This window comes from Xenia sp. Carnegie-2017, unplaced genomic scaffold, assembly GCF_021976095.1.
Source record: "Xenia sp. Carnegie-2017 unplaced genomic scaffold, XeniaSp_v1 HiC_scaffold_3, whole genome shotgun sequence".
NCBI classification, from domain to species: domain Eukaryota; kingdom Metazoa; phylum Cnidaria; class Anthozoa; order Malacalcyonacea; family Xeniidae; genus Xenia; species Xenia sp. Carnegie-2017.
The window spans coordinates 3,850,718-3,974,045 of NW_025813493.1; the positions used below are offsets into that span (position 1 = coordinate 3,850,718).

Below are 123,328 nucleotides of genomic sequence, written 5' to 3' on the forward strand. Positions count from 1 at the left end.
ACATTAAATATAAAAAATTTATAAAATAATCCTTAATTTATAAAAGATGCTGTTTTTTCTCATTTTGTGTAATAATATTACGTTAGTCACTAATAATAAACCTTTATTGATACTACTTACATTCAGTTGTGCTATTTCAATCGTTTAGTTCAGGAACAAGACTACAATGTTTCATGATTGCCAATCTTTACAACAAAGAAAACATTGTGGTTGAATAATAAAAACGATTGGTGTTTTCATGGGCAATGTGCCAATGTAGTGTTGATTGATAAAAAATGCAAAACATTATGTCGACACGCCTCTTTCATAAATAATTGACACGTTGCGGTTTGTCGGACATTCATGAAATTCTTACTTGGCGCCATTTGTCTGTCTTGTCTGACGTTTTTTTAAAAAGTTTGAATTTTGAAACACACACCAGAACCAGAACTAGAACCTTATAAAAAATTAAATTAGTTGATCAAATGTTACGTTGTTTTTTTCATTTGACGAACCTGATCACCTCTATAACGCTTTCTTAAATAAGATTGGAAAGTGTTTTAATATAATTTTATATATAGTTATATCGTTTATATAGTGCTATATTTATTCTCCTGGCGAGTGTGGCAAGTTAAACAACTGCTATACGAAACAGGATCGTGACTAAAACACCACACGAGTACATACGAGTACATACAAGTAACATACGAGTACATACGAGTGACATACGAGTACATACGAGTAACATACAAGTACATACGAGTAACATACGAGTACATACGAGTGACATACGACTATTTTCTGGTCAACAAATGAGAAACAACACAATTTCTTCAATACATTGATATTTGCGTTTATTTTTCCTTGTATTTGTGTGGACTTTGGGGCAACCATTTGATGGATTTAAATGCTGAAAAGGTATTTTACTTTCATACTACATTCATTTGTATGTTTTAGTTGAATTTGTTATAGATATTTTGTAGATGCGATTTGCCAGTATTTGAGCGCTTTTTGACACACTTTCACCCAGGAAATACATATTTATGAAAGCGATTATACATTCATTTTGGTCTTTAAGATACTGATTTTGCAGTTAAAAGACTGAATTATATCAGCTAGAACTTTAAAAACATTAAAAGTAAGCTGAAATTGTACGCATAATATGATATATATACGTAACACAGTGCAACTCTCATTTAATTCAAATATATATAATGTACATTTATTTCATATAGCACGTTTTGAAAGCATTATTTATACGTTGTTTATTTAATCGCTTTCATAAATATGTATTTCCTAGGTGAAAGTGTGTCAAAAAGCGCTCAAATACTGGCAAATCGCATCGACAAAATATCTATAACAAATTCAACTAAAACATACAAATGAATGTAGTATGAAAGTAAAATACCTTTTCAGCATTTAAATCCATCAAATGGTTGCCCCAAAGTCCACACAAATACAAGGAAAAATAAACGCAAATATCAATGTATTGAAGAAATTGTGTTGTTTCTCATTTGTTGACCAGAAAATAGTCGTATGTCACTGTATGTACTCGTATGTTACTGTATATGTACATGTTGTATGTACTCGTATGTCACTCGTATGTACTCGTATGTACTCGTGTGGTGTTTTAGTCACGATCTACGAAACAGTTCTGTAGGGAATAAATTTCGATGAAGCAATTCGTGGTTTATTTTATTTTTAATTAGTTATATAGTTATTTAGTTATCTAGTTATATAATTTTATATATAGTTTCATAGTTTTATAACTATAAGAAATAAAGCGTAATAAGAAAGTGTTTTAAGAAAGCGTTATGGAAAAGAAAGCGTTATGGAAAAGAAAGCGTTATAAGAAAGTGTTTTATTAAAGCGTTATAAGAAAGTGTTGTAAGAAAGAAAGCGTTATAGTCTTTTTTCTAATAGAAAACGAATCATTTGAAGTGTTAACTGTCTCTACAAGACAACTTCAACGATATCAGTCTTCTGAGGGGATAATTACTTTTAATTGTTCCAGTTGCGTAAAGTTTGTTCCTGTTGTGTAAAATATTTAGGTCTTCACTCACTACAAAAACAGTAAATCTCTAATGAAGTGTTAATGTTCTGAAATTTACATGGCACAACCAACTTTGCGGGCTGGCTACGCACGTCACTGCGATAAGGACAAGTAGAAATTCTACTTTGATGTTTGTGTAACTAACTGTTAGTGTTTTAACATTTTCAGCTAACCGACAGTCAATTTAAATAACATGCTAAGTAGTATCTTACGACGAGATAATTTACCTACACCTCAAGCACGTGAACGTTCTGCATCAGCACCCTCAATATCAACTGTCAACAATCAATCATCCTCTCCCAATTTACCCCGACCCTCCCCTGATCTTTCACAGTCCTCATCAACTCCATCTCCTAGTCCTGTACTTTCCAGCAAAACCCTTGTTTCACCCATACAATCCCCTCTACCTACTTTTGTTGAATCCGAGTTACGCGAATCCGCTGGTTTAAAGATTAAAATTGAAAAATCTAATCTTTCTCCTGAATATGACTGTTCTGTTGTGAAAGAGGTTGGAAAAATTTTGATATTACTTTCTGTAGACTCTAAAGATTCATCTTTATGTTTTGTCGATAGCATATAATGAAACTTTGAAAACATTGATGTGTTGTATGGGGACTTACCCCGTTTCTTCCTTACCTGTCGTTAATGAAACTTTGAAATATTGATGTGTTGTATCGGGACTTATCCCGCTTCTTCCTTACCCGTCGTTTTTTTGTCCTATGTTTGGCAGAAATGAATTGTGAACGAGTAACTTTTTACAAGTGCCCCTCCTCCATTGATTTTTAGTTTGTTCTCTTTTTGTCACATGCAAAAATATATTGAAAATATATATATGCAGTTTATGGGGATTTTGCTTCGAGTTTTGAACCGTCACGAGACAATTGTTTTGGAAAAAAAAGTTGAATTTTGTTTTAAATGAGGATTTTTTTAAGATCCATTATTTTAAAATTTTCTGTTAGGAAACGAACCAGTCTCCCTTGTAACGGTGTTGTGTTGGAATTACTAATTGAATAATTTTTCATTTTAGGAGCCAGATTTAGCATCATCGCTATGCAGTTGTTCTACTGGTAAAGAAATTGTTAATGTTTCGTCCTCACCAATGAATATATTCGCCAATATATATATTCACCAATATATTCACCAATATATATTCAATATATATTCAATGAATATATTCACCAATGAATATAGCCTTTCGTCCATAGAATTTAGGTGTAGTTTCCTTAACGTAAACGATGAACTTATAGTTTACTATTTATTTACGTGGAATTTCCTATTTAATTTAAGTCACATTTTGCACGAAAACTTTAATTTGCTACGCACGAAACCATTCGTATAAATAGAAGTAAATTTAGAGCAAAGATTTGAGTTGTTATTCGATAAGAATGTTAAGTTGTCTGAGATTGTTGAGAATTGGTCGTATAATCCTTTCTTAATAAAATTTCCATAACTAAGAATCAGACAGGCCATAAATGCCAATTTTTCTTTAATTTCAAGATGTGTAAGCTTGTACAGATATTTTTTAAGCTTGTAGAGATATTTAGCTATATCCCATGTGATAGACAACCCATTAAGGTAAAACTGAGCTATAAATTATTAAAGTACTCGAATACGTCTTCGTTTCACATATTTTTGTTTATAATTGATAAGCCACCTGGTCTGTATTAATTAGCTAAAAACGTTTCTAGTTTAAAAACTTTTGCAAGGAACCTCATTTTAAAATTATTTGACAGTTTTACATGCAGAGTTCTGTTTTGTTTTGTGGTTTAAGATTAATTTTGGCTTGAGCAACATAATGGGTTCTTTAAGCGATATTTAGCTGTATGATCATTATTATCTATTACAAATATAAATGTTAAAAAACTAAATCAAATATGACTAAAATCAGTGTTTAAAAATATCCATGATAAAGTGACAGTCAAATGTAAAGACAACTTTCCCAATAACCTAGGTCAATATTTAAAGCATGTTCATGAGTTGAGGCAGATCGACTTCCTCGTATCGCAGTAATTGCTTACCTAATCAGTGCGAATGGCAGTTTACAACGCATCCACGCTAGCGTGATGCCATATTGCAGCTTTCTCTGCAATATGGCATCAAGCTATGATTCTCGCTAGCTGTATGATGTTAGCGTTAATGCGCGAAAAATATCTTTACTTCAAAGCATGGACTGAAATTAAAAGCTTTTACAGGACAATGACGTGCTGTTTTGATTATACATGTCATCATTACAATAAATAAGCTTAATGAAAAACACACGTCAATTTCAATGTAAGACGTAGATGAAAGTGCAAATAACAAACAACAGGTGAAGCGTAAAAGCAATATATCACTAAAAAAGAGAAAGGCATTTTTAAAGAAAAAATTATGTCATTCTTCAAGTTTTATGATCTTAAAATACATAGAACTTATGTTTAATAGAATGCGTTGAGGAATAAAATTTCATTAAAAAGATATAGTATAAGAGTGTTTAACAAAAATGCAGGCATAACTCATAAGGTGAAAAACAGGTTTTCAAACTCCACAGTGATCATGAAAAACAACAAAGTAACACCCACAGCTGAGAAAAATCCTTCAACCTGAAGAATTATAGCTTCCTCAATCATTAGGTTTAGTATTTCATGAATAACATAAAATGACACCTGTCATCTTCTTTCGTTCATTTTCTTATAATACATGAAGCAAATAACGAAAATTATTTAAATTGCGACAAAATGTACAAGGCGTGAATTAAACTATAGCATGCAATCATACTAAAACCATTTGCTATATTCTTTCTTACTATATTCCTTCAACTCACAGTCGTTGAGTTTGTACAGTCCCGGGTTTGTGACCGGTATAACCAGTTTAAGAGGTGAAAGGAAGACAAAATTGTTAAGTTGGACTTAAGAGGAGTTAAAATCTGTAAACACACCAGGATCAATGAGCCAGGCGGGAATCGTAATTGAAATATAAATATTAAAGCCCGGTATATAATGTGTTAAAACAGCCATAAATAGAGAGAGAAAAGTAATATATGTTTATTACAGAATGTTAACAGGTCATGAAGCTTTGTTTTTATCATAAGACATTCTCAAAGCAATGAACAAAGTGAGTTAATATGAACAAATGAAACATAACTATATACAAAGTATTGCGTCAGAAAAACTACTGCAGATTAAAGCGAGCAAATGGATCTCTGGTACTTTTGACATAAAGTTAATGCACATGCGTATCTTTCTTTTTCCGACGCGCTTTCGTCAACATATGGTAAAGCCTCTATGTCAACTCTTTGATGCATTACGAGATTCTATAATTCATAAAGACAACCACAAACTGTTTAGCTATATGATTGAATTTTTGAAAATTTTAGTTTTGATTTAGAGTTTAATTTATTTAGAAGCGTCATTGGCGATAGGCGCTGGAGTTCCGTAAACGACGATTGGCAACCTTGAACCACAGGAATCGTGGTATTACTGAGCTGTTCTTACAAGCTTTCAAAAATTGAAGGTCCAGTTTGGCTTTGCCAAGTTTTAAATCCAGACGTTGGAATTTACGAAAAGCTTCAAGTGCTCCATTATTATAGCGTTTCTTCAGAATTGTGACCAGGGACATACCGGGCGGAAAGCGAATTTTTAATATAAATATTAAAGCCCAGCAAAGTGCTTTTAAAAGAGCCTTTTAAAAGTGCTTTTAGAGTTAAATTTATCGTTCGTGTAAATGTGTAAGGTTATTTTGTTGTTATGCATGCACATTCGTGATTTGTTTATTGCTTCGCTTGCTAATTACTTACCGTAGCGGCAAAACCACTTAATTTTGGACAATAATGAAAGATGACCAATAAAATTTGAAGTTCTGAACCGGATGCTTTATTACTGATACTAAAATTTAATATGGGTTGAGATAAAACGCGGATGCGGATGGCACGGATACAGATGAGAGGATAAAACAAGGATGTGGGGATAAAACACGGATGTGGGGATAAAACAAGGATGTGAGGATAAACGGATGGAAATGGAAGGATGGAAACAACGGATGGAGATAAAACGGAGGATAAAACATGGATGGATAAAAATGGATGGATAAAATGGATGGGGATAAAAATGGATGATGGATAAAAATGGATGGATGGATAAAACGGATGGATGGATAAATGGATGGATAAAATGGATGGGGGATAAACAATGGATGGATAAATGGATGGATAACACGGATGGATAAATGGATGGGGATAAAATGGATCGAAGGATAAACACGGATGATGGATAAAACACGGATGAGGGATAAAACACGGATGGGGATAAAACAATGGATGTGGATAAAACAAGGATGTGGGGATAAAATGGATGGATGGATAAAACACGGATGATGGATAAAACATGGATGGATAAATAATGGATGGAAACACGGATGTGGATAAATAAGGATGTGGGGATAAAACATGGATGTGGGGATAAAACATGGATGGATAAAACAAGGATGGGGATAAAAATGGATGGATAAAACAAGGATGGGGATAAAACAATGGATGGGGATAAAAAAGATGTGGGGATAAAACATGGAATGGAGAAATAATGGATGGGATAAAATGGAAGGGATAAAATAATGAAGGAAATATGGAAACATTTAGAATAATATTGTGGAAAATTGTTCCATGTGCCAAATTGTAGGAAAGTAAAACCTAAATATTTTAAAACATCACCAAAAACGTTTCTCTATAAAATGTCGCAAGTTGCAGGTTAAATAATGTCGACAAAACGATCGTATCTGAGCCATCATTGACAAGAAGACCACGATGAAAAAGTAAGACTTAAAAACGTCGACACACGTAGAAATGTTAAGGAACTTTAGTATAATGCTCTTGTACGAACCGAGTGAAACCAAGTCAAGTGACGTGTTTAGATAAGATTAGTTCACGTTTGAATTTATTAAGGAATGTCACAAAGTAGACGCTAATTCTGAAAAAAGAAGCGATAACCAGTGACGTTTATGAGCCCATTCGCAATGAAGATAAAGTGGGGGGGGGGAAATGCAGAAACTTTTATGTTATGTGGAAAAAAGGCATTTAACAATGCATTCCTTTGGACACCACTCAGCTTTCATTCGCTTACCCTTTCTTTAAAAATTGATAGTTTAATGCAAATTACGACAAACACAAGCAGAAAATGCACTCTACACGATTCGCATTAAATAAAAACAAAGACAAAAGTTGTAATGAATAATTTATTTAAATCACGCCACCAGAATGCAGGCTCCGCCAACTTCTTTAATTTTTTCTTCAGCCTTGCGGCTAAAAAATTTGGCCTTTACAATTACTGGTTGTTTGGGCAGCAGACCTTTTCCAAGTACTTTGAAATAGCCCTAGAAATAAAATAATTATAAACAACAAAATTTTTCCGAATAGTATGTTTATAAAACTTCAAATAAAAAATTCTACAGAAGTATAACACAATGAATTTTGAACATAAATTGGTTGAGGAACATGTAAACAAAACAGTTAAATGTGAAACAGTCGTGTAACAATGTTTTTACATTTAAGAAATAAAAGATGTTTACTGTGTTTGCACAGGCTTATGCAAACCGAGGAGACATTTGACCTTTGGGAGAACTCGAGAGTTGATCAGTGCAAGCCCGAGACCGAAGGTCGAGGGTTGCACATGCTCGAAGTTCTCACAAACGTCTCCGAGGTTTGCATAAGCCAGTGCAAACACGAAAAACATCTTTTATTTCTTTAAAAATAAAATAATGCGAAAGACAAACATTTTAATTTTTCCTCTAAAATGTATTCGTGATCGATTTGCAAATTGTCTTTGACCGAATAATTGTTTTGATTGGTCGAGCTCAGATGTGTTCTGCACAGGCTAATGCAAAAACAGCTTTAGACCAATCACTGCACGCGTTTCATTGTTTTTATTTGACAAAATAAAATGATAAACACTATGCATCATGAATCTACTATACTATCAGCAATTTTATCATTTGCAATTCACTGGTGCTTAAGCCTCGATGATTTAGAAATATGAAAATGAATTCAGTAAATTCGGTGCTGTATATAGTACAGCATTTAAGTTATTTCATATTGTGTTTGCCTATTTGTACGATTTTTGTTAAGACAAATTATTGTGTTGGGATAAGACGCCAAATAGACCAATGAAATAAACGATTTGTTCTTAGCTAATCCTCTAGAAGAAAACCGTCAACACTTACAGCTCTGACAACATCAATGACAGGTGCAGGACCATCTTTCTTGTCTTTGTAATATTCTCTAGTTTGGTCTCTGACTACTGATCAAATTTTGTCCAAGTTGATTGTTGGACAATGATATTTATTCCTTGTTAAATGAGAATATCGCATTCCAAATTTGCCAAAATAACCAGGATGGCTAAAAACATTGAAAAAGAAGATTACAAAATTCTGAAGACAAACAAGAAAGATATTATTGAGAAATACAGCTCGCGTATAAAAATGCCTGTATACGTATCAGGGTGAGGGAAATAAGGAGTGTAAATAAATCCATTTCAAGAACACTTGTAATATACTTTTTAGGTCGAAAATTTTGTCATCATGGACTTTTTGCGTAGATGACCAAACGCTGGAAATTACGTACAAAGTAGAACACGTGCATTGACGGTATAGCTTTCATTATACAGAATTATAGTTAGGAATAAAGCCGTTATAACAAATCTTCTTAAAAAACTACAATTTTAATTAAGATTTGTGAAAAATTCGACGACATCGATTGAGTCAATAATCAAAGAAAACCTTTTAAAAAACACATCTCTTCGGACACAATTTCCTCCACTGAAATAAGATCTTTATTTCCCTGACTCTGATATATGCACATTAAAGAGACAATCATGCAATTGCATTGTCATTTATTAAATCACAAGTGCATTGTTTTTGCGATTTATTAAATCGCAAGTCCAATATCATTGCCATTTAATATATCGCAAGTGCAATTTATTTGTGATTTATTATATCGCAAGTGCTATGTCATTGCGATTTATTAAATCGCAAGTGCTATGTCATTGCGATTTATTAAATAGCGCGCAATGTCATTTTTAATAAATCGCAGTTGTCATTGCGATTTATTAAATAGCAAGCGCAATGTCATTGTTATTTAATAAATCGCAAGTGCTATGTCATTGCGATTTAAAACAGGCTTAGCCTGTTTTGCCTGAAAATTGGGTCGATAATTAATTGGCGGGAGAAATTCAACATGGAGGACAACGAACAGTTAACGAGAGTTATTTCGGAGGCAGTTGCTAACGCAATTCGACAAGCGAGCAACGAGTCGTCGGGAAATTCCAGCGAGCAACTTAATCAGGTATTTATCCCTTTTTATCAGCACTTTTTCATCACAATACGCTTTGTTCAGATAATAATTTTAGCCAAAAGAATTGAAAAGCACATGGTCATACTCATATAATTTCTCAATAACAATTTTCCCTCTCACAAAACTCTTCTTACATATGAAATACTCTGAGAATCGAGTATTTTCTAAAAATTCATTGATTTACCATAATTTCAAATTAGCAGCAATTTTAACGCAAACTCACACAAATCATTAAACGCTACTGCACTGACATTGACGTTAAACTTATTTTCACACCTTTTAAAATAAAATCTTTATTTTCGTTTAAAGACCCACTTCCCGAACTTTCCAAATCTATGGTAGTTTATCAATTTTCATGTGCGGGATGTAATTCCCGCTATATTGGTGAAACTTCTCGCCAATTATCTACCAGGATAAAGGAACATACTCACACAGACACAAACTCCACTATCTACAAACATCTTCAAGCCTCTCCTTCATGTAAAAACAAATTCTCACCTTCCTGTTTTAAAATCATCGACACTGATCAATCCACTTTCTCACTCAAAATCAAGGAAGCTCTACACATTAATAAAACTAATCCCGATTTAAATATCCAAGTTCACCACTACAACACTATATTTACTTTATAATAATATTTTTTGTTATAAGTTCTTAATACTTATTTTTCTTTCCTTTTTTGTAAATATTTTATAATTTTGTAACTAAATCATAATCCTATTCATTGTAATTAATTTATTCATATCATATTACGTATCATATTACTTAACACTAACCATTCTGTACTGAAGATGGCATTCTGATAATGTCGAAACATGTTTGCTTTCAAAAAAATCGTCGTTTTTCTCAAGTGTTTTTTAAAATTCATTGATTTATTTGGCTGATTTTTTAGTTGTTTTTTTCTTGCTCTATTTCAGAGTCGAAGAAGACATAGAAATACACTACAGCTGCCAAGTTCTTTTGGTGGGTTACCATCAGCCACAGCAACATCAAGCCGGAAAAGACGACAGTCGAATATTTTTCCAAGGCCTAAAACACACACGAAAAATGTTTTTTGCTTGCCCCCTGTGATTGGTATGAATATACCAATTCCAAGGGGTGAAGCCAGGACAAAATTAGTTGAAAACGGCATGATGGCAAAAATGACATTTGAGTCCACGTGGAATGAAAATCAAATGAACGCTGAAATTTATAGTTTGCTTCGTGAGCTTTTTGAAAATGATAGCAGCCCCATGTTCACATTCCAGTATTTAAGGTTTGTTCATGTGAATTATGCTGTTTTGTGGAATTTTGTCGCACAGTATAAATTAAATCATTTGTTGCATTTTTTGTCACAGGTCTGTTAAAAAAGGTACTAGAATGTACGTTTAATAAGTTAAATTTTTTTATTATTACTTTTATATAGCACTCTTCCTGGTGCAAAGAAGCTTTGTATTCCCAGAACCTCCACCTTGTTTCATTGGAATGCAAAAGAGGTTTTGTCTATCTGCTTGAGGGATACGTTGTATGTGGCAGCTGAACAACCCCCCCTCAAAATGAAAATACAACAATCAACTATTAATAACTTTGTAAGTTTACAAAAACGAGATTGTCTTGGGTATGAATTTGTAGGATTGCAACAACATATTTATGTGTAATTTCACAGTCTAAAACTTGGCTTTTTGATTTGATTTTTGCAAATGCAAGGGAGAGTAAAACAAAATTTTCCAAATAAATTAGAAATCGCATTTAAAGTAGAGACCTTTCATCTTTTTATCTTTTAATCAGCTGTGAGTACTTTTAGTTATAAACAGGTAAAACTAGGAAGGTAGCTAGTGTTAAGTTAAAATAAATGTATTTGTGAAGATGTGAATTGCCAACTTCTAACAATGTGCTACAGTCGTTGTTATTATAACATGAAAGATAATTATATTTTTAGATCTCGCATTCAGAGTCTGAAAATGATTTCACTCCTGGAGGTGAAAATTTGGTAAATGACAAGAGGCTTGAAAATGAAGAAAACCCTGTAAAAGAACAAATTACTGTAAATGACTCGAAAAGCAGTATAAGTGAAGAATTGAATTGTACTCCAAGAGTAAGGTAGTCACATATTAACTACGTGTCACAAATAATTTTCCTTATTGATGGAAAAGCACATTCAGTTGATTTGCTCATTATTGTCTTTTTCAATACTTTTTCAGCAATTATGAACATATGATCATAGAAAAAGAAATCATTATTTCAGACGATGAGGTCGAGCTTGTTGAAACGTCACAGGCTGAGAGAAAGTAAGATAATTGGTCAAAATAAAGTAATTTGTATCGAATGCTTAATTGTCCTCCAGTTTGATTTGGTGGAACACACTTTAAACGATGGCCATTTTGTGGGTATTTTTCAGTGAGGAATATGTATCCTTACAGTCGATATTGTCAGATATTTCTGCAAAGGAAATTGACGAGGAGTCTAGATCATTCATAAATGTTCGTCGTAGCCAAATATGGGTCGACTCTTGTCGTCATTTAAACAAGAAGAAATTCAATCCAAAAGCTGCAGTGTCAATTACATTTGCTGATAGCCATGGAGGCAATGAGGGTGCTGTAGATGCAGGAGGACCGCGCAGAGAATACTTTAGGCTATTGCTCCGCGCTGTGAATCTTGAAGCTGGGATATTTTGTGGTCCTGAGGACAATTGCGTTCTTTTCAAAAATGCCACGGGTGAGAACAGGGAATCGATCAAGCGAAGTTATGGTTTCGTATTGAATTAATAATTTTATGTAATTTGATATACTAATGATGCATGTGAATGTTAGTTGAAAGTTTCTATTTTCTATCTTATTTAGCTCGAAGTAAGGGATATTACATTCTTGCAGGAAAAATTATTGCCTGGTCGCTTGTGCACGGTGGACCTGCAGGGAATTTCTTCAGCAGGTCGCTGTATAACGCTATTGCAGTTAATGGAAATTGCAGACAAACATGTATGGAAGATATTGCAGACATAGAACTTCGTGAAAAACTTACCCTGGTTTGTTGAGATGATTTAGATATATCATTACTTGACTTGGACAAAACTTTATTACGTATTAAAGATATTTTTACGTTCCATTTTTCTTTCAATAAAGTTGTTTTCTTGATTTTCAGATTAGTGATGCCAGTAGTGTTGATGACATCAACAAAATACTTGAAGACAACGTTTTAAAGAACATGTTAGAAGCCCAGGGAGCTCTCCTTTTGTGTCAGATGTAAATGAGAAAACCCAAATCTGTACGTTGTTGGTCCAACATGCTCTATTGGATTCTGTGCAGTTTCTTCTCAATGAGCTTAAAGAAGGACTTGAAACATTTGGCGTTTTGGAATCGATTCAACGATATCCTGAAAAATTTAGAGAAGTATTTTTCATGGGCGAAATGAGTAAATTAGATGCGCAACTGGTTGATCTTCTGTTCATTCCTAATTACGACGAAGAAGGATCAAATATTCGATTTTCACAAGAAGAGGCTGTTGTATATTTTCGAGATTACTTACAGGATTGCATGGGTAGGTAAAATGAACCAATATTTAGCGTGATTTCAACAATATTCTGATATCAATTTTTCTGTTTGGAGCAACAAACCTCTCTAGTTACTGTTTGCTTTTCTTAGTTTCATTTTATTGTTCTCATTCAATTTAAGATGGGGACGCCGAGGCAAGCCTGACTCAAGTATTTATTTTTGCAACTGGGGCATACTGCCCACCTCCTCTTGGATTCGACAATGAGCCTTCCCTTGAATTCACAGAAGTAAAATTTCCGAAAGCAAATACATGTGTTCCGGTTCTTTATTTACCGTTAGGACACAGCGAGTATTCCACATTCAAGACAAGCTTTGATTTTTGAGTATTAAATTCGCCCAGTTTTGGGAAAGCTTGAAGATTAATGAGTACAGTGCAGCTGTGTGTTATGTTGTTCAATTAACAAGTTTAGGTTGTTGCAGATTTTAAAAACAATCTCAAGTGTTTTTTACAATACTTTTACGTTTAATTAATTTGAATGGTTTATATGTAAGTTGTAGTCATTAACGTTAAGTAAGTATTCACCAACAAACTGAATAGCTCTTTGATACAGGATTTCTCCATCTTCAGTAGATAACGGTTCAACTGTTTGCAAAAGTTGATGAAAACCATGTTCATCGAGAACATTTTCATTAGAAGAAACATCTACATATGGGTTATCGTTCATCTCCAAAAGTTGTCCTGCACTCAGTCCATGCACCTGACCCCCTGCATTAAATCTTTCAAATTGTAGAGTGGTACGATGGCGATATCTGTAAAACAGTTGTACTGGTGAGCAATTTTCTTCTGTTGAGATATTATGATTGTTATGTGCTGCGATGAACTCCAATAGCGCTTTGTTTAACCTTGGCAAAAAGATGTAGTGAAGACAGTACAAATCGGTACTGTTCGACGGGTCCAACAACCCTTGATTTTCCAAATTGTAAAACTTTTGTTTGAAAACATTAATAACTTGCTCGTTTACAGTTCTGTTGTGGATTCGCTGGTTGTGTACAGAGCTGCCAACAATAACAGATTGGGATGACGAGCCATGCACGTCTACCATATTCCTCCATATTTGAACATTTTCACCCCCATAGTCGGTGCGTATTTTTAATGGCTGGCCATACTTCTCGACTGCTTTGTTAAATAGATCCAAGACCGTAGATGCGCGGTTATTGTTTGAAAACTTGCCAAATGTAACCAATCGGCTAAAGCCATCAATGCCATGATGCAGCACAAACTTCCAACGTATTAGTTTATGATAGCCATCAATGTGCCACAGGTAATTTGGGCATGGCACAGAGTAACGTCGTCGGCGAATTCGTAAGCTACTACGTGTTTCAACACCACGAGGATCTACTTCTTTAATGATACTTCTGATTCGGTTTCTTTGAACGTTAACACCTTTGGCGCGCAAGTGACCTTGTACCATCACCTCACCAGCATTTGGGTGACCTAGTTTGATTGCTACAACAGAACAACGTAACTCGTCGTTTGAATGATTTGAAAATCGTCCCTCGTAAGGAATATTGTATGCTTGTATTGCAGCATATACTGTTGGCCGGGAAACAGCCAATAATCGAGCTATTTCACTGATAGGTGTCTTTACTGATAGCAAATTTTCTAAATACTCTCTCGGGATATTCTTGCTAGGTCTACCAGGAGCATGCACACTATGAAATGACAAAATAAGTTTCTAAACATCTATTTTCATACAATTTCTATTTCAAAATAAAATACTAGGAATATTAATGTTATGTGTATGCATCTCACATAAAACAAGATTTTTGTTATCTTCGAAGTTATCTTCTAAACACATCATTAAAACACTATTATGGCTTTCTATTATATGTTACATGTAAGCCAACGACATAATAACTAGGAAGATAAAATTGAGCTGTTAGCTATTGTTTAAAGAGACTTGCGTCGAGATTCCAAAAAAAGATACGATAATGCTCGTTATTGTGAGGCAGTACTTTCGCCATCCCAATCGAAATGAAATAAAATTAATGTATGTTGTGTGCGTACGTATACCTGTCAATTTCAAAATCTCTTGAATTACTTTGAAAGCGATCAACTTGTCAGTTTAAAATAATAATTTTAGACTGTCATATTGCTACTCCAGTGTCAATATTTGAAATAATTGTGATCAAGGTAACGAGACGTCTGGGTTAGCACAATAACCCCAGAATCTTGACGTGCAATTCATCCATGTTAATGGTCTGATACAAAAGAATATTTTATCAGAGTTATTGTTGGCACCAGCAGGCGTGGGCGAGCAACATTGTTTTGCAAATCTCAAGAGAATGGTTGCAAGTCAAGAATACTTTTTCCTAATGAGAAGTCAAGGACAAATATTCGGTTTCCAGAAGTTTGACTTTTTAAAATGAATTTCTATAATAATCTAAGGGAAATCACCAGCAATGGCGATGACCCTCAATTTTTTATTCAACATCATTTTTATATGTATAAGTAGACAGTCTAAAGATAGACAGGCTGAGACAGCCCCTCGTCAAAGCATTTCAACAAACAAACATCGCTGTGTACCATTATTGTGATGAAAAAGTGCTGAGAAAAAGGGATAAATACCTGATTAAGTTGCTCGCTGGAATTTCCCGACGACTCGTTGCTCGCTTGTCGAATTGCGTTAGTAACTGCCTCCGAAATAACTCTCGTTAACTGTTCGTTGTCCTCCATGTTGAATTTCTCCCGCCAATTAATTATCGACCCAATATTCAGGCAAAACAGGCTAAGCCTGTTTTAAATCGCAATGACATAGCACTTGCGATTTATTAAATAACAATGACATTGCGCTTGCTATTTAATAAATCGCAATGACATAGCACTTGCGATTTATTAAATAACAATGACATTGCGCTTGCTATTTAATAAATCGCAATGACATAGCACTTGCGATTTAATAAATGGCAATGACATTGGACTTGCGATTTAATAAATCGCAAAAACAATGCACTTGTGATTTAATAAATGACAATGCAATTGCACTTGTCATTTAATAAATTGCAACAATTTTGATGCCTGCAAGTCAAAATACAAATTAAATTGCATTAGAAACATAAATGTTTTGTGTGTTTAATTTTTTTACAAACGGCGCCCCATAGATATATGCACATTAAAGAGACAGTCGAGAGATGACAAACTATTCAAAATATATAATAAGACAAAAATTTGATCTTTCTCGACTTTATGGGTCTCAAATTTGGCTTTTTCGTGTTTGACCGTGAGGTGCTGTGACTGGCTGGGTCTAGTTCACCGCACATGACGAACGTTGGAGTACACGCCGTTTTTAACGCTATAGTTTATATTGACATTTGTAGCGAAGTCGAGGGAATTTATTTATACTACACTTGTGTTGAGCGAATTTTTTAGTGATTGAGATGCGCGTTATTGAACAGAACTGCCTTCAACCTCCGTAATATAATCCAATATAAAGAAAGTCTAACGAACCTCACTATCTAAATTAATGTCGGAAACACTGGACGACATCGGTCTTCGCGAAAATTGAAATGAAAATTTCATAAATTATCAAATCGCGCACTTTGTTATTGAATTAAAACTATAGTTCTATAGCGTTCAAAAGCAGCATGCTCACCAATGTACGTCACGTTCAGTGAACTAGACCCAGTCTCAGCATCTCACGGTCAACTTTGAGGCCGAAAAAATTCAAGAAAGATCAAATTTTTGTCCGATAAAGTGCATTGCAAATGATCTTAAATCACCCACTCTATCTAAATACATTGTTTTCTGGGGCACATAGACACTTTTAATGGCTTGTAGGGGACATAGACACTTTTAATGGCTTGTAAGTAAATGATCTTTTACCAAAACTTCCACTTACTATTTATCAAAGTTAATTCTATGATGTGTTAAATCACCAGCATTACCACGGCCACCAGGATGTTTACGATGTTTACCTTACATAAAAAATGAAATAAATTTTTACAACATATGTCAACATATAGAATGACTGATTGTTGACATTTGAAATTTCTATTGACTAAATATGTAAACAACATGTATGGAAATGTACAAACATCTGATACATAAAGAAATCTGAACCTGGGAGTATCGTTACATGAATGTACATGTAGATCGTCTAGGTTGGTATAGTCCTGAGAAGGACTGTTTTTGTTGTTGTTGACTCTGAAGATGACTACCGCTAAGGTTGTCAAAACGCCAGTCAACAACAACAAAAACAGTCCTTCTCAGGACTATACCAACCTGGACGATCTACATTTACAAACATGCAAAGAAATTTATGATACACAATATCTATGCACAGGCTTTTGCAAACCGAGGAGATCTTTAGGAGAACTTGAGAGCATATCAGTGCAAGCCCAAGACTGAATGTTGAGATTTCTAACAAACGTCTCTGAGGTTTGCATAAGCCAGTGTAAACATGAAAAAAGATTTTTATTTCTTTTATAAAATAAGAATAATGCGACTGAAAATTTTTGAACAAGCGTTTTAATTTTGCTCTAAAATGTATTCATGATTGATTAGAATAATTCTCTTTGATTGATTGAGCTCAGATCAGTTTGCACAGGATAATGGAAACAAGGCTTTGACCACACACTTTATTGTGTTTATTTTATAAAAATCTTTAGTTAATGAGTATATATGGTAAATAATTTATTATAAGACAAAAACCTAGTCCTAAATTTGATGTGTCCCATAGCAAATCCATGGTATGTCTGAATACATTACAACAGCTAGTTTTTAATTCAAAATACAAATATAACATCAAAATGATAGAAAATTTCAATAAGACATTTCATAAAGTATTTTGATTTTTAGATATATATTTCAATGTACAAAAGATTTGGATTCAACCTAGACCTAATAATGAGTCTACCTTGATCGTAAATAGTATCATGGTAAATTATGTAACCTCAGTGAATTGGTCTTAAGAGTTTGACGTCAAGGTCAATTACGTATAAGCAATCAGTTGATCATGGATTTAAATGTTTGAAATCTCCCTCACATCTCATCTTCTGGGATAATTACAACTCTCAATGGACAGATTTTGAGTTTCCACATTGTTTGATTAGAAATGGCATTAAAACCTTGTATGAGTACTATTGTTTACGTAAAAAATAGCAAACAATAATAAGACAGCAGGTAGGATCAGGCCGCACATTCATATAAACAATGACAATTAAAAGTTTTGAACACATTCTATTTTTTCTGATCATTTTACAAGCACCTTGGTGTTCAAGACTATAATTGTGCAAAAACATTATGCCTGGTTTTGCAGAAAAAATAAATCCATAGTTAATATATTTAAGTGATTTTAACAGCTGGTCTTACACCATGGTTTATGTACAGTCCGAGTTAAGATGTCAAAACAATTTCTTAAACATGTCAAGAATGAATGAATACTGCCCATCATAATCCTCCTCAGAGTTATTAAATAATAGTTACAGTTGATTCTGATATTTTAAAGACCATCAAAATTTATTATCTTCAACACATTTAAATCTAGGCTAGCCTTGAGACAAAAATAAAGCGACAATGTGCCAAGTCAATAACATTTTCACAATCTACAACATTTCACTGGAACATGAATAAAATATATATTGTTTGTAATGTTTTTGAATTACATTAATAAAACTTAGAACTCGCATATTCCCATTTTCGTAAGCAATTCTACCTTTGCAGTGGGTGGTAGGTAAATGAAAATAGCTAAGACTTTCACAGGGAAAATTAATAACAGCAGAAAATCAACCGATCTAAGTTCATTTCTACTCTAGCTTAAAGCTTTAAGAAAACAAAATGCTGCGAAAATATTTATTTAAAAGTTTTCAACAACCATTCAATACTTACCTATTCGACCATGACCATGGCTAACGTGTCCTCGAAGCTTTCGAGTCTTTTTCAACCGAGCCGTTTACCATAAAATAAAAAAGCTTGTTAAGTATAATATTAAAGAGAGAAATATGACACGAATTGAGTAAAAAAGGTATTACATTGACATATAAGAGAGGTCTATAAGAACGACGTTTCAAAGCAATGAAGATATAAAAGGATTTAAAACAAACTATATAAATATCACCATAACTTCTACGTGGTAAAGAAAGAGAGAAAGACTAGATAGCCGCGCCTTCATTAGTCAATTGAGACCAGCGGTAATTTGGTTTAATGAAATACGTCATGTGCAACAACATATAAATTTTCTTAGATGTTTGTAGATGTAGATCGTCCAGGTTAGTAGAGTCCTGAGAAGGAGTTTTGATGCTGATGTTGACTGACGTTTCGACAATCTTAGCGGAAGTCATCTTCAGAGTAAAGTGAAGCCTTGTACACTACTCTTGACATTAGCTTTTCTGAAAAAATACAATAATTCAAATTAATAACCAAGTATGATTCTGGCGGGAAGCGAAGCGAATTTCAATGATAAATATGAAAGGAAAGTGCTTTTGAATGAAAGAGTCATTTAAAACAAAACTATATAAGATCTTTTATGTATCTCTACATCCTACTTCATAACATATTATCTAATCCTGATCTGATTATACTTATAGACCTTGTGATTATACTTATACATATCGGCAAGCGGGATGCATGTAACAATCTATGTTTAACATCATTCATTCTTTTCCAGTGGAAAGCGGGATGCTTTCACTGAAGGGCAATGATGTATTGTCTAACATTAACACCGGATTATGTTTCTGATATTTAATATGGAATTCGAGCTTTGTCCATATGAACTGTTCAACATGCTTCCAAACAAAAATGAGCAGGAATATTCAGTTGATTAATCTATGACAAAACGTATTCTTATTCAGTTTATTCTTATACCTGTGAGTGTTTTATTTTCTTGGTGAAGAAGCAATTTCTTTCTTCTTGTCGGTACATAGATTTGATAAAAAGTCCATTTTCCTGTGAAGGCTTGTTTCTCTATATTTCTGGTTTTTGTTCTGTTGCTAATTTGGCAGTTTATCTCAAGATCTTTTACATCAAATCAGAAATTGAAGCCAACACATTGCTCCTGTTGATGGCATTTGAAGAAACATTCATAGAAACAGAGACATGTGAATTCAGCGTCCACTTAGTTCAAACACAATCAACTCATTGTCATTCGAACTTTCGTGAGATTGTTCTTTGAGATCATGTTAAAGCACCACATATATTGCTCTTGTAATGCAGTTAAATGCGATGTGGATATTGCGATTGTGGTTTTGTTTTAAGGTTTTATATTCTTGAATTGCAACCAACCTCCAGGGACTTATCCAACAATGTGGCTCGCATAAGATGGCTGATGCCCACAATAGCACTAGTTAAATGCTTTTAAACGTGTAACTGTGTAAGCATTAATAATTTAAAACTCACTTCATGCCCACGAAGACGAAAACAGTCACATTACAAACTCAAAAAGCGGCAGTCGTTTTGAGTATGATTTAATTACATCAGCTTCATTTAGATTAACATGTTAGAAACTCATATTTCATCAATATCGTTGATTGAAACAATATTTTTTATTATTTCATGAAATGATTACAGTTTTTTTGACTTCTAGCTATGACAATTTTTTGCACATTTTCTCATAGTAAACAACGAGCGTAAATGCTTAAGACATATTACATGACGTATTGACATTGATATTGATCATTGTCATGAAATCATAAATATTTATGAAATTCTTCATGGTTTGATTTTCATTTCACTGGTTTTCACGTTATTAAAATTAAGCCAACCAAGATTTTTACCATTTAGGTTAGACTGATCACATGCATTATACCACCAAGCACCTGTGTAGGAAGTAGCGCAATTTCCACTACCACTTTTATCATTATCTGAATCTTTGGTTGAAAACTTCATGTTATTGTGATAGGATAATGCATCCAAAGCAGTTCCTGAAAAGTAGAAATAGTTCTATAGTTTCTGGTGATTTGTATTTTAAAAACGTACAAGAAACTGTTCAGATCATTCTGTCATTATTCACAATAAACTTTATATGCAACATTCCATGCATTTAATGATGCATATATATTATATTAAGAGTATTTGCTAAACAGTTTTTTTCGTTGTTGGCTTGAATCAAACTCACAGGAACAGAAAGAGAGTAAAGAAAAGCTTTGTGAGTTATTTACACAGCTTTTTTACTAAAGAACATTCCCAAGTCTTTAGATACGGCGCTCCAACACTTCAAAAGAAATTGTTATATGAAGTAACAACAAATGATCTTCATTCTCAGACATGTTTAAAATTAACTCACAGCAATTTAAATTTCCGTCTTTATATTGCCTGATTCAAGCACACGCATCGACCAATCAGAGGACGAATTATACATTTGTTATTTTATAAATTTCTTGCTGCAGGCTTTTATTTTTGCATGCTTTGCAAGAAAACATCTTTTCATATCATTAAAAATTACAACTAAACTAATCATTTTGCGCTATACTCTTTCCGGATTGCACATAGGAAAAACAAAAGCAAAGGCAAGCAAAAGTGCTTAGGCCTATTTCAAATGTTGCATTTACATGAGCCGAATGCATAGATGATTAATTTTATTGCATTTTCTTTTCTTTTAAATGCGTTCGACACAAGTAATATGCAACGTTTTAGATGGGCCGTAAAAATACGAGATGTGCTTATAGATAATATTCAGATAATTATAATCTTTTTGAGGAATAAAACTTGTCTTTAAAGTTACTGAATATCCTTCTCTTCAAAATTATCTTGCTAATGCATTGTATATTGTCTAAATGTAAAGTCGAATGCATTGTATATTGTCTTTCTTGCGGTTGACAATTCAGACGATACATTTCTTTACCCCTTTGGGTTTGTTAATAAGAGACGGGCCAGTCCACTTAGCCCGGGCTATCTACTTTGCTTGGCCAATTTGTATTTGCATTCATATGAGGCGGGCTGGCTAAGCTGAAATGTTGTATTTAATTTCTGCCCACAAATAATGTAGTTTGTGGGAAAATTAAATTAAGCTTAGACTCAGACATTCAACAATCTGATTGCTACCAGTGAGTTCAACCGACTATTGTAGTTGTATAACATGGAATTTTTTAAACTTATTTTCAATTGCACATTGTTGTTTTAAAAGTTTTGCTATATTAACCTAATAAGACAAGAGCATGCGCAGCCTAATACTAACCAAATAAGACAAGAGCATGCGCAGTCTCATCGCTTCCAGCCCAGTTCAGTCGGGCTGGCCCGCTCAATGCAGTTATATGAGCCCTTTAGAAGCGAGGTCTCGCTTCCTTCAAGCGGATGTCGTTAAGCCGGACTTACCTGCTCTTCATATGAACACAATTTCAAAAAAAATTGTAAAAGAATATACAAGGCAACATCTTGGCAAAGCTACCTAGCCGGCATAAACGGGCTGGCCCGTCTCATATAAACTGGCCCTAAGGTACAATCTGTCAACGCAATTTGCTATCACAAACACTCATTTTCTTCAATATTTTCTTACCTGTGTAATTTCCAATACTTAATTGATACTTAGAATTTTCATTCTTTACAACAAAATCTTCATATTCAGCGTATTTTTTAGTGCCTGACGTGTTTACTAGATCAATTCGAAGTTTATTTTTCTTCGTAGATGTTAGTCGATGTATCTTGTCCAATCCAAGCCAGAATTCGGATTCAAGATTACCAAAGCCACATTTATACTCCGCCCAACCCAGATAAAAGTCTGTATTTCTATTTTTTATATGTCTTTGAATTACAGTCTAACCACCACCAGATGACGTCATGTCACAGAAGACTTTAAAGTATCCTTTACCATCCGGATCTATTTTGTATATTCCATTGTGTCTTATACTTTTTCTGTAAAGATCTGCGCAGTCTTTCCCTGATGGTTATAAAAATATTAACTAACACAAAGAAATTAAATGAAAGATATTGTTTTAATTGAACAAATATTACTCCTTACTCGAATCTATAAGTGTCTTTTCTTTTTTTAAAATCATTCTTACCTTTTTCCGAGATATTTGTAAGTTTTTTAATTTCCATGTAAAGTGTTTTCATTTGTTTTTCAAGACTTTTCAACTCCGTTTGTAATGTTGCCCTTTGTGCATCAAGTTTTTTCATTTGTGACGACAGATCAATCATTTTCAATTCGACTTTCTTAATTTTTTGTTGTAGTTTCACTAGTGTATATTTTTGTACTTCTGTCCTATTGATTTTGTGTTTAAGAATTAACTTAAATGTTTGTAGATGTTTTTTCTCCGTCTGTAAATTTTTGTGATATGTTTGAAGTGTTTTTATTTGTCCGTCTATTGCTGCAATTTGTGATTTCAAAGTTGCATTGTTTTTATCGGATTTCAAGGTGCGTTTCATGTCATGGCTGAATGTTGAATAGAAATCTTTTAAATCATCTTCCTTTTCATTTGTTAATCTCACTCTACAAAAGTAAGAACATTAAAGTGAGTCATGCAAAAGTTTTCAGATGAAATATTTCACACTATGAACAAGGAATTGAGACAGACTTATATTAAATACATACATGACATAGCTAACAACTTACTAAAAAGATGTAATGCATATAAAAGTCTTACCACTCCCATGCACATTTTGAACAAAATAAAAGCATTTTGCTTGAGCTAATTTAAAAATCCTTAGTTTACGGTATCGTAACTTGCAAAGCTTTGATCATGTTTGTATTCTGCCCCAGCACTGAATATTAACTACAACTCGACAACATGTGCAAAAATATTGTTCAAATTTAAAAAGAAATACGCCTTAGAGACGTTTCTAATATAGTGTTCATAGCGTTCAATGATCACATTAAACATTTCCAACTTCTTCTTTGCCCTAAGCCATAGCTTACCCTTGAAGCCATAGCTTACCCTTAACAACGATGCAGGTAATCGCCACCAATGCACAAATAAAGCTCACCATCTTGTCTTGTGTCAAATGTCTTACAAGTAAACACTTTAGGTTGAGATGAGGATAGAGGCTATTTATCTATGTGTGTGTCCAGCATGAATAAACTGTGAGGATAAAGATGCCTTTACAAAGTTACACAGACTAATTTATTTCAGCAGATAATTGAACTGCTTTAAATAGTTTAAATATGTTGAACAGTTTGCACACAGAGCCACAAACTGGACATTATTTTAATTTAAAAATCGAATTCATTCAACTTGGAAGAAGTTTACAAAATTGACTCAAAACTTAAAACTCGGTAGTTTTGAAGGATTTGTAACATAACATTTACTGTTTAATAAACAGGCCTTTATTTATCGTAAAACAACACCACTAGCTGATTAATATAGAATTAATGAATAAAGACGTATTGTGATAGTGTGGTAACAAGCTGTTAATTACATTGTACTTCATTGATAGCTTGTTTGCGATGTTATAGATTTTTTAATAAAAAAAAGTTTAAAAATAATGAAGAGTTTTAATAATACATAGCACAAGGCATTGCAGTGAGCACTGTGTTTTGCTAAAAAAAAGGACCAATATTATCAAAAATTTTCAATTAAATGCTATTCGTGACGCCACTCTGTAAGGGAGCGACAGCCAAAACAAAGCTTGCATTGATATAAAGACTGTTAATTAAAAATTGAAAAGATTTAAGAGTATCCTTTGACAATTCTATTTTCATCGTATGAATAGGATCCACCAAAATGTGTGTTAAAGAGCACGTATGCTGTATGTTGTTGATGCTAAGAAATAACAATGTTTTGGATGGTGCTTGATATTGGTTGTTGTAGGGTCGCCTTAATTTAAAAATTTTACATCAGCTACTTTCTTTTTGAAGAAACATCTAGCTATTTAAATGCACTTGTTGAACTGATTGAAGACTTAGCAGCGTGGAGCGCCGTATACGTCAAAGGAAATTACTTTTTACGTCATATCATGAAAAAAATTTGAGCTTGCTGTTTACAAAATTAAAGTTATGTTCAATGGTATATTTTACACAGCATGGCATTTAAAAAGAATAGAAAAACACGCACAATTTTTTTTTCTCGATAATTTTGAAAGTGATGTAGAAGGCAATCCAACAAATATTATTCGTAATAAATTAAATGGTTTGAACTCGACGGTATCGTTACATGTTTGTGGATGTAGATCGTCCAAGCTAGTAGAGTCCTGAGGAGGACTATTGTTGTTGATGTTAATTGACGTTTTGACAACCGTATAGCGGTAAGCCATTACAGTTTTTAGCCTGAATAATCGGCTAATGAAGATCTAGAAGGTTACCAGTCAAATTAGAATAGGAATTTGAGTATGTTAATCATCAGCACTAACCAAGCCTCAACATTTGATGACGAACCATGGTGTGCCATTCTACAATAATGAGTTAAAAATAAGAGTAACGTTGACAGATGTTTTGTAATTATAGAGATGCAAGGTTGGATCAGCGCCCACTGTCAAAATAAATTATAAATGTATTCGATCAAGCTATACGTAGGTATGTTTGTTTGAATAAAGTGAATTTTTAAAATAATTCGACGTCTACCGTAAGAAAAACCGGCTACCACTTTCAAATCTGCACGACGGACAAGTTTTTTTTGCAATAATAAGTTTTGAACCATTACAAAAGTTTCGTCGAAATAAAATTTTGATTTTATATATTTGTTATGACTGAATATGTAAGAGCACCTAGATCCAATCAGATGTTAACATGCATGTTCTCTTTTACATAGTAGCCATGCCAACATACCAAGCTTCATTGCATTCAAGACTTACTTGAATACATTTAACTCGTGTAACGCTAATGAAACACTTATTTGCAAGAGATAAACAATTTGTAATTATGGAAAGTGTAAATTATACACATAATCTAAACATAAGTTATAAGCTGGGTGCTTACAATTTCAAGTGTATGTACATAAGGGCCTGTTCATATGAGCCGGGCTGGCCCGCTTTACCGAGCTTGCCCGGCAGTAGCAAGATCTCACCTCTTTTAGTATTTACATATAATTTCAAATTTGATTCATATAAGCGAAGGGCTGGCCTGTTTTGCCGGGATCTCCCTTAAACGAGGCGGGATCACGGCATAAAACGGGTTCATGTCAATGCACAATGCGGGCTAGACCGGCATGCCGAGTTAAACATCGTACTATTGCACATGCTCATAAAATTCAATGCGATGCAAAAGATAGGGCAAGCAAAAGAACAACGTTCGGTGGACTATAGACTAATGCATAACATCATCGAGTTTGTTTCAGCTTATAAAAGTAACATAAAGTATCGAGATTTGGACTTTTATGCGGCGTGCGTAAATAATTATTACTGTACTTTGTCGGGTTAGCCCGCCTCATGTGAATCAAATAATAAACTGGCCAGGCAAAGTCGGCCAGCCCGGTTCATATGAACAGGCCCTAAACTAATAATAATTCGTTATTTATTGACATCACATTTCTTTGACATAAAGGCACCCGTCATACTATGTCACCGACCGACGCAAAAGCAAATTTTGCCATTTTATGATATATGATCGATATCCACAAGCTTGGAGTTAGGACAAGATCATGGAAGCTCTATTGATGTATTTAAGTCAACTGTATTTTAATAATTTATTGCCAACTATCGATGATGCATGCACGTAATTTCATGTTGAGTATTCATGAAGAATAGGATGGTTTCATCTGATAATAAAAGAGTTTAATTATTTGAGATTTAGACAGTAGCTATTTTATGCTCGAAGTTTCGTCCAATGAATTTGCACTATTACTAGTTGCTTGACTATGCAATGTTTAAAAGACGAATTTTGCGCCACTATTTTGTTTTATATAGTCAAACCTTGATGTAAATCAACTTGCACAAAAAGATTTCTTTTTTCTTTAGTATGAAAAGCAATTTTACTATTTATAAGGAACAACAGACACAACAGTTTGTTTACAAATTCAAACTGACAGTATTGCATTATATGTTTGGAATTTGTAGTTACATACACATCCTGTTGTTTACTTATTTGATATTTTGTTGTATAAAATACAACAAATTTACAAAGTATATAAATTTCTATGCCTAAGACTCAACCCAGCTGTTTTCCTGTCTACAAGTGATATGTATCCTTCTTTTGATATTCTGTCTCAGCAGTCAATTAAATTAAGTAATTTATTCATACACGACTTAAAAAGAAACCTTTAAAAGGTGGCACTCGATACAGATCATTCTAAAATATAGCTATATTTTGTGTACTTACTTTTGATGCAGTAAAATTGATTACAAGCTGTATTTCGCCGTTGATCATTCTTAAAACACAATTTACGTTGTAGCTATAATGAAGCAAACTGGCAATAATTCCCCCCAGCTGTCTCCAGTATAAAAATTATATAAGTATAACTCTATTATCCCGAACAGCAATTTTATTGTTAATATCAACTTTGCACGTACATTGAAGGAAGTTGTTGTGTCATAACGAACAACATATGCAATTACGAACATGTTAACGTTATCAACACGAATTTTTGAAACTTCTACTTTAAAATAATAAATGTGCAGGACATTATTTTTTGAACGTGGCCAAAATGAGAAAAATGTTTTATTTCAGTTCGCATCGCCAGCATACTCATGTAATCCTGCTGTCAATCTCTTTGAGTTTATACTCACAGCAAAAACAATGAATTTGTATAGACATGAATAAGGATGTTGAAAAGCTGGACTAAAACTTGAGAACTAAAAAACTAAACATCACTTGAAACATAGCTACCATCAAGGTATGTAGCTATAAACTTCTACCTCACAAATTGACCGAAATTATCCATTTCTAAAAGTAGCTTGTGTTGATGAGCTTATTTTTGGTTATCAGCAAGCTATTGAAATTGATAATTCATGCTTTATTTTCAAAGGAACTGTAATAAACACAAACGTGGCATTTATAAATATATACGTTAGAAGATATTAGTTGAAGTAATGTCAGTTGTTGTGATTAATTTCTCACTAGTCTACAACATGTGTTTTTCTTTGTGTATGTACGCTCAAGCCTTATTTAAAACGTGATCATTTAGAGAACCTGACATCGATGATCTAACTTGAAGTAGTTAAATATGCCAGTATTTTATCGATTCTCTTGGCCTTTGTAAGCCACACGACAATTTTACAAGACGCTTTATAAGGACTTGTATTTTCAAAGTGATTAACAAATCCTTCCTCTTTAAAACTGAGATATTTTCCTCTGCTGCATGATGTTACGTTCTGACAAAAATCTTCAACTCTAGTCCCACTGATATTCACTACGTTTCTGAAGATTGCAGAGCGAGCATTCTGGGTACAATGGCTGGGTACTGCAATATAAAATTAATACGCATGCGCATCATTGTTTTTCTTTTTAGCACGGTTTCGTCAATGAGAACGACGCTGACTATTTTTGCTCTAAATTACTCATTTCATTCCTAACGATTCGGAGATGACTTTAACCACCAGGACAACGATAAACTGTTTTAGCAATGTGATTATCTTTCTTCAACATTTATAATTTTGATTCGGTGTTGTAATGTTGTTTTATTTATTTTGCTATTGGTAGAGGATAATTAAGCCACTGATATGTAAACTAAACTAGACTATTTCTCTACGCAAGACACGTCCACAAATGTCAGTATAGAAACCAATAAGGCACGACTAGAAACCGACACATCGGACACCTCAGTCAAAAGAAAATCTTCTATAGGACGTACATTACAATGAACGTTCTACATGTGATTACCAATTTTTATGAAAACTACTCTTAGATCCTTCAAATTATAACCTTGTTTTGTTCCTTATGAGGAGATAGATGTAACGATATAAATTATCAAACATAGTACACCGGGCGGTTTTGACCGGATGTACTGTAGTGTGGGGGAGATTCTAGCGCCTTCTAAATTGTGTAAGTTTTCCTAGGACTACGTGCAATGATGGGCTTAAAACGTCGGTCCTTGGTGAGTCCTAGGTCAGGCTTGATGTGTTTACACTGGAGGCCTAGTCAGTCCTTGGTAAGTTACGAGACCGCAGTGTAAACGCGGTTTATATATGGTGTGCAACCATTCTTTCTGGAAGGAACACGATTGCTGACGAGCCAGATAATAAACAATTGTTTGGATGAGGTTGAGCATGATATCAAAAATTATTCAGACCAAGGTCAATATTATCTGCAGAAGCAAAGCTGAGGCAGAATACGTTGCCGAGGTCTGAATAATTTTTAAAATCATAACTACGAAAGCCAAGTTCAATAATTGTTTTATTATTCACTTTAACTAACTGAAATATTATTAACACATATCAATATAGAACATTTTTCAAACCTTCGTTAATTTTTTTGTCAGCTCGTTTATTCAAGTTCATCTTGTTTAAATATGTTGTAAGCACGTTCAAAGCCATCTTAGCCGCTTTTTTAGTGTTTTCTGGATGCTTCTTGTTTCAAAGCTTTTACATCGTTTTTAGAAACTGTGGAAAACATCGCTATGATTTGACTTTTTTTCGAAACCGGCTCTTAATGACGTCCATAATTGTAGAAACTGTTATTTGTAAATAGACGTCTTACCTACAGATATCTAGAATTATTTGCAGGTAGTTGACCAATCAAAAGCGACATTGCTTACATAGTGAATAATGATGTAAGATAATTGCATGAAATGCATGATACACCAAGATTGCGTGGAACGAGGCGAAAATATAGAATTAGTTACATACAGAGCAATATCTCATTAAAGAAATGAGTGAAAAGACATAACATTAGAATCACATAATTACCTAAATCAGCTCTAATTTTAGAGAAAATATTAGAAAGTTATTATTTCACCACAGTATTTTTAACTATTTTTTCAACGCTTTTTTAAATGATAATGATTATAAAGGATCTTTAAAAGACATAAAAGTTATTTTTTGTTATTAAATGTTGAAAGTTTCATTAGAAATAGTGATCAAATTTATGACATTACAGCTTTGGAAATTCTTTATGCTTTTATTTTCATCTCAGTGAACTTTAAAGATTTACCACCTTTCCATTGTCGCCAAGTCACACCTTTGTAATTGTTTTGGTTGCCACTATAGTAGTGTCCATTCAGGTTAGAGTCATAACAATAGTTATCATAACAATACCACCAAGCTCCTTTCCAGTCAGTGGCACAGTTTCCTGCACTTTGATGATTATTTGAATCTTTTGTTGAAAACGCCTTGGCTTTATGACAAGATAATGAATTGCTAGCATTTCCTACAAAAAGTAGTACCTTTCAAAGTTCGCATTTTATGCAGTTATAGAATTCTTCTGAACTTGCAGAAACTCTCCCAAAATGGGTTTTATGTCATTGTTAGAAGATTCCTACAGCGGTTTTTTGGGGGGCTTTTGTGAGATTTGCCAATAAGTTTTTTTATTTTATGTAGAAAAAGAGGAAGGAATGATGTAAGTGTTAAAATATGTTATATAACACTGAGTTTTCATTTCACATATTCTGGTGCATGTGGGACATCCAACGACAATCACATTATAACATTGCTACCGTTTGTCATAAAGTTGTTATAGCTGACTTATTTAACAACTTGCTGTAAATCCGGTTTCAAAATGGAATAAATAAATTGCAAAGGTAAATAAATTTGTCAAGACTTTGACTTTGATCCTACTTTCATTTCCCAGAAGATTATTTCCACATCCCAGCCTTAACTCATTGCTCTCACTCCTATGTTAAGTAATGAATGGTATTTAATTTTTATTATAATAGACCTTAAAAATTCTTTATTGACTTGATGATATACCTGTAGTGTTGTCCGAGACTTAATTTACATTTATGTTTTTCATTCTTCTATATGTAAATTTATCCACGTATAATTGAATGAATTTCAGTAACGTTTATATATGTATAAATATATTATATTTATTTATACATATTCTTGAGGTTAAATAGTTGGAATGTTATGAAACAAAAAGAATAATAGCATAATGCTTTAACGAACAACTACAAACAATAATGACCTTATCTAACAACATTTGAAAATTAAACTTCCTCCTCTTCTTTGTAAACAAGACAAGTCTATTCAAAAGCAGAGAGCCTTAATTACAAGTCCTGAGCTTGTGACCAGTATAGCAGAGTATAATTCTAGGACTAAAAGGAACAGGAGTGGAAGGTTAATTTTGCAAATGTTGTTAGATAATGTCGTTATTGTTTGTAGTTGTTGGATAGAGCATTATGCTATCATTTTTTTATTTATACATATATAAAAAATCTTGGAATGGAAGCCTGAATTTAATATTATATATTACAGGTTTGCATATATTTTATATAAAAGGTTTTAATGTTTATTTAAGTCCACATAATTTAGCAATGTTTCAGGCGCATGCTCATTACTTGTTTACAAAGCTTCAATTGAATTTTCATTTAATCTTAATCATACGGTAAGCACAATCCATGAATGATCTCTTTTTGTAAGTCAAAAATTGTTGTCGTAGGGTGCAACTTAATGATTCACACAACAAAATGATTTTTATGTTTGTTCAATGTATTTTGTTCGTAATATCAAATTGATTATATTTTTTAAGATCTAACAAGACTTCCGCTCAAAGTCAACCGTTAAAATATCTATGTTTTTCCCAAAATTGCTGACCTGCCCACGCAAACTCGAATCATTACAACGTATAATGCTTATATCAAAAAATGGCTTAGAAATTTGTCCATCAAATGTTTACATTTACTTATTGACTCACCAGAATATGCACCAAGACTCAACTTATATTTATTTGCTTCATTCTCTACAGCAAAATAATCATATTCAGCATATGCTTTGTTTCCTGACCAGTCTCCAAGGTCAACACGAAGTTTATTTCTCCTTGCTGATGTTAGTCTGTATATTTTATCCAATCCAAGCCAGAATTCGCCTTTCAGATCACCAAAACCATTCTTATAATCCCTCCAATCTCGATAAAAGTCTACACTTCCATCTTGACGACGTTGAAACACAGTCCAACCTCCACTAGATGTTGTCATATCACAGAAAACATTGAAACTGCCCTGGCCATCTGGATCAATTTCATAAACTCCATTCTTCCTCTTTCCTTTCATGTATAGATCTGCACAGTCTTTTGCCTATAAAAATATTATTGAAAAATCTATTGCATTGAACTTCCTACGGGTTATAAATCATTAGGCATCCAAAGAAATTGTTATGAAAAGCTTTCCTACATAGATCCATTGTGCCAAATAGCTGTTCAAAACATTTTAAGATTAAACTCAACATATTTAAAATTGGCACAATTTCATTCTTATCCTCGAAATCGTATGAATTTTAAAATTGCATTCTTTTTCTCGAAATCGAATTAAATTCAGTAACCTAAAAATAGACACTTGATTGGGCATTTTTCTTTTAATTAGTACTTTAAGTCAGATTTTATATAGTTTTGCACAATGCTTATCAGGAAAAAAATAAGCGTTAACAATATATTTAAAATTAACACATAATACCCACTTAACAAACATTTTCAAATCAACCACTTTCTTTTTTCTTACCAATGCATGAGATTCATAAAAAGTCCATTTGCCTTCTGAGGCTAGTTTCTCCATATTTCTGGGTTTTTTTCTGTTGGTAATTTGGCAGTTTATCTCAAATTCTTTTGCATCAAATAAGAAATTAAAGCCAACACATAGTTTCTGTTGATGACATTTCATGGAACATTCAATGTCATTGTGAACAGCATGAGTTGAAATGATATCTTTGGTGATAACGTCTCACCTTTAAAACAAAGAACAAAACAGGATCAATTACAAAAGGTGTAAATAATACAAAAAGATAACAAAGTCTATTTTATAGTCAAAAATACAAAAAAGAAATAACAAGATTTATAAAATGCAATGAGTCATGGAGCAAAAGAAAGTGAAAGATTATCTTCGCTCGTCAAAATTAACCAATAAATTATCAACGTTTAAACCTTAGATGGAAACATTTTATATAAATATCATGAAATATAGGGTGATAACACAATGGTAAATATATAATATTTCCCTATAATTTCTACACTGTGTTTCGTATATCACCACTTTTATTGCTCTTGCTTCTGAAGCTTTTTGATAAATATTTCCTCAATCATAAAGATTTTTATACAATTTAAATATTAGCCGTCATGTTTAAAGTAAACATATAAGATCAGTACTGTACATTGCCCCTTGCTACTCTTAAATAAAAGACCAGCTTCATGGCTGTATAATTTCGGACTTAAAGCTTCATTTGAAAAGCTACTATTACATTTACACTGATGTTGAAAAGAACCATAGCTACAAGTATAGCAGGTAGATTCTTTAATCATGGAATGATTTAAAATTTTAGAAATCATAGCATTACGACTTATTTCTTATGTATAGCAATGAAACACTATTGTGTAAGTATGCCTGAATGTTCAATAAGAATAATTGACTTTATGAGGTCAAATGCAGTGTTCTTAAACAAGTCCCAGCGCATTAATTGTGTCAGCGCAAGCTCCCGTAACTTTGCCTGAAAGAGAAGGTTTTTGTTTTTGGATAAGGGTAGAACTAATCATAAAAGTTTACAACTGATCAAAAAAAACCGTAAAAAATTTTGGCTAGCGTTTATTTTTAGCATCGGCCGACCATTCGCACAGATATTACGTTCATTCAAATTTTAATTATAATAAACCAAAAAAAGAACTCCTTTCATACATTTTGGTTTGTTTTTATTTTATATGTACAAACATGTTTTTAATATCTAACCTCTAGTTCTTTCCTCTTTTTCTGGAAATAGGATGACATTGCAGAATTTTTAGAAGTTAACTTCGATGCATCAAAGCTGGAAAATAACACGACAAACATTGCCTCGTCAAATTTATACCGTCCTAACAGCAGTTTTGTTAAGTCTTGGTTTATTCCAAACATTTCATGAGAAGGAAATAGCAAAAAGTTCAAAATATTGATGTGTCCTTGTCGGCTTTCTGATTTAATTGGTAACATACACCAGAAAGGGAAAAACAGCCAAAGATCATACTGTAGTCAAAAAAATTGAAGCTGAGAAGTCTGCCTGCTTCTATTTACTATCTACAGAGATGGACATTTCAAATCTTATTTTGCTTCTGTTTACTATCTACAGAGATGGACATTTCAAATCTAAATTTTTTTAAACTACAGTGTATGTTCATTTTGAAGCAGGCAGACCTATTACTTATTAGCATAGATTCATGACGTTAGACAGAATGTACTAATCTCACATCAGAAGACGCAAAATAATAAATAAGAATCAATGATCTGAAATGTGTTAGAATGCTGTTGAATTGATTTGATAAATGTTAATAAAACAGCAAAATAAATTATCATAATTATTTTTTTGGGTTTGGGAGCTATTACGATAGGAATTGTTGTTCAAATATCAATCAAGACATGGTTTAGAGGTATATATGCATATGTAGATGCTTTTGCAAAAATTTTTTTGCCATGACATAGTGAGGACATTGGGATTATTACTGTTTCATTATTCATGATGATAACTCACACTGTAGGTTTATAATACATCTGCTTACAGGACCCTAATAACGTCATAAAGTGAAAATGTAAAGTACACAAATGTAAAATATTTAAATTTGTATAAAAAATTTATATTTTACTTGAAACAAAAAAAACTTTGGTAAATTTTGCTTCAGTTTTTCAGTGTAATGTAATAAGACATATTTAAGGAATCGCTGGATCGATGAAACATTATATAATTGTTCTTATGATTTTGTCCTTTATCATAAAACAACTTTCAAAACTTCAGAATAAACCAAAACTCAGTATTTCTACAAGTCTATTGCTTTGTTGATTTGAGTGACCACTAGGTAATATTTTCTTGATACAATATTTGTCGTGTTATCGCTTTGATGCATCCAAGTTTACATTCAGGGAGTGAGGGGGGGAGTGAATTTATATATCTAGACAACACATACGTCTCATGTAAATTAAATACATTAATTTCTTTTATTATATGGCTGGTGTCACTTCCAGTAAACTAGCGTGCCTTCATTAGCTCAAAATCTGTTTTGTAGGTCCATTTTTGCAAACAATCGTAAACAAATTTCGTAAAGCAAATAGTTATAAAACGCAAAAAGTTAAGCAAAAAACAATGTACGGAACTGAGTCGAGCTAGAAGTCTCGGAATCTTACCTGTTTTATTATTCTTATCAATGACACAATTACATGTATTTTTACTAACGATCAAACGTAAAGAATTGAAGGCCAAAAACAGCGAGAGCAACAATGCTAGATAGAACGCTTCGTTTTAGATTAGAAAAAACATATATGAAAAATACTATCTTCGCTTGTTCAGTTTTTGCTAATATATTTTGCCAGAACGGTATAAAATAGATATGAGAAAGCTTTATTGCAATTAAACAACTACAAATGTAACCTGCAGGTACGCGTTTTAAAACATACTAGTTTTTTACATCCTCCAAAACATTTATTTTATCTTTTACTCTGTAGCTTACCGTTGTCTTTTGTCTTCATAAAAAAACTTTGTGAACTTTGACAAGCATTATTCAATGCATTGCAGATAGCAACTAAAAGAAAAACTACAGAAACGCGCATCAACATCTTGCATAAAAGGGAGAAAATACTTTATGTTTGAAAAACGTTTTTGAGAACGTTTATATAGCCACCGTCATAAAGAATAATGTATATATTGTACATGCAGCTGTGTTTGATTTACCTAAATTGCATAAAAAAGCACTTTCCGATATTTTGGGAAGGTTTTAAGGCGATAAAAGCGATTTATATTCAATTCCTAAAGGAGTAAGCTTGTAGAAATATTTTTGCTGGTTGACAATTGATAAATTGGATAAATTGGTGTATTAGTGAACATTATCTTAAAACATTGCTCACACTAATTATATCCTATGTGATAGACAACGCATTAAGTTAAACCTACTAAGTTATTAATCATTAAGTACTCAAGTGTCTTCGTTTCACATATCGTGGTTAATAATTGATTGCTAAAACCACCAGGTCTGTATTAATTAAAAACGTAAAAACTTTTCATAATCATTTATAAATAAAGTAACTGTTAAAGACATCTTTAGACGATGTTGTTGTCTTTTGTACTGTAACATACCATTGTCTTTTGCCTTCATAAAACCACTTTGTACGCTTTGACAAGCATTATGTGATGCATTGCAAAAAGCAACTAAAAGAAAAACTACAGAAACGCGCATCAATATCTTGCATAAAAAAAAAGTAAACACTTTGTGTTTCAAAAACTTTTTTGACAACATTTATATAACCACCATCATGAAGAATAAAGTATATTTTGTAGGTGCACAGCTGCATCTATGCTTTACTTAAATTGCATAATAAAGCCCTTTGGGGTTTTTTTAGGCAATCGACCTATAAGGCCATAAATGCCGATTTTTCTTTAATTCTATGAGGCGTAGGCTTGTAGAAATATTTCTTTCTTGAAGATAATTGATAAATTGTTGTATTGGTGAACATCATCTTAAAGAATCTACACATTAATTTTACCTATGTGACAAAATATATATAGATGAGTTAGTTAAAACTTAGCTTTTTTATTATTAAGTACCCAAATATGTCTTCCTTTCACAAATTATTGTTGATAATAAATAAAACACCAGGTCTGTATTAATTACAAACGTTTCTAATTTAAAAATCTTTGCAAAAAAACTCATTTTCAAATTAGTGAACAGTTGTACAGACTTCTCCTGTTTTGTTTTTTTCGTTTAAAATTAATTTTGGGCTATGTACGTACCATATATAAGGGGTTTTTTACGCGATATCTTGCTATATGATGATGGTGTTAATGTCCTGAAAATATTTTTATTTCAAATTGGACTGAAATTAAAAAGCTTTTACCGGACAATGACGTGCTGTTTTGATAAGCTTAATGATAAGCTCTTTTACAAAAACATATACGTCAATGTAAGACGTATATGATAGTGCTCAGAACAAACAACAGATGAAGCGTTAAGTAATATATCACTAAAAAAGATAAAAGCACTTTTAAAGAAAAAAATTATCTCACTCTTGAAGTTCTATAGTATTAAAATACACAGAACCTATATGTTTAAAAGAATGTTTCAAAGAATAAAATTTCATTAAAAGAGAGTCTAAAAAATGCATGCATATAGCTAATTCATAAGGTGATAAAAAGGTTTTTATACTTCACAGCGATTATGAAAGAACAACAAAGAAACTCCTATAGCTGGGGAAAATCCTTCAACATAACGAATTATAATTTTTTAATGATTAGGTTTATCCTTTCACGAAAAACATTAAAAAAGAGCAATCACATTTTTCTTTTCGTGAAATTGCAGTTGTGTTGCATACATTTTTTTGCTATTTTTTACTATTCGAAATGTTTAAAGACATCTTCGTTCATTTTCTTGTCCATTAGTTATAATAACGAAAATTAATTTAAATTGAGACAAAATTACAAAGCGTGAATTAAACAATGACATCCAATCATTTTAAAATCATTTGCTATATTGTTTTCACTCACAGTTCTTAACATTAGTCCAGTCCCGAACTTGTGAAACGGGGAAACTGGCAGGAACTTAAACATAAGACTAACTGAACACAAACGAGCTACAAAGAAACAAGACAGAACTAATCACATTGCCGAACATCACCGAATCACAAAGCACAACATTGACTGGGACTCGGCAAAATGCATTACTTACAGTACTGACTATAGACAACGGCTTACATTAGAAAGTTGGTATACCAACTTTGAAAAAAACCCCTTGAACAGATAACAGCAATTACCAGGACCTTACAAACGACTTATTCACAATACAAACAAACGATCAACTAAAAACATTACACTTCACATTAATTCACAATGACAATACACAATTGACACCCACACTTTTCCTGTACACACAATACAATGAGGTAAGAACCAGCTAAAAATACGGCTAACCTGACGTTTACTCTTCATTGAACTATGAAGATGACTACCGTTAAGGTTGTCGAAACGTCGGTCAACAACAAGAAAAACAGTCCTTCTCAGGACTATGCCAACCTGGACGATCTACATTTACAAACATGTAACAGTTATTATACTCAACAGGTTTTGTGTTTTCTGACCAGTCTATCAGGTCACCGCAAAGTTTATTTTGCCTTGCTGATGTAGCGTATTTCATACAATCCAAGCAAGAATTCAGAACTAAGATTACCATAGCCTTGTTTATAGTCATTCTAACCACAATGATTCTGTTACTGCATTGCTAGAATATAAGTCAAGCATTAAATATGACATGTACAATTGTTTCTTTGAGATTAAAATGTACACTAGTGTGCTACTTTAGTAAGAAATCAAAATGGCAAGGTTGTCATTTTCGTGTTAACGAAAAACAACAGACAGGAAAATCGAGAACATTTATATAGCCACCATCATGAAGAATGAATTATATCTTGTACATGCACACCTGCATGTAAACTGATTGAAAAACCGATTACCACTTTCACATGTGCACGACTGACAAGTTTCTTTTGCAATAATAAGTTTTGAACCATTACAAGAATTTCGTCAAAATAAAACTTTGATTATATATATTTGTTATGACTGAATATATAAGAGCACCTAGATCCAATCAGGCTTTAACATGCAAGTTCTCTTTTACATAGTAGCCATGCCAACATACCAAGATTCATTGCATTCAAGATTTACTTGAATACAATTAACTTGTGTAACGCTAATGAAACACTTCTTTGTAAGATAAAAACAATTTGTAATTATGGAAAGTGTAAGTTATACACATAAACATAAGTTATAAGCTGGGTGCTTACAACTTCAAGTGTATGTATATAAGAGCCTGTTCATATGAGCCTGGCTGGCCCGCTTTACCGAGCTTGCCCTGCAATAGCAAGATCTCACCTCTTTTAGTATTTACATATAATTTCAATTTTGATTCTTATGAGAGACGGGCTTGCCCGTTTTGCCGGGATGTCGCTTAAACGAGGCGGGATCTTGTCATAAACGGGCTCATGTGAATGCACAAGGCGGGCTAGACCGGCATGCCGAATTAAACATCGTACTAGTGCGCATGCTCATAAAATTCAATGCTATGCAAAATACAAGGCAAGCAAAAGAACAACTTTCGGTGGACCATAGACTAATGCAAAACATCATTGAGCTTCTTTCAGCTTATAAAAGTAACATCAACAATCGGGATTTGGACTTTTATGCTGCGTGGGTAAATAATTATTACTTTACTTTGTCGGGCCAGCCCACCTCATGCGAATCAAATAATAAAATAGCCCTGCAAAGTCGGCCAGCCCGTCTCACATGAACAGGCCCTAAACTAATAATAATTCATTATTTATTGACATCACATTTTCGTGACTTAAAGACATCCGTCATACTATGTCAGAGGTAAAATTTACTCAAAAAACGTACCTTTAACTTCATCGATCAGATGCTTTTATTTTAACAGTTGGCGTTGATCTTACAGCAGTATTGAAACAAACAATACTTCCACTTTATAGAAATTTTTTGTTTAGCGCATATCTTATTACGCATGTAATAAGCATAGTGGCAGCCAGTAATTTGCATTTTCTGACCAATAGGAGCGCTAAGGTGGCCAGTCGCAGCCAGTAATTTAATTAAAGATACAGCACAAAGTTACACAGTAAAGTGAGACTACTGTTTCTTTCTATAGACCATTTTCTCCTACGTCATTAACATCTTAGCAATTGTTGCTGAGGCGCATCTGGAGGACACGCATCAGCACTGACAGCCTGACAGCACATGCACATGTTTTGAATATAGTATGGATAATCTTTTTTCGAAAACCGATAAAGCCAAGAAAGACTTGCTTTCTGGCTACGCGAACTCATTTGTTTCTGCAGACTGTAAAGAACATTAGTCGGTAGCCAATCTTGCGGCATTTATAATTATAGGATTTACAAACTTTAGATATATTATGAGTATAACTTACATTCTCCCACCATTGAAGAACTGCTTGTCCTTGGTAAAACTGCTGATATGTCGTTTTCCAATGCATTGAGTTTTTACAATAGGCTTGGCCTTCAATCTAATATTTTGTCAGTGTCAAGTTGACAACATATCTAAAGTTACAGCTATCTAAATAATTCTTCAATGATTAATACTTGGTTACTAAGTATAAATGATTTCAACAAAAAACCGCCATAAACTACTTAAATGTAATATATATGTTAATTTGGATATGTACGATAAACATATATCATAAAATTCCAAAGCTCTAGTGACATACTTCAATGTTGACAGCAGAGAACTTCGACTCCAAGAGAACATTCAAGTGAGCATACATAGAAACAGAGACATGTGAATTCAGCGTCCACTTCGTTCAAACACAATCAACACTTTATCATTCGAGCTTGAGTGAGATTGTACTTTGAGATCATGTTAAAGCACCACATATATTTCTCTTGTAATGCAGTTAAATGCGATGTGGGTATTGCGATTGTGGTTGTGTTTAGGGGTTTTATATTCTTCAATTGCAACCAACCTCCAGGGACTTATCGAAGAATGTGGCTCACCCAAAACGGCTAGTGCCCACAATAACACTAATTAAATGCTTTTAAACGTGTAACTGTGTAAGCATTAGTAATGTGAAAACTCATTTTATGCCCACGAAGACGAAAACAGTCACATTACAAACTCAAAAAGCCGCTGTCGTTTTGAGTATGATTTGATTACATCAACTTCATTTAGATAAACATGTTAAAAACTCATATTTCATCAACATCATTGATTGAAACAATATTTTTTATTACTTCATGAAATGATTACACTTTTCTTGACTTCTATCTATACCAATTTTTTGCACATTTTCTCATAGTAAACAACGAGTGTAAATGTTTAAGACATATTACATGACGTATTGTCATTGATATTGATTATTGTCATAAAATTATAAATATTTATAAAAATTCTTCATGGTTTGATTTTCATTTCACTGGTTTTCACGTTATTAAAACCAAGCCAAGCAAGATTTTTAACATTTAGGTTGCTATAATAACAATTTTTATACCACCAAGCACCTTGCCAGTAAGCAGCGCAGTTTCCTTCATCATCGGAATCTTTTGTTGAAAACGCCGTGTCTTTATGATAGCTCAATGCATCCTTAACATTTCCTGAAAAGTAGTAATGGCTCTTGAGTTCTGTCGTGATCTGTATTTTAAAGTACACATGAACACATTTTGGTGTTAATTATTCTGATGGATCTTAAAAAAGTTATTTAGAAAATTCTAAATTTCATTTTGAGTATTTAAATTTCGGTGTTTTGATAGCCCGATTTAAACACAGGACTCGACCAAAAAGAGAACTCATTGAATTTATGTTATGTATAAATTTTTTTAGTCCAGGCTTACAATTTTACATGATTTACAAGAACAAATCTTTTCATCTTATGGAAAATTACAAATATACCGTTTTTTTTTGCGCTGTCATGCTTGCGCCATTCCCTTCCTTGATTATATGAAGACAAAACAAAAGAAATTCTACGTAAAAGTGCCAAAATACGAGCTGTACTTTTAGGTAATAATCAGACAATCGTTCATCTTTCGCAGGAAATTAAATTTTTCTATTAAAAATAATCTTGACAATGTATGGTAAATTTTTTAGCTGTAAAGGTGGTATCTTTGTTGTGATTGACATTCTTTACGATTACTAGCAACGGAAACTTAAATATTTCTTACCCCCTTTTGCAGGTGCCAAGGTCTTTATGCAAAAGCAAACTTTGATTTAAATAATTAAAAAGCCTAAAGCAGTGTTTCAACAAGACAAAAATACTTTTTTAATAATGTATCACTGTTTGTTAAGCTCTATTATGAGTTTAAAAGTAAAGAAATACACAAAAATGCATTTTTCCAGTGTATGATCCAGTGTAATGATATGATCCAGTATAATGACGCCAAGGCGCAAAACTTTATAAGATTATTCAACTACATAATGAAAATCATGTTAAAACCACGAGAAGTTAAACTTGAATCCAAACTTCATTAGTATTTTCTCTGATAGCTTAATTTTTAATTTTGTAAATATGCATTAAAGATGACCTTTAAGGGAAAATCTAAAAGGTAAGAATTCTAAAATTTGTCACTTGATTCCAATTTGTACTATCACTACTATGGTATGGCGTATGGGTGAAACATGTTTTACTGTTGGTTGACATTATTGGTGTTTAATAAAGCAGGGACGATTTTAAAATTAGAATTTATTATTTTTATTGCCTATTATGTTATATTTTTTAGATATTGATCGTCCAGCTTTGTGCAGTCGTGAAAAGAATTCTTGGTGTTGGTGTGTTACTTGACTCTGATGATCAAAGGATGTCAAAATGTCAATCATTAACAACACCAACAGTCATTTTCAGGACTGCTCTAACCTTGAAGATCTACATCTACAAGCATTTAGCTTTACTCATGTTTTATTTTTCACCATCATCTCTTGTAGGAAAGGGAGAAAAAATGTTAATTATACTGATATGAGCTCCAATTGTGAAAGTGATGGTAATGTATTGTACATACAGTGATCTCATAGCTACGTAGCTATTAATGAAAATTATAATTGCTCTGTTTTACAGTAAAGTATGTGGTTATACACTCTGGTTTACATAGGTAGGAGAAGGGTACATTTTATATTGTATCAGTTTACATGTACCTACATAGACACTGTTCAAAAAAATACTAATGCAACAAATGTGAATGTAGGCCCCACAATTATTTACTGGCTGCATGATTGATCTAGTGCACTATTAAACATTTTACATTGTTTTATTTTGAAAAAGTTGAGATTATTAATTTGGTAGATATGCAATAAATATATACGGGGATCCATACTTTACTTCCTTTTCAATGTCATGCCTGCATGTTCTATAGATTTCTCTTGTTTTAAATTGCTAAGTTTTTGTATTTATGACTTCATGATATGTTTCAGATGATTTTGAAGTTGATTTTGAACAACAAACAAAGAAGGCAATGCATAAAGAGAAGGAAATGAACAAAGAGAAGAAAGGCGAGAGAAGGTGTGACCCAAAAAGAGATTTTTAATTTTGGCTAAAGGGCATCATGCTGTTTTACACAGATATTATAGTAGATCTCAAATCCTTTATAAGCCTTTGTTTTGCCTTGTGTAATCCAACGTACACACTAATTTCTTCAATATGTGATACCACAACGTCATGAGATTTTTTTCTATTGTAAGGCCTTCCGTTCGTGAAAAGTTGTACCAAAGAGATATAGAAAAAGCAATTGAAATGTCACTAATAAATACACCTTATGACAGAAAGGATAATGATGTTGGACAAAATGAAAGCAGTCATATCAAAATAAATAGTGAAGGTATCGGTATGTAAAATTATAAATGAAACTGTGAAAAGTGATTACATCATGAAAGAGGAAAAAAGGTTGGGAAGCTGCCCTAATCTACGCAGTAATGAAGTAAATCCAATTCAAACAATGATTTTAGAATTTTTAAAGTTTTTCATTGTTAAGCATTATATAATGCTGTCTTACATTGACCTCAAATTCACATTTTTAGTAAGACTCTTTTTCCCCATCACAAAGCCCTTAATTTTAAACTCATAATGTTTACAGAGTAATCAGTCAAAAGCACAAGTTTTGAAAATGACAACTTTGTTATACTGTCCTAAATGAGGACAGAGAAGGATTTTCTCAGAGTTTTATAAACTAGTCACTACTCTTAGTGGTCTGAATTTAACTGTTGAATTTAGGCACATAGAAGCATATATCCATCAATCACAATTATAACTGGTTAGCCTTAAAATTAGGAATGTTTAAAGGTGCGGACATATGAAGGTGTGTATGGATGAAGGTGTGTATGGATGAAGGTGTGTATGGATGAAGGTGTGTATGTATAAGGGTGGGTCTTTATAAAGTTAAGGATGTATCAAGTTGTGGATGCATGAAGGTAGGTTTGGATGTATGATGGTGGGGATGTATGAAGGTTGGGTGGGGAAACATAAAGGTGGAGTGGGGATTTATGAAGGTGGTGATGTATTGATGAAGATAGTGATGTACATATGAAGATAGTGATGTACCTATGAAGATAGTGATGTGTTGCATGTAGTGCTACTTTTAATGGTGTGATGAACTTTCAAATTGACTTTTTGCATGGTATTGTAGAGTGTGATTCAAAATGAAAATACATGATCATTATTATGTAAGATGCGGTACCATGTACATATAATGCTGATTATTCTATTACTCATTTAATCTAATTAAAATTATAATGCACGCGACACCTGCGATGCACGTGACACCTGCGATAAGAGTAGTGCTAAAGTGAACAAGATAAATGACAATGACGTCGAAAGTGATTCCAATGAAGAGAAAATTGTGAACCTGAAGAACGGCAAGAAAATGTCTGGTGGGAGTCATATGTTTTCCAGTAGGCTTTATTTTTTATTTATAAAAATTGTCATTGATTTCAAGTGTCCTATTTGCATATAATGAAATAACCAAAATGCAGTTGGCATGAATATACAATCAAAATATCAAAACAGTTTGATACATACGTAATTGCATTTGCTCGCAGCTTGTCTTTTGTGTTATTCTTATTAGTTTTTTTTCTGGCGAGTGCTTATCATAACAAATTTTTGATACACATTTGTTTTAAAAAGAGTCATCCGACTACAAATGCACCACTGTTGTTGGTACAAAAGTCATCACCTATAAATTCTTCCAAAGAGAACTTTGGACATTTGAAAAATGAAGGGAAGATTTCCACATTTTCTTGCGTTGGAACAAAGGAGGAAAAGTCATCGCCTATAAATTCTTCTAAAGAGAGCGTTAAGCATATGAAAAATGAGGGGACAATCTCACCATTTTCTTCACCTAAACTGTTTACAAACAAAACCAGCGGTTCTTTTTTTCTTGGCGGTGTTAAAATTAAGAATCCAGGTCCGCCATTACGTGTAGGGCTATCAAGAAACCATAAAGTAAAACCACTTCACAATAACGTTACGCTTTCTCAATAATAACTTACTTACACCAAAAAATATTTTATCTCTGTTTTAATAAAATATGTGAAATGAGTTGTAGGTGATTTGTAAATATTTTAATGTATAATAAACATTGTAATTATACACTAAAAAAAAACTCAAAACATGTCGTTATGGCCAATTGTTGGAGAGTGTAAAGTCAATCTATGAAAACCACCAACTAAATAGTATTTGGTAAGCCTTCCTCCAGCCATTCTATATACCTATGAAGGATTTTAGGCTTTCACGTGATAATTTCCCCAAGCAATGTGGGTACTCTCCCACTGTTCATTCTTGGGATTTTAATTTTGGACCATAGTTTCCACAGTTCTTACTCTCTACATAGTCACTGACATTTCTTTAGCTGTAACCCACTTCACTAGCTAGTTCGCTTTTGGAGTAGCATTCATCTTTCGACCTTACCAATACATTTCCACGACATTCAACATTGATTCGTGGCTTTGGACGTATAATTCTGTAATTTGTCTAGATTCTTCTTATCCACTAAATAATTTTTCTTTCACTAAGTGCTGTTGGAATGAAGTTCGACTATATATGTCTTAAAGTGAATGGTTTGAACCTGGGAACTCGGAAGATGACTACCGCTAAGGTTGTCGAGACGTCAGTCAACATCAACACGAACAGTCCTTAGGACTTTATTGTCATGGGTGATCTACATCTACAAACATATACATATACGTTAAATGTCATTTGTGACTGTTGTAGGACATCTAACCGTGGTTAAATATGATTAACAACAGAATTGAAATTTGTATTATAGGCTATAACGTCTTCCCAAATAAAATAAGAAAATTGAGCAGTTCTTTTGACAGTTGAATGGTGAAATTATACGGTCTATTACAAATTGTAAGGGAGAAAGTCGTTTGAAACTTAGTTTTTGGCTTGCGCTTGTAGCCAACCATTGTATCATTTTCATATTTAAATTATTGGCTCTCTCTTGCACATTAAGTATATAACTTTCACGCAAATGCCCCCAAGAGCGTTAACTGTACCTCATAAAAATGTTTCTACCTTTTTCAAACTTATTTCTGAATCATTTTTGTATACAATACGTAATACAATTATATGTCTTTTAATACTGGCTCCTTAAACTTATCCATACTAAATTCCATCACTATTGTCTATAAAATGATTTAAAAGTGGCAGGTTTGCATGTCTATCCTACGACTTAAAACTTTTGCCATTAACCTTAAATGATGCCCAAGTATTGACATGCAAAAACTAGTATTTGTGATAGATTTGAATTGTCTCGGTTGCCTGTTTTGACCAAAACTCCCCAGTGATCTCAAATATATATGCATGTTCTACTTTGGTTGCTCCTAACAGTCGATTCATTTCAATTGAATTCTTGATCTACGTTTAGATATACTAAAAGCATAGAAACCTACCTTGTCTTGTATTTTTAAGCTTTTGTAAGTTACAAGAAAAATATGCATGTGTATATGTTTTCAAAGTTTCTTTGTCGACGCATCCTTGAAAAAATCTCACTTTTGAAATATGTTTTCCATATCTGTACATTATCATAAATTAGGGCATTGTCAATTGCTTAAAAAATGTTTTGGGATAAAGAAGCAACAGTCTCAACCTCAAGGCCAAAATATGTCAAAATAACATTATACGAAGTTTGCAATCGGTACAGTTCTTGCTCGCTGGGTTAGATTGTCCATCTTCTAATTGTGTTTTTCTCGCGATATGACTCTAGCCAGTCACGTGCTACTTTCATTGATGAATTCATCGGTCCGTGTCCGCCCACGTATGCGACTTTACCTTCTTCGATGGCGTAGAGTCTCTCAGGCAACGCTCCATAGGCCACATTTGCATTGTCGTCCATTGTATCTACCATTATTTGACATGGAAGATTGATTTATTCATTTAGTGTACTTGAAAGTTCTTAATTTGCATTTTTATTCTTTTAAAAAGCGTAAAATCACAGTGTAATATTTCCTGTTCTCTGTTTTCATGGGACATTTCAAATGACAGGAATAACTGAATACACATGAATAACGGACCAACAACCAGAAATTTTCTCTCACAAAAAATTTCCATGCCTAATCCTTGAAAGAAAAGTAAAATGTATGCGAGACATGTTTTGAAAATTTCGTGCAAAGAAATCATGTCATAGCAAAATAACATGTAATAAACTTTAATATTCAATGCGAATGACCTAGATACGATAGTGTTAACCACGCTCGTAAAATGACCACTATTGTGTTTGATAGTTTCATCCGTGCCAGCAAATGTTTGTAACGATGGAAAACATCAAGGAAGAAAATTCAGAACATTCTTTACTCTATATAGGCATAGACGTTATAAAGCAATTTTATATTTAATAAATGCAATCGAACTTACGGTAAAAGGACACCCTTAAGACCAAGACTTGGTGTTCTGTTGTCGGAGGTGTCCGCTTATGAGATGTTTTTTAATTTTTGCATAATTATAAAAATTTTTTTAAATATGACCGTTTTTACAATGTTTTGAAATATGATTATACGCTTGATAACGACTGAAAAGTCCAACATCTGTACAGTGAAACGTTTGAGTCCATAGACGTTATCATACAAAAAATTCATCATGTATATTGTCATTGTACAAACACAAGGCTTAAAGTTCACATGACATGAAAATTTTTTCTTTGAGGAACATAAATGCGCAAACCTAGAGAAGAAACTATAGTGGTTCATGAAGAAAAATGAAGGAGACGAAAGAATTTACATGCATTACAAAACAACACCTATTTATAGTCCGTAATATGTCAATTAGTTGGGATAATTACTAATTTGACTGAAAATAGATCAAGTGCAACCGCTTACAACAGTTTATAATGTTGTTTGTGAAAGTTGTTTTGGTATTCACCTCCGCTAACGAAAGGTCGTAAATGTGTCTTCACATACAATAGGTCTTGGCTTTTGAGAAGTGTCTAAGTTTCTTGACTGTATACGATTTTTTCATACTGTATCAACCCTAAATATGGTTTTCAATTATTTTTGGTATATTTATGAATATATAAAATTTTATTCAAGTTTTGTTTCTTAGTCAAATGATTTTCGACAGATGAGAGTAGAATTATTACATTAAAGATCAGCCGGTATAAAGACGGTGGAGGTAGTAGGAGAATAGAAGTAAAACATTAGTGATCGAACAGTATAAAGCTAGGACCATGGACGTTAGGCTCATCTTTGCTCTCATTTCCCTCTGTTTTACGATTATCGTAAATTTTTCAAACTAATAGTTTATTTTCATTCAGTTAAATTCACTTTATCTCCTCGATAAAAAGCAACTTTTAAATTTATGTATAGTGATTATGAAAATGTTAATTAAGGATTGTGCTTGACTCTCAATTAGAATAATATCAATAGGTAAATTGAAGACTTGTTAATAGTATTTTGTCTTTTTAAAATTAAATCCATATGTACGCCTTACGTACCTTTTTTTAATCTGCCCGTACTCGCACGGTCAGCGGCTAATCACTATGTGAAATGTGGTTGTATCTAACATCTTTTAGTAACATCGGGCATCGCAGAATAAGGCCTGTTTCAAGCGTTGAATTTTGCATTTTATCAAATACAATTTGGTGGACGCGTTTTGCTCACAACACAGTCTGGAGCGCGATAAAGGAAAGGAGTCGTGTAATATTATTAAAAGAATAACAATCAACGTTGAATAAGGGTTGCTGTATTTTTTCAAAACAAAGTAGAAGTGCTTTTACAACAGAGATTTTTAAAATACGTTGCCTCAGATCAGTTGACATCTAGCTTTTTCAACTTGAGTAGTGTATTATGCTCTTAAAACAGAACATTCAGACAATTTTACTGGTTCATTTGTCTGCATCGAGTTTACATGAACTATTTGCTAATCAGTTCAGTACAGTTCCAATCAATAAATTGTGAATACGAGGAAACTGATTTTTCATACGAAATTATTCGTACAGCTGTCGTAAAAATGCAATGGATAAAAGTCATATAACAAAGCGCAGTTTAAATACAGATTGCCTTTAAAGTACTTGCCCTGACTTTTCCTTTGCATGCATATTTAATCAGTTTGTATCAGTTTCCCTTTCTTTCAATGAAACAACAGCAACACACACCTCTCAATAACGTCCATAGATTGCTTTGTGCTGTTTTTTCTGACAATGTAACTGTTGGGTTCAATAGTCCGTTGAGGATGAATTAATTTCCAGACATCCAATGCAGTTTTCTTTTGTCGCAGTCTCAAAAATAAGACACTGTGTCACACTCAGTTAATGGATGGAATAATAGCTGGCTAAAAGATATTTAAAGCTAGGAAAGCTTGCTATATGTTATACTGGGACATTTTAAAATTTTCTTTTCCGAGCCATAAATTATTCAAAGTTTTTAAAAATCGATAACATTCTCCAGTGAAGCTATATTGAATGCAAGATAAGATATTCCGTAGAATATCAACTTTATTTGTTGTCTCAGGCTGTTTCGGGAAGTAGAAGAGAAAGTCGGGGGTAATTTATTCTTGAAATGTTCATAAAGGTATTGGCGGAAGCATTTTTTTGATAGCAGCACTATAAACCACCTTGTGACATGCAGTACAAAGTATATAATTAAATCCATCTGTTTTTAAATGACGTGTCATGCTCTATGATATAGTCGTGTTGAACAAGCCTTTTGATTAGTCTGCTTGTTGAAATGTTCATAACTGCTCGATAAAGATAATTGCATAGGTTGGTTTTTGTAGTAACTCACTCTTGAAGTATCTCTTACTTTGCTGGCAAAGTATGAACGCGAAACCAAAAAAACAGTTAATCTTTAACAAAGGAGTTTTGGCCTTATTTTTCAAATAGATTTCTTAGTGTGTTTATTGTTCAGTTATTTTTCTGCCTCAGATCTGCGATTGCATGGTTTGAGGAGAAGTCAATAGATTAAGTGACATTTAAATGTCCACAGAAAAGGACATCAGCAACGAATTCTTTGTAACAAATAGTTTACATTGCTACATGACGACATTTTTATTAAAATGAGTGAAAGTTTAACTCTGTAATATATCAAAAGCTATTCGGTTGAACAATAGCAAAATTATAATAAAATTTCTTACTTTGCAGAGATCCATACATTGTAAATATAGTCAATTGGAAGTTTACAAAACAGCTTTTCAGCTACTAGAAGAAAAAACTAATTTATTCTCCGACACAAACAATTTTTAAAATTTAAATATTAAAGCAGCAGGTAAAGCGTTTCTGTTATGCTGCGTAAATGCAAAAAAAGTATTTTAAGGCATCATGCATAGAGAATTTTCTAAAGTATTTTTGGATGTATGTTAAAGCATAAATTGGGTTCATTGATACCTGACGAAGCAAAATTTATTAGAAACATGATGAATAAAGTGCAATCTCTAAAAAGGCGTGTTAGAGCCATATCTACGTCCTATGACTTCTCTAACTGGCTTCTCAAACCTAAAAATTCACAACTCTTGTTGACGTTGTGTGACTCAAAGAAGAGAATGAACAACTTAACTGCAATATTATGTGCGTGTCTTCGTGAGAATTTCAATGCAAATTTAAAGCACGCTAATAAAATTACGTCAATGGAATTAAGCTGTTGAATAATTTAAACATTAAAAAGAATTTTTTTAAGAGGTGTTTTTATTTTTTTGCAATCAGTATTAAATATTCCCTGTCACACAATCTGACTCAAAAGCAACGTAACAAAAGAGACATTTCTTTGCAGATTTTTTTCAGAAAGCGTTTTTTTTTGTAGAAACAGAATAAATTTGAGAGAACGTTTTTGCATTCAATGACAATGTAATATTTTTAAAAACGAATTGTAGAAAAATCATTATTATTTTCAGAAAAATTGTTCAAAAGTATAATCTAATGATGTACATTTATACATATTGCACAAGTAATGGGCCCAAACAACTTAAACTTGACATTTTGTTAATAATGTTGGACTATTGCAACTCACTCTACTATGGTCTCCCGAAATATCTTTGAAAAGACTTTAGTGTATTCAGAACAGTGCGGCAAGATTAGTAGTGCAAGCGAGGAAATTTGATCATGTCACTCCAGTTTTGATAAAATTGCAGTGGTTCCCGTCCGTTTCCGAATTATTTTAAGATATTGCTCATGGTACAAGTGCTTGCATTATATGGCTCCCCATACTTGGCTAACGTCATAAAACCGAGAAAAACGTCACGTTCCCTCAGATCTACAACCATGGAGTATCTAGAAGAACAAAGATCTCGTCTGGAGACCTACGATGACAGATCTTTCAATGTTGCTGGACCCAAACTGTGGAATAATCTTCCACTTAAAGTTAGGAAAAGTTCTTCAATTCAATCTTTCAAGAAAGAACTGAAAAGCCATTTATTTAAAAACTTTGTTTCATTTGGTTTTACGTGATCTTTAATGAAAAATGACGTTTTATTACTGCTTTTATATAAGTTTGATATTTATTTTCTTTTATTGTGAAGCGCCATGAATTTTTGATATGAGCGCTATACAAGTTCAATTATTATTATTATAAGACACAAACATACGTAGTACGCCAAAATTAATGATAGAAAAATAAAAAGTATGTGCAGAAACTTTGCTTTTATACATTCGGTGAAAACGAAAAAACACTTACCTGTATGAGGATTGTAACTTATGAAAATGTAAGTGCTAAATTATCTCTGAAAATGTTTAGGGAGGGGGGGTCGCAACCATTAATTTGTCTTTTTTTGTCTTTCTTTTCCGAATCTTGAGAGAGGAAAGGGAAGTAATACGTTGAAATGAACTAAATTTGTTAATAACATTAGAAATTAAAATCATGTGAAATGTGATGTATAGAGATAATTACCTAAGAAACTAGCCTTGTTTGAATTTGATGTACTTTGGAAAGTTTTATGTTAGGTTAAGTAAAAAGGGGGGTAAATCATATTATAATGAGCTATAAAAATTAAACAAAAGTTGCTTATAGACAATACTCCTTTTTTGGCTTTATAGTATCTTATCTTTGAGCGGAAACTAACATCTGCAGTGCACATTTTTCTTTTAGTTTATAGAGACACTTGAAATAGTTGACCAATTTGAATAACGTCAAAATAAACATATTTTTTCCAGGGGTGTTGTTATAAGGAATTAAAATAATTTGGTCTGTTATTTTCAATGTAAATGGTATTTCTTGAATTGTTGAAACAATATTTTTGTTGCATATTTTTCTTACACTAAATTTCTGCAATTACGGCTTTTATCCAAAATATAATTAAAATCATCAAAATTTGTGTCCCCGTCCACAGAAAAGTACTTGTCTTGTGTTGATATCAAAATTCAAAAAGCCAATATTACTAGCACTTTAGGACAAGACAGTTTCTACTTCAGTTACATTTTTTCTAAGCTGCTGTTTGAGAAGAATAGAAAACAACTCGTCAGAACTCAAAAGAGAAATTTCATTGATAGCCAAATTGCCTCTTCAATGGTAAGTAATGAAAACATAAAGAAAACCTAAAATTCAGAGCTTATCACATAATTTAAGAACAATAGCTCTTATGGAATAAACTTCCTTATCAAGACCATACATTTCATTTATCATAGTCATGCTTATACGTAATCCAACAGATAATCTAATACAATCTTTATCTTTTAAAATACTTAAAGCATTATGAAACATTTTTGTATGTTTTTTTAAACATTTTCGGTAGTTTAGAGTAGCGCAGCAAATCATCATATATACATAGCTACCATTTGGTAATTTGACTAATTTAAAATTCTTAAAAAAACTTTTACTGTTTCGCAAATCTTTTTATCATTTTATATTTATCTTTATGATGAAAACAATAACGAATTGCTTGTTCCAACAAATGATAAAGTTCTACTAATTGATATTTATGAATGTCTGGAAATATATTATATCATATTTCCATTGATACGCTAGAGAAAATCGTAGCTACATCAAAAATATTTGAATTAACCATCATTCGTATTTTTGTTCTGAATAGAGATAACAAAAAAATGTGTTTAACTATCATAGACATTTAAGAATAATAAAATATTTGCAAACTGTGTTGCGTTTTTACATGAGAATGATAGTAAACTAAAACTTGAATGCATGTGTGATAAAGAATATTTGATTAGACATTAAAACTAAGCTTTAGGATTGAGGGAAATGAAAAAGAAAGAGAGGTACATAATTCAACAAATTGAAATGGGGCAAATTATCATCAAACATTAATACAGAAGTCATTTTAAAAAGCAAGGAATGCATGCAAAATAAATGATACATTTTTCGTCTCTTGTTTCTTCTGTTACAATTATTCAATATTGCAAGAATATTTTTGACAGATGGCAAATGCCTTTTAATGGTCTGAAACAAAATATTTGAAGAATTAAAACTTTTTGATACTTCAAAGTTGAATTCCTCTATTTAGTTATTTAAAGTTTTTACTTTAGCAATTCTGTCGAAATGCTCATAAATTTCATTGAATTCAAAACTTATATCATTATGAGAGTCGAACTTCTCTATACGGCTGACAGATGTTGTAAACAGAATATCATGTATATCATGTAAAATGTAAGTCGAAAATTTTGCTCTGAAAATGTTTAGGGGGGGATGGGTGTCTCTAACCATTAATGTGTCTTTTTTGTCCTTATTTTCTGCATTTTTGAGAGAGGAAAGAGAATGAATACATTGAAATAAACTAAATTTAAAAACATGAGAAATTAAAATCATGTGAAATGGGATGTATAAAGATAATTACCTAAGAAACTAGCCTTGTTTGAATTTGATATACTTTAGAAAGTTTCATGTTAGGTTAAGTAAAAGGGGTAAAACATATTATAATGAACTATAAAATTGAACAAAAGTTGCTTATAGACAATACTCCTTTTTGGCTTTATAGTATCTTATCTATGAGCGGAAACTAACATCTGCAGTGCACATTTTTCTTTTAGTTTATAGAGACACTTGAAATAGTTGACCAATTTGAATAACGTCATCATAAACATATTTTTCCCGGGTGTTGTTATAAGGAATTAAAATAATTTGGTCTGTTATTTTCAATGTAAATGGTATTTTGGAATTGTTGAAACAATATTTTGTTGCATATTTTTCTTACACTAAATTTCTGCAATTACGGCTCTTTATCCAAAATATAATTAAGAATCATCAAAATTTGTGTCCCCGTCCACAGAAAAGTACTTGTCTTGTGTTGATATCAAAATTCAAAAAGCCAATATTACTAGCACTTTAGGACAAGACAGTTTCTACTTCAGTTACATTTTTTCTAAGCTGCTGTTTGAGAAGAATAGAAAACAACTCGTCAGAACTCAAAAGAGAAATTTTATTGATAGCCAAATTCTTTATGGTAAGTAATGAAAACATAAAGAAAACCTAAAATTCAGAGCTTATCACATAATTTAAGAACAATAGCTCTTATGGAATAAACTTCCTTATCAAGACCATACATTTCATTTATCATAGTCATGCTTATACGTAATCCAACAGATAATCTAATACAATCTTTATCTTTAAAATACTTAAAGCATTATGAAACATTTTGTATGTTTTTTAAACATTTTCTGTAGTTAAGTTTAGCGCAGCATGCATCATGTATACATAGCTGCCATTTGTTAATTTGACTAATTTAAAATTATTTAAAAATCTTTTACCGTTTCGCAAATCTTTTATCATTTATGTCTATCCTTATGATGGAAACAAAACGAATTGATTGATCACAACTAAAGATAAAGTTCTACTTATTTATATTTATGAATGTCTGGAAATATATTATATCATATTTCCAATGGGGTGTAGATAAAAGCGGACGTGACGAGACGACGCAGATAAGACGAACGTCTGTTTGTACGAACGTCTTTGTTAAATTTCAAATGATTTATTGTAGGAGTTTGACAGTAATTTAAACAAGCTTTATCTTTCAGGATATATTTTATGACCTCATTATTTAAAGCAATTAAACATGCATATTTCATTTTCAGTCAGTCATATAGAGTGTAACGCAATGAAACCTCATTGTATTTTTTTCGTGTTTTGTCAATGGCATTTCACTCATCTTGGCCTTACGTGGGTGAGCCTGTTCATATTTACTGCACTATAATGATTTCCGTCAACTTGTCATTTGGCAAGCAGTACGTATATTGCAGTTTTCAACATGAACTTCCTTTTGAAAGCTGAGGTTAGAAGCAGTTGCAAGTTAGTCAGTGCGTCAGTTACATCTTGAAAGTATACTTTAAGTGAAATGCCATTGACAAAACACGAAAAAAATACAATGAGGTTTCATTGCGTTACACTCTATATGACTGAAATTGAAATATGCATGTTTAATTGCTATAAATAATGAGGTCAAAAAATATATCCTGAAAGATAAAGCTCGTTTAAATTACTCAAACTCCTACAATAAATCATTTTTGCCCACAACAGACGTTCGTACAAACAGACGTTCGTCTTACATCGTCCGTCCGTCGTTTTTATTTACACCCTTTCCAATGATACGCCAGAGAAAATAGTAGCTACATCAAAAATATTTGAAGCAACCATCATTAAGTATTTTTTTCTAAATAGAGATAACAAAAAAATGTTTTTTAACTATCATACACATTTAAGAATAATAAAAATTTGCAAATTGTTTTACGTTTTTACATGAGAATGATAGTAAACTAAAACTTGAATGCATGTGTGATAAAGAATATTTGATTGGACATTAAAACTAAGCTTTAGGATTGAGGGAAATGATAAAGAAAGAGAGGTACATAATTCAACAAATTGAAATGGGGCAAATCATCATCAAACATCAATACAGAAGTCATTTTAAAAAGCAAGGAATGCATGCAAAATAAATGATACATTTTTCGTCTCTTGTTTCTTCTGTTACAATTATTCAATATTGCAAGAATATTTTTGACAGATAGTAAATGCCTTTTAATTGTCTGAAACAAAATATTTGAAGAATTAAAACTTTTTTAGCTTTTTAGATTTTCTTTACTTTAGCAGTTCTGTCAAAATACTCATAAATTTCATTCAATTCAGAATTTATATAATTATGAGAGTCGAACTTCTCTATACGACTGACATATGTTATAAAGCAGAATATCATGTGTTGTTTAACGGCCTCCATTTTTGTAACTAGACGACATGTAGTTAGAGAGAGGCCAGCGAGTCTGTTTAACACTGCGCAACAGATTATTTGGCATTTAATTTTGCTGGCTTAGTTAAACAATACGTCTTTCCCATTCATCTGGTAGACTGAGTTAACATGAGCAAATTTGAAATCGACCCATTTTAAATTTTTTCTAAACCGCTCTTGGCGAATTTCATATATTGCGTCATTTCCTTATAGTGGACATTGAAATGTTTTATTTCTTTCTATGCTTTCGTTTGCTAGAAACCTTACATCTATTTATTCACAACACGTTCTAGGCGGATGAACTCTACTTATATAAATTATTATAAACATGAGTCTTTGTAATGAACAATTTGTCAAATGTATTGCAACAATATCCAATCATCATAAATTATCTGAAAGCAAACGTGAACATACGTTTTGGAGAAGGAAGTTAAAATGTTACATAATTATAGAAATCAATACTTGATTTATATACCAAAAGAAGTTTAAGAACAAATGATTATATTACCATAATTTCTAATTAGCAGCAATTTTAAAAACCACTTGAGAAAAAACGATGTACGTTTGTTCACTTAAGTAATATAATACGTACACTAACCATTCTGCACTGAAGATGGCATTCTGATAATGTCGAAACATGTTTGCTCTCAAAAAAATCGTCGTTTTTCTCAAATGTTTTTTAAAAATGATTATATGATTATATTGATGATAAGCCTTTCATAAATAAAGTAAATGTTTTACTACAAAAGCTTTAAAGAAATTAGTAACCGTCCACCTTCTAATAAATAGAAAATAAAGATGATATCAAGCTCAACAAAAGCGTTTCTTGGGACTCTCATAATCCTGTCTATTAGTGGCCAAATAGTAAATGGTAATGACGACATACCAATCTGCAAGAAAAGCTTAGAGACATTAAAAGACAACGTGAAAGAATGGATGGAAACTTGCGTTGATAAAATGGCAATGACGATAACACAACTGCATGCAAGGAAGTAAAACAATACAACAAAGAAATGATGCAAATGCAAACAGAAATGTGTTTTTACAAAGGTATAATCTTTAGATTTGACAAATTTTCATAGTTTCTTGTTCATAGCACCAAAAACAATATTCAACAAAAATAGGTAGAAGTTGTGCAGCCAATCTAATTTCAGTTATTAGTAATATTTCTACAGTGAAAAATTCTTTCAAAAAATACTTATTCTGGTCTTTCACCAAATATTATGATCGTAAAGTCTATAAAAATTTGCATTTTTATAATCCACTCTCAACGTTGTTATTTATAATTTTTTTATTATTTATTTAGATGTTTATCCAAAGCCATATTTGATTATTATGAGCTTTGATAAAATATACTCTGTTGATTTTATTACTGGAGATATTCATGTCAGCACTATTAATGGCTCCAGTAAGAATAAATCTGACCATGCATCAAGATATAATGACATAGAAATTGATGTAGTTGAGAATGTGCTTTACTACATTGATGACAAAGACATCAAACGGGGAAATCTTGACTTGACTAGAAACGAAATTTTTGCGAAAAATGTTTTGTTCATGATATTACAGTTGACTGGATTGGTCGTCGTATCTTTTACATTGACTCCACGAACATTATCTACCAAATTTATTTGAAAATAAATTACAAGTGTTATGAGGCTTCAACCAGGCTTACAATTTTCCAGCATTGCATTTGACTCAAAACATGGGTAAGGCGATATTGAAATTCTTTTTATTTACTTGTAAGCGTAAAATTAATAAACTATGTCAATCTATTGGAGGGTTTTCTTAAGTAAGGTAAGAGTTTTTGTTTTTAGAGACGGTGTTTTAATTTAATAGAAAAGTTGAATTTTATAAGTCCGTATTATGGTTTGTTATTTAAAGGTTTAATAATAGAAAAAAATATCGATTTTCCGGGGAAATCAAAACTCGCTTTTTCCCAAGGGAGCGAATATTAAGTATTTTGTTGGCTATAAAGAAACAAACGTCATATAGTTCGACAGATTTTTATTAAAATCAACGTCTTTCGGAGAGATTTGGCCAGCAAAATTTTATTGCGTGACTATAAGGCATTTCAAACCAACTGCAATAATGAACACGTTTCGTGTGATTATTCAGCACGCATGCAGTAGAAAATAACATGCAGATCCTGGAATTTCAAAAATCGACAGCGATATTTAGGTTGAGCAACCAAAGAGCTTTGAAAAAAAAGGTAACAACGGAGGGATCAATGTTTATATATGATGAAGTCATTAAATGAAATAAAACAGAGCGTTAGAAACTGAAATAAAATATTAAATAATTACTTTGCACATAAAACTTTTAGTCAAATACTCACAGAACCTTGGCTTTCCACAACCTACAAAAAAGTAGTACACTTAACTGTGCAACTTAGTGTTGTACATTTAATTCCATTAATTGTTTAGGCTGGCCACCTAAGAGTACTTTTCTTTGACAGAAAATGCAATTTGATTGACGCCTCCATGGTAATCATATGCTTAATAAGATATGCCCTACACATAGGAATTTCAACAGATTGGGAGCATTGTTTGTTGCTATACTGTGCTCTTTTGTATACTTTTTTGAGGCAGTGTAAGAGATGTGCAACAATCTCAATACGGAATGGATAAAGTTTTAAAATATTCACAAATGTGGTGAACGTAAAAAACTTCAACTTTTCGTTTTGTAATGAAGATAAAAAGAACTACACACATTCCCACGTAGTTACATGAAAAATATAAAAATGGATTTTAGTTTTCAAAAATGTGGCAATTAAAAAAAACATAATCAATATATCAAGTTTATAGTTTTTCAAGCCTTCTTTTAACTTGCATTGAATGGCAGAGTATATTGAAAAGTCAAGAGCTGCAAATTAAGTGGCTGCACACTTCCCTTTAATAAATTCAATCACACATCCAATCAAATCACCTGAATGGAAAATCATTTCACGACCTTTAGTTCATGCAGTGTTTCTTAGTGTAGCTTAGGCAAACGTTAGGTCATCAGTGGGATGATGAATCTGAAGATAATAATCATGTGATTAAAAAGAAATTGGCTTAAAAGCCTTGTGGAGCGAGAACTTTCTGAATATGTTATAAATAATTTACGACTTAAAAATAATTTCCTCTTCTAACGATTCCTATGAACTCTGCATTCATGAGAGCCTTCTAATCAATAAATACAAGCCTTCACTCTTCGTGCAAGGAGGTTCCATTCCACTTAACCTCTCTTAACTTCACTAAATTTTACTTCCCAACTTCTTTATCATGTAATCCATTTAACACCGCCTCCTTTAGTCGTAATTCAACACCTTTTGTAAATACAATATCTTGTCTTAAAATCTCATTATAAATTATTACTTGCCTGAATATGTCTTGAGTAAGGACGAAACGTCAGTATAAATTCAATTTTACAGCTTTTGGTCTATTTCTATAGCTCTAATTAAAACTCTATGTAAGGCTTTAATTGTTATCATATTACAAGAAAAGTTAAGTTTCACGAACGCAAAAAGCCAAAAGAACGGTAATATATACGAGAAAGTTTTTAAAGAGTTCAGGGCAAGTAGCAATGAACGACAAGAACACATGGACTTTACTGTTACTCAAATGCGTAATACATTTAAGAAATGTATATGAGAATGCAAATATGCTGCGATGATAATCAAAACTGCCAGTTGCATCAAACATTTTGGATAAAGTAAAGGCCATAGTGTTCAAGCAGTTTTTGCAGCTTGTCCAATCCAAAGATTCTAAAAAACACGAACATGACATGGCGATAGAGTCATCATTTTTAAATGATACCAATAGCGTTATCTCCAGTGTCAATCTTCTTCTGATTTTTCAGAGAAACAATGAAAAAATTTGACAATTAAAAAGAGAAGGTTAAGATAGTTATAAAAAATCGTTTGTCCAAACAAACAGAAAAAGTATCAACAAAAGACAATGTTTTGAAGCTATAGCTCTTTTAAAACATTTGTGGATGATGATCCATCCAAGGAGCTGCTAATTTTCATGCAAGATGAAACTGAAAATTAAGAAAGCTTAAAATTGAAATGACAAAGCTTTCTTAATTTTATATCTACATGAAATGGTGCATAACATTTACCAACACCAAATTTTCAATTCGAACAAAAATTCCACGCATCAGCTAATTTTCAGCATTATCAATTACCAACACAATTCATTCAGCAGCCACTCCAAACTACAGCATTACTCATTCCGACAATAATCGCAAACAATACCAATCATTATAGAAGTTATGTGAATAAAAATAACATATTACATTTATTATTATGTTCTGAACCTCATGCAATGTTTAATTACTTCATATATTTTAGTTCGGTTTTTAAAAGGGAGATTTCAAATGATAAAGGTGATCTTTTCCTGTTAGTTACAATAGCTTTATGTTGCTAAATTATCAAATTTTATGAATATGTTCCATTAAACCGTCTATATATGAAGGTAGTTCTGAACACTTTGACAACATCTTTGTCTAAACTAAAAAAGTATTCTATCTTTCCTTTCTTGCATATATTAGCTTGCCAATTGTTTATGTATTTCAGTACGTATAGAGAAAACTAATGTACAAAACAAATACTTTTATTAAGGTATCTATTCTTGGCAGAAAGTACAGAACTTTTCTTATGGCTATGGAGCATGACTGCAAATAAACATCATATTCTTTCAGTTTCACTTCAGTCAATAGCACATGATCTAACGCTTGACTTGGCTAAAGAGAAGATTTATTGGCGAGTTTCAAACGGAAATATTTTTCTATGTTTACTACTCCCAAAATGTAATTGATTTTGGAACTTCAGGAGGTCCCATGGCAGTATTTGGGGATTTCATTTATATCATGACTAGTGTTGGACGTAGTGTCGTTAGTGTCCATAACACAACAGATCAACGTACGAGACGTAAATATTTTCTTCCTGTAAACAACGCTTATCTTGATTTGGCTGTAGCAATACACAGTATCACTCCTGACAAAAACGGTAGTTAAATATTTACTTATTTGACATAATAATCTAAGACTTGCAAAACTCCCACGCTAATGTTCATAAAATAGAAAGACGTTAAAAGTTCAAAGTTACATTGCCTTAGTAAACGGTTGTTCTTCCTTCCAAAATTATAAAAATTTGATGAACATTAAGTTCAAAGTGCAAAGTGTCTAATTTGGACATTTTGCCGTTTGTCTATTCTTATCAAACTTCTTGGGTGTTAAATTTAAGTCTTTATTGTTTCTTACATCATTTAAACAATCACTTGGGCTTGAAATCAGTCTTAAATAAAAAAAATCATGAAATTAGATTGAAAAACGTCCAAATTGAGCATGTTGTGCAGTGAGCTTAAGATTTATCAAATTTCTTAAAATTTCAGTATATTGCAAAACAGAGTTTAAACTTTTACATCTTTGGATTAAACTAGATTTGAAACTTTTCATTTTCTTTGTGCATGCTGTTCAAATTGAGGCCATTACGAAGTACTCACATGGTTTTTGAGATTAGTTTTTCATTCATTTTACTTTAAATAAACAAGGCAAAGCCATGCCAAAATATATGAGCTTTGACACATTTTGTGAGAACTACTGATGAATTGATAATTTTCTAAACATTTTTCAATTATCTAACTTCTTTAGTATATCCCTTGTAGTGTCCCAAACAGCCAGCAAATTTGTTCATACTCTGTAAATTTTCAACATTTATTTTGTTTTTACGAAATGCGCGAACACCAAAATTACCAACATTGCATAACAAACTTGCTTGCTGGGTACATCAACGTGGATACTGAGTGACAAATTGTGTTCTTTGAGGAAGAATATGTTTCGTATAAAATCCCTGGTTAATTTTATTTTTAATTTTATTGATCGATATAGCGACAAGCACTTTTCACTTTCCTTTGTGTGGATCCAACACATACTATCGTAAAATTAATGGAGCATTGAACTGCACGTGTATGGAAGGATACTTTGGAGAATGTAACTCGTGCAGGAGAGGTATGGATTTATTACTGTCTTTATCAAGATTTTTTATCACCGATCATGAATAAAGAGCATCTCTGTGCAGTTTTAAAACTTTTTTCTTTGTTGAGAATCCTGAGCTGTTCTTTGTGCTGTTGCTTATGTGCAAGGAATTTGCTGCATCTACATTTTACATGTAACCACAAAAATAAGGCTCACAGCCACACATGCAAGTTCATTATTACCAATACAATCAAGCAGGAAATCAGTAATAAATTTATGAAAAGCTTCAATATACTTAAAACTGTCTCAGCACACAACATTGAAAGTGTATGGTTCTCTAAATGACAATAGCATATGTTAACATTAACACATTTTGAGTTTCTCTACATTAAGGAGGGGGTAGGGCTAGGGTTAGGGTAAGGGTTAAGGTTAAGTTTAACACTCCTCCTGAAGTTAGTAATCTAGCCATGGCCCTGCTAACCTAGATACACCAGATTAGACAGTCTTGAGTTTATCATTGTTTGGCTTTCCTAAACTAAGAATTCTGTAATAACAAACTTTAAAAAGCATTTTGACAGACATGCTTCCAGTTCCAGACCTCCTAGAATAAGTGCACCTCATTGCTTTATAAAAGAAATAAATGATGTTTACGTGTTTGCACTGGCTTATGCAAACCTTAGAGACGTTTTGTGAGAACTTTCAAATTCTCGATCAGCTCTCAAACTCTAACTTCCCAAGGTCTCCTCGGGGATGGCATAAGCCTGTGCAAATACATTAAACAACTTTTATTTCTTAACTAAAGGCCACGTCATTGTTTATAATATTCTTAGGTTGTTGGTTTAAAATATGTCATCTGTCATTTGAGTTAACACATATGGTAAAAAAATTATGTGTAGTGCAAAAGTGCAATTGCTATTTTTCATGTAGCTATTGCTGAAAAGGATAATAAATCTTTTTAAATAAAGTTTATCAATCAATCAACAATGACAACAGCAAGCATATAAAAAGAAAGTAGACTGGAGATATAGTAAGTTTAGTATTGAATTTTCAATTGAATTACTCTTATTGCAGCATTTTCCCCTGAATTTAAGAACAATTAGTTGTTGTTACATTTCCTTATAATTTCTGACGAAAATCATCTGTGGGGGAGATCATCTCTGATCTACTACCTCCCTGAGATTCCCGTTTAATATAAAAATCTTTTAGTTTATCATTTACCATCAAGTAGGCAATCAGTTTGACATCAATGTAAAGGAAACAATATTGTCCATAGTAATATTAGTTTTGATTATATTAGCTACCCGTCAGTGGAATTTACAAAAACTTTATAAAGTCTGCCTGACCCTGACATCAAAAAATGTTGGTCAAGTGATTCTAAGAATTTTTTTGTAATAGTAGTCTCAACATTTTTGATGTATATAAGGTGATATATGATACAAATGGTGAATGATATATGATGAATGAGTATTTTTCTGTGAATTTACTGAATTTTGCCCGTATTCTAAAACTTCAATCACACTCATACTCAATGATTGCAACACAGAAATCACGCTCCTATAAAGTAATGGCAATTTAATGTATTCAACAATGGCTTGTTTTTTGCCAAAATATTTCAAATTATAGCTACGCCATGAAAATTTGCGAGGGGATTTTGAAACTTCATTCTGTGCGTGGTTAGGGATAAGCCTTTAAAAAACAGGCATTTGATACAAACGAATACAAGTATTCTATTTGTCGCCTTTGTTACCCATGCTATAATATCCCAGGCGATTACGATTGCAGAAGACGTACATGGGATTTTTGTTCGAAGATTATTTTCTATTGTAAGTTTTTATAAATGCTCTATGACAAATGTTTTACTATCAAAACTTATAAGAGAGATTCTTGCAAAATATAGACAAAAGACCGAAGCGAAGAACTTAACTACTCTATCTAAGGTAGTGGGCTACATTTTATCGGCAAATGAAGCATGTTGAAGTTCTAAAGTTCATCGTAAAAATTTTTCTTTGTATTTTTTTTTCAAGGTCGTAGTGTGGCATATTGCGAACGTTATTATATGAACAAAAAATAGGAAAAGTTTATACAAAAGTGAACTTAAATTTTTTCTTACGATGTTCATGTATGAAATTAAGAGCCTAATAGAATTTTTACTAAATTTCACGAAAATATTTCAATTCGTTTTTTCATTTATGCAAACGAAGCGATATTTTTTGATTTCCCGCAATCTGATTGGCTGCAGAACCAGGCATCTTTTTACGATACCTAAATTATGATCCAAAAGTGATATTTTCATTAATAAGTTGGTTGCAAAGTGAAATTTAAATTTCTAAAATTGATTTAAAAGCGATGTAAATTGTTCAGCGATAAAGCACAGTGTATTCAGATGAAAGTCATCATAGCAAAAGTGTAATTTACTGTACTAAGGAAGAAAAATTTGTAAGAAAAAATCCAATTTTTTTTCAATATCAAGCTGTGTCGGCTATTTTACAACGCAAATTTCTTTAAGATAAAAATAAAAAAAATATGTTATTTACCGTTTAGGTCGGTTTTAACGGAAAAGTATTTTCACAACGTCTTAAAAGCTGCGGTAAATAATATACATTTATTTTTATTTAGCGGTCCAAAGCGATATATTTTTGTTTTCCAGCAATTTGATTGGCTGCTTGAGCGGGTAGATTTTTACGCATATCTGCCTGTGGGCACAAATGATATTTTTTTGCAATGTTTTTGCTTACGAATTGAAATGTAAATTTTTAAGTATGATTTAAAAGCGATGTAAATTGTTGAACTAGTAGGCAAAATGTCTTAAGATGATATTTATCATAGCCAGAGTGAGTTTTACCATCCAGACAAAGCAAAGTTTGTAGAAAATCCAATTTTAGTCTCAACATATTTTTTCGCAATGTATTTGTTTACGAAGGGAAATGCAAATTTTATAAAATTGATTTGAAAGCGATGTAAATTGTTTAACGAGTTAGCAAGGTGTATTCAGATGAAAGTTATCGTTGCAAGAGTGCATTTTACTGTCCAGACAAAGCGAATTTTGCTGAAAAGCATCCAATTTTAGTCTCAACATTAAGTTGCAGACCTTGTGAAAATATTTTTTCCGTATCCATGGGGTATCCAATGTGGCACTGGAAACGGTCAGAATTCGACAAAAAATTATGAAATTCAGACATTAAACATATATTTTCTTAGTATATTCAGTTTATTGAGTCTATTTTTTAATTAAAAACACTAAAAAAAAACACATGAAATGCATTTGTTGACGTACTCAAAATTCGCATTTAAGCGACAGATTTTATAAATCATCGTATTATTACGCCGTTTAGATTTACCCAATGTAATCCGATTATCCTACAAAACGTAACTCGATTGCTGTTCGGAGTCCAGTTTTGCTATTACAGTAGTATACAGAGCGTTGCCGCTGGCGCACTTCACCTTGATAAAGCGTCGTTTCTAGCGCACCTCACAGTTTGAGAAGGAGTATACACAAATCTAAGCGCCCCAGCCTTAGCTCGCTTACGTACTTCTTGTAATTATGCTAGCATAATTACAGCGAAGGTCAAACCCAGGACGACGGCAGGAGCCAAAGACGGCCGGCCCACCCCGCACCTGCCCGGCCGGCCGTCGAGGTCTATTATTTAGAGAGATATACTCTCATAGAGTAATCCAAACGTTCGACAGGCATGAGGCAGGGCAAGAACAAGTGTGCGTGGTTTCTACCCAGAAAGCTCTACACATGTGGGCGAAGGTCCATAGATGAATACTGTGGTTTTCATATGAAGCGATTAAGGGAAGGCGGGCGACTTCCACAACCATATCGGAACTGTGGCGTCGGAACACAGGCAGAAACTATCCTTTGCGAGCCTGCGGTGCCGATAGGGTGCACCATAAGCTCGATTATAAACAGCAACAAGCAAGAAAGAGATTTGCTAGAGTACTCGCCGAATTAATTTCGATTTAGAGAATTATCTCGCGTAAGATATAGCACTAAAATTTGCGACACTTGAGATGAATACTGTCGAGAAACTTCTGCAACTATATGACCAAGGTGTAATCAGCGGACACGCGTTGAACGCCTCTCTTAAGTCTCTTCAACCGCCCACTGACCCGACACCCACTCTAAGAAATGTCACTCCGCCTATCCCAAAACCGCCAAAGCGCAGGCACGCCAAGCCTATTGATGATGAGATGAACGCATACATCAATGAGCTTCTGGCTGAATTTAAGCCACGACGCCCCACAAGGGCTACTCCCCTACCACATACGGAATTGAAGTGGGATGAAACGAAGGCTTTCAGCTATCATCTGAGAGCCTGGAAAATGCAGGTGCCAAAGGGGCACCCCTCCGAACGCAACGTGATGGCTATCCTCAAAAACGCCCAAATCTGCATCAAACGCAAACTCGTTGAGGAGCCATTAGCTTTACGAGGATTTAAGTTCCAGTTGGCTGTAGAGGTTGAGCTTCGGAACGATGAATCAAATGGTACTGAAGTGCTTCAAGCACTAGTGTTCCGGACAAATCAGATCACGCTGCTACAGGTGCATGAGATTCCGCAAGCCCTACATGAAGCCTTCTCAACAATCCTGGAGAGATTGGAAAAGTTCACTCGTGAAGGGTCTGGGTGGATAGTGGATCGTATCAAAACTCTCTGGCTTGACATCGCTCACTATCAGCCTTTACGCGGAGGCACATACCTTCCTCTCCCCACCGCGGTAAAGAATAAGAAGGCAATCGTCAACTTGAAAAACAAAGACGACGACTGCCTCCGCTGGTCTCTAAGGACTGCGCTTTTTCCTGCTGCTAAAGACCCGCAACGGCCGGGCAAGTATCCCACTGAAGACGGCCTTGACTTCGTGGGACTGAGCGCACCCACACCACTCTCCTAGCTCGAACAAGTAGAGCGTGAGAACGACCTTGCTATCAACGTGTACGGGTGGGAAGGCTGCGTCTTTCCTTGCAGTCTAAGCAAAGTAGAGAGAGCTCGCAAGACTGTGAATCTCTTCCTTGTCTCGGATTCGAAAAATCCTGAGAAACACCACTACACTTGGATCAAGAGCTTCAAGCGCCTTGTCAACCAGAGTGGCCACCATCAGCTGCACTTCTGTGAGCGTTGCCTTTACGGCTTCGCCAGCAGGATTTGTTGAAAGAGCATAAGATGCCGCCATTCAAAGCGACGCCGTTACCTACAATAGCAGCAGGAAGCAACTGAGCGTTAGTTCTGTTTACATGCTTATTAGAAACTGCCCCACTGGTAGCTCTACTGTCGCGGTACCAGAAAGCACTCGTGGCGGTGCTCCTGGACGAATCATCCGAATAAGTTACAAGCCGCATGATCATGTTGACAGTTGAAGCATACTGACTTATTTCTTCAACGGTCTTGTTATTAACCTGGAACTGGACCGTCTTAAACAGGCTCCAGCCACCATTTGCCAGAGCGACATTGTCGGCTGCATCATAATTGGTGCCATCGTTCTTTACCATGCGACCTCGAACTTCAAGAACGGCTCTGTGAAGCCATATAAGCTGGTAAACGTTCTCAGTGTCGATATTGATATTCTTATTATCGAAATTTGGATCGCGGGGAAGAACTCTTTTGTACTGCAGACGCTCAACAGAGTGGTCAACGATGGGCTCGTCAAAGAGTCGAAGTGCTGGGAATATCATGTCCGTAGCCATTGTTATGATAGTTTGTTGTTCGTACAGTATATATATATTATGAAAACTTTGCGTTTGCCGATCATCAGACCGATGTAGTTTAATTATTATTTCTGATATTTAGTCTGATGTGATATTTAGGCATACATTATGCCGTTACCTGACACGAGGTTGCTTAGAATACGTAAGTCTCGAGAAGTCAGCTGCTGCTTAGCAAGGCTTTCAGCGTGCGATACTAGAGCTTTTCTAGCTTCAGAAGTCCCAACCAGCTCTTTAAGTTTAGATCTAGCTTCTTTCTTTAAAAAGCAGTGCGAGAACTTTTTGCGCGCGTTTTTGCAGTACTAATACCAGCTTCAGCCCCAGCACGAGCCAATGCAGATGCACGTGATTTAGCTTTTCTTGCCACTCCTTTAACGTCTCCGTGGGCGAGATCGGCAACAAGACTGCTTACGTTTTCAGGCGAGAACTGCTCATTTGCAGTCGATATAACAGCCTCTTTGGCTGCTGTAGCCGTGTCACGAATTGCTTTTTTACCAGCCGCCACGGCCACATTCTTAATTTTTGGAGCAAACTTACAAACGCGAGATCCTAAGGCTGTAGCTGCGGACTTCCCTGCACTGAATAGCGCACACTTTGCCTTACCAGCAAGGCCCACGAGGTTTCCAATCAATAACCCCCCGACAATTTTTCGACGAACTATACCACGTCTAATCATAGGAAATATCATTTTGCCTAGTATATTATATATAGAAAATAAGCCCTTATGGGAACAGCTTCCGAATCGGAATCCGCTTATGAGCGTGTATGATCACATTTTTGGACGGATGTTTAAAGTGTAAGTTACTTGCTCCCCATTTAAATCAATCATATTTCCTGACTGATCAGTGATTTCCATTCTCACTTTAATAATAAGGCTAGTTTTTATGAGTGGTAAGTAGGTCGGTGGACTAGGACTTATTTCCAACAAACGTCCTGGTCCTCGGTTTGGAGTAAAAGATTTAATAACATCACTAGGTTTCCCGTTTACTATACTTGAATTAACAAGGGAGCAGTGAATATGGATCTTCTGTACATCTGTAATGTTAATTCGATTCTGACTTAAAGTCTTTCCTCTAGTAATATCATCTCCACCAACAGCAAACCCAAGAATAGGGCCCATGCTGTTATCTGTGTCAAAGGAAACTACAAGGTCACCTTTAATAGTAATCTCAGATTTAGATGTGGGAATATTTACTGAGAGCACAAAGGGTGGATCACGTCTTGCGGTTTCATCTTAATGTGCGAACTTCACCCACAATGCTTCCATAGCATTTTCAATAGCTTGATTGATATCGGGAATGTTGTAAGCGCCTGGGGGTATTGTGATTTTTTGCCGTTGAATTGGAGTCTGTTTAAGCTCTCCTCTCTATGCACCATCAGTATCACCATAGTTTCCATTTCTAATCTCAAACTCAAGTTGATTGTTTTTTGTAATGACATTTTTTCACGAATTGCACAAACTAGCTTCAGTAAGAGCCACTTGATATTTTTTGTTAACCTCTAAAGGTATAGGTGGCCTAAAGACAATTTGAAAGTCATTCGCTTCTCCATCGTGCGCCGCAATGGCTCTTGTTGAGTCTATCTCAATGCTAATTTCGTCTTCTAATACTCCAGCCATTATGGTTATATCGACAATGAACAATAGCTCTGTATAATATATATAAGAAGAAAATTTTTAACGCACGTATTTATTTCTAATTTCTCGCTAATAACTTTTCGATATCGCACTTTCGTCTAGCAGTTTTGTTAAAATCGCTTCAATATCGTTTTTCAACTCACGAGAGTCATTACCAGCCTCTACAGACTTGCAGGAAAGGTGAAGGCGGTCGATAAGCTCTGATCGGCTATTATAATAGTGCACTCCAGTTCCTGTTCGTGTTGTCTTAAAGAGTCGTTTGGGGCGACTTCTTTTTTCTTTTAAAACATTGTAACGTTCGAGGTTTTCTTACATAGCTCTCGGTTAGCTGGAGAAGCGGTTCTTCTTGTAGACGGGCCAATAGATTTCCCAAGAGTTTCAAAATCTACGTGGTTTATATACTCACCAGCCTCCAACCGATCAAGCAAATTTGAATTCTCTATAGCCTTCCAAGATGGTTTGTCTTTTGTTAAAATGACTAGATCATCTAGCCGTTGGGCAAGCTGCTGTTGAGTCTCCTTAACAGCTTGAGCGACTTCTTGCAACCGTTCAATTTCTTCGTGTTGGTTTTTTTTAATAGCTTCTGCTACAGATTTTTCAGCATTAACAATTGGTTCAGACGCCCTTTCAAAGAATTCTCCTTCGTGCTGTCGAGACACTTTGAAATCGACTTGGCACCGCTTGAGTTCCGCGCGGTTTTTTACAAACTCTTGGACTAATTTTTCGCGCTCTTCCATAGATGCAACTGACCTAAACATACTTGAAATTCAATCTCAAGAAAGATGAAGGTAGATAAATGTTTTTTATCTTACTATATAATAGGACAAAAAAATGGACGACCTATATGGTGTAAAGAAAAATTATAATCTACCTGAAACACAGTCGGTGCTAGCATCTATTGATTCACAATCTCAAGATAAATTACTGCATTTTACCCTGCCATCGCCTGTTTCAAGTGATACAGAGGAATCGGATGAAGAGTCACGTGATACAGAAAATCGTCTATAGATCCTCGCGAGAAGTCATGTGACTCTCATTTTAATAAGGTAAGAACGTATATGTATAAAGCCCTCAGGATTTAAGGGAGATAAAAGTAACACAGGAGCTGAGGGGGCTCTAGGAGATACGGGTACTAGAAGACCAAAGGGAGAAAAAGGTGATACAGGAGCTACAGGGGCTCATAGAGATACGGGTCTTCGAGGACCAAAAGGAGAGAAAGGTGATGAGGGTCTTAGAGGAGATGACAGAACTGATGGGACCAATGGAAGCGATAATGCGCCCGGGGCCACAGGAGCTCAAGGGCCTTAACGACCTCCAGGACCTCAGGGACCTCAAGGACCTCAAGGGCAACAAGGCATTAGAGGTCTAACATGTCCAAGAGGAGAGCCGGGGTCTACAGGGGCCGCGTGACCTCGAGGAGGCCCTCAAGGGCCTAAAGGAGATACTGGAGCCACAGGGCCTCAGGGGCCTTCAGAACGTCAAGGACCTCAAGGACAGGCAGGAGCTGATTGGCTTAAAGGAGACCAAGGAGATTAACCTGTTTTGAACTCTCCTAATGGATTTTACCCCCCAGATATGAGCGGAGTAAATGTAACTTTAGTAACGTTTCCTACTGGAAAAACACTCGAAAATAATACAATAGGATTATTAAACATTTGGTTTGAACGGTCTCAAAACGAGTGGTTCAACATTAGATCTACTGTATTTGAACAAAGTTGGGGGGCTTATGTTAGTTTCGTACATGATAACACTAACAAATTGATGTCATATGTTAGTACAATACCCCCTAACTAGACGCGAAGATATGAGGTACACTATTTAGAGTTTTCTCAATTCGAAAACAATAAATTTTCACTTTATATTTATAGTGTTTATCACTTCAGTTGTGTCTTGTCACACAAACATTAAAATGTCTAACGCAGCTGAAACTTCGGTTCATGAATTTGAATCAACAAACGATCTCTTTCGCCGAGCAGTAGAATTATACTTACGACAAAATAGAGAGAAAAATTTTAAAAAATTCCAACTAGAAGATAATTCTAGGCTGAAAAAATAGTCATATCTTCTTGGAACTATTCAGACGTAGATAAACCTACGCGTGAGGCTTTCAAAGCTTTGCTAAGTCCGGCAAAAACTACCACGCCCGTCGTGTAAAACATCATAGAAGACGTGAAAAACACAAAAAGCGACTAGAAATTGCAGTAGGTGTGTACACTCAAGTTGGTACTCCAGTCACTGGTAAAAGAGGTTCAGATTGGACTAATGCTGTGATGTGTGAAAAAGGTGAAGAAGATTCTTCTACAATCACCATCGAAACCGCTGGATTATACCGAATATCATTAAGTGGAAAATGTTTTACAAGTGCAGGAACGCTACGAGTACTTCAAACTCCTAGCAAATTACTTGTCTTAAGTGAAACAAAAACACATTGTGTTGGTTATATTAACTTTGAATGTAGCTATAGCGATTTTATAGATGTAGACTTACCTATTGATGCAACATTAGTTGTTCAAAAGATGGGAACTGCTAGAGTAATTATCACACTCACTATAGAAAGTATAATACCCGAATATTCAACGATTGTTTAATGAAGATTTGCTACACGAAGCGCTAGATGATTCCGAAGGCTTTCCTTTATTATCTAGAACTGAATAAGAACACTTCACGTTTGGCAAAGGGAGTGAACAGGCCGCCGGAGGCGTCTGAGTTTTAGTTTTGGGAGGAATTGCACTTAGAAACTGAAGTGCGTAATAGCGTATTAACGCTGGCTCGCTCATATTTCCATACGTAGCTTCCTTACCTACAGAATTTGTTATAACAGGCGGTCTACTTTCTATTACGTCATTAGGCTTAATAGGTCTGCGCTTACAGGATACCGAAGGAAGTTCAGGTGGAGCTGTATTCGTACGCTTTCTTGATGTAGATTCTAGTGGTTAAAAAGCTTCAAGGAATGAGTTTAGAGCTTTTCCACTTATAACACCCTGTTTATATATTAAGAATCTCTCTAACAGTATCCATCTCGATTCTATATAATATATAAATATTATTCTTCTAATTGTATCGTACCTATTTGTATTAGCAGCCTGGTTTGTAATTTAAGATGTTCTTCTCTTTGTCTTATTATTATATTATTCAATTTTTTCTCTCTTTTTCTTCTTTATTTTTGCTCTTGTCTTTTCATACGTACTCTTTTGGATTCACTATTCATCTTACCACGTACCCTATTAAACGCTACTTCTAAATAATAGACCCCGACAGCCAGCGGTCTTCTGCCGTTGTCCTGGGTTTGACCTTCGCTGTAATTATGCTAGCATATTTACAAGAAGTACGTAAGCGAGCTAGGGCTGGGGCGCTTAGATTTGTGTATACTCCTTCTCTAACTGTGAGGTGCGCTAGAAACGACGCTTTCTCAAGGTGAAGTGCGCCAGCGGCAACATTTTGATTTTTACAATTAACACATTTTGATTTTCTCTACATTAAGGAGGGAGTAGGGTTAGGGTTAGGGCAAGGGTTAGGGTTAGGGTAAGGGTTAAGGTTAGTTTTAACACTCCTCGTGAAGTTAGTAATCTAGCCATGGCCCTGCTAACCTAGATACACCATACTAGACAGTCTTGAGTTTTTTATTGGTTGGCTTTCGTAAACTAAGAATTCTGTAAACCCAAACTTTAAAAAGCATTTTGACAGACATGCTTCCAGACCTCCTAGAATGAGTGCACCTCAATAATATTACATCAAATGTCTTCAACCAATGGATTGTAGCTTTATGAACTTATTTCAAGAACAGACAAATATGGCTGAAGCTTACATTCCCGCGTTTTTAAAAGTCCTGTTCTCTTTAAACATAGTTTTTACTCTTTGCCATTCTAGATGAGATAAATGATCAAAATTTCAATAATATATCCTGTTGGAAACTATACGATATACTATTCAAATGCTCTATGTATAGAACTCATAAAGTAGTGAGTTTATCTCGTTCGAAATTTTAATTTATTCTATAATTTTTACACTATGAGTAACAAATCAGCTCATTTTTTTCAATCAAATATCTCGCATGCGCTTGTTTTCGGGAAATGAAAAAAAGAAACCTTTTACTGCGTTTGGTAGTTTTTTAAAGAACCGTTTTTACAATTAAATGCTAAATTGTCGTGTTGTTATGAAGTTACCAATATATTTTGAACGAAACGCGCAATTGACCGCGTTTAGCTAATGTCAACTATTACGTCACAACGACCTTTTTCCAATCGTTAGCCGTCGTTAGCTCGTCGGGCATTTTCAATACGTTATCAGTAAAGCATCAATTTTAAACCTCCATATCTTCAAAAATATTTATCCTTTGAGTATCAAACTTTGGTGAACTATTAGTTGGAGCTATACCTTTATGTAAAGTACAAAAATAACAATCCGAATTTTATGTTGTATGTGTCCTTTAAATATCTTTCAGCTAACAACAGATTGATTTCGACTACTTTGTGTGAATTAAATAAAAAGATACAAAAAAATACAGCAGTTTTCACACATCAGATGTACTGAGATTTATAAATAGCTATCACGCGCTTCAGGTGCACATGGATTTTTGAGTGATTATAGTTGGGCGATAGATTATAGATTTAAATACGATCATACGCAGCCTTGATGACGCATACAATAAATATTTGAATCCAGTATGAGTTTTGATCCGGAATGAACTCATTCCACTTTAAAAGAAATCCTTCTGCATGTTTACATGAATCCGGAATGAGTTTCGATCCGGAATGAACTCATTCCACTTTAAAAGAAATCCTACTGCATGTTTACATGAATCCGGAATGACTTTCGATCCGGAATGAACTCATTTCACTTTAAAAGAAATCCTACCGCATGTTTACATGAATCTGGAATGACTTTCGATCCGGAATGAACTCATTCCACTTTAAAAGAAATCCTACTGCATGTTTACATAAATCTGGAATGAGCTACAACTCGATCCGGATCGAGTTCATTCCGGATCGAAATTTGTTTTAACCTCATTTAATCATTCTGGAATGATATTGTGATTAATGACGAAGCACGCATGTGCTATGGATATTGTCTTCTGGCAAATTGAAGCTTGTAAGCAAATAAAGCGGCTAAATGGGCTAAAATGAGTGCGAAGAAAAACAACAAGTAGTTTCATGCAAGTGCTAAGCTGTATTAAGCATGTAAACACCCCTTATACACTCTTCAGTAGTTTTGGGCTTTGTTCCAGTAATTTAACTGCTCAAACATTTCATTGTATTTTGCAGAATAAATTACAACCCACACTCTTTGTCTTTAATGAACAGCGAATTTTTATCATTGATTCTAGTATCTTATTTTTACATGTTGTTGCACAACTTCATCATAACACCAGTTTTGTGCGACAATATATGCTCCCCTACAAAATTGTTTAGTGGAATTGTATCTGGCGAAGAAAGACGAGGCATACAAGTTTAGAAACAATAGAAAGGGCTTTTTTATTTTTCTTGATAAGTACCGGACGAGACCAATCAAGAATGTTTGCTTCTTTAAATGGGATTTCAATAACACATTCTAAGTTGCCTAAATTACACGAATTAATATCATGGATTATTTGATGGATAAGATAAAAGTCGTCAGATGATGCGATAGGCTTGGATTTATATTACTCATATTAACTTTATTCGTTAGTCGACTCTTGTCAATTGCAAGTGCTCTTCAAATTCAAACATGTTGCGAAATAAATTGATATAAATCTGGATTCATCTGGATAATCGTTAGTCGACTCTTGTCAATTGCAATGGCTCTTCAAATTTAAACATGTTGCGAAATAAATTGATATAAATCTGGATTCATCTGGATAATCGTTAGTCGACTCTTGTCAATTGCAATGGCTCTTCAAATTCAATCATGTTGTGAAATAAATTGATATAAATCTGGATTCATCTGGATAATCGTTAGTCGACTCTTGTCAATTGCAATTGTTCTTCAAATTCAATCATGTTGTGAAATAAATTCATATAAATCTGGATTCATCTGGATAATCGTTAGTCGACTCTTGTCAATTGCAATGGCTCTTCAAATTCAAACATGTTGTGAAATAAATTGATATCTGCATTATATTTTACCGAATTTATTATTGGAGAAAGTTGCTCCCTCCCCTTGCCAACGACTATAGCAGTAAGGATCTTCATTCATTTGATATAAGTGATGATATTCTTGTTGTCAATAAGATATTAATGCCAGCCAAAAGGTTTTCGTCTAATTCATTATTTATTCCAATAGTAGCAATATTAATGAGTATAGGAAATTCTGAAGCATTATTTACAAAAAGGTTACAATATTTGGATCAGCTGAAAAAACCAGTAAGCAGTGTAAAGTAGTAGAGATATTTTTCCACTAAACACAAAAGCTAAAAAGTTAACACAAGAATACGTGAAAGAAGGGGTTTATGATTTCAATTAAATATATTCACTGTGTATTCATGATAGTAGAAATACTTACTCTTAGCATCTTATATCAAGGAAATTTCGTTTGAACATTTATTTACATTAACCATTTCTCTGTTTAGACGCAAAGGAAGAAGTGGTTTCAATTTACAGCGCCAACTTTTCAGACATTCCTCCACACCGAGATCCTTACTACATCAAAGTATATCGATGTGTTATTGATAGTCATTCTTGGCAATGTGTTAAAGGCTGGCCGAAGCCAAAGTTTCAACGAGAAATCAAGATTGTTGTTCCTGATTTGCAAAACCAAACCAAGTTCTACAAATATATCGTTTATAGTCATACATCTTGCAGATGTCAAACACAAAATCCAACAGATAATTTTGATCTTCACAAAAACATGTCGTCTCATGAAAGTAAGATATTTTCCTTCTTTGATTTTTTGAAGTGTAGTTATGTCTAGACTTCAGTCTGAAAAGTTTTCCACACTAGGAGACATGTGGATGAATAATCATCAAAGTTGAATTTATCTTTTATTTTATTTCATGCCATAAAATATTTTCAGCATGCTAACTTGCCCATTATTTGTGTGTTTGCAGTTACTAAGAAAGAATTTCTTTCGGAAGTTTCAAAGAACCCATTCAACTTGAGAAGCTGTGAAAGAAGTTATTGCAACAAGCTTCATCCTCGTTTTCATGTGCATAGTAAACGTATGGAAGTTACGAGCGATAAGTTGTTCATACAGTTCCATCAATGTCTACCTGGTTGCAATGAACAAATCGACGAACTTTCCATTCCAACATTCTTGAGGACTGGTGTGAAATTTAACGAGGCGATAAGAAACAGCACATCTTGTAGCCCATACTGACTAATATATTATACTCATTAATGACAACCGACTTATCAAATTGTAAAACGATATCCATTGTTGTGATTATCGCTTCGACCATGTCGCATGTAAAGAAATAAGTGTAACCAATACTCTACTATTACATAGAAATGTAAAAATTAACTTGTCCAAGATTTAAACATTAATTATTACTAGCCCTTAATAACCGAGCGCGATGTCTCTACGACGAAATCTCGACGAAGACCGACGTTTTTTTGTTAGTAAAAAAGTTATTAGGAATAAACAGAGCTCGACTTCAAAACAATTATTTTAAATGGTGAACGAAGTGTTTTTCTCGCATTCAGCAGCGGCCCATCTTGGCGTTTCCCTGCCATCTGATGGGCTGTAGAAGCGCGGAATTTCACCATTCTGACCGTGGTACGGAATCATTTTGCTAAATACTTGAGTTCATCGAGGGTTTTTTTGCTTTGATTTTGTTTGTTTTACTATGTAAAATTATAAACCAACTTTTACTTGCAACAATGTATTATAAATGAATTTTAAGTTTTCAAAAGTAAAATTAGATTGTTTTCTTGCTCGCCATTGGACAATCCAATAATAATGGGAAAAACTCACACTATTTACCGTTTAGGTAGGTCCAGGATGGAAAAAATATTTCCCCTCGGTTTAAAAAACGTCGCCACGGGCAAATATTTCCCATCCAGCAAATAACATATATTCAGTTTTTAAATTACAAATGAGGTACCTGCAAGCGTAACATAAAACGAGATTAAATTTCGTTTTCATGCACATGCAGAACATAAAAATATTGATGCATTTATTTTATTAGAGTTACTATAGCCTGGGAAATACCTTACCCAATCAGAATTTACATTTTATATCATTATGGTTCAATAAAGCTGACATGGCAGTTGAAATTTGGATTCCATGAATGAGGTAGTTTTATAAAATCTCTCGGATAGTCGCCAAAAAACGCGTTTATCCAAAAGAAAAATTTGATGGTACGCTTGTGGTCGCAAAATTATATCCACCTTGCATGTCCAGTCGACGCGTTTCTGTAAAGATAAAAATTTAAGATAAAAAATTCTTTCACAAATATAAATATATCATTTCATGGTTGGAGAGTGGGTACGAATTTTATGCTCGGAGAGTGGGTACGATTTTTACTCTCGGAGAGTGGGTACGATTTTTGTTCCCGAGTTGAGAAGGATTGAAAACAAAAGAGTGTAGAAAGCGAAAAAGTTCGCTTTCAATCCTTCTCAACGAAATATTGTATCTAATAATAGTACAAACGAACCAACCATGAAGTAATCTTTTTACTACACGAGTATTCAAGTCTGAATTATCATGAAATTTGTCGCTGAAGACATAATTCAAAGGTTTCAAAATAATTATATAATTTGCACAAAAACACAAGTGAATTGTTTGTATAGGTAATAGTATGGTTTCAAGTGCAATTTGGAAAAAACATGCACGAGTGAGTTTTTCAATGACTATCAAAATTGCACGAGTCCGAACTGCAAACTGCTTCGCTAAAGAAAATCTACTTAAAACTTACGCCAGCCGTGGTAATTGCTTTGTTTACAATAATTTAACTTTCCCGCTTTTGAAATGTCTTATTTTGATTGGCTCCTACATCATTTCTTTGTTTGACTAACCAATTAGGAGCGCATTTTTCAAAAAGAAATTGCACTGTATTTCTTTTTCTTGCACTGTGTTTCACATTTTGCACTGGTATTTACGATCAATTGCAATGCTCTTAACCAACCAGAATTGAGAAATTTTTCATATACATTATTAAGGATGAAAATAAAAATCTCGCGCGTAGATATTCACGCGTTACGAAGATAATCTTTGGAAATGACTTCTCAGGAGGAATAATGTTTAGCACCGGTGACTTTACCAACTTCACTCTCCAAAGATATTACTGTGAGATAACTTTTATCTTGTCCATGCTGTTTTTCCCATTTATTTTAGTCTTTAGTTATATCGTAGCTCCTCCATTCATTTGCGTGCACGATTTTTACGCACATTTTCGATAAAGCTGTTGCATCACATCTACGCTAGATTGCACGAGCAGGTATTAGAATACTCCGTGTTTATCATTGTATCTTTCGAGAAGTTACGAATGTGTTCCTAACACGTGTTCCCAAAAAACCCACAAATTTAACCGATTTCACCCGGAAAAATAGTGGTCAATTAGCTAAATCCATTTTAACTGTCAAGGCTATTTTAAATTTTGTTCCCATATTATTCCATAATAGCTAGTAAAACCGCTATTTCTTTTTAATCAACCATTACTCCGACTTTTATGGCGAAACAACACTACTGAACTATTGTATAACTGTATTGTAATCATTTGTTTAGTATTTTGCCTTTGTGGAGTATTAAACTTGTTATTTAGCCGTTTTACTCACTCAAAGTCTGGCGCCGACTTTGGCAATCAGTTTGACCTATCTTGCCAAAACTACAAGTACAATCACGTACAGTACAGTAATTTTGCTGTTAACACTTACGATAAATTGAATAAAAACGAGCAAATTGCTAACCAGTATCTTAAAATGCGTTATATAGGTCGATGATCAATGTTTTTTGGTGTAAGTCGCATCCCAACAACACATAATTAATGTTGTCATGCTATTATGATATAAGAAGATACGAACTGTTAAATTCAGCGGAAATAATATTAAGCGGAACTAACTTTAAATGCTAACGTAACAGCTACACCGTTTATATAAATGTCGTTAAGTGGAAGCGATGACATCCATTATCTGTTTGCAGTATTGAGTGATACGTTTAGCCTTGTTTGATATTGAAATAATCCAAAAGATTTTTTTACTAGAACAAACCTTGCGCGCGTGATGGTCGTGTTAAAAGTCTTGCTTCTAATCTTCCTTAGAGTATTTGCAAATCAAGGTGAGTTTCCTTTACATGGTTGCCAATTATGCTTCTTCTGCTCTATGAATAAACAAGCAAACAACCTTTTTTTCGTTTAGCCACTTTGGTTGATATTCAAATCATGCAAAATAAAGTGCTTTTTATTCCATAACTAGGAACTGCTGCCGCTGCGCTTGTGAACTTCGAATATTCCACAAGATTGTGTTTGGCATTCATTTTGGCATTAAATAGTGTCGAATGTTTTAAAAACATTGGAGTGGGTAAGTTTAAATCATTTATCGTTCATCAATTCGTCCTTTTTTAAACGTCATTTCTACAAGACGACTGAAAAAATAGTTCATGTCAGGCATTTATGTAGCCATTTCAAAATGAATGAATGAAGATAAAAAAGTTACCACATTAAGTCACGCAAGCAACACTTGAGGGTTCCACAAAGTATTAGAAAATCGTGGATACAGCATCCTTCTTAAGGCGAAGCCGTCCTGCTGTCCATCCTACTGATTGCATCGCTTTAAAATTTTGCACGAAGCACGAACTCTCGAAATGTTGCGAGAACAATCTTGAGCTCTTTGTTGGCTTCAAATTTTTGCGTCGGATTTTTTTCAATCAAATATCTCGCATGCGCTTGTTTTCGGGAAATGAAAAAAAGAAACCTTTTGCTGCGTTTGGTAGTTTTTAAAGAACCGTTTTTACAATTAAATGCTAAATTGTCGTGTTGTTATGAAGTTACCAATATATTTTGAACGAAGCGCGCAATTGACCGCGTTTAGCTAATGTCAACTATTACGTCACAACGACCTTTTTCCAATCGTTAGCCGTCGTTAGCTCGTCGGGCATTTTCAATACGTTATCAGTAAAGCATCAATTTTAAACCTCCATATCTTCAAAAATATTTATCCTTTGAGTCTCAAACTTTGGTGAACTATTAGTTGGAGCTATACCTTTATGTAAAGTACAAAAATAACAATCCGAATTTTATGTTGTATGTGTCCTTTAAATATCTTTCTAGCTAACAACAGATTCATTTCGACTACTTTGTGTGAATTAAATAAAAAGATACAAAAAAATACAGCAGTTTTCACACATCAGAGGTACTGAGACTTATAAATAGCAATCACGCGCTTCAGGTGCACATGGATTTTTGAGTGATTATAGTTGGGCGATGGATTATAGATTTAAATACGATCATACGCAGCCTTGATGACGCATGCGATAAATATTTGAATCCAGTATGAGTTTTGATCCGGAATGAACTCATTCCACTTTAAAAGAAATCCTTCTGCATGTTTACATGAATCCGGAATGAGTTTCGATCCGGAATGAACTCATTCCACTTTAAAGAAATCCTACTGCATGTTTACATGAATCCGGAATGAGTTTCGATCCGGAATGAACTCATTCCACTTTAAAAGAAATCCTACTGCATGTTTACATGAATCCGGAATGACTTTCGATCCGGAATGAACTCATTTCACTTTAAAAGAAATCCTACCGCATGTTTACATGAATCTGGAATGACTTTCGATCCGGAATGAACTCATTCCACTTTAAAAGAAATCCTACTGCATGTTTACATAAATCTGGAATGAGCTACAACTCGATCCGGATCGAGTTCATTCCGGATCGAAATTTGGTTTTAACCTCATTTAATCATTCTGGAATGATATTGTGATTAATGACGAAGCACGCATGTGCTATGGATATTGTCTTCTGGCAAATTGAAGCTTGTAAGCAAATAAAGCGGCTAAATGGGCTAAAATGAGTGCGAAGAAAAACAACAAGTAGTTTCATGCAAGTGCTAAGCTGTATTAAGCATGTAAACACCCCCTTATACACTCTTCAGTAGTTTTTTGGGCTTTGTTCCAGTAATTTAACTGCTCAAACATTTCATTGTATTTTGCAGAATAAATTACAACCCACACTCTTTGTCTTTAATGAACAGCGAATTTTTATCATTGATTCTAGTATCTTATTTTTACATGTTGTTGCACAACTTCATCATAACACCAGTTTTGTGCGACAATATATGCTCCCCTACAAAATTGTTTAGTGGAATTGTATCTGGCGAAGAAAGACGAGGCATACAAGTTTAGAAACAATAGAAAGGGCTTTTTTATTTTTCTTGATAAGTACCGGACGAGACCAATCAAGAATGTTTGCTTCTTTAAATGGGATTTCAATAACACATTCTAAGTTGCCTAAATTACACGAATTAATATCATGGATTATTTGATGGATAAGATAAAAGTCGTCAGATGATGCGATAGGCTTGGATTTATATTACTCATATTAACTTTATTCGTTAGTCGACTCTTGTCAATTGCAAGTGCTCTTCAAATTCAAACATGTTGCGAAATAAATTGATATAAATCTGGATTCATCTGGATAATCGTTAGTCGACTCTTGTCAATTGCAATGGCTCTTCAAATTTAAACATGTTGCGAAATAAATTGATATAAATCTGGATTCATCTGGATAATCGTTAGTCGACTCTTGTCAATTGCAATGGCTCTTCAAATTCAATCATGTTGTGAAATAAATTGATATAAATCTGGATTCATCTGGATAATCGTTAGTCGACTCTTGTCAATTGCAATTGTTCTTCAAATTCAATCATGTTGTGAAATAAATTCATATAAATCTGGATTCATCTGGATAATCGTTAGTCGACTCTTGTCAATTGCAATGGCTCTTCAAATTCAAACATGTTGTGAAATAAATTGATATCTGCATTATATTTTACCGAATTTATTATTGGAGAAAGTTGCTCCCTCCCCTTGCCAACGACTATAGCAGTAAGGATCTTCATTCATTTGATATAAGTGATGATATTCTTGTTGTCAATAAGATATTAATGCCAGCCAAAAGGTTTTCGTCTAATTCATTATTTATTCCAATAGTAGCAATATTAATGAGTATTGGAAATTCTGAAGCATTATTGACAAAAACGTTACAATATTTGGATCAGCTGAAACAACCAGTAAGCAGTGTAAAGTAGTAGAGATATTTTTCCACTAAACACAAAAGCTAAAAAGTTAACACAAGAATACGTGAAAGAAGGGGTTTATGATTTCAATTAAATATATTCACTGTGTATTTATGATAGTAGAAACACTTATTCTCAGCATCTTATATCAAGGAAATTTCGTTTGAACATTTATTTACATTAACCATTTCTCTGTTTAGTCGCAAAGGAAGAAGTGGTTTCAATTTACAGCGCCAACTTTTCAGACATTCCTCCACACCGAGATCCTTACTACATCAAAGTATATCGATGTGTTATTGATAGTCATTCTTGGCAATGTGTTAAAGGCTGGCCGAAGCCAAAGTTTCAACGAGAAATCAAGATTGTTGTTCCTGATTTGCAAAACCAAACCAAGTTCTACAAATATATCGTTTATAATCATACATCTTGCAGATGTCAAACACAAAATCCAAAAGATAATTTTGATCTTCACAAAAACATGTCTTCTCATGAAAGTAAGATATTTTCCTTCTTTGATTTTTTGAAGTGTAGTTATGTCTAGACTTCAGTCTGAAAAGTTTTCCACACTAGGAGACATGTGGATGAATAATCATCAAAGTTGAATATATCTTTTATTTTATTTCATGCCATAAAATATTTTCAGCATGCTAACTTGCCCATTATTTGTGTTTTGCAGTTACTAAGAATGAATTTCTTTCGGAAGTTTCAAAGAACCCATTCAACTTGAGAAGCTGTGAAAGAAGTTATTGCAACAAGCTTCATCCTCGTTTTCATGTGCATAGTAAACGTATGGAAGTTACGAGCGATAAGTTGTTCATACAGTTCTATCAATGTCTACCTGGTTGCAATGAACAAATCGACGAACTTTCCATTCCAACATTCTTGAGCTCTGGTCAGACAATTAACGAGGCGATAAGAAACAGCACATCTTGTAGCCCATACTGACTAATATATTATACTCATTATTGACGACCAATTTATCAAATTGAAAAAAGATATTCATTGTTGTGATTATAGCTTTGACCGTGTCGCACGGAAAGAAATAAGTGTAGCTGATACTCTTTTATTAGATAGAAATGTAAATATCAACTTGTCCAATTTCTAAACTTTAACTATTATTAGCTCTTAAGCTAATATAGCGAGGACTCTATGAAGAAATATCGGTCCGACATTTCTTTGTTAGTAAAAAGTTATTAGAATAAACAGAGCTCGACTTCAAAACAATTGTTTTAAATTGTGTACGAAGTGTTTTTTGCTCATTCAGCAGCGGCCCATCTTGGCGTGTCCCTGCCATCTGATAGGCTGTAGAAGCGCGGAATTTCACTATTCTGACCGTGGTACGGAATCATTTTGCTAAATACTTGAGTTGAGCTAGGGTTTTTTTGCTTTGATTTTGTTTGTTTTACTATGTAAAATTATAAACCAACTTTTACTAGCAACAGTGTATTATAAATGAATTTTGAGTTTTCAAAAGTAAAAATAAATTGTTTTCTTTGTCGCCATTGGACAATCCAATAACACGGGAAAAACCCACACTATTTACCGTTTAGGTAGGTCCAGGATGGAAAAAATATTTCCCCTCGGTTTAAAAAACGTCGCCACGGGCAAATACTTTCCCATCCAGCAAATAACATATATTTATTTTTTAAATTACAAATGAGGTACCTGCAAGCGTAACATAAAACGAGATTAAATTTCGTTTTCATGCACATGCAGAACATAAAAATATTGATGCATTTATTTTATTAGAGTTACTATAGCCTGGGAAATACCTTACCCAATCAGAATTTACATTTTATATCATTATGGTTCAATAAAGCTGACATCGCAGTTGAAATTTGGATTCCATGAATGAGGTAGTTTTATAAAATCTCTCGGATAGCCGCCAAAAAACGCGTTTATCCAAAAGAAAAATTTGATGGTACGCTTGTGTTCGCAAAATTATATCCACCTTGCATGTCCAGTCGACGCGTTTCTGTAAAGATAAAAATTTAAGATAAAAAATTCTTTCACAAATATAAATATATCATTTCATGGTTGGAGAGTGGGTACGATTTTTATTCCCGAGTTGAGGATTTTTATTCCCGAGTTGAGAATGATTGAAAACAAAAGAGTGTAGAAAGCGAAAAAGTTCGCTTTCAATCCTTCTCAACGAAATATTGTATCTAATAATAGTACAAACGAACCAACCATGAAGTAATCTTTTTACTACACGAGTATTCAAGTCTGAATTATCATGAAATTTGTCGCTGAAGACATAATTCAAAGGTTTCAAAATAATTATATAATTTGCACAACTGAATTGTTTGTATAGGTAATAGCATGGTTTCAAGTGCAATTTGGGAAAAACATGCACGAGTGACTTTTTCAAAGACTATCAAAATTGCACGAGTCCGAACTGTAAACTGCTTTGCTAAAGAAAATTTATTTAAAACTTAGGCCAGCCGTTGTAATTGATTTGTTTACAATAATTTAACTTTCCCGCTTTTGAAATGTTTTATTTTGATTGGCTCTTACATCATTTCTTTGTTTGACTAACCAATCAGGAGCGCATTTTTCAAAAAGAAATTGTACTGTATTTCTTTTTTCTTGCACTGTGTTTCACATTTTTGCACTGGTATTTACGATCAATTGCACTGCTCTTAACCAATCAGAATTGAGAAATTTTTTCATGTATATTATTAAGGATGAAAATAAAAATCTTCCATCGTTTCCTAATCTGAAAAGCATTTCCTTTCTTACGAAGGAACTAGGTTCTTATCCCCGTTACATTTTCTCTTTAGGACGAAATTAATAGATTTGTCAAATACTTATTGAGGCCAAAGGTTTCTTACATTGAGTTTCGTTTCGCTTAGCAATTGCAACTTGCAAACAACATGGTAATAGATGACCGGAAGATAGCCACATGTTTAAAGACACTTTGCTAACTTAAATGCTCATTGTGTCAAATGCTTACGGACAAACTGCTTTTTAACAATCAATTTCAGTTTGTTGACGAAATTTCTGTGAACTACGCAAATAGAAATGTACCTTGAGCTGCTCTTCGCTGGTCAGCAAGAACAAACAAATGTTGTAGATCTCGTTTTTGTTGATCGTTAAGAGAATTAGTCAACTGATTGTACCAGGCCGGATCTTGCGCTTGAATATCTAAAGATATCAACAAACAAAGCAAATAAAAAAATCAGTATTGCAACAAAATTTAACAAAAATTTCAATAGATGTTTTAAATTTATGCTATCAAACTCAGATCAAGTTTAAACCAATACCAAAGATGTTTTAATGTCATCAAAAATTTGAACCTTTTCCAAATAATTCAAAGATATCAAACGCGACTTGGATAAGTTTGACCTATTGCCAATTGTTTGAACTTTTTCATACGCAAATTTGTTTTTATCGTACGCTAATAATACATGTATACGTTGGTGAACTTTCCTGGAGACACTTTGTATATTTTGCTTGTTTATTTGTGGAAAAAAAGGATCGTGTAAATTATGAAGACGAACTAATACGTGTACAAAATGGTAGAGATCAAAGTTTGCAATCATTCTGTTTATTCGGTGCTGTACAAATAGAGAACCAACTTTAAATCACCTCGAAAAAGTAATATATTTTTGATAATGCTAAAATGGTAAATCACAAAATTATAGAGAAAAGAAATTTTATTGACGAAACAAAACCAACAAAGGATACTAAAGGGCCAAAAGTCAGAAATGATAGTAAACGGAAAGAGGCCTTTCGTAACAATAATTTCGATGTTTTTTTGATATTCGAAAGACGATGAAAGGTTTACCTTATTATCGAGCGATGTGATACGGTACAAAGACATGGCAATATTTCTTCAGAGTGTAAAAGAGACTCTTTGCAAATACACTACACTTACTCAACAAGCACTGTTTGAATACTGCATATTCATCAACCGAATCTTCATTGTCGATTGCAGTTGTATATGCTTCAAGATCTGTTTCATCATCTTCATCATCAGCTTCGTAATTAAGCATGGCATTACTCGCCTAAATATTTACATCCGCGTTTAGTAAAATAATTGGGAAGAATTGTTCTGTGTTTTCTTCATTGTAAGAATGTTCAATACTCCATATTTAGAGAATTAGACAACTGTTCGTGTTCGAATACAATGAAATAAAACAAACAACTTTGGGATGAACTCGTCGGGATAGTATACATATAAACAATAAGTAAAACGATTGTAATATGTCTACCCGCTTTGCGAGATTTTCTACATAAACAATATCATCTTCATTAACTTCATCATCATCACTTTCTAACTCTCCTATAAAATGACAGACCATAAAACAAAGAGTAACATGAAGTAACGAAAGGCAAATCATAAGAGCCGAACTTAAGATAGAAAGATGGAACACTCGTAAACAACCAAAATACAAGCAAATCCTAACCTACGAATATGAAAGTTTCATGATGTCGCGACCACTACGAATGTGGTGTTCAATTAACGTTGTGTAGTATACATATTCATAAAAAAAGCAATATAACGCGTGCGGTGATTGGTTTATATCTGTGTTTGCATCGGTCTACGCTTGTGGCAAACCGATTTGAGCTCAACCAATGAAATCAATCAATCAATCACTCCATCAATCCAAGAGAATTTGGAAATCAATCATGAATACATGTTGGAGGAAAAATTAAAATGTTTGTTTTAAAATTGTATGTTTTACATCTCGAGTTCTCCCAAAGTTCTCCTCGGTTTACAAAAGCAGGTGCAAACACAGTAAACATCTTTTATTTCTTAAATACAATGCACGACATTTCCACATTCAGTTTCATCCCCCCAGGCATTGTGTTTGAAACGCTTATGCCAGCAAAAGGTCGACATTACACCCAAAAAAAGGTTAGACAAAACGAATTCTTTTTAAATGAACTAACCTTCGTTTGCATTATCGTCATCATTGAAGTTCTCGTCATCGTCGCCATCACTATTTTCATTCGACAATGCTTGTCCTTGTAAAAAAATAAAGAAATCACAAGTGCTCAATAAAAAGTCTTTTGAAAAGTGAAGTGGCTGCAACATATCTTTCTCGGGAAGACTAACTGAACGACCAACAGACGTGGAAAAAAATTAAAAATCGCTATTCTTCACTTACTTTCATATGTTTTTGAAGACCAGAAAAGATCAACAACAGAGATGGAAGTATTTGTGATGCGCAGTCATGGAGCCCTTTTGGTCTCATGTCACTGCGAATACCCAGTATGGAGCAAAGACCAAGCACAAACATTTTTCTATCATGTAATCTATAACAACATCATAGTCACCCTTCAAAATTAAAACGAATTATTGACGAATATAAAGTGGTTCTTGCCTTAAGTTTTAAAGATAGCTAATTTAGACATAACATTACATATCCTCCTGTCTATTTGACAGTAGTCCAGCCAGACAGGAAATATGTAGTAATGATTAATGACATTGTCCGTTTTCAGTCAACATCAACATACTTGCATAGCTGAAGCAAAAAGTCTGACTAGCTGGTCTACTGTTCGTAGGTACCATAAATTTGCCGTGTATTACACAGTCAAAAGGTAAAAAAGTTCATTTCCCCCGGAACACATTTAACTTAAGTAAGTAAAATCTTCATCACAACTCGTTTCAAATATCTCAATACTGATGAGCTCTTGTAGTGTGCCCTCTTGCATGTGAGCACGAAATTGTCCTGAGCAAAGTACATAATTATGACACAGCACATATGAAATGTTGTTTACATGAGCAGTGGCCGAAATATATTTCAATCAAAACATGTTAAATCAGCTTTAAAATAACACGGAAACTACACAAGCGTCAAAAACCATATCCAGCCGACAATTTAAAAAAGTATTGCAAAAAACAAATTCCGAAGAAACATGACATCTTGAGAATACAAAATATGAATCAGACCAAGACCAGAAGTGAAATAAAGTACTTTGAAATAAAGTGTAAAACTTACAGTTCACTTCTCGTCTTGTTCGGATTCATATTTTGTAATCTCAAGTTGTCTTGTTTTTTCGGAATTTGTTTTTTACACAAGTGTATATGCAGCAATATTCAGCCATTTCATTAAAATAGGCAAAGAGACGAAATACAACACCAAATGATGGTTAATCTTACGTCTTTACACATACTTTACACACTATATTCGCGACTGTCCCATACGTACCCAAAGAAGCAATTGGCATCATCCATCCATTGCGCAAAAAATTGTACAGTGATGGGTTCGCTAGACTCGGGAAGATGCAACTTGTCCAGGATCGTTGGAAGAAATATTGGATTGTAGTAAAGCGTTGATACAACCTACAGTAAAAATAAATGGTTCGGTATCCCTTAACTGAATGCTTGGCTGCTTAGCAGTTCTTTAATTGCCTAACTGATGTGCATTCTCAATATTATTCGTCATTTTTCTAAGTAACTGTCTGATTCATTAGCTCTTTGTCATTCTTATTCAAACAATAAACTTAAAGTAATATCAAGTTACTGTCGATTGTTGTCGAGAGAAGTTGATTCAAGTAAACAAGTGAACAAACATTAAAGATATACTCACAACTTGCAAACACATCACTCGTAATTCACTGGTGACAACGTTCCTCGTCAACCTTGCCAACGCCAGCTGAGCAAATGGTGTGATCCACTACGCAACACAAAGAAGAAATGAATCAACGCCATTATTGCATAAAATTGTCATTCTTTCACAGAGCAAAGTCTCGATGGCAATCCATAGTAGGTCAAAGAGAAAAGTGATGAACAAATCATGCTGATATATTCAAGAAGACAAACATGTAGAATCAAAGACAGGACATAAAATGTATGAAACCTTGGAAAAATTCAAAAACATCAATTCTATAACAAACATAACTCTCAACTCAGAACACAAAAAATTTTTTTAATCTCAACACTATTCATCGGCATTTATGTAACTGACTTTTCGTAAGAATAACAGTTTGATAAATACTTGATCAATGCGTCCAGGAAACTGCAATATTACAACTTCTAGAATTTTGGCAGCGTAGCACTGAGCATCCTCGCCACAATCATCGTCAGACAGCATCTGTAAAGACACTATGATAGTAATCCAAGCATAGATAAAATATTTCGCGAGCAGTAAAAACACAATATGTTAAGATAACACAATCAACATTGCATTCAACATCATCTTCCAATTTATGAATCTTGTTATGAGTTGTTCAAAGCTAAATGATGCGAATGTTGAATTTCAGGTATTTTTGTCATGCTTCCAATATCTAACACGTCGTCACAAAAGTTTACAGGAAGTTGTGGCAGGGAAGATAACGTAAATATTGATGAACAATAGATTTCCAAATTCTTTACTTCGGGTTGTTTATTTACGTCACTTTCACAATCCAATACCAATAAAATACTCTATTCACGGAGAAAAACTATGCAAAGGGCGAAGAGCAAAAATGATACGATATTACTTAGATGTAATGATAGTTAAGGAAGAGAATGTAGGACCGTACACCGGAAAATAATCAAAATAACAATCAAAAAGTTAGCTACCGTCAAAGTTGGTCGAACTAAAAAATGTTTTCTCACAGTCACTTGACTGACCTCACACAAAGTAAATAAAACAAATGTTTACACTTCTCGGAAATACGTAACTCAATGGGTGTTTATACTTCTTGGAAATACGTAACTCAATGCGTACCTTATGACACATTGCAAAAACGATTTCCATATTCTTTGAATTGGAAATGAATGCTTCTGGATTTACAGTGATATAATTATGAAGTGGGCTGGACATATCTGAAAAAGTAGGGTAAACAAATTTAACATTCACGTCGCTACTCAATCAAAGTAGCTATGTATGCACTCGTATATGACGCATGATTGACAAAAAATTCCTGGAACTCATGATTGGCTCAATTATCGTAAGATTGCATTGGGAATAAAATCCTATGAAAAATCAAGTCAATACAAGTGGTTGCCAAAACAAATACAAAAAGAAGAATCTGTGGAGTTTAATACAGCCATTCCCTGTTGACTTTTATGTTGAATCAATTTATAAATTACTACTTAAGCTCATAAACAAGATCAACAACCTGTGAAAAAATCAAAACCATCTCTTTCGAACGCTTCATACATAACATATAACAAGTTCCACATCAACGGCGACACATGATACAGCGTCGCAGTTACCATAATGGTGAGCACATCTTCATAGAAATCTAGAAATTACAACTTTCGTGTTACCCTTATTATGATCATTGATCAAGAAAAATTAGGCTTTGAAGCAAAAACGTAAATACAACGAAACGAGTAAGATTGTGACGTTTTCAGTTTTCTTTCAAAATCCAAAACAATGTTGAAGTAAGAAAATTATAAAAAGAAAGCATATGAGAAAACTTCTAAGCATATAGCGGTATAATTTAAGAAATAAAAGATGTTGACTGTGTTTGTAGAGACTTGTGCAAACTGAGGAGACCTTTGGAGAACTTGAGAGCAGATCAGTGCAAGCTCGAGACCGAAGGTCTCAGCTCAAGAGTTTCCGAGTTCTCAAGAGTTCTCAAGAGTTCTGGCACCGGCTCAAGAGTTCTTGCACCGGCTCAAGAATTCTCCAAGTTCTCAAGAGTTCTCACAAACGTCTCCGAGGTTTGCATAAGTCAGTGCAAACACGAAAAACATCTTTTACTTCTTTTATAAAATAACAATAATGCGAAAAAGACAAACATTATAATTTTTCCTCTAAAATGTATTCATGATCGATTTGCAAATTCTCTTTGACTGATTGATTGTTTTGATTGATTTGATTGGCTGAGCTCGGATGTGTTTTGCACAGGCTAATGCAAAAACACGGCTCTAGACCAATCACCGCACGCGTTTTATTGTTTTTATTTTAAAAAACATTATAAAACTTCCATACCTATAATTCCTTCCTTTAACACAGCTTCGATAATGCCTGAAACAATTTTCTCCAACTGATCACAAATCTAAATTTTAATTAACAAACACGTGTAATAATTGGAATCTTTAATCTCTCAAGGGTCTGTCCTTGTTATAGCTTGAGAATGGACTAAACCATATTGTTATATTGCTGTTGTTAAAATAATTTTTTGTAAATTTTTTCAAAATGTGTAATCCAAAACCGCTTTGCGTGCCAATCTACAAAACATCATTTCCGTTAAGATGGTTATGGGAAATGAAAAAAATATGAATATAATAATCATCAGTTTTATTGTTTAATAGGTTATCTATATCACATCAATCCATTCAACCTGCACAAGTACACAAGCCTTAAGCACGAGGTTACAAAGACCATCGAAAAGTGTTTCAAACTCACAAAAAAAACCGAACATTAACAAATCAACAAACTTAAATTCATTATTACAATTTCACTTCCTATATTTCACAAAGAATATGCCTTGCATGCGATACTGTGATTTTTTCATAAGTAGCCATGTCTTAGCACCAACCTCCTTAGACTCTATTACAGTCATCATCGTATCAAAATTCGTTAAGATCCCCATTGCTGTGACGGCTTTATCGTCAGATTCTTCTGAATCAAGAAGATTCTTGAAAGTCATTGCCTGAAATCATTGACGAGAACTATTAAAAAAGATTAACTACATCTGGTATAACAGGCAAGTCAAAACAGTAAAAAGTTTGTGCTCTCGACACACTATATATAACTTATAACTTCCATTCACCACTTAAATAGAAAATGATATATTTTATAATGTAATGCATCAAGATGCCTATCGTCTTTCTCGAGTTTTATTTATTGGCAAGACCTGACTCTGTCACTGTTTAAGGTTCAACAAAATTGACAGAACAACAGACTTATATTTGTTCAACAAAACTGACTGAACAACAGACTTATATTTGTTCAACAAAATTGAATGAACAACAGACCTAAAAGACGAAAGAGCAACAGAATGAACCTATACATGTTTGTAAATGTAGATCGTCCAGGTTGGTATAGTCCTGAGAAGGACTGTTTTTGTTGTTGTTGACTGACGTTTCGACAACCTTAGCGGTAGTCATTTTCAGAGTCAGATGAACAAAAACAGTCCTTCTCAGGACTATACCAACCTGGACGATCTACATTTAAAAACATGTAACTTTACTCCCGGGTTCAAACCATTTACTTTAGAATGAACATATGATGCACTACAGTACATCCTTGATAAAAGATTTAGCTTACCAAATGCTGTGCTATCATAACAGCCATTTCTCCCAACCTTGGATCATCCTTGTATTGCTTAATAAGATCTTGTAAAGCATCTGTAAGATCATCGTTCTCCGTCTCTCGTATAACACTGAGTAGTTCTTAAATCATTCAAAAAATTTCATTAAAATCATTGAATTCAGTTTATTGAGCAAAAGAGTTTCCTCATAAATCACCCATATCAACATTAACTATACACAACAAGCGTTTAATAACTGCTAATATGAAAGAGAAAACGTCTTTTTTCACGATATTATTTGACTGATTTAATTCATGTACTTGAAGAAGGTTGGAAAATGGAAATTTCAATTTTCAAACTTTCATATTCCAATCCTAACCTATACAGACAATTTTCCTCTTTATATTTATTTACTTAACAAAGTAACAAACAGCCAAAATAAATTATATATAGTCTTGGTCTTTATCTGCTCCATCCTCCTACAGACAATTTTCCTTTCTATATTTTACTTAACAAAGTAACATATAGCCAAAATAAAGTATATATATACTCTTGGCCTTTATCTCCTCCATCCTCCTCGCTGATATATCACATTAAACTACTGAGTCTTAATCAAAACAAGACTATCGCTATCCAGTTTAACGTTTACTAGTTCTCTGATCTAAATACAGCCTTTGACATTAAATTTCGGGCAGGCTTTGATATCTAACCTTAACCAAACATGTTCCTACCTTGAATGACAGCTTGTATGTACGGTTGAATATAATCTTTCACTAAATTTACAAAAAAAAACTTCGATGTTTCAACTTCTTTAGATCAGTTTACAACAAACGCAATTTAAGAGCACAAAGCACATGTTTTCCGGCATTGATTTGGCAGAAAAACGACCAACAAACATGGCGATGAAAGCGCGTATAAAACATGCTGTACAAATACAAACAATGTAATACATTGTAGATGGTAAGCACCCAACCATCAATCATGATAACAATTTCATAAGTATTTACGTATTTACCAAAATTTCTCAAGACGGGAATCTGTTTTTGTCGAAATAGTTTAATCACAGGAGCCCATAATGATTATCAAAGCATGTAGACTTTCGTTAAATCATAATCAAAATAAGCAATGCAAGCAGTTGAATAATATTCGTTGCCATTAGCAATGTAAAAAAACATAGTTATCGCTACCTACGTATATAACTCACCTTTATCTTGTCTCTGGATGAGAAATTGCAAGGCAAGAGCTGCCTCGACCTTTACAGGTAATTCTTTATCATGAAGAAGACAGACTCGAACAGTTTCCACAGCGCGTTTAAGATTCCCTTCGTTTTTGAATTCAATCTTACTGAAATAATTGACCACCCAACAGGCCTACAAGATTTAAAAATTTACCAAATGAGTAAAGTTCAAAACTCTCTACAATGATCTGTACGCAAGTCTTCAAAACTCTCTAAAACGATCAGAACGCAAGTCTTCAAAACTCTCTACAATGATCAGTACGCAAGTCTTCAAAACTCTCTACAAGGATATGCACTCAAGTCTTCAAAACTCTCTACAATGATCTGTGCGCAAGTCTTCAAAACTCTCTACAATGATCTGTACGCAAGTCTTCAAAACTCTCTAAAACGATCAGTACGCAAGTCTTCAAAACTCTCTAAAACGATCAGAACGCAAGTCTTCAAAACTCTCTACAAGGATATGCACTCAAGTCTTCAAAACTCTCTACAATGATCTGTACGCTAGTCTTCAAAACTCTCTACAATGATCTGTACGCAAGTCTTCAAAACTCTCTAAAACGATCAGTACGCAAGTCTTCAAAACTCTCTAAAACGATCAGAACGCAAGTCTTCAAAACTCTCTACAATGATCAGTACGCAAGTCTTCAAAACTCTCTACAACGATCAGTACGCAAGTCTTCAAAACTCTCTAAAACGATCAGAACGCAAGTCTTCAAAACTCTCTACAATGATCTGTACGCAAGTCTTCAAAACTCTCTACAATGATCTGTACGCAAGTCTTCAAAACTCTCTAAAACGATCAGTACGCAAGTCTTCAAAACTCTCTAAAACGATCAGAACGCAAGTCTTCAAAACTCTCTACAATGATCTGTGCGCACGTCTTCAAAACTCTCTACAATGATCTGTGCGCACGTCTTCAAAACTCTCTACAATGATCTGTGCGCACGTCTTCAAAACTCTCTACAATGATCTGTGCACGTCTTCAAAACTCTCTACAATGATCTGTGCGCACGTCTTCAAAACCCTCTACAATGATCTGTGCGCACGTCTTCAAAACTCTCTACAATGATCTGTGCGCACGTCTTCAAAACTTTCTACAATGATCTGTGCGCACGTCTTCAAAACTCTCTACAATGATCTGTGCGCACGTCTTCAAAACTCACTACAATGATCTGTACGCAAGTCTTCAAAACTCTCTACAATGATCTGTACGCAAGTCTTCAAAACTCTCTACAATGATCTGTGCGCACGTCTTCAAAACTCACTACAATGATCTGTGCGCACGTCTTCAAAACTCTCTACAATGATCTGTGCGCACGTCTTCAAAACTCTCTACAAGGATCTGTGCGCACGTCTTCAAAACTCTCAACAATGATCTGTGCGCACGTCTTATTGTAGCTTTTATAAACGTTAACACAACAAACTTCTCTAAATACACTAAGCTCCCTCTTAAAATGATCACCAACCTTTCAAAAACTTTTGTCTTTGTGACCAAAATCAAAGCATTTTATGCCGTAAAATTTAAATCCGTGACCAATACAAGCATTTTGCAACAGAAATGAAAGCAATGAAAAAATTCCAACTCACCCTAGCGCGCATAAACCCCAAAGGACTTTCTGTTTCGGGAAACACGTGATGAGATAACATGGCTTCCATGTGAAACTTGTATTTTTGTTTCTGGAAAAGCGATAATTCATTATAAATTATTGATGACATGGATCCAAATGAACGAGCATGGCTGCATGGCTGCAAGTATTTTCATGTGAAATTTCGTGATATGTTAAAATAAAGATCGTGGTCCATCGCCCACTTACTTCAACAGGCGCACCTGAGGAGGGGGAAATCCTTGCATTAACCTATGTTAAAATAAAGATCGTGGCCCATCACCCTTAATTCAACAGGTGCACATGAGGAGGGGGAAATCCTAGCATTAACCTATGTTAAAATAAAGATCGTGGTCCATCACCCACTTACTTCAACAGGCGCACATGAGGAGGGGGAAATCCTAGCATTAACCTATGTTAAAATAAAGATCGTGGTCCATCACCCTTAATTCAACAGGTGCACATGAGGAGGGGGAAATCCTTGCATTAACCTATGTTAAAATAAAGATCGTGGTCCATCACCCACTTACTTCAACAGGCGCACATGAGGAGGGGGAAATCCTAGCATTAACCTATGTTAAAATAAAGATCGTGGTCCATCACCCACTTACTTCAACAGGCGCACCTGAGGAGGGGGAAATCATAGCATTAACCTATGTTAAAATAAAGATCGTGGTCCATCACCCTTAATTCAACAGGTGCACATGAGGAGGGGGAAATCCTAGCATTAACCTAGGTTAAAATAAAGATCGTGGTCCATCACCCAGTTACTTCAACAAGTGCACATGAGGAGGGGGAAATCCTAGCATTAACCTATGTTAAAACAAAGATCGTGCTCCATCACCCACTTACTTCAACAGGCGCACATGAGGAGGGGGAAATCCTAGCATTAACCAATACTTACGTAAATAATAAATAAACAAAGAAGAGGTATATGCATTGTGCTTATTTCATTTCTATTTAAGAACTAAATTCATGGCCAACCACTTTCTTTATAATACCACTATACGTGCAAAGCATGAATCGTCACAATTATTTTGAAATAAAAATATTTCCATTTTGATGTACATTTGGAAATGTTACGTACACAGACACATGCCAGATAACTTCAATAATGTAAAGAATCTTCAACAATCTTTGAAGAAGCAATACATACGCAAATTATCGTTAAAAAATAATATTAATGATCATCGGACATCCTCGGAAAGTTTACACTTTGATATCTGATGTATGATTGATTTCAATTTTTTCAAATTTTAACACCGAAACGGGAGAATTAGTAGAAAGATAGCATGCATGCAGTAGCGAAAGCCACTGTACCTTAAGTAATATATCCGATAATGTACCAATCATATGTAGGATACCGTCCTTTTGTCGGGGATTTCTCGTTTCTGCTGGCGCATTCAAAATTTGTACACAAAAATTCATGACGGGATCTAATATTTGTTTGCGCTTTTCTGTCGCTTTCCGTAAAAAACTCTGAGCTGCTGTAACAGGTGATACAAAATCCTCGTACACATCTAAGACGAAAAATTATGCAAAACAATGTTTGAAGATTCGTCAAAAAAGAGAGATAACTCTTGTCAAAGCTGCTTTCTATATTAGCCCTTGGTTCTAATGAAATAATATACTTGTGATAAAGTTTTAAATCAGACTCAGAAAATTTGCCCAAACTGAAAATTTGCATATTTTTAAAATTAGGTTCAAAAGTTTTTAATGAATTTTTAATTGTTGTATTTTAGATTTTGCTTGTAAAGTGTATGTAAGTAGTTCAAAAGTTTTTAATGAATATTTACTTGTTGTATTACAGCTTTTGGTTGTAAAGTGTATCTAATGCGGTGTTTGAAATTAAATGCATATAACGTGCATATAACATGCATTAAATGCATATAAACACCGCACTACATATAACATTCTTTGGTATAAAGTGTAAGTAATTCAAAAGTTTTTCAATGAATTTTTTATTGTTGTATAATAGATTTTGATTGTAAAGAGTATGTAAGTAGGAAGGTATACTATAGAAAGGGATAACCTCAATATTCTTCTTTTCACTTAGAGCTATTTGCGAATAAACTATTATTTTTAATATCGCGATCCTTCTGAAAACCGAAAAATAAATATTTTCAGAAAATAAAACTGACAAAATTTATCACATAAAGCTCATACAGCGTTAATTGGAACGAAAAAATAAATGTTTTCAGAAAATAAACCTGACAAAATTTATCACATAAAACTCATACAGCGTTAATTGGAACGAGATCTATCACACAGATTTCATTCTACATTGCAAAAAAAAACATGGAAATGGACTTTATAACTTCTTCAATAAAATTGTGTTGGTAAAAGTTCTATAAAGATTATGAAGCTAAATTTGCTCGACAAATATCATCCCAATGTATAAAAACATTTTATAGAGAAAAGATTTCTCACAATAGTTTGGATATTTTATTCATGAAACGTAAAATGAAACTTAACGAAAATGAAACTAAATATAAAAATTTAACACATTTCAAAACTTAACACATTTTAAAATGTAACACATTTCAAAATTTAACACATTTTAAAATTTAACACATTTTAAAGTTTGACACATTTCAAAATTTAACACATTTTAAAATTTAACACATTTTAAAATTTAACACATTTTAAAGTTTGACACATTTCAAAATTTAACACATTTCAAAATTTAACACATTTCAAAAGAACAAGTTCTTATAGTCTTACCGTACTTGAAACGAATAAATTCATAAGGATCGTCTTGCCATAGTTCTTCATCTTCATCTGTGTGACTCATTATGGGAAAAACTATCTCTACAATAATTGCCTGAAAAATAGAGAATTTGACTCGAAATAAACAACAAAAACGCCTCCGGCTCCAATATTATGAGACTTATTATGGGAAAGACTATTTCTACAATAATTGCCTGAAAAATAGAGAAAGTGACTCGAAATAAACAACAAAAACATCTCCGACTCCAATAATATTATATGAACATTCAGTAGTTAGTTATAAAGAGTGACTGCTATTGTTATTATCTTAATTATTTGCTCAATATTTTCTGCAGCACGTGTGTGAACATTTTGTCCACATATTCTGTTTCGATAAGTTATGATTACGAACTTATGAAATAAACGCCTCTCTGATGAACAACTCTTTCCAAAAATCGCCACCAAAGTATAATTTCAAATCAACATCAGGACGTTTAGTTTGTATTTTACATAAACGTTTTTAAGTTTCGTCTCTTAACGTATGAAGTTTTATGTTTTATTTATGCACACATATTATTTTGTCAAGTTTTAATTCAGGATGAGTGTTGTTTAATTTCATTTTCGAATAAATTTCAAGTTAATTTTCTGAATAAGTATCGTTGTTAGGTATGAAGAAGTAGAATATCTTATTTTGAATTCAGTCTCGTTTTTTTATTTTCCTTTCACGTCCTTCATTGTATGAATACCTTTTCATTTTATTCTTTAAGCAACTTTATATTCGATTTTAAGTTCTGTTTACTCTTTACCATTTATAGTAATTTCCGTATGTACCTGGTACTTTCCTGGGTTTGTACATGGTGGGAAACTGTATTGTGAAAGAAATCAATTGAATTCTTGTTGTCCGTTCTCTCTTTACCATTTATAGTAATTTCCGTATGTACCTGGTACTTTCCTGGGTTTGTACATGGTGGGAAACTGTATTTTGAAAGAAATCAATTGAATTCTTGTTGTCCGTTCTCTCTTTACCATTTATAGTAATTTCCGTATGTACCTGGTACTTTCCTGGGTTTGTACATGGTGGGAAACTGTATTGTGAAAGAAATCAATTGAATTCTTGTTGTCCGTTCTCTCTTTACCATTTATAGTAATTTCCGTATGTACCTGGTACTTTCCTGGGTTTGTACATGGTGGGAAACTGTATTGTGAAAGAAATCAATTGAATTCTTGTTGTCCGTTCTCTCTTTACCATTTATAGTAATTTCCTAATGTACCTGGTACTTTCCTGGACTTGTATATGGTAGGAAACTGTATTCAGAAAGAAATCAATTCTTGTTGCCACGGTTCTATCTCAAAACCAGCTGTTCTTAAGTGGCTATGAATTCCCACGATACATTTCAGACATGTGAGATTCTCAACGTGTAGGTAAATATGAATGTGAATAAGGTAGAATTACATCCAATGGTTTATGACCCATCTCAATGTTTGTTTCACAACCAAGCAGGCATACTCTTACCACAGTACCAAGGTTCGACATTGGATTTTTCATCTTCAGTATCCCTAAAATACTTGTCGACACCATCCAATGATTCCACCATCATCCTTTTTGAATAAAATAGTCGGGAATAATGTACAGCGTTGTCTCACACTTCTTCCAATACTTCATGTATCTGTGCAGTCATCTACAACTCTGACTACTGCAATGCATGTAACACACAAATCATTTTTCTGTCGCGCCAAATTCACCCAGTCAAGTAGCTTTTCGTAATCAACAAAAAAATAAACACCTCCTCTCCATGATCTAAAATACGCAGACTCTCAATTGGTTCTGCAGTTCCACAAACTTTCTTGAAATCAAACCGTGTACAACTGATAAAAAACTACAACTTTTTCTTTCAGTCTCTTCATCAGTATTCTTACCATAATCTTTGATGCATAAGACTGATGAATCGATGGACTTTACATTAGCGTTCATTTTCTTATGCAGGTGTGTCAAAACTGCCTTTGTGAAATCGTCTGGCCACGCTCACACTTGATAAATTCTTTCACGTAGTTTTGTTGATTCCGATAATGCATATGTATCTAAATTTTCCCGTATTTTGAGCAGTTATATTATTTACTCCTTCAGCCTTTCTGTTCTTCACATCTTTTATTGCTTCCACGATATAGCGAATAAAGAGATCTGGTCTCACATATTTCCTTTTTTCTTTCATTTCATCCGATGTGAAGACTATCTTTCTTCCGCATCCTAGATGGTTTCAATAAATTCTCACTCAACGTTCCTTACCTTATCCTTATCCTTACTTATCCTTACTTATCCTTATCCTTACTTATCCTTATCCTTATCCTTATCCTTATCCTTATCCTTATCCTTATCCTTATCCTTATCCTTATCCTTATCCTTATCCTTATCCTTATGCGTTCCTTATCCTTACTGTCTTTGCTTGCTCATTCTGAAATGCTTTGAAAGTTGTCGCATCTTGTAACATCATCAATCTGCTTCACCCACACTATCTACGTATCACCTCAAGATGCTTCCATTATTTAAACCACAATACCTCTCAAAGCTTGTATTTTTCTCTCCTTATTTCAAAATGCTGTTTCTAGGTCTTTACAACTTCTTCTATAGGCATCTCCTTTCATCCATTTTCTTTAACGTTTCATCAGTGACCCATGTGGAAAAATATTACTGTTTTTACTAGGATAAACATTGTTTATTTTTTTTAAAGGAATGCTGTTAAGTTTATTTTAGAGTGAATCTTTTAAAGGTTTAGTGTGGACAAATACTGTTAAAGTTCATTTTAGAAAAAAAGTTTATTTCTGAATAAATATCTTAGGTTTACCTTTAGGACGCATGTTTATAAGATTCATTTCTGGACAAATGTTGTCGTGTAAGTCACATTTCTGGAAAAAATTTGCTCGTATATCAAAACGAATGTTTTATCTTGTTTTTCAACAATCTAAAGCGCTCGCTTGACAAACTTTTAAAATCATGAAACTAATGCGAAAAATTCACAAGCTCCTTAAGCCTTAGTAAAATATCAAATAGACACGTATTAATCAAGATTTTTGAGAATGTAAAACCAGAATTGTGGTAGTCATTAGACATCGATAGAAATTTGGTAAAAACGTACGTTTACCTCCAACATATTTTTTTTTGAAAATTAGAAGAAAGCAAGAGATGCAATTTCTGGGAAGTAGCAAAGGTGTTATCCTAACAAATATCAGTTTTCACCCTCCATAAGATATTTTGACCTCGCAAGGAAGGGGGAAAGGCTGTAGCTAGGATTCCTTACCTTAGTTTTGTGACGCACTGCCTTACACCACTTCCTTCAACCCCCCCCCCTAAAACTTATTACACCACCACCGGTAAAATATGATGAACCTGTCTATGAAGAAAACATACGTGGACGTGTGGTTTCATGACTTTCCACTTCAACCCCCTAAAACTAATTACACCACCACCTGTAAAATATGACAATATGTCTATGAAGAAAACATACGTGGACATGTGGTTTCATGACTTTCCACTTCAACCCCCTCCTAAAACTAATTACACCACCACTGGTAAAATATGAAAATATGTCTATGAAGAAAACATACGTGGACATGTGGTTTCATGACTTTCCAATGAAGAGCGTTCGAAACACTACAAAAATAACAAAAAATATCATTAAGACACTCTGACAACAAAACAATCCATGTGCGCCTGAAGTTAGAAGAAGGGAAAATTGCTTTCATACACAAATTTGTAAAAATATAAATTACGTAGAACAAGTTTCTAGAACGACAGCAAGGTTTGTAGAAATACACGCACTTACCCAGTTTTCAAGTAATTTATGGCTATTTGTAAGACTCGCGGTGCAACATACATCTGTCTTCTATACTGGTCTAGCAGCTTTAATACAGTTTGTGTGTTGTTAACTGAAATATATACACATGATATAAAAACATGGCAAACGTGAACGCTCAAAGAGAATTTATAATGTGGTACATAATGTAATTATTAACATCAGAGACGTGGTAAGCAAGTGAAAGTTTAGGGGACTCTAGATTTTTGGGCACTTTTTTTTTTAAAAAAGAGGCAAATTTTATACCAAATTTGAATGTTTGGGGGAACGACCCATTCCTACGCCACTGATTAACGTAAACATTCGCGTATATCTTATTTAATAATAACGTAAATGGTTTGAACCCGGGAGTATCGTTACATGTTTGTAAATGTAGATCGTACAGGTTGGTATAGTCCTGAGAAGGAATCCTGAAAGAAAATTTTTTTTTAACTCTGAAGATGACTACCGCCAAGGTTGTCAAAACGTCAGTCAACAACAACAAAAACAGTCCTTCTCAGCACTATACCAACCTGGACGATCTACATTGATTTAATAATCTTAACAAACTTTAACGTATGTATATTTCACGTATATGGATAGCACATGATGATACGCGTATTTTATACGAGATATTTAAATGAAATATGAGATATTTACTGATTAGCATATAGAATTTGAAGAAAATATTAATGAGATAGGCATAAATAAACGAGGTTCAGTTTCTCACTTCTACTTTAAAAATCAAAAGCCAGTACTTCACGACGATCAAATAAGATTTATGCATACTTATTGTTAACGCAAGATACTGGCGTATCTGAAATCCCAGCATGTATCAATACTCGAACCATCCTTATGTATACAAATGTACTCGTACTATCCATGTGTATACACATGTGCCCATATCACACGCAAATGTTACGCTTAGCATTGACAGGTTACAAACATTAGTCACAGAAGTTTGAGTTGCATAGATTCAAATAACCGGAGACAAGGAAAGGACGAATATAATTTTATCATACGACATGCAATCGTCAAAACAGAAACAATATTTTCCCACTAACCAGCGAATGTCTTGCAAAAATAATTAGCAAAGCCTTCATAGGCTTTATCAATCGACCCTGGTGTACCGTATCTAAAAAGAAAATCATTACCATGTTCCAATACTTACGTACATTATAAATAATAACAATAGGGAGAGAATACTGTACGTAATGTCGTGGTGGCCTGTTGAGTTAGACTGGTTTACTATTACAGACATCGTTTCTCGTGCGCTAGCTACGTACATCAGCAATTATAAAATAAACACAATAAAACGCGTGCGTTGATTGGTCTATAGCTGTGTTTGCATTAGTCCGTGCTAAACGGATCTGAGCGCAACCAATTAAATCAATCAATCAAAGAGAATTTGCATACAAACAATAACAAACCGGTCAAATAATCGCCACATTGAATGAATTGCCCATTTCTTTAGTTTCCACCATGAAGACTTCTCTCTCTCGTCGTCGTCATTCAAATCTAAACATTCCTAGTTCAATGAAAAGAAAACAGCAAACCGTTTCACAAAAATACATTTTAACTAAAAGTAAATTTAGTATAGCTATAAAGGTCCGTTCACACGATCAGATTTGTCGGATCCGATTGTTTCGGTTCAGACTTTAGATTGCTACGTAGTTCAGACTTTAGATTGCTACGTAGTTCAGACTTTAGATTGCTACGTAGTTCAGACTTTAGATTGCTACGTAGTTCAGACTTTAGATTGCTACGTAGTTCAGACTTTTGGTTGCTACGTAGTTCAGACTTTTGGTTGCTACGTAGTTCAGACTTTTGGTTGCTACGTAGTTCAGACTTTTGGTTGCTACGTAGTTCAGACTTTAGATTGCTACGTAGTTCAGACTTTTGGTTGCTACGTAATTCAGACTTTTGGTTGCTACGTAGTTCAGACTTTAGATTGCTACGTAGTTCAGACTTTTGGTTGCTACGTAGTTCAGACTTTAGATTGCTACGTAGTTCAGATTTTTGGTTGCTACGTAGTTCAGACTTTTGGTTGCTACGTAGTTCAGTCAAATTAGTTACTTTTATTTTAAATGCTTTGCGTATTCATAAAGTCAGAATATTGTGAAAATGGTCAAGAAGATCAATCTGATGATAAGTAGTCAATCTTTCCCATTCGCCAAAATCATTTATCGCTTCACTTAATCCCGACTACTCGGGCTCATGTAGTCAGCCCCTAAGTCCGTAACTTTAACATCCTCTAGACGTCCGACAAAATGCACAAGTGGATAATGGTAACGACATTTAAATGAAATTCATTACGAAAACAATTCATTAATATTAAATTCAACATAAAATTTACCTGAGGAACCTGTTGATCCACTATTTGCTGATATATATGCATCCAGGGAGGAAGATTTTGTTCAGTAAATACATCCGTAGGAAGGTGATACTAAAATACAAACAATAGAGTGAAAATAATGACAATGACGATTGAATGCAATAGAGCATCTTCTTAAGTGAAATAAAATTGAATAGGCATCATGTTAATAATAAGTTGACTAAGCTTATTGAAAAGGTCTTTAGTGAAGCACCTAAATCATGTTTTTCATTAAGATGTTTCACAAAAAAAACATTACTCGCAATAAGCTTAGTCAAGTTACCAGCAACATGATATTTCTGAAAAGCGAGTGTGGCATTATTAATTGAATAAAGAGAGCTCAACAACAATGAAAGGACAGCCCTGGTATGAAATGAGAAAATATCTTGAAATCAAACATAACTTATGCATAAATCATCGATTCTTTTATGTGTTTAGCATCTTTTGGTGAAACCACGTTATACTGTGGGGTTTGCTTGAACGAAAAAACTTTATGCATAGGTTCATAAACTTTGTCGACGGCCTTAAATTTTTTGCACTCTACCTGCGTACCTTCTCGGTGGTCTGATGGGCCGAAGTTTGCTGTTCGCATACCCAGTCAGATACGTAGCGTCGCAGGAGCCGAAATCTCTCATCGACACGTTAAGATGCGACGCTCTAGAGCTCAACAGTCTGGTGGCACCTGTTGGCATGGACCGAACGCAATTTTTTGGTTTCAAAATTTATTCGATTGAAAGGAATTTCATGTTTGGGATTTGCTTTCTAAATCATGCAAATCCTAAAGATTTGATGATATCAAAGAATTTTTTGATCCGTACAATGCGTATAACACAGACAACGTCTCCTGCAGGCAACAAACAATTGCAACCTTGTACGCATCAATAAATGATACACACTTATCAATAATGACACACACTTATCAATAATGATACACAAATATCAATAATGATACACACTGTGTAAAACACTAAGTGACACAAGGAAGATACGTCGCGATTATCACGGCAAACTTTACCTGAAAAACAGCAAATATAATCTTTATAATCATTTTCTTTATTTCAGTAGCGGAAGTAGATTGATCCTGCATCAAACCAGCACATCGTTGATATAGGAGAGGCAAAAACTCTTTCATAATATTATGAAGAACGATCCGTTCATCAGCTTTCTTATATTCGTATTTCTTCACTAACTGATAAAGACCAACGAGGGAACCAAACCAAGATGATTGATTATCACTTGCAAGATAATTATGAATAATTTGAGGTGCTGTAGGCCAAAACTCCGGAAAGTCATGTAACATTATTTTACTGACACAAACTGTCAATTGAAGCCTGTAAAAGAAATGAACTAAGAGTGTTGAAAGGTTCGATTGCTCAATAAATAGTCATAGCTTTGAGCTAAAAAGGCTTATTAGACAAGAAAATATATACGTAGGTACTGTTAAAGAGTGATAACTTTCCCGCGTAAAGTTTACTAACAGGTCATTGATTGGGTGATGATGTGATTTAATTATGTTAATTATTTAGAGGTGATATAAGCACATATATTTCACTTTTGTATTTTGTTCATTAAACGTTTCAACATATATCGCTTTCGTTTGCTCGGTGGGTGAATGTTTAATAGGTACTAGGTACGTATATACTATAGGTATGTATGTAGTAGCATTCAATAGATGGTAAAGTAAAAAATAAGTATTAAGTGAGTGTATATTTGCCTTTTACAAGTATTATTCAGATAACATGTATTTTCCCAACAATTTGCAATGTGAATTTTTGCAGTGAAATTTTCATAAACACAAAAAACCTGTTTTAAATACGTTTTATGACTAAGCATCAATAATGTTTCTAATCCACATTCAAGCACCTGTATCAACTTTTACCAAATCAAAAGATGATTTTTCATGAATTTATATAAATCAATATGCAAACTTTCTAGGATGTATTTAACATACACATGCTTCACAACAGAATCTTGCGATTCAGTTCATCAGTGAAATGGGGTTTAAAAATTTTTCAATCGAATAATATAACAATTTAGCATGCCAAACTCAACTAGCTAAGTCAAACTGACCTTATGAGTTCAGGTGATTGAATAATGGCCTCGATGATGTTGCTTCTTATCAAATTTTTATCTTCATTTGAAATTACAAAGATAGTTTCATTCCCAACAGCATCTCTTTGCTCTCTGTTGCGCCAACAATGGGTGATCATATTCTTTAGATATATACCAGCTGGACGGATGAAATTTTATTTTATATAAATAAAAGTTTAACCATTAGTGAAAAAAATGCAAAAGACATAACCTTTATTAAGGTCGTAAGTTCCTCTATAAAAGCCTTTTGGCTAAGCAAAGATTTACATATTTAACTTTTACTGTTGCCTGCCCATTGGCACAGTGGCCCAAAAGACCTTGGTAAAAACATGACTTAATTGTCTATAAGAAGATAGCTGTTGAATTAATACTACCGAAAAATCATTCAAACAAAATTTTATCACTGTACATCAACTGAAAAAGAAGCATTACTTTAATTATTAGCAAATAATCCTGTGTTTATTGATGAGCAAATCACAGCATGGTGTGAACAACACAGATGTGAGAACAGTTTTTAGATGGAATATCAAACTATGTAGCAAGGATTATTAACAAGACACATAAAATTGTTTGGTTGAAAGCAATTGAGAAAATACAGCAGTTATGCTAAGCTGTTCAAAAAGGTTGGAGACAATTGAAACCATGCCATTGCTAGTATATTGTGACCACTTATATGAAGAGGCAACCAGTAAAATTGACGCATTTTAGTATCAAAAATTCCAACAAAGAGAGTTTTTTATCCAAAACCAGATAACAATAATTTATAGATATAAGGATGTCAGATATATACGTAAGATCATGGGCATAGAGAGATAAGGAGTTATGTAAACAATGATAGAAATACGCTCTTGCCAGATATCTTCAAAGCCACAAACTAACTAAAGTCGAGTTTCAAAATCTTTTCTTCTCGGAGATTATAAAATTTGACACAAAAATATGATGTTTACATAATAAAAGGCATAAAAGTTTAACATACCGGATTGCCGTATGGATTGTTGAGCATCTGTGGACATCACGACTTGAAGCAACTGAGATACAAATCCTGGAGTTTGATAAAACTAAAAAAAAGCATTGTGGCGATTACCTCTTCAAAGGCAAATACTTTTAACCTTTTACACGTGCAAGGTGTTCAGTACACTTTTCATAACATAAAATACCAGATTTTCCCAAACAAACCTCATTTAATTGTCTTTCAGCTTCAACTCGCAAACTGGGATCTAAAGTACATGCTAGTATTTGAGAAAGTTTTGTAATATCCATGATGAATTAAAAAAAATGAAATCGTATTAGCCGATGCCAAAAGGCCGTTCAAACGGCAGACATGATGGCGAATTATCAGCCCAAAATAAGGGCTTTTTCCTACCTGCACACAGGATGGATTTTCAATTTTCGCGCAAAATGTTTATATTCTCATTATTTAGCCCTCAATACAGAGCGCGAGGTCTTTACGGAGAAATAACGGAACGAGGTCCTTTTGTACAGACCGAGCCCTTAGGGCGAACTTCATACAAAAAGAAAGAAACACCAAGACAGAAAAGTTATTAAAAGGTTTATTATATGGCATTACTTGAACTAAAACAAAGCTTGCTTTCTTTCTCGTCCTTGCTATTTTGTACGGGTTGGCTTTCACTTTTATAGTTTTCGTCAATAAAAATTAAATCATTTCAAATTGTATTGTCTGGAAAGTTAAACTGTTTTCCCAGTGTTTTCCATTCTACTCACATTCGTAAATGGTATTTTGTTTCGTTTATTTTGCTTTTTACATTTGATTACATTGTTTACATTTGACTGTAAAATTACGCGTTTTGGACCGTGGTCGATTACCAGAAAATAATCACCGGTAATGTTTTCGAGCCAAACAAAGCGCGCCATTTTGCCAGATATGACGTTTGCCATAAAATAATACCATAGCATTTAGATAGCTCAGTCAGAAATATTCAGATAACTCATCCGCGCATGCGCAGTCTGATTAAGCATGCGCAGTCGACATGAGCAGTTGGTCAAGTACGAAGTCATGGCAACGACCAACTGCATCTACTAGCACCAATTTTGAAGTAAATAGCATGCTTAGTAACAATTTAATAGAGAAATCGTCTGCGCATGCGCTCGAGCATGCGCAGTCCACTCGAGTAATTGTTCGTAGTCATGACAACGACTAACTATATGTACTTGCACTACATTTGTGTCAACTAACTCACTTAGTCGCAAATTATCAAAGAAATCATCTGGGCATGCGCAGTAACGATAACAATTATCCCACAACTTTCGTACGCCTTTAAATTTTGGTATATATATATAAAGCTAAAACTTCATATAGTAGATGTCAACTAGCAGTGGAAGCTGGGTGCGATATAGTATGCAGTGGCTTAGGGGCCCACACTTCGGTGGCGACCGCACTCTCCCTGCGTACCCCGAGCAAAGCCTATCGCAGGTGATCTCGGGGTCTGATGGGCGGAAGCTTGCTATTGCATCTCCCAAGTAGGATAGCGTGGAGGGGCCGAAATCTCCTACCGAAACGTTAACATGCGGCGTTCTAGTGCCTTACGCTTAACAAGGTATCGGGAAGCATGGACCGAAAACGGGGTTTTTTGCTTTTGAATTTTATCTTTTTGTTTATCTCATAAAAGAAACTAGAACATCCAAGGATACTGAAAATGTTAAAAAACTTCTGCCTCTTTGACTATACGTTTTTTACATGTTACCTTTTACAATGAAACTTTCTCATAACTCTCTCGTGACGAACGAGAGCCTCTTTATTCAATATAACTCTTTCATCATGAACATAAGCATCCATGGGTTTCATGAAAAAAAAGGATTATCTACTTTTTTATAATAGTTTTTACAAAGATAACAATTAATAAAACAAGCAATTTGTATCGTATTAATTGAACCTCGCTTTCAACTCTTATGTTATAAAATTTTGATTCATTTTGGATAGTAAATTACCTTGCAATATTTTCATGATTCAAACTACAAAGGAACTTCTCTTCTCGAGCTATTTTTCGATTTAACAGAACACTTTTCGGATTCAAAGGAATTCATTTGATCGCATAGAGACAGCCGTCCAATTTATTAGATACCTAAGCGTATATAAAGCATTTCCAAATCAAGTACAAAATTTCCTTCAAATGACCAAATTACCGTCTATTTAAACAATGCATGTAATAAAAAGTTACCTTAACAACTGAAGCAAACCTTCCTTTCTCCAAGCATTTAAAACACCTCAAATTCATTTGGAAATCTTGAATTTCTCGCAGCGTTCCCGAAAGAAATAGGCATCAAATCAGGAGACTCATCTTCATCATCACAGCCATTTTCATTTCTACCGTGATCTTTTTCAGCGTCAAGCTTGTCTGAAGTTATGTTATTTCTTAAGCCGTGCGACATGGGATTTGGAGAGATAAAAGGATGGCCAAGAAGCTGCTGTGCTAAGGATTGGTTACCGTTCTCCGGATATAGACATCTATACAAAGTATATGATATTAAAAGACAGTAGCTATAAATTCTTCGTCGCTTTAATGCTTGTTTTTCTTCATGATCTTCATTTTTTCAAGTGGAAGCTTTGAGTGGAAGTTTTCAAGCATGGCTATAATTGTAAATGACAAAAAACCTATTCTGCGAAGGGTAACTTTCTTTACAACTCTGCGATTAAGTAAAAAGGAACTTACAAGTTCAAAAAGACATTAGTTGACTTTTTAAAGCAGAAACATCTTAAAAAATGTAACAAATAGAAAACCAAAAATGTCGAAACTCGTTTATTTAAATCATACCCTATTGGCAAAAATTAGAGAAAAATAGCAAATAATAAGTCTTTATATATATATTTATTGTGCTAAACGAAAATTGTTCACATTATTTTTCTACCTGTGAATGAACGCGTTAACTAATCCTTCTACAATCTCACGGAGAGGTCGCCACATTCTCTGTTGGTCCATGTACTATCCCTCGTTAATAACATTCCTTAGAGTACTCTTCTCACAATACTCCATCTGTATATAACAAAGGTTTGCAAAGTAGACTTTGAATCTTCTTGCAAATCTCTTGTAGTGATTGCTTCCTCTTCAATTTCGAAATCAGATTTCTCGTCTTAGAGGAAAGACGTTATGACTTATTTTTTCATATCTTTAGCAACATCATGAACAGTTCCCACTACTATATAGCTTACCTGTTTGTAAATGTCGATCGTCCAGCCGGTCCAGGTTGGTATAGTCCTGAGAAGGACTGGTTTTGTTGTTGTTGACTGACGTTTCGACAACCTTAGCGGTAGTCATCTTCAGAGTCATTTGAGCTTTCAAACTGTAAATGTGATTCATATACAGTCAAAATACAGAAAGAGTTAAATTAATATTAAAAAATAACGAGTGCAGAAAAACGTTTTTGGATTCAGCGATCAATTGCGTAGCATGAACTCATACAAACATGTATATGTTTGTAAATGATTATCGTCCAGGTTAATAAAGTCCTGAGAAGGACTGTTTTTGTTGTTGTTGACTGACGTTTCGACAACCTTAGCGGTAGTCATCTTCAAGGTTGTCGAAACGTCAGTCAACAACAACAAACAGTCCTTCTCAACCTAATAACATTTACAAACATATAACGATACTCCCGGGTTGAAACCATTTACTTTATTACAAACATGTATGTTTGTAAATGATGATCGTCCAGGTTAATAAAGTCCTGAGAAGGACTGTTTTTGTTGTTGTTGACTGACGTTTCGACAACCTTAGCGGTAGTCATCTTCAGAGTCAAATGAGGAGTAAATGACTTTATTAACCTGGACGATTATCATTTACAAACATATAACGATACTCCCGGGTTCAAACCATTTACTTTATTACAAACATGTATATCGTTTTTTGTCGACTCTATAGTTTTTGCCACTTATAATCACACATTGTCAATCTCAGGTAATTTTCTTCTCTTTCAACATTTTAAAATATAGATAATTAGGATTAATTATTTGAATGCATAGATATAGGTTCTATTATATGTATGGTTTAATGACCATAACGCATCGCAGACGCACCCTCTCTCCCCGCGCGGGATGTACTTGATGTAATGCTTACCAAGTTGAAGTTGCGATTAAAAAATTGACTCATGTGGGTATTGGAAATGTTGGAGACTTGATTTGCTCTGTTTGTAGATTATCGCAAATCGTTTTCTGTTTAAAATCTTAGAGATAATTTTAAAGATGAGTTCCATCGAAGATCTGTATAAAAGTTTTGGCATCTTAGCAGATGCGAAAGAAAATGCTGGCGAGGTAAATAAATATTCAATAATTGATCGCCAGATGTATGTTGTCCTTCCATTGAAAATTATAAATTATACCATTTTTTGCAGTTCCTTGTTTTCGGGGGATAATAATTTAGTTTATTATACAACAGCCTATATAATTACATGTTATTTCGATAAAATTAATTCAAAGATCGACCATCTTCATTATATATATACTGATCTCGATATTAGGCGGTAAAATGAATATATAGGATTTTCCGTTGCCTATAATCAGCCGGCATTTATGTATTTTGTTAGTTACCTTCCAGGGAACGCCAAAAAAAATCAATATTTCTCACCATACACCAATTTATAATAGATTTGAAATTTTTCTTATAAATATTTTGTTTACCTTTAACCACAATAATTTATATTTAAATTCTACATCCCTGTGTAATCGTTCGTGTTTTCTAAATAATCTGAAAGTAGTCAAAACTTACTGAAATGATATCTGATGCCTGTGCCACTTATGACAAAATATGTTACATGGATCTTCTAAATTTTTATTACATGAAAATCACATGGTCATACACCCACCCAAACTGTAGGTCACCCATGAAATTGTAGAGTATTAGCATAGATCAATCAGCATATGATGCATGTGCTGATTGGTTTATAAGTAGCTGAGCTTGCACACGCAAGCCTGTGCAAACATAGTGAACATCTTTTGTTTCTTAAATAATAAATTTTACTTAAGATATGTTGTGGCTTTTTTATCCTATCGCTGTAAAAATTTATCGTGTTTAAGAAATCTTCAACTGACGTACAGATAATGATAATTTCAGATTTGCAAGCATAACTGTGAGCATATTATTTTGCCATGTTTTGTAGTGTGGTAATTGCATAAAATATATTTAAATTTGACAAAGTAATTTTGACTGTTAGGTATGTTTGGGACTTTTTTGCCTTCGCTTTCATCCTTTCTGTCATAACAATCTTCCTGTTGAGACTCAGAGCATGCAGAATATATGCATAATTCATGATTCTTACAAAATGAAAACATAAACATTCATTTACAATATATAATAATCACAACAATGTGTTATGGATTTTGCCGAAAGAACCAGTTTTTTATTAATTATCTGATAATCAAAGTATGTACAGATAAAAAGTTATATAAAAGCTATCATGTAACACACATTTTAATTGCTTGAAACTACTTTCAACCTTTAACTATGTAAGAAGGTATAAATTCAATGGAATGAAGGTTTGTAAATTGCCGTTATGTTCAAAAATTTTTTTACAATTTTACTTTAACGTAACCATCAATAAGATGTTTTATCCATGGCCTTATTAAAAGTTTTATGTTTGGGAATTATAATTATTCAAAGAATTTGTTTTCCATTTGGCTAATACTTAAAAACTGATAATAGACGGCACATCCAAGAAGTTCCGTATTGAGTTCATAAATGTTTTTAGTGATCACTGGATTTCATTAAATTAACACATTTTTAAAATGTAATTTCATCAAAATGTTCATTTGTGTTGAAAGTTGAATTTCAAGAAGTACATATGTTGGATGTTATTGCTAGTCTTTCAGACATGAAGTTGTTTTTCTATATTTTAGTTTCCTGATGATTATCAGATAATTTTGAACAGCTCAAAAGGAAGCAACGGAGAGAAAAGACTGGGTGCTGGTTTCATTCCACGTTTCTTTAAGTATTTTCCTGATTACCAAGCGAGTGCATTGAACTGTATTTTGGATTTATGTGAAGATGAAGATTTTAACGTAAGTTAAGGAAGTACGTACAGTAATTGCATAATAAACAATAATATATTTGAAGTATGCATGTGCAGTTGTTATGACAACAGAGATCTATAAAGATTGATCTCTTTCATTTATATGACGTGACAGCTCCAGTTGAATACATAGATCAATGATATAGATTCGTTGCAATGCATGATGGTAAAAGGCGGTGACTACGTACGACCTGTGTATGTACGACCTTTATTAAGTAGAAAATTGCCAGGATTAAGAATCTTGCAAAAACATTACGTATAAGCCTCCCTCCCGCACAAGGAAGTTTTAAGTTGAAAAGTTTGGCATATTTTTTAACGTTAGTCAGTGAAAATATGGCAGAACGTTCAAGTATTTATCGCCCCCCCCCTTCCAGGAATGTTAGCTCTCCTACGCGCATGCTCAAAACTTCCCGATCACTCCTACTTCAAAGTTTGTTTTATTACTTTCCATTAGATTCGAAGACTGGCTATCAAAGCGTTGCCAAGTCTTTGCTATGAGACGAAAGATTATTTGATGAAAATTGCAGATGTTCTCACCCAACTTCTTCCGACAGGTAAATCTATGACAATGTTTTTTTTTTTGATCGTAAAAATGACGTGGAGTTCTCCTTATATGGGCATACGACAAGCCTGTTCGTGATTACTCACTCACTCTTCATTAAATCCCCTGAAGAGTGAGCAATCACGAAACAGGCTTGTCGGGATAAATCTGTAGTTTTGTGATTTTTTCTCAACATCACTACACATATTTACGCTCTGCTCACGCGCATCGAGCACTGTTTTCCAAGGAGAATGATCACACAAAAACTTCCTACGTATGTACCTATGTATGTATATATGTAATACGTAATGTTTGTGACTGTGCTATTTTTGTTGGTTAATGATGACAATCTCTCGGCTAACGATTTAGCATTTATTGAAATGACTAAAGATGTTTTAAACATTATTGTCCTGTCTGAAACCAAAACATTCTCCAACCTTCGCGGTTTACATACACATTTTATTATTGAAGAGTTTTGGAAATAACAGTTTAGCAAAAATGCAGTGCATGTAATGTAATTGTTTTGCTTTTAAATTGCATGCAATGGATTCGTTTTTCTAACTTTTCCTATTTGATAACGTAATCTTTTTCTATTTGATGACGTAATCTTTTTCTATTTGATGACGTAATCTTTTTCTCAAAAAGGTAATGCTATGGAATTGGCTGTCGTGCAAAATGCTCTACGAGAAGTGATAGAACTGGATGCTAAAGGTATGCTTGTCTCAAGATTATTAATATATATTGTTACGGGGTTACCCATAATGCTTTGCATGCATATTTTATAATTTGTACGTCTTTTCCCGCCATTTTTTGGTGTATAAAAAAAGGGAAAAGTAACGTAAACCTTTCGAAAATAACATTTTCAACTTTTCGTAAATCTTTTATAGCTATGCGTACGCATCATTTAAGAATGTACATGTACATTCATGTACATTCATGTACATTCTTAAACACATACAAACTAGCCACTTTAACGTCAATTATTTTTGCAGAATCTTGCCTTTGCATCATTTCAGATGCGAAAGACCGATAAAAAAATTACACACTATAAATTATATTATATCGCGTCTTTTTCAAGTTTTGAGCCGTCAACAAATTGTGTACGCGGTGTATTGATTGGCTAGAATTATTCATACGAGATTTATACGTATGTTCATATTCAAGTAAAAACATAACGTACGTGAATGGAAGATTGGAGATATCTTTTTGTTTGTAAAAGGTTTAGGAATTGATTATCATTTCTATAAACTTAAGGAGCAGTACTTGGTATTTTCTCACAAATAAACGCGGGCGATGATGAATCGAGAGAGCATGCTGTAAACTTCCTTAGAGATAATGTTTTGAAAATGATTCCGAAGTTTTTCGATCCAAATCCTGAAGCCAGTGATACTCTTGTAGAGGAAATTCGTAAGGTTAGTTTTCCCTATATCTTCACGTCACTATTTTTTCTTGCCTGTGAAATTTAAATCGTCATTGAGAAATACTTATTTGTCTGATAAAACCTTGATGATGAAAATATACTTCAAATATGAGTTGGATTTGTTGACTATCTTCGTGTCTTTATGTGGAACGGCTGTTGTAATTTTCGTAATAAATTGTTCATCCATAAATACATAGCTCAGTTTCTTTCATACAATTGAGTTTGATTTGTTGACTACCTTCGTGTCATTATGTGGAACGGCTGTTGTAATTTTCGTTATAAATTGTTCATCCATAAATACGTAGCTCAGTTTCTTTCATACAATTTCAGGCTCTACCGGACGTGACTGGTGAGGAATTTCAAGTTTTCATTAGTCTCATGTCGAAATTAAAGTCAATGCAAAGAGAAAGTGACGCTTTGGTTGATCTTATTGCTGAACAAGCTGATTTGGAAAGTGAACTTCAGGTTTGTTGTGTAGGAGTATTGTAAATAGCATTATTGCTCGTTGTGTTGGTTAATGTCGACAAATCGCATATTTTTGGATGTAGATTGTTCAATTTGGTGGAATCCTGAGAAAGATTGTTTGTGTTGATTTTAACTGACGTTTTCATCTTCAGAATAAAGTGAAATTTGTTCTTGTAGACTTCGTTTGACTGTGAAGATGACTACCGCTAAGGTTGTCGAAACGTCAGTCAACAACAACGCCAACAGTCCTTCTCAGGACTATACCAACCTGGACGATCTACATCTATAAACATGTATGTGACGTTACTCCCTGGTTCAAACCATTAAATCCATGGATAAATTGCACTATAAAACGTGAAAAGATGATTTTTTGAGACAAAAAATTCTTGTATTTGACGTTTTAAGCTCTCAATATGTTGGAATGCGTGGTATGACTATAGTATAATTGGGAGAGCTTTTAAAAATGTGGTTGGTCAAAATGACCAACAAGGCACAAAAAATTATCCGTTAAGCGGTCGTTATTTTGAGCCCTGAAGTTGCGTTACTGTTGTTGTTAAAATGCTTGGAAATCATTCACCAACCTCCCTTAGCCCCACGTATATTGTTTGAATAGTCAATGTTTTTTTTTTGAATTTTAGCCAACTGAAATGGAAGCTCTTGAGAAATTTATAACGTGTACACGTGCAGGCATACCATTCTTTAAGGTACACGTAGGTACAATGATGTTTGTAAAGCTTTTATGGATTATTTCTTATCCGTAATAGTTTGCAGAAGCCTGTGCGAACACAGTAAACATCTTTTATTTCTTAATCAAAGTTTCTGTACGAAGTTGTGTGCAGCCAGTTGTCTCTTCTAACACATACGCACTTGACTAGACAAACATTATTTTTCTCTACATTTTATACTAGAGAGGAGCAAAAGCAGATCCTTTCTTTGTGTACATAGTGGAAAAAGTCCTTCCTGTTGTTGAAGATATTTGTAGTGGGGATGAAAACGGTGAACTTAAGCTGGATGTTTATAAAATTCTTGCTGAGATTTGTGCGTCAACATTATCGGAGGAAATCTTGCGTTCGTCAATTGAGGCAATATTTCAGAAATTGTTGGTATGAATTTCTATTGATTTATACACGTACTTATATGAAGTACTGTAATGAGTAGCGAAGTTTCAAACGACTCATGCATCATAAAGTAAACTTTACGGGAGGGAGGGGAGGGGGAGGTGAATGCAAAAGTAAACTTTACGGGGGTTTGTTGCGATTTGATGAAGTTAGTCAGTGCATTGAATATAGACTGATTTAGCTGTACTATTTAAAAATTCTTTACACATTTTGACAAATCACAAAAATTTTGAGAAATCATTTTTTTATGTTGTAAAATTATTAACATTTAAATGTCAGTTGTCAGGATCTGACTCTAGAAGAACCGATTCTTTCTCGTGCAGCATTATATATTATGCCGTAGATCAAATGATTACTCTTGAAGAGACTACGTAGTCGGAAAACTCAAAAAAAGACTGTTGTTGTCGGAATCTTTACATTACTTATCCTTGGATTCCTAGCTTACAATAATTGCGTTTAACTTCGTCGATGATTACTGAATCTCGGTGTACATAATGAAAGTCAATATAAAATGTGACCAATTGAGCCAGTTACTGATAAAGCACAATGATGAGTTTAAGGGGGGGGAAGGGTGAGTGTTTCGATATAAGATTGTGCGATGCTCTTGAAGATGCTGAATCATTGATGTTTATTTACAGCGTATCGCTTTCTTTTTGTCCTAGTTAGCGGATATTACTGAATTTTCTGGGTTTTTTATTGAATTTTTCTTTCACAAAAGTTGTTGTGTTTGTTCACAGTAAAGCCTTAAATCGCCAAATTATACAACATCAGCATTTATACATCTCACAGTTCTGGTTCACTATTTAGCTTTACATGCCTTTACCTGTGTCAGATGAAGAAAAGCTGTCAACGGATAAAGCAACTGAACCACAGATTGAGTTCTCATACGTTGAATGTTTGATATATAGTTTCCACCAAGCAGCTCGAAAGGTACGTAAGTTTGTGAAAAGTTTATAAGTTTACTGTCTATAACGTTGGTACATGTAAATATACATATGATTACAAAGCAAAGTTTGTATGAAACATAGTAATCATTTTTAGTGTCCTGAATTCTTGACTGCGAATGATGGTGTGGATAAGCTACGAGATTTTAAGCTAAGGTTTGTCAACTTCTTCATTGCTAACTTATAGCAAAGAGGGTGATTTAGGGTGATTTAGGGTTTCATTATTGGCGTTACTCAACAACCTCATATAAAACTTCAAGTTTTGTATTTGTTGTAGGACTTAAGCTGTCTGTGCTATGCATGTTTTATTGCATTTTCTCCCATGGCTAAGGAAGATTCTTTAATTTAAACATTTTCTTGCTCAAATTTCAATCCCGACCAACTCTTTGTTATGTCGTCTTTTAACCGGTAGATCTCCATAAAGACACATGACGCATCACGTGATAGACATAATACACAAACAGTGCTTAAGATGGCAAATATTTCCACTCAAACTTGAACCATCTTCATTAAAATTTTTACAAGATACAACTGTGAAGATTTTTATTTTGTGAAAAATTACACACTTTCCGAAGCTCTCAGCTTTAAAGGATCAGAAACAGAAGAACTGCGTTACTGTTACATTTGCAATTTGTTGGTCAGCGTTGCCAAGTTTAAATTAAACAATGAAAAATGTCATTATTTAGATTGCAATATGTTGGTCAGCGGTGTCAAGTGTACATCAAACAATTAAAAATGTCATTAGACAACAAAGCAGGCAAAGATAAAGAGTCAGAAATGAAAGTGATTGCCTTAAGAACGACATCAAACATTCATACACTAATCAAGGTACGATCGTTCAAATATTTTCAGAAAAGACAAATTTCTTGTGCACTAATTCAATTTTCTCTGTTTCCTATTGAATATTGTTAGAAAAAAATGTTTGCTCCACAAGAACTTTGATTTTGTGAACCAGGTTTATCTTTACACTTCCACTAAGTTTTATTAGAACAGGAAACATTGAGTATTTACACTTCTTCTAAGTATTATTAGAACAAGAAACATTGAGTATTTACACTTCCACTAAGTATTATTAGAACAGTAAACATTGAGTATTTACACTTCCACTAAGTATTATTAGAACAGGAAACATTGAGTATTTTGTTGTGAACATCGAGTAATCCCAGTCTTGTTCCGATTTTAAGGAAGCCATAGCAATAAAGATTCTTTTTGCGCTATGCTTTCTCTGATATCAGGGACATTTCTGCAAGTATAGAACAAGAAATAGTGTTTACTGAGATATTAGGAACGCTCAACTTGCACAAAAAGCGCTGATTCTTTCGACTTTTAGGACAAGTGTGAAACAGGCTGTAAGCATTTCTCCGTATCGGCGAACTTAGAAGGCATGTGCAATTGCATCTTTTCCCCTTTCAAAGGGTGTAATGATGATTGATGCCTTTCAAATTGAAAGCTTCATTAGTAATGTACTAACCTCTAATACTTAACGAATATGTACATAATAATTGGCGTAGAGTACCTTCCCAACCTCCAACTCAAGTCAACATTGAATCAATCAGACAAAAAAAATGGCAAAACTAAACTAGTTGACTGACAACTAATATTTTTACAAATATATATATGTACATATAATTGGCGTAGAGTACCTTCCCAACCTCCAACTCAAGTCAACATTGAATCAATCAGACAAACAGATTAGCAAAAGTAAACTAGTTGACTAACCATTAATACTTTTACATATATGTATGTACATCATAATCGGTGTAGAGTACCTTCCCAGCCCCCAACTCAAGTCAACATTGAATCAATCAGACAAACAGATTAGCAAAACTAAACTAGTTGACTAACCATTAATACTTTTACATATATGTATGTACATCATAATTGGCGTAGAGTACGCTCACAACCTTCAAATCAAGTTAACATTCAATCAATCTGACAAACAGATGAGCAAAACTAAACTAGTTGACTAACAACAAAATAACATTTTAAAAGATAACGACTTATCAAAAATGTATGTGTCATAATAACTTCGCACTGAATACCAGTATAAAGGTGGTTATCATTGATCATTACTTAAACTGTTCATTTTTCTTGCTTTTCTGTTTTAAGGATCTGCTTCATTCTCCAATTTCATATAACAGTCGCGTCTCACTTTCGTGGATCATATCAACTCCGAAATCAATTGTAAGTATTAGTTTCGTAGATACACTATCAAACATCTTCATTTCTTTTTTGTTGGCAAAAGGAAAAAATATTGTATGGTCTTTAAAGCGATGTGACACTAATTCAATCTCTTGGACTAATTGGAGGAGTTGTTTTATAGGAGTCTGTTTCGGAAAATGCTACAATAAATCCAAAACAAGAAGAAAAGACGAAACAGGAAGATACAGCTGACGTAGCTTTACAAGAAAAGTAAGTTTCGTGCTACAGGTGAAGTAACCTGGCTTTTCATACTCTTCTAGGAGATGTCACATTCTCGAGCTCTGAACCCTATTTTTACACAATATGGTATCATATTGGAATGGAAATTTCTTTTTTTGTACTCCACTTACAAGTATGGATAATCATCAGATTCGTAAACACTTGTGTACTTCGCACAAGCCCCTTAAACTGTTCATTTGTGCACGCGTGCAATTTATCTAGCAATCCTTCTATTATACGTGAATATACTCCATTCTCAATCTTTATTAATGTACTCTTAAAAAAAGCTTTAGTCTATACTAAGAGATGAAGTTAATCATATACATATACGTATAATCATATAATCTATGTATGTACAAAGAATTTAAAATAGTAAATGTAATAAAATGAATATAAGAAAAGAATAACAAATGAATAAATAAAAAAATATTTACACGTTAATTTAGAGAATGGACAACATTCTTAAACTGGTATAAAGTTTACGCCAGCTATTGCGGACATAAATTGTTTTAACTGAGAGTAGTCCTAGGATAAAGTGAAAATTTATAAATATCATTATTACACCATAGTTGGCTAAAAAGAGAACAGTTCGGTAGTCTTGAATAATCTGCTAATTTTTGGTGACTTCATCAGGAAACTGAGTGCCAACAAGGCATTGGTGAATGGTATGAAACATGGTAGCTTGACTCATCAATCTGCGTTTTTCTAGGGTGTTCCGTGATTTCTCATTCTGTCCGAGGATGACTTTGAAATAAAGTCGAAAATTTCCAGTTCACTTCTCGTCTTGTTTTGATTCATATTTTGTAATCTCAAAATGTCTTGTTTTTTTCGGAATTTGTTTTTTCCTATATTTTTTTTAAATTGTCGTTTGGTCATGGTTTTTAAGTTTTTCCAGTTCGCGGTATTACAAATAGAATCGTTTAACTTTTTTCTAGGCGAAAAAGAGCTGGTATAACTCCCATTACTTTTGACATGGCTCCGCCCCCTAAGAAGACGACCAATGGGAAAAAACCGCAAATGAAGTACTATCTCCCACCGGGTATGCGAGCCAGTGCAGATGATAGCAATGTCAAATCAACTAAATCTAATCGTGGTGGTTTTCGTGGACGCGGTCGTGGAAGAGGTGGTTGGCGAGGTTATAATCGTGGATGGAAGTTTTAGCTGGAGTCAGTGTTTGTCAAAGTGAAGAATATTTGGCTTAGTTGCGACCCTTCGGTCGGGTTTTAATTTAAGCTGGTCTGCTGCACATTCACAAATGACTTTGTTGTCAAACTGCAGTCAAGAATGGCCTTCCGTGGTTAATTTCCTGAACATTTTATTAAATTGCTTATGATATTAAAGATGATGTTCATCATAAATTAGTTTGCTGTTTTAGTGTTTATTATTAGTCGAATAATGCATGTAATAAATGTTGCATGTCCAGGCTTGTATGGAAAAGATTAAGTGAGCTGATTAATAAGCCCTTAATAACCGAGCTCGAGGTCTTTACGAAGAAATAACGGACCGAGGTCTTTTTGTACAGACCGAGCCCGTAGGGCGAGGTTTGTACAAAAAGGCAAAGGTTCGATAATTCTCAGTAAATACGGAGAAAGTGAGGTTATTAAAACTTAAAAGGATTATTATATGGCATTATTTGACCTGAGACGAAGCTTTCTTTCTCGTCCTTGCTGTTTTTTACCGGTTGGATTTCACTTTTCTAGTTTTCGTCCATAAAAAATAAATCGTTTCAAATTGTATCGTCTGGATAGTCAAACTGTATTCCAAGTGTTTTTCCTTCGACTCACATTCGTAAATGGTTTTTCGTTTCTTTATTTTGCGTTTTGCTGTTTGCATTACAAAGTTTGTTTACATTTGACAGTAAAATTACGCGTTTTGGACCTTGGGGTCGATTACGGGAAAATAATGGACGGCTAAAAATGTTTCTGAGCCAATCAAAGCGCGCTATTTTGCCGGAAATGACGCTTGCCATATAATAATCGATATCTAATCGGAAAGGACGATTAATTGGCCATTTTTTTAAATATTCGGTCATCGGTTGATTACTTCTTGCTAATCGACAAATAATCGGCAAAAATTTTTTCCAACTACACGCCCATCTACAAGATAACACTGTGAATTAAATCGTCTGCTGAATGCAATACTGAATATAAGGTTATTCTTGTCGGCTCATCCATAGAAGAGAGGGGTGGTAGCATATAACTAAAGCCATGCCTTGACACATGTTTAACACGTCCATTTGTTAATTTTATCCAGTCATGTCATTTGGTTAGAAGATGATGTATATTGTTTCTAATTTTTGCGAAAGTGAGTTGTATCGTTTTCCATGGAATAACTGCACGTGCTCATGCAGACAACGTTCCAGGAATTATGGTCATAGTTCGCGGTCAACAAACATCGAAGGCAATTTGTGCTCGTAACACAACGATAGGACACAAATACGCTTGTACTACGAGAAAGCTGACAAATTTCATACTGAGTAATTCTATTGAAACTGTGGAATGAATGATTTTAAACAATTTTAGATTTATTTTGTTGTGCTAAACATTGGCTAGCGGTGGGTTAAAATGTGTTGTAATTTGTCAGCGAGTCAAGTTGTGCTTATTCGTTCTATAGCATTGAACAGCCATATCGACGCAAGGAAAAACATCTTTTTGTGAGGTTAAGGGTTTGCTCTTTACGAAATTCAGAAATTACCTTTTCACTACGTAGGTGCCACACGCGTAACCATTATGTTATATACTGCAAGAAAAGTAAAAGGACATGACGATCATCCGTATTGATCGTCGTGTCTTGAAATGATGTAGCACAAACAATGTAATTTTCGATGAAAGCAATTTCGCTTAATCGCCGAAAATCGTTTCGCTTACGCTTGTAATCTCGTGCCTCTGTTTTACTGACAATATTCAAAAATATCTCAAGATATTAATCAAATTGCCATCGTAAAAATCCTACTGTTTTGTGGCAATAAATGTTTACATACATAGTACATTTAAAACGCCAAGATACATAAATCGCAAGAAATCAACCCAAAAGGAATTCTGGCTTCTCTTGTGATTTTTATAGTTTGATTATATTTCCTCGAATGTTTCCAAGCAATTATACGACGTCTTTTCTTGGAAAC

The 123,328-nt window shown here is 33.8% G+C and overlaps 7 protein-coding genes, 2 long non-coding RNA genes and 1 pseudogene across 10 annotated transcripts; 6 read left to right on the forward strand and 4 right to left on the reverse strand.

Moving 5' to 3' along the window:
* Positions 1 to 2,036: 2,036 nt before the first annotated feature.
* Positions 2,037 to 3,700, forward strand: LOC124454928. Its single transcript, XM_047005680.1, has 3 exons — positions 2,037 to 2,540; positions 3,060 to 3,110; positions 3,683 to 3,700. Exons 1-3 carry the CDS (start codon positions 2,226 to 2,228, stop codon positions 3,698 to 3,700), a joined length of 384 nt encoding a protein of 127 aa, XP_046861636.1. The 5' UTR covers positions 2,037 to 2,225.
* Positions 3,701 to 7,113: 3,413 nt separating this feature from the next.
* On the reverse strand, positions 7,114 to 18,967 carry LOC124454646 (annotated as a pseudogene).
* Positions 11,209 to 11,856, forward strand: LOC124454647. Its single transcript, XR_006951552.1, has 2 exons — positions 11,209 to 11,426; positions 11,528 to 11,856. It is a non-coding gene; the product is annotated as an uncharacterized LOC124454647 (long non-coding RNA).
* A 1,552-nt stretch (positions 18,968 to 20,519) lies between the features above and the next one.
* Positions 20,520 to 22,943, reverse strand: LOC124454929 (angiopoietin-related protein 7-like). Its single transcript, XM_047005682.1, has 4 exons — positions 22,808 to 22,943; positions 22,567 to 22,683; positions 22,303 to 22,398; positions 20,520 to 20,731 (listed from the first exon to the last, which is right to left on the reverse strand). The coding sequence occupies exons 1-4, from the start codon at positions 22,941 to 22,943 to the stop codon at positions 20,520 to 20,522; spliced, it is 561 nt and encodes a 186-aa protein (XP_046861638.1).
* Positions 22,944 to 24,950: 2,007 nt separating this feature from the next.
* Positions 24,951 to 26,462, forward strand: LOC124454713. The gene is made up of 3 exons (XR_006951575.1): positions 24,951 to 24,986; positions 25,186 to 25,254; positions 26,221 to 26,462. It is a non-coding gene; the product is annotated as an uncharacterized LOC124454713 (long non-coding RNA).
* Positions 26,463 to 29,104: 2,642 nt separating this feature from the next.
* On the reverse strand, positions 29,105 to 32,461 carry LOC124454730 (angiopoietin-related protein 7-like). Its single transcript, XM_047005500.1, has 3 exons — positions 32,264 to 32,461; positions 31,465 to 31,843; positions 29,105 to 29,979 (listed from the first exon to the last, which is right to left on the reverse strand). The coding sequence occupies exons 1-3, from the start codon at positions 32,420 to 32,422 to the stop codon at positions 29,723 to 29,725; spliced, it is 795 nt and encodes a 264-aa protein (XP_046861456.1). The 5' UTR covers positions 32,423 to 32,461; the 3' UTR covers positions 29,105 to 29,722.
* A 28,166-nt stretch (positions 32,462 to 60,627) lies between these two features.
* On the forward strand, positions 60,628 to 76,433 carry LOC124454930. The gene is made up of 4 exons (XM_047005683.1): positions 60,628 to 60,838; positions 61,720 to 61,839; positions 75,688 to 75,981; positions 76,165 to 76,433. The coding sequence occupies exons 1-4, from the start codon at positions 60,670 to 60,672 to the stop codon at positions 76,431 to 76,433; spliced, it is 852 nt and encodes a 283-aa protein (XP_046861639.1). The 5' UTR covers positions 60,628 to 60,669.
* A 2,628-nt stretch (positions 76,434 to 79,061) lies between these two features.
* On the forward strand, positions 79,062 to 83,244 carry LOC124454931. The gene is made up of 4 exons (XM_047005684.1): positions 79,062 to 79,331; positions 79,469 to 79,573; positions 82,500 to 82,793; positions 82,976 to 83,244. Exons 1-4 carry the CDS (start codon positions 79,277 to 79,279, stop codon positions 83,242 to 83,244), a joined length of 723 nt encoding a protein of 240 aa, XP_046861640.1. The 5' UTR covers positions 79,062 to 79,276.
* Positions 83,245 to 83,837: 593 nt separating this feature from the next.
* On the reverse strand, positions 83,838 to 107,615 carry LOC124454340 (importin-7-like). 2 transcript variants are annotated; one of them, XR_006951414.1, is made up of 28 exons: positions 107,461 to 107,615; positions 107,261 to 107,342; positions 106,264 to 106,423; positions 105,209 to 105,524; positions 104,176 to 104,265; positions 103,250 to 103,347; positions 102,884 to 102,954; positions 101,811 to 101,913; positions 101,593 to 101,638; positions 98,008 to 98,107; positions 96,604 to 96,803; positions 95,267 to 95,356; positions 93,647 to 93,812; positions 93,174 to 93,215; positions 92,460 to 92,584; positions 91,729 to 91,842; positions 91,179 to 91,245; positions 90,358 to 90,483; positions 89,964 to 90,061; positions 89,250 to 89,345; positions 88,842 to 88,928; positions 88,461 to 88,594; positions 87,417 to 87,564; positions 87,199 to 87,273; positions 86,517 to 86,587; positions 86,180 to 86,309; positions 85,330 to 85,446; positions 83,838 to 84,274 (listed from the first exon to the last, which is right to left on the reverse strand). XR_006951414.1 is itself a non-coding variant. In XM_047005154.1 (28 exons), exons 1-28 carry the CDS (start codon positions 107,542 to 107,544, stop codon positions 84,198 to 84,200), a joined length of 3,093 nt encoding a protein of 1,030 aa, XP_046861110.1. In that variant the 5' UTR covers positions 107,545 to 107,615; the 3' UTR covers positions 83,838 to 84,197. The 2 variants fall into 2 exon arrangements, 1 of the variants encoding a protein (XP_046861110.1); XM_047005154.1 differs by having other exon boundaries at positions 87,437 to 87,564.
* A 3,755-nt stretch (positions 107,616 to 111,370) lies between these two features.
* On the forward strand, positions 111,371 to 121,565 carry LOC124454644 (apoptosis inhibitor 5-like). The gene is made up of 14 exons (XM_047005414.1): positions 111,371 to 111,544; positions 113,126 to 113,287; positions 113,753 to 113,852; positions 114,485 to 114,550; positions 115,094 to 115,251; positions 115,590 to 115,724; positions 116,363 to 116,428; positions 116,633 to 116,827; positions 117,650 to 117,772; positions 117,884 to 117,942; positions 118,473 to 118,614; positions 119,896 to 119,970; positions 120,110 to 120,198; positions 121,143 to 121,565. Exons 1-14 carry the CDS (start codon positions 111,476 to 111,478, stop codon positions 121,366 to 121,368), a joined length of 1,665 nt encoding a protein of 554 aa, XP_046861370.1. The 5' UTR covers positions 111,371 to 111,475; the 3' UTR covers positions 121,369 to 121,565.
* Positions 121,566 to 123,328: the final 1,763 nt, after the last annotated feature.

What these genes read in the sequence shown, in the direction of transcription:
- LOC124454931 (XM_047005684.1), top strand. Translation starts at nt 79,277, where the DNA reads ATGGTCGTGTTAAAAGTCTTGCTTCTAATCTTCCTTAGAGTATTTGCA. An exon ending in TAGAGTATTTGCAAATCAAG is followed by an intron (nt 79,332 to 79,468) that starts GTGAGTTTCCTT and finishes TTCCATAACTAG; the next exon opens with GAACTGCTGCCGCTGCGCTT. An exon ending in AAACATGTCTTCTCATGAAA is followed by an intron (nt 82,794 to 82,975) that starts GTAAGATATTTT and finishes TGTGTTTTGCAG; the next exon opens with TTACTAAGAATGAATTTCTT.
- LOC124454930 (XM_047005683.1), top strand. Translation starts at nt 60,670, where the DNA reads ATGGCAGTATTTGGGGATTTCATTTATATCATGACTAGTGTTGGACGT. An exon ending in TATCACTCCTGACAAAAACG is followed by an intron (nt 60,839 to 61,719) that starts GTAGTTAAATAT and finishes TGATCGATATAG; the next exon opens with CGACAAGCACTTTTCACTTT. An exon ending in AAACATGTCGTCTCATGAAA is followed by an intron (nt 75,982 to 76,164) that starts GTAAGATATTTT and finishes GTGTGTTTGCAG; the next exon opens with TTACTAAGAAAGAATTTCTT.
- LOC124454929 (XM_047005682.1), bottom strand. Translation starts at nt 22,943, where the DNA reads ATGATTGATCTGTCGTCACAAATGAAAAAACTTGATGCACAAAGGGCA. An exon ending in CATGACGTCATCTGGTGGTG is followed by an intron (nt 22,399 to 22,566) that starts GTTAGACTGTAA and finishes GAATTGATCTAG; the next exon opens with TAAACACGTCAGGCACTAAA. An exon ending in AAGTATTGGAAATTACACAG is followed by an intron (nt 20,732 to 22,302) that starts GTAAGAAAATAT and finishes TCTACTTTTCAG; the next exon opens with GAACTGCTTTGGATGCATTA.
- LOC124454928 (XM_047005680.1), top strand. Translation starts at nt 2,226, where the DNA reads ATGCTAAGTAGTATCTTACGACGAGATAATTTACCTACACCTCAAGCA. An exon ending in ACTGTTCTGTTGTGAAAGAG is followed by an intron (nt 2,541 to 3,059) that starts GTTGGAAAAATT and finishes TTTTCATTTTAG; the next exon opens with GAGCCAGATTTAGCATCATC.
- LOC124454730 (XM_047005500.1), bottom strand. Translation starts at nt 32,422, where the DNA reads ATGAAATGTCATCAACAGAAACTATGTGTTGGCTTTAATTTCTTATTT. An exon ending in TTTATGAATCTCATGCATTG is followed by an intron (nt 31,844 to 32,263) that starts GTAAGAAAAAAG and finishes ATATTTTTATAG; the next exon opens with GCAAAAGACTGTGCAGATCT. An exon ending in GAGTCTTGGTGCATATTCTG is followed by an intron (nt 29,980 to 31,464) that starts GTGAGTCAATAA and finishes TACTTTTTGTAG; the next exon opens with GAAATGCTAGCAATTCATTA.
- LOC124454644 (XM_047005414.1), top strand. Translation starts at nt 111,476, where the DNA reads ATGAGTTCCATCGAAGATCTGTATAAAAGTTTTGGCATCTTAGCAGAT. An exon ending in CACCCAACTTCTTCCGACAG is followed by an intron (nt 113,853 to 114,484) that starts GTAAATCTATGA and finishes TTTCTCAAAAAG; the next exon opens with GTAATGCTATGGAATTGGCT. An exon ending in TATCAACTCCGAAATCAATT is followed by an intron (nt 119,971 to 120,109) that starts GTAAGTATTAGT and finishes GTTGTTTTATAG; the next exon opens with GAGTCTGTTTCGGAAAATGC.
- LOC124454340 (XM_047005154.1), bottom strand. Translation starts at nt 107,544, where the DNA reads ATGGATATTACAAAACTTTCTCAAATACTAGCATGTACTTTAGATCCC. An exon ending in GTTAAAGGAAGGAATTATAG is followed by an intron (nt 90,484 to 91,178) that starts GTATGGAAGTTT and finishes TGTAATTTCTAG; the next exon opens with ATTTCTATGAAGATGTGCTC. An exon ending in TGACGATAATGCAAACGAAG is followed by an intron (nt 86,588 to 87,198) that starts GTTAGTTCATTT and finishes GTCATTTTATAG; the next exon opens with GAGAGTTAGAAAGTGATGAT.